Below are 144,179 nucleotides of genomic sequence, written 5' to 3'. Positions count from 1 at the left end.
GTCACATGACAGGTGACTGTCCACTTGTGTCACTAGGTCCCTGATTACTCCTTCCACACATAATGGTTTACCACCTATGTGGTAATTTGTGTGTACCTTGTTTTGTATTTGATGGTGCATTCATCCTGTCCACTGTCTTCAGGACAGTGGGGTGGGGTTCCTGTGTGTGAGAGTGTGGTCTGTAGCATGCTACAGACTGTACAGCAGTCTTGCGTACAGGTAGTTCACATGGGTGGACTGCAATGAAATAGGCACTGTCAGTTAACTGGACGTATGGCTGTCTGTGCTGAATATGGATACTCACCCTCCTTTTATGTTTTGTTACAGGTTTTGTGGCCATAACACATGATATGTGGTATTACCTGGTAGTGCTGGTGTGCTGTCACGAGGCTTGCAGCAGGTGTGTATCACTGGACTGACATCAATGTTCTCCATACTGGGGAGGGCCTCAGGAGCATGCATATTGAGGTTTACACATCTGGCATTCATCAGCATTACCCTTCTGTTTCTTTCCAGTTTTGTTTTCTATGGTGGTGGGTTGCTCTTTTCGGCCTTGCCTACGGGAGGATCTCTGTAGTTTGCAAAAGCCTTAGGCAATATCCAGACGCTCATGGGTAACAGGTGCAAGCCATCCCTGGGACAGCAGCATGTCTCACTATGGAGTCACCTATTACAACTGTATCAGGCATGTTGTTTCTCCTTCTGTCCTGTGACTGTTTGGCACACCAGCTTTGTGTACTATGTGTTACATGTGCTATGTCTGGAGTTTGTTTTATTGGGTGTCTGCTTTGGAGGCTTGTGTTGGTGTTGTGTGTTTGTAATTAGGGCCTCTGGGAATGTTTTTGTGTTTATGTGTTTGGTTTACAGTCGTTGTAGGTCTATGTGGGACTGGGTATTTGGTGTATGTGGTTACCTTGTCCTCCTGACTAGTTTTGACAGTACTGATTTGGGTGTGCTCAGGCCCCGGTTTGGCTACCTGGTTGCATCTATCACATACATTTGTATTTATTGGGGTGAGTTGTTGTTGTGTGTGTACTTGGGACAGGTGTCACATTGCCACTGGATTCACAGATTCTACTTGTTTTGCCTGGCCTTAGTGGATTGTATGTGTGGACACATTTTATTGCCATACTAGTGATCACTGATTACTTCACTTTTCATGTTAGATCTATCATGTGGTAGCTTCCTCAGTTTCTTCAATGGTTTAGTAATTTATGGTGTCCAGCATGCCAGATGCCTGGGTGTATGGCATTGTGTCTTGTTGTTTGTGATTGCAGACTCCAAGCACTCTTGGCTGTGTTCCTGGTATGCCTGTATAACATGTTCTGCAGTGTGTCCCATATTCTGGACCTGCACAGGGCTTTTCATGGATTCCACATTGGTTTGTAGGGGTGCAAGCTATGCTTTATACATGTGTTTCACTGTGGTAGTCTGGCCAGGGACTGGGGTTGTGATGTGTAACTACAGTGTGCTTACTCTATGGTCTGGTCTTACCAGTGAGGGATACACTTCTCATCTTGACATCCAGTACACATATTTCTGATTATCACATCCAGTATGCTTACCCCTCTTGTGGAAGTGTTACATTTTGCATGTCCGTTTTGTTTGATGGATTCTGGGAAATTGTCTACACTTGTGTCAGTGCTAGTATAATACAAAGAGTATAGTGACGTACACCTCAAAAGCTGACTTCAAACTTCTTTGGACTGAGATGGTATCCGTTAAGCCCACTGGGCCAGTGGAAACCACAACACACAATGGTGACTCCTTCACAGACACTTTCTATGGACATCTCTGAGATAGCATGGACCATGCAATCACTAATAGAAACATGACCCTCTCCACCAAGGGAATGTGGCCTGTCTGGTGGACCCCAGCCATAAACAAACTGTATAACAGATGAAGGATACTAATGCAAGACAGAGCTACATCTCCTAAAGGGAAGGCGGCTGTGAGCAGCACTAGTAAAAAGCTACATTCTCTCATAAAGACATCCAAGGTCAACTTTGAGACATAAACACCAAAGATGATAGAGATAACCACACTGCCTTCTTCAGTTATGTCAGACACCTGGGTGTGAACCCTCAGATATGCTCTGAGTTGGTACACATCAACATATATTTCAGTGACCTGACAGATATTGGCAACATTCTGGCAGACAGGTTCAGTGCAATTTTCCCCCTCCCTCACCCCCAACAGAAGATAGTTATCACAGATGAATGTAACCTCACTGTCATCTCAGATGTCCATGTGAGAGCCGCACTCAGCAAAGACAAGCACACAGCATCATTGGGACCTGATGGTATCCCCAGTTGCGTGCTATGTGAACTCCAGAAGGAGCTAAACCCGTATATACAAATGCTATTTAACCTTAGCCTTGCTACAGGATATGTACCTGAACACTGGCATACAGCAACAGTGGTCCCACTCCACAAAGGAGATGCCTCCACAGACCCTGGGGACTACCACCACACAAGCTTAACCAGCCTTGTCTGCAAAAGGTCATTATGGAGCTCTTAAACAGAGACATTGGTGACCTACAGACCCTTGATCCCACCCAGTTCAGCTTTGTACAGGGCAGATCCTGCATTTTGCACATGTTTGACTATTTTGATACTGTCAGTAGGGCCATTGATGAGGGCTACGCGGTCCACGCAGCCTACCTGCACTTGGCTAGGGCCTTTGACACAATACCCCACTCAGGCATCATAGACAAGCTCAACAGCTGAATTATCAAATCATATGACACAGGATAGTTTGCAAAATGGCTAGGAAACAGAACCCATGACGTCGACATTGCAGGTGCCTTGTCAGATTCAAAGCCAGTCACACGTGGTGTCCTACAAAGATCTGTCCTGGGACCCGTCTTTTTTGGCATTTACTTTTCAGATGTGAAAGCAAACATAGGAGGGTTGTGGCTGACAAAGTTTGCAGATGACTGCAACCTAGGCACCATATGTGAATGCATCAGCCGGCACACACATCCTATAGAATGCCATCACAAAGACAGATAGCTGGTGCCAGAATCATGGCCTGAAACTGACTGCGACTGATGTGTGGTCATCCCCTTTGGGAGGAACAAAGTACACACAAATCAATACATAGACAGAAACCCACTGAGCACAGAATACAAATCAGACACCTGCGGACACATGTAGATAGTGACATCTCATTTGACACCCATGTTGCCAAAGTGGTTTGAAAGACTTTCTGTCTTGCCCACCTTATCATGAAGGGTTTTCCATCCAGATCACAGGAGGTCATTGTACCACTATACTTCTCCCTTATCAGGTCCAAGATTGAATACAAAGCCCCATTTGGTATGTACCTCACCCAGCACTTGCAACAGCTGGAGAGACCTCAAAAGTACCTTACCAAGGAGATCAGGGCTCTACAACACATGTCATATGCTTCCACACTAAGGGAAATCCAGATTTATTCAGTGGCATACCGCATACTTACAGGTGACCTATGCCTGACATACAAGACCATGTCCAATCAGGATGTGGTGGACATGCTCCACTGCAAGCAATCCAAATCCATCAGAACCATGGGAGCTGAAGATTTGAACCTCAGCACATACATGTATAGGACATGCTGGGGGACAGAGTCATAACTCACAGGCATCTCACACTCTAGCAGAGTATCCCAGTTCATGTTAGACAGAGTCCCTCACTGACTCTCTTAAAGAGAAGTCTGGACAACTGGATGTCGGATTGTAGTTTTACCCCAGGGGTCCTCCCTGTGTCACTACTAGACAGAGGCACAGTCAAGGTATTCAATTATGTACGGGGGTCATAATGTGTCACTACTAAGTGAGAGGCACAATATTCGGAATCTATTCTGGACACGTACTACCACTATAAGGGGTGGCAATAGCCACATCACCATGGCTAGGCTTATAAATGCACTAGGGCAGATAGCCTAGTAGAAAACTATGAAACTATGACACTATGGTGTATGTGTAGGTATTGTCAGTCAAGCGATATAATGTGGTTTGGGGGGCTTGATATCTTCCTGTCCTCCAACAGTTTGTTGTCTATTCCTTCTGGCATGTCAAGGGATCAGTTGCTAGTGTCCTCTCCTGCTCAGCTGGTGAACCTGGGAATACTGAGGCAATGTTACAATTGACGCATGTACACAGACAACCCTCTCCTTCTCCCACAAAACACAAATGCATGCAAGAGATGCAACTATATAGCCAACCTGGAGGCTGAGCTCTCTCAACATAGGGCTGGCAGGACCAGAGAGGAGGAGAAGGTGACCACACACACAGCACAAACCCAGTCTCACATAGCACTATCACAACTTCAAATCATACACATAAACACATAAAGACATACTCGGAGGCTCTGATCACAGATCTACCATACCAGCAGAGGCCACCACAGCAGACACCCAAACAACTGCCTCCACAGGGCACAGCACATGCAACACATAGACCACAGAGTCAGTGTGCCAAACATTCACAGCCCTTAAGGCCAAACACAATGCCAGGCACACTCATCATAGGTGACTCCATAGTCAGACACACTGACGTCCCGCTCACCAGATTGAGTAAGGAGAAGGTCACAGTAAGCTGCCTATCGGGCGCTGGGATCCACCACATAATGCAAGCACTCAGGTCACTCAACTGCAAGTACAAGTATGACTCAGTCATTGTCCATGCTGGTGTGAACGACCTGAGATGTACCTCCCTGGACTACATGGAAAGAGACATAGAGGAGCTCTCTGCTTATGTAGCCCAAGCAGGTATGACCCTGACCTTGAGCAGTATCCTACCTTCACCAAGAATGATGCCACAATACAGAGACAAGATGATCAGCTGTAATAGTTGGCTTAATCTATGGTGTCATTCAAAGGGGATCCAATGTTCGTCTGCCTGGGATGACATGCTGGACAAGCCACGCTGATTCACAGGGGACAGCTTGCACCTGTCACCCCTGGGCTTCCGGAATTTAGCTCAGGCTCTTGCAACCCCCATTGTGCCTTTTTTAGGCAAGGCTCAGATTCTAAACCTACCACCCTAGAACACAAAAAAGGAAGTAAACTAAGGGTAATGCTGCTCAATGCCAGATGTGTCAACCTCAAGATGCATGCACTCGAAGCCCTTCTCAGTATGGGGAACATCGATGTCTCTGCTGTGACTGTAACCTGGTTCAAGGCTCCTGACAGCACCCCAGCAGTATCAGGTGTTACCTCATATCAAGCGTTCCAGCCCCAAAATCCGGACGACACCAAGAAAGGAGGGTGGGTGTCCATATTCATCAAGGACACCCTCACCTCAAGGTTGGTGGCAATACACGATGCATCGGAGACCATCCAGGTGCAGTTAACCGTAGACAAGACTGCTCGGCAGTTTGTAGCAGGTTACAGGCCACCCTCTCAAACTCAGGAACCTCACACAGCTTTCCTGAAAACACTGGAGGGGATAAATGTATGTCCAAACACCATCATACTGGGTGATTTCAACTATCCCAATATAGACTGGGATCACTAATCAAACCCCAACACTCTAGGCCAAAGGCTCCTAGAGTTCATAACCTCAAATGCCATGGAACAACTAGTCACCATCCCCACAAGAGGAGACAACATACTAGATCACATCATCACGAACATGGGGTCACAATGTTCAACACCAGAAGTATACCCATCGTTGGTGAGATCAAATCATAAACTAATCTCACTGGAAGTCCACATCCCGCCCCCACCCCAGATAATGAACACCACAGTGAAGAACTTCTCAGAAGCCAACTTCACACTTCTAAACACTGGTGTGGTCTCTTTCAAGGCCCCCAAGCCAGCGGAAACCATTACCCAAGCCGCTGAATCACTTACAAATGCCTTCTACCAGCACCTCCAGGACTGCATGGATCAGGCAATCCCACACAAAACAAAGACTCTTTGTACCAAAGGCATGCGTGCAGTCTGGTGGACCCCAGCCATAAACATGCTCTACATCAGTAGGAAGGGGCTACTACAAGATAGAGCAAATTCCGTAGAAGGGAAGACACCCCTGCTCATTATGCGTAATGAATTGAGATCTCCCATAAAATCATCCAGGGCACATTTTGAGAGAAAACTCGCTGAGGACTCAGAAGACAATCATGAGGCCTTTTTTAGCTATGTTGGAAACCTGGGAGGCGACTCCCAGCTATGCTCAGGATTAGTTCATAATGATGTAAAGATCACTGAACCTACAGACATTGGCAACATACTGGCTGACAGGTTCAGTGCATATTTCTCCCCCCCAAAGGGAGGGATATCTATACCAGGGGATTGTAGCCCCCCAAACATCTCAAATGCTCAGGTGAGAACTGCTCTATCCAAGGTGTGAAACACAGCATCCATGGGACCGGATGGTGTCCCCAGATGTGGGCTCCACGAACTCAATGAGGAATTGAACCCGCAGTTAGGGCAGCTGTTTAATCTTGGCCTCACCTCAGGATATGTACCCAAGGAGTGGCGTACGGCAACGGTGGTCCCACTTCACAAAGGTGGTGCCTCCACCGACCCTGGACACTACCGTCCCATCAGCTTGACAAGCCTGGTCTGCAAAGCTATGGAGAGGATCATAATGGAACTCATGAATGAAGACATAGGGGACTTGCAGACTTTGGATCCAACCCAGTTTGGCTTTGTCAAGGGCGATCATGCCTTTTAAACTTGGTTGACTATTTCAGAACGGTCACCAAGGCCATTGACAAAGGCAAAGCAGTCCACACAGCCTACCTTGACCTGGCAAAGGCTTTCGATACAATACCCCACTCGGGTATCATTGACAAACTCACCAGCTTAAATGTAAACCCATACGTCACAAGATGGGTTACAAACTGGTAAGTGACAGCACCCACAGGGTCAAGGTTGATGGCGCCATGTCACACTCAAAGCCTGTCACAAGTGGTGTCCCACAGGGCTCAGTCCTGGGCCCACTTTTGTTCGGCATCTACTTTTCAGACATACAAGCAAACACAGGAGGATTATGGCTGACAAGGTTTGCAGATGACTGCTAACTGGGAACCATAGTTGACAACCCATCTGACACAGACATCCTTCAGACGGGTCTCATAGAAACGGATAACTGGTGCCAGAGCCATGGACTACAGTTAAACGCTAAACAATGCATAGTCATACCCTTTGGGAAGAACAAGGTTACCCCTAGTTCCCATATAGGTGTTACTCCTCTAAGCACAGGAGAGGTTATCAGGGATCTGGCCACCCAGGTTGACAGTAACCTTTCATTTGACACTCACATTGCCAAAGTAGTTAGGAAGACCTTCTACATTGCCCACCTCATCATGCAGGGATTCACATCTAGATCAAGGGAGGTAATTGTTCCCCTGTACTCATCACTCATCAGACCAATGATTGAGTACAATGCCCCATTCGGAATGTTTCTGACCCAACACCTGCAGCAATTGGACAGGCCTCACACATTGCCCACCAGAAGGATAAAAGGTCTCAAATGTATGTCATATGCTGCCTGACTGCAGGGACCCCAGCTCTATTCAGTCACCTACCATCTGCTCAGAGGTGGCCTGTGCCTGACATACTAGGCCATGTCCAACCCGGAATTAATGAACATGCTTCACCTCAAAACCTCTAACTCCATCAGATCTACACAGGCAGGAGACTTAAACCTCAACACGTCTATTCATAGGACATGCTGGAGGGACAGATTCATCACCGAGAGACTCCCTATGCTGTGGAACATCATCCTGGTATATGTGAGGCTGGGCACCTTGCTGGCTTTGTTCGAGAGAAATCATGACCAATGGATGGGTGATCGCAGGTATACCCCAGGGATAAACTCAGTGTCACTGCTTGATAGAGGCACAGCAACATAATGGGCATATTATCCTTAGAACTGAAGGGGTGGCGGAAGCCACAAAACTCTGGGCTAGGCTTATATATGCCCTAGGGCAGATAGCCTAGTATGAACCTATGCACCTATGAACATAGGCCTGGTACAGTTCCTGCTATTAGGACAGTGGTCTGCAGCAAGCTATTTAGTAGTAGGCAGTTTTAGCAATTGGTATTTGACCATGGCTAATCCATGTTGCTTCTTGTTGTGGTACCAACATGGGGGTGTGGTTATCCATGACATTTATTGCTAGTCACCCTCGTTTTGTAGCTTGTTCCATGGTTTTGCACATGTACATCCCTGTATGAGGTGTGACCTGGTAGTGTTAGGGTGCTGGTGTGGGCTTTGTCCCAGTTGTCTATTACAGCACTGATATCTACATCCTCTATACTGTGTGCGGTTACACTGCACACATCTTGCTGTTTATACTTCTGGCATTGGGTAGCATTACATCTAGGTTCCTATCCCTTGTGGTACCTATGAATGTGGGTTTGTGTTTTTGTGGTTTGTGATGGGTGAGGGTGGATGTTAGTCAGGGTCCTCAGGTGTGCATATGGTACATGGTGTTACATTACTTGACACATGGCATTCATGCCTCGGGTGGTGCTGCAGGGCTGCCTCTGTCGGATGCACATACTACACTCCCTGTACATGTTTGGAAGCAGGTTGTGTCATGTTAGGCATCCCTGTTACTATATGAGTGAGTCAGAGCGGGTATCAGTCCCAGTGTTCCTACTGACCAAGTGTATGTGCTATGTGTTGCCTCTTTGCCAAGGCCAGGGCATACTGGGCATGCCTCCTTCTGCCTACTGGGGCAAGGTCAGGTTGTTCCTCCTCCGAGTCACCCTCTGCCTGTGGTGGCCTTGGCAATAGTGGGGGTATGTTTGGCCCAGCCCTATGCTGGTCCTGCTGCAGCTGTTTCCACCGGATCATATTATGTAGCATAGCACATATCATGATCATTTGGGTACATGTAGTTGGTGTGTACTGCAAGGCTCCACCAGATGTGTCCAGACACCAGAACCGTGACTTGAGCAGCCCAAACACACGCTCTATGATGTTACGCGTTTGTGCGTGTGCCTCATTATGGCGTTCCTGTTCAGGTGTGTGTGCATTTCTGATGGGTGTCATCAGCCACGGCTCAAGTGCATAACCTGCATCCACCACTAGGTGTCCGTGTGGGAAGTCCCCACTGGCAAATGATTGGTACAGCTGCGTCAGATGCCAGATGTGGGAATCGTGGTAGCTCCCAGGGCAGTCAGCACACACATTCATTATTATGCCCTGGGCATCACACACGACCTGGCAGTTGATGGAGGGGAATCCCTTGCGGTTCATGTAGGCTCTACCCCACTCACCGGCTGGTGCTTTGATGCGTATGTGCGTGCAGTCTATTGCACCCAATACCTCAGGGTATCCCGCTATTTGCTGGAAGAGACGCATATTGCTGGCCACAACCTCACGGGCATTGGGGAAATATACATGATCACCGACATGTGCTGACATGGCATCCAGGAACTGGTGCAGTACCCTGGAGGCTGATGCCTGTGATATCCCCATCATATCACCAGTTGGTCTCTGGAAGGTACCTGTTGCTATTATTCTTAGGCCAACACATACCTTGGTTTCCACTGGGATGGGTTCCCCTCTGTTGGTTCTGTGTGTGAGGCGTGGCCTGCAGAGCTAAACAATTTGCTGCAGAAGGTCTCTGTCCACTCTGTAGCGCTCTACTATCTCCAGCTCATGTAACCCATGGTAGGTGACCCTGGGCCTGTATACTCTTCTCCTTCTCCTCACTCTGGGTTGTCTGTCAGCATCTGCATTGTCACCACCCTCAGCAATTCGCCTATGCCTGATTATAACAGCTATGGCAGCCCCTAGCATTTCTGCTCTGAGTTCAGCTTTTTTCAGTTTTCAATTCTGATAGCTTACTTTCTTGCAGTATCTCTTGTGAGAAACACCCTGCACTGCTCTTTGCAGTGTTTTAAGTGCTGGGTTGGGCTTCTAGTCTGCCTGTGTAATTGCCTGCTTCCAATTGTTTCCACCAATTAACTCCAGTAGTATCTTGTAGCAGTCTCCCTGTATTCTGGTTGTTTCCTTTTTCCTATCTGTTTCCTGAGGGGGAGCAATGAGCACACCAGCTTAAGCACGCTCACAGTTACTTAAACGCGCGCACACATCCCTACATGGTGTTACATGCGCACACACATCCTTACACAGTGTGAACTTGGCTATTTCATGTTAAAACACGTGCACACAGCCTTAAACATGTGCACGCCCGCGTAAACCGTTGTAAATGGTTTGCAACATGCTCCCACATGTTGAACCTGCCTTACACGCGCGCACACGCTCGCATGCACGTATATCAAGAAAGTTGGAGTGTAGGCATAGTGTGCACCCTCTGTTTCTTGACTTTTCTAGTGTTCTGTTGGGACACACCTCTCTCCCTGATGTCTGTCTGTCATCTGTCTCCTTACATTGCCCTCCAATCTGATACATTTATTTCTATCCTTCCCCCCCGTGATGTCACTTACCTATTACTCTGTTCCTCCCCCTTCTATAACTCTTACACTACTCAGACAGTGCTCATTACCTATGTGGCAGTGTGATTCAGTATTGTAACCCTCATTTACATAGGATTGCCTAGTAATGCTTAGTTACATGTCTTACACGGAGCTTCCCCCTCTTGACTAGCACTAAACGGAGGCCATATTGTTTTTGGTCTGCAAGTCCCTCCACTGACATTCCATGTAATACATAAATCCCACAATTATGGGCTTATAAGCTTCGGTTTTCAGTTTTATGTAGTGCACCCCGTTTGCGCGGGTGTGCGCTGCAGTTACACATCATAATCCCACGAAAAAAAAAAAGTTGTTTAAAATATTTTTGCAACACTTTTTCATGCCAATGGCCACATATTTGGCCATTGGCATGCTTAATGAAACATATGCACCCTTTATTTGGAGCTGACATAGTTCCGTTTTCATTTTTGCAGAAATGTACTCAGTTGTCAGCTGAGTACATTTCTGCAGCTAACACGTCCGTTACACGGACTGGTTTGGGCTTCTTGGATTGCTCAAATACCTCATTTGCATATCTTTCAGCTGCAAATGAGGTATTGAGCATTTCCACGCCCAGTCCATGTAAGAGACGTGTTAGCTGTCTCTTACACGGAGGTTTGGGCTGTTCCTGAATCGGGAGACTTACACAGAGGCTTACACTACTCTTAAACTCCGTGTAAGCCTTCCTGAATCTGGCCCATTGTTTTTTTATGCTGGCTGACAGTTATAAGTTGTTTAATGTTAACAGATAAGTTCAAAAGTCATTATGGGTGTAAGTTGATATTTAAAAGGGAAAATATGGCTTTACTAGCCTGGTTAAATATTGGCCATTGGTATTTTGCACTGCTGAGGATGCTCACACATTTTTTTTTTTACAGAAGCAAGGAAAGCAACTATTTTGTATTTCCTGCTAAGATGCTTTTTTTTGCTTCTGTGACTGTTTTAAACAAGCACAAGCATGTACAGGGCACCAGCTATGAGTTTGGGAAGCCAGCTACAAGAAAACATGGATTGGTGATAGCATGCAACCTTTCAACCCATGCACAGCTTCAAGATATGGAAATGGAGCCACAGATGAAATTCAGAAGGGAAAGAAGTGAAATTTAAGTGAAATCCTGGTCCAGAAGCTTTAAAAGGCATAGAAATGTTATTAAAAACTATTCTACAGATATTAAAGAGCCAAAATTATGGCTATCTGTCTAGTTTAAAGCTAAAAATAATGAATTAAAGTCAATAAGTGCCTTTGTTTTATGAGAAACAGTGAGGGAAGGTGGAAGGTAAAGAAGATGATAGACAGAATGTTCTTAAATGAAAGCAAATGGTAATGCTGGTTATATAAATGAGCAGCATATGAAGTGAACATACATTTTAATTATATACATATTTTTTATTACTGCAACCATAATGAAGCAGACATATATTTTATAAGGACATGTAAAAGTACCTGATAAAATGCATTACATTCAATGTTAGTTGCACTGTAAGATATACTGGAAAGATACAAATTTGTTGAAGGACTGACTACACACACGGATCTGATAAATGAGTATAAATATAACTAGTGGGCAGTACAAATATCATAGTTTTAAACTGTTTAAACATTACCAATTGAATAGTGTTTTTTTTTCTTTCATCCTTATGTGTATTAGTCTTGTATAAAGCAGGAATTGTATAAGTATTATATCTCTAAGGTTATAAAACAGAAGGGAACTAAGCATTATTAATATAAGAAGTCTCTATTTAGACACTCACGTCAAGATAGGTTTCATATGGTGAAGTTGACTTCACATTGTTACATTATAGTGTGACTGATTATAATCATTACTGAAAATGGTTCTACTATGATTAAACAGTGTACTTTTTAAGTTCATGTTTAATCGGGTTACTTTAAAAATGTTTTACAGCTCATACTTTATATAATTGATTCTGTGCGGAGTTTGCATGGCCTCCCTGTGATTGAGTGAGCTTTAAAGACATGTAGGTAGGTGCATGTGCTTGTGGGTGTGCCTTCCGTGAAGGTTGGGTGTCAGACTGGCAACTCAGTACCGTAAAAATCCACTGCCAATCAATCTGTGGACTGGTGATCCACTGTTGCGACCCCTAACTGGGAAAAGCTGAAAGATATTGTTTTAGTTTATATAATTGAAGCAGAAGCTAATTGTGATGTATTTGGTGTGTGAGATGGGGAAAGTGGGTTGTTTGGTTAATTCTTTAACCAAACCTGGAATATTATGTTCCATGTTTGTATGTGTATATAGTGATGTGTTTCAGAAGTCATTAGTTACATTTTTTGATTCATCCATGATAAATAACTCTAGGAGATACTTCAGGCTATTACATATGAGATATAGTATAGATGTTCTAAATATAATTCAAGTGTATTATGCTTTATAAATGCTTACCGCTACATGTTAATGGTTTAAATGACAACATCAAAACAGCTGGTTTGCTTAAGTTTATCAAAATGCATAAAGTACAAATAATGTTCTTGCAAGAAACCTCATCTATTGAAGAAAGATTTACAGAAACTATCTTTTAATGGTTATACAGTACTTATGGATTCTTGTTATAAATCTAAAAGAAGAGACACCCTTATACTGTGGAATAACACTTACATAAAGCTTAAAATATTAAACTCATTTTCAGATAAGGACAGCATGTTAAGTTTGGTGGTGCTGGAAATTAATAGGAAATGCTACATGTTGGTAAAGTCTTATTGGATTCCTGGGTTAGGAACTAAATATGTAAACAAATATCTGGATGCTATTGCATTATATGTAAAGGGTGAAATGATATTGTCTGGAGATTTCAATTGCTTATTAACAGATAGAGCTACTTCTAGAACCAGTAAAGTTAAATTAACAACACAAGCTAAGAAATTAAATAACTTTATTGCCTTGATGAATCTCAGAGACATATATAATTTAAAATTAAAAAAACTTACTTAACTATACACATTATTCATTCAGATTCAACAGACAAACAAATATTTACAATATTTTCATTTCAAATGGCTCATTAAAAAAAGTGATGTTTTAATAATGTTGTGCCCACTTTCTGATCATAATGCCTTTTTGTTTTAGTTTGGTTATGAAGAATGATGATTTGATAATTCTACAAAGAATACTAGCATATATAACAAAAATAAAAGGTTTTAGAGAATGGATTCTAAAGGAAATAGATACGTTCTTAAAAATTAACAATAATGGGGAAATAACAAACATTATATTATGGGATGCATTAAAAGTTTACCTGTATGGTAGAGTTAAACTTGGTACCTTAAAAAAAGAAAAGAATGGGACAAAGAACTATCACAACTACAAAGCAAGATAGATAAGTTGAAACTAAATTTAAAATCAAATGATATTACAGTACATATGGAAATATCAAACTTAAAAAAATTCTTAGAAATAATAAATCACAAAGTTGCTATAAACTTAGAAAAACTAAAATTGCAATCATATTCTGTAAACCCTAGGCATTTACATAAATTGGCTATTAGATCCAAACAAATCAGTAAACAAAATCATATCAATGAAATCAAATATATGAGGAATAACACAGTTAAAAGAACAACTGATTTAAGAGGTATATTAGAAGCATTTAAAATATATTATAGATCAATCAATGACACTTCTTCACCTTTAGAGACAGACAATATAGAGGATGAATTTCTTCAGGAAAATATAAATACTAAGTTGTCAAATCAACAAAATAACATTTTAAATAAACACATAATGTTAATAAAAGTGAAAGAACACATTAAAAACCTAAAGGACAATAAAGCTCCAGAACTGGATGGGATAATCCCAGAAATATATAAGATTCTTCTGGACTACATACTAAAGATCTTATTAAATACTTTCTCCATGGTTAAACAAGAATTAACCCCCCCTTAGAAATACTCAATACATTCACCTAGTTTGAAAACAGGTAAAAGATCCCAAATCATGTGCATCGTATATACCTATTTCCTTATAAAATATTGACTATAAACTTTTTATGTTCATTTTGGCTAAGAGATAAAGGATATACTACCTAATTTAATACAATATGACCAAACAGGCATTGTCTTATATAGGAAAGTCCACAATAATATTATTAAATTATTATCTTTGATAGATATTGCAAACAAAACTAAGAAGCAACTGTTATAAGTTTGGATATAGACAATGTAAACTCCATTAGTTGGACATACTTACATAAAATTCTTCATGGTTATAATTTTTCTTCAGATTTTACTATCTTAGTATAGAAATTATATAAAGATTTGCAAGCATATGTTAGAATTGGTTCATGCTTATCATCTCAATTAAGAATTCTAAAAGGGACTAGACATGGGTGTCCAATGTCTCCATTATTATTTGCCCTATCGGTTGAACCTTTTGCTTCATATATTAGAAAAGATATAAACATAAAAGGGTTTTATATAAATAAGGAATACTGTCCAAAAATTCAGCTATTTGTGGACGATATTTTATTAACAGCTAGTGATATAGACTCTTCTATGCAATATATTATAATGCTATGAATCAATTTGGAAAAGTCTCAGGGATAAAATTCAACCAAAATAAAACCAAAACATTATTAAGAAAATAAACAGAAAAAAATAAAAATGGTCTGATCCATGTCTGAATAAAATTTATTGACATACAAAAATAATTAAAATTTACATATTAAGCGCTTTCATCTCTGCTAAGGAGACTTCATCAGAACTACTAGTACTAAAGGAAAACAAAACTATAAAAATTGTCTGATCCACGTCTGAATAAAATTTATTGACATACAAACATAATTAAAAATAAGGTATTAAATGCTTTCATCTCTGCTAAGGAGACTTCATCATAATACATTTCTTACCATTGCCTCTACCATTTTTATACGAATGAGTGAATTAACTCATTGATTGTGCCACCAATCAAATTCCATTTGGCATATGTCAATCATTAACATTTAAAAAGACACCTTTATCAAGTCATCATAAAACACTTTATGAACAGTATATATAAAATAAAGTAAATTAGCCTATGTATTTCAATCCTTTTAGTCATAAGTATACATGTTTTAATATGTTTTAAAAACATCTTAAAATAGTTAACAATTTAAGTTATAATACTGGCCCTTTCTACCAATATTGGTGTTATGGATACTGTTTCATTCAACCCTGGTGGGAACAAAGCTACTAGCTCCAGCTGCCAGTTTCCTTTTTAACAGATTCTTCCAATCCCCCCCCTCTAGGGTTCAAATTGACCTTGTCCAAATTTGCATGAGGTTAAGACTGAGCGTGCATTCAAGACGACAAGGTCAATATGCCAAATGGAATTTATTGGTGGCACAATCAATGAGTTAATTCACACATTTGTATAAAAATGGTAGAGGAAATGGTAAGAATTGTATTCTGATGAAGTCTTCTTAGCAGAGATGAAAGCATTTAATAACTTATTTTTAATTATTTTTGTATGTCAATACATTTTATTCAGACGTGGATCAGACCGTTTTTTATAGTTTTGTTAGTTTTGTTTTCCTTTAGTACTATATATTTCATTTTTTTTCAAGAAAATAAACAGAACTGAATTAAAGTATAATACATTTAATTGGGAAAATTATATAATAAATTATTTAGGGATTAGTATAAAAATACATGGAAAGAGACTATTCAATAAAATTATATTAATCTATTAATTACAGTTAGTGGTTTAACTAAAAAAATGGAACAAAATGTTTTTCACTATGGAGGACAGACTTACATTAATAAAAATGATTATTTTGCCCAAAACTTTATTCTATACTCTTTCACTGATTTTACCCTGCCTAAAAATTATTTAAACAAATAGATTCCTTATTGCCTAAATTACTTTGGTTTCCATGAAAACCAAGAATATCATACAAATGGCATGTTATAGCCTGTAACAGTAATGGGATTGGATTTCCTAATATAGAATTGTATTCTAAATCTGTTATTATCAATATATTATATTGGATAACGTCTATATATACTTCTAGCTGGAAACAGCTACATGTGATTCATATAACTGCTACTAGAAATGTGGAAACCCAATTTAATGAATCATTTGGAATCAGCAGGATATACTGGGCATTTCATGAGTATTGTATATATAATAAGAGATTTAGCCACTTATCATATGGTATAAAATCACATTTTTGCATCTTTAAAAACAAAATAAATAACAATTAAACTTAAAACAAGCACTCTTTCTTATATTTCCTATAGTCTATACTTCAGATTGTTTGCATTCCATTAATGTTAATAAAATGTTGAACCTTAAAGATAAACACTTAAAATTCTGGCACCAATTTATAGATAAAAATAATATTCAATAAACAAACTTTCTTCTAGCCAGATATAATGTTAGCCAAGATAACAGGTTATACGTACAATCATTATGGCAATTTATTGAAAGTAAAGTGAGAGTATCAATAAATCTAGAAACTGATTATATATCAAGGCTGTTACAATTATTCATGTGCTGTAATTCAATAAACATTAAACATAAACTGGGCATATCACCCATATATAAAATCTTATGTGATGAACTACTTTCATTTGACCCAGCATTTTGGAATTACTCTTTAAAGGTAAATGGGGAATCTTTGTCAAATGAAAATAAGGAACAGTTACTAAAATCAACAAATAACACCTCATCATCAGTATATTAAAATTATATATCTGGAAATTTATTAGTAGAAGTTTTTATACACCACACAAAATCGCGCTTATATCCAAAAGTAAAGAAACAAAATGTTGGAGATGTGGTGAAATTCTCAATGCCAACTGGGTTCATATGTTCATTGAATATAAAACTCTTACACATTATTGGAATGATTTTAGACATTTTATAAAATCTTTGTGGTCAGATAACTGTGAAATTACTAGTTAATTGATCTTATTTTATGTACCTATCCCAAGAGTGATTCCCAAACACCAGTTACCTGTTCTTTGGTCAATTTTAGCTATTGCCAGAAAGATTATTACACTGAATTGGAAAAATAAGCAAGGTCTTATCTTTGCTGATTTTATTAGACTAGCAAAATATGTAAAAAAGAAATGCAAACCATTTGTTATAGAACATCTAATGTAAGGCATAAAAGAATAGTTTGGCAGAAACTGCCAAACATATTAGATAAATATTGACAATATTCATTGATAAAGTTACTGTTTGTCATGAATGACTGTATATAGTGTAAATACTTGTTTATTTCGATATATGTTGCATGTTTTTAAATATTTTGATTGCCAATGTCTACTTGAAAAAGAAAATTAAAAAAATTAAAAAAAAGTAGCAAACTATGGCTATTTCCTGCAAATAGTTGTCATTATTCTAACTATAACTGCCTACAAAAGTACTCCCATACCCCTAACCATTAAAAGACACCAAGAACAAAAGCAAAGTGAAGGACAGTACTAAATGTACATTCATTACTGAGGTCATGACAAAGCAGAAAACTGTGGTGCATCATATAAATAGTGTATGCTATGCTTGCCATAGTAGCTCTATTTTTCTATCTAAATTCTAACAGTTGCTTCCTAGAAACAAGAAGAGAGGGATTTTTCTCACTTCTTCTCCAGACCAAGGATGACAAATGTCCTTTACCAATCTCAGTACCAAAACCTAGCTGACCAAGTTTTATTTTTTTTGTATCTTGATGTAATTGCAGCTGCTCCTGCCTTTGCAGTTTCTAGCTCCATGTATAGCTAAATTGTATTTTGCTGTGAAAATGCACTAGTCCTATAATACATAGATTTTCTAATCCAACTACTGCTTTTCTTTGTGAACAGCAGAGCCGCACTCTGTTTGGTCTCACTACTCTTAAGGCTCACTTACGTCCCTTACCTTACCCCAATTCCCCATCATCCACACCTACACAAACATGCACATATTACATTTGATGAAGAACTCCTCCACCCATCAATTCCTGCTCATCCAATCAACGTACACCAATTTACATACACATCTACTGCTCCGGTATCCTTCCTGTTCATTTTCAGAAATTCAATCAAAATCTTCTAAGTCATTTCTTCAGTGTCTAATTTCTCATGCCAATTCCATTCCTAAATAGAAAATTCTTAAATGATTTGTCAGTCACTGGTGTATATCTGATCTTCAATGGCATGTTTCCTTTAGTTACATTGGTTAGCGGTTAGGCCGTGGAAGCAAAATGTGGGATATACTTTCTATAATACTATACAGGTCTGAGAAAATCCCATGATTGCTTCTTTTGTCTGAGGATTTGTTCATTCTTTCATTTACTCTGTTCTCTCTCTCTTTGAGGCTTAATTAATCTCCATTGTATAACATATCCTAAATATCTTTCCTCAGTCATGCCAACCTTACATTTTAGAGTATTGACATTAAACACAGCCTGCATCAAGGAATCTAACACTGTCTGAACATTTCTAAGATGAAAGTCCATGTCATCTAAGTGGATTACTTTATTGCTCAAGTAAAGCTGCTACATAAGACTGATTGGGCCTCATCACTCAATTCATCAGTCTTTGAAATGTGGCAAAAGCACTGAGGAGATCAAAAAGAAGGATGGTATATTGGAACAGGACCACCCACAGCAGAGAATGCACACTTTCTTTTAATTTCTTTAGTCTAACAAATCTGTCAATATTCCCTGGTCATGTCCAGGGTACGTAATGAGGAACCTGGCTTTTCTCAGTCTTTTGACCAGCTTATCTATTTAAAGCATAGGGTAGCTGTTGAACTTGGAGAGGCAGTTCGCAGTTTGTAGAAAATCATTATAAAACTGGAGAGTGATCTCTAATTCTCCATTCAATATATTCATGAGTTTCTTTCTAGGGTTGTAGCACACTATGTTACATTATTCATTTTTTTCTTGTCTGCCTAATCTTATAGTTTAACAGTGTTGTCTCCTTTTACATTCCTCTTACAATTAGTCTCTATCTTCCTTCATAAAGCAGAGCCTGCAGTCACTCCATCTGACCTTGATACTGCAAGAGCTCTGCTATAAGGCCCTAATCATACAAGGTTACTGAGGATGTTGTCATTGTGTAATAGCCTGCAGTAACTACATCTGATGTTGATACTGCCTGAGCTCTGCCACAAGGCCCTACTCCTACAAGCTTGGTGATTATTTTTTCACTGCATAATGCAAGCACATTTATCACGAAGAACCTTGCTGTGTTAATACACAAATTCTTAATGTCAAATAAATGTCTGTTCTATGATTGAATGCTTCTGTGAAATAATCAGTGCACTCTAAGGACCTCTTTCTAAGTTTGCCACTGTCACCTTTTTCTTGAATCGTAGACTATGCTGCATATGTCAGTTATTTAGCCTCAGGAAATGACAGAAAATATGATTTTCTCTGTATCTCAGTTAATTGTTCCATACTTTTTATAAACTGATCGCTCTCAGTTATAATTTGGCCTGAGGGTGGGATGGTCACTGTAGTAGACTGTTTTGCTAAATATCTCCTCAGTGTTGCTTCTTTTTACACTCACTCATTATCTTCCTTTATAGAGCAGGTATGTGTCATATGTTATTACATTTCTATTTGTTCTAAGACTGCAGAACAGTGAAAAGATTTTGGCAGTGTGTTATATCTGTAACAATTTCATTCAGATCAGATAAGCTTTATGTACGCCGAGCATGTTTTTCTTTAACACATATGTATGTAATGTGAGTTGCTGGTGTTCTGGTGTATATATATATATATATATATATATATATATATATATATATATATATATATATATATATATGTATTTATATGTAAAACTGTTTTGATGCACATTGGGTTATCTCATGAATGTTTACTAAGCGATGGTGTTGTATTGTGCTTATCAGTGTAGTGCCATGTCCTGATAATTTGGTCGATACAGCTGTATATATACAGTGTATTACTTTGGTTCTCTATTAGTAAACATCTTGCTAAAACTACTTTGTGCTTACATTCATAAACTGTCTTACCATCACTCTAGTGTTATACTTCCCCAGTATTCTGCTGCTATGGCTTACTGTGGTGGTTCCTCCATCTATTTTTTGTATAATAACTACCGACTTTATTGCCTCAATCTAATATTACAGTTTAGTAGAGATTTTCTCTTTCTTTTATTTCAGAGCCTGTGGTCACTACATTCGACCTTGATACTGCTGGAGCTCTGCCACATAGTGAGAATTTTGTCACTATATAATGTAAGCACATTTGTTATGAAAAACCGTGCTGTGTATTAAATTTAATAAGTCAAATACATAACTGCTCTGTGATTGAATGTCTCTGTGAAATAATCTGTGCACTGTAAGGACCTCTTACTATGTTGGTCACTGTCCCATTTTTCTTGATCAGTAGACTGTTCTGCATATGCCAGTTATTTACCCTCAGAAAATGCCAGAAAACCTGTTTTACTCTGTAACTCTTTGTTAATAATTTATTTTTATTTTATTTACATTTGTTTACTGGATAGTGTCCAACTGGGCCATAGAGCCCATTTTCAGAGGAGACCTGGGGAGAAAAGCTTCATGAATAATAATAATGATAATAATATAAATTAGTAAGATCTAAAATGTATACATTAGTAGTATTAAGAATACTAAGGTAATTGTAGCACATATCATGTACAGAATTGCAGATAACTGATTATTTGAATACTAACAGACACCAAAACAAAATCAAGAAACATATAATTCACAAAATTGACTGACAAAGAAACATTATATACTGACATAAGTCATAGCACAATACAGAAATACATTGATCATTGCAGTAGTTAAAAGACTAACTGGGCTTGTGCCAAAGTTTAAACACATATGGAGAGGAAGTTGTGAAAGTACTGGGAGGGATGAAAAATTATCCGGAAGACCTACAGGGGCAGAGCCAGGTGGATTTGAGATATTCTTTTGTTTTTGTTTTAAAGGAAGAATAGTTGGGAGAGTTTTACATGTGTTGAGGGAGAGCATTCCAGGTCTTGGCTATTTTATTAGAATAGAGAGAGTCACCATGGTAGTTGTGAGACTGGGTAATATTTAGAAGCAGCCTGTATGAAGATCTAAGGGACCTGGTATGAACATGTGGTTGGACCAGGGTGGAAACTGCAGAGCAGTGACTGGAGTTATGAATGATTTGGTGTGTGAAAGGTATTTGGTTTAAGGTTGGGGAGTTCACGCTAGTTCAGTTACTGGAGAGCAGAACAATGATGAGATTTATGGGGATGGTTGCTGGCAAATGTTGCTATTTTATTATAGCAGGATTCTAGATTATTAAGGTCGGCCTTGCAAAAGTTTGTAAAGATGTGTGAATAGTAGAGAAGGGTAGATAGAAGTTGAGATCTAGCTGTGGCTAGTCTGGCTTGGTGTGTTAGGAGAGGTCTCACATGGTAAAGAGATCCGAGTTTGGCATAGACTTTTTTGATTGCAAGGGAAATGTGTATGTCAAATTTCAGTCTGTCATCTATTGTTACACCTAGGAGTTTGGTGTGACTTCTAGGCTCAGTTTTGGTTCCATTGGTGGACTGAATAAAGAGTGGTGGAGAGTGGGGTTTGGTGAGCTTGTTTGTAAAAATCATTAGCTTGGTCTTATTAGGGATTAGAATGAACTGGTGATTAGATAGGTAAGTTTCAATTTCCTCAAATGATTTTTGAGTCTTATCTTGAAGTTCTTGGTGGGAAGTGGCAGAGCAGATGAGGGCTGTATCATCTGCATATTGTATGATATTAGCAAGTTGTGTTGCTGAATTTATACTGTTGGTAAACAGGATAAAGAGAAGGGGTCCAAGTATGGACCCTTGGGGTACTCCAGTAAATACTGGCAGTAGAGGAGAAAGATTGTTTTTCAATTTGGTGGCCTGTTTATGGTTAGATAGGTAGCTATGAAACCATGTAAGTGGTGATGAACTGAGATTGTAAGCAGCAAGTTTGTTTAGAAAAAGTTGGTGGGAGACAGTGTCAAATGCTTTTGACATATCAAAGAAAATTACCGAGACTAGAAGACCATTTTTCTTAAGGTGGTGAATAGTGTCAATAAATGATATTAAGGCTGTTAGTACTATGCTTAGGTCTAAAGCCATGCTGAAAGTGGACAGTAGGTTGTTCATGGTAAGGTGATTTTGGAGTTGTTGGTGAATACATTTCTGTAGGATTTGGATGGGAGGATGGCGATGGGACAGTAATTAGATATATCTACCTCCATCCGTCACTTCTTCATCTAATACCACACAATACAAAAACTCCCTGAAGGCCCACCTTTTAAGTTCTTGGCTCTGTCCATGTGTTACATAATCCAAAAACCTGTTACCTATACACTTTCTCTCTTTCTCTCATAGTAAATGCCTTCAGTAAACATGCTTGGTACAAATGGTATCACTCAACAAATATGGACTTGTTGTAATCACTGTCTGTTATTTTTTATAACAAACAGATTGCTCATATGTAGATATTGCTGATTTTAATTGCCTTTTCTGTTTTTCTTTTCTCACTATATACTACTTGTATAAAAATATTTTTTAACACTATGTATAATATTAGTATTGTTACTATTTGTGTTTATGAATTTATGTGGAGCTTTTCTCCCCGGGCCTATGCTATAAATGGACCTCGTCCAGTTGGACCATCCCTGTTAACAAAAGAAAAATAAATAAATAAATAAATATAGAGGTGCCACCCTTGTGGAGAGGAATGATGTGTGAGATTTTCCAGAGGTGAGGTACATATTGTTCAGAGATAGTACGATTGATTAGGCTAGAGATAGGATAGGCAATAGATGAAGCAGCTATTTTTAAGAATTCACTGGGGAGTTGGTCGGCAGCAAAGAAGCAGGGTTTGAGTTTGCTGAGGAGCTTTTTTATGTATAAAGTTTGGACAGGCTTAAAGAAGAAAGAGTTAGTGGTTTTACTGGCTGGGGAGGGGACTGTGAGAGGTAGATATTGGTGGTTATCTAGGAGGGAGGTGATAGAGTTAATAAAATGAGAGCTGAATTGAGACGCTATGGATTCGGATGTATTGGAAGTGGAAGAGGAGGGGTGGAGGTTTTACCAGGGTTCAGGAGATAGTTTATGGATTTCCAGAACTTTTGTGGGTTGTGTAGGAACTTTTGTTGACAGGTTTGGAAGTAGTATTTTTGTCATTATTTATACATTTTTTGTTTGGTTTCTTAATTGCTGATATGAGGTGAGATTGTTTTTGTTTTTGGTGGATTGGTATAGGACCTTTGCTCTGTCCCTTTGTTTGATAAGAAGTTTTGTGTTATTAGAAAGCCATGGTAACTGTTTGGATTTGGTATGTATTTTTCTAGTGGGGGCCAGACTATTAAGTATGTCACAAAATCTTTTCTTAAAGAATTCTACTGTAAGGTCCAGTTGTAGGCTTTTTAACGGTGACCAATTGCAATGCTGTAGCAATAGATTGAAAGTATTGGGGGGGAAGTGTTTCTTACAGTGGGTGTATCTGTAGGGAGTAAATGATTGGGTTTGCAATATTTTTCTAAGTAGAAAGGTTGGGGTATGGTCACTAAGGTTGATTGGAAGGCAGCTGGCTTGGAAGCTCAGGTTTTGTTTGTTGGATAATATCCAATCAAGTAAAGACTCTTTTTGAGACTATTTGTCAGCAAGAGTGGGACAGTTAATAAATTGGGTATAGTTGTAAACACTGATAAAGCAAGTGGGGCAGTTAGAGGAGCAGGAAAGCCAGTCCAGATTAAAGTCACCTAAGATGATAATTTCTTGACTAAAAGTGGAGGCTGACCAGGAGAAGAGAAGTTCAATGTTGGGAAGATTATTTCCTGGGGGCAGATGGCTACGATAATCATGGCTTTGTGAGGATTAATTTGTAGTCATGTGATGAGTATTTCTGCATTGGTGATGGCTGGTGGAATAGCATGTAGTTTTTCCACTTTTAGAGAGTCTTTGAACATCACAGCTACACCACCACCTCTGTTGCTGAGTCTGTCTTGTCTTATTATATTATATCTGTGGAGGATAATTTCTGTGTCTTTGATGTGTGGTTTTTAACCAGGTTTCAGTTAAAATAGCTAAGTCAGGAGGTGGTCGAGATGGCATATAATTCTGTAATTTTATTTACTAGGCTTCTGAGACTGAAGTTGGTAATTAGTAGATCAGATTTGGAAGTGACTGGTAGGGAGGTATGTATATTTGTTCAAGAGGTATTGTAGTTTGTAGTATTAAGATCAGGGTTGGGGAGGTGTTGTTGAACTTTAGGTAGCTTGGGCCTGGGTTGGGATGGATATCAGCTTGTAATTTAATATATGTTAGGAAGTGCAGCAGTAGGTTTGTTAGTTTGTTTTTTATGAGATTGAGCCTGAGAGTGGGCATTGGAGGCTATGAGGATTTTATGTTTGAGATAGTAAAGAAAAGAGTTGGAAAAAGAGTATAGTTGTGGGCTGATGTGAATATACGGTTTGGTTGGAGGTTGAGGGGAGTTGTATGTTTGTGTAGGGGACCAATAGTACTTGATGCTACAATTGTGGAGGTCAGTGGAATTATAGGCTAGGAAGACTAGTCATGATAGAATGGAGTAATACACCTCTGATATATGATTGTGAAGAAAGTGACACATGACAAGCCATATCAATTATTATTTTTCAGTGATCATTTAACTCAGTATTCCTGCAATAAAAAATGTTCTTGAATATCAGTGTATTGATCTCTCAAATCAAATAGCTAGTGATTACAGGTTAAGCATTCAGATCAGTTGCTCTGAACAACTGATCTCAAGTGTTTACCACACACAATAAGAGGACATATACTGACTAGTTACTGGTAATTTACATGTCACAGATGTAAGGTAAATAGCACAAAACACCATGTCTGAGTTTTAACTTGAATATTTTTTTTAATGAGAAGCTTTAGATTAATACTGTTATTAGTAAGACTGATGTATGAACAATCAAATTTCACCTAAAGTACCCCACAGGTGTAAAACTGTATTTCTTTTCGTTTTAAAATTGGAGTCCTCCTAAATTGAAAATAATAAAAAAGAAAACATTGTCTCATCACCCATTGTTCTGTCAATTTGCCATTTTCTATAGTAACAAGATAAGTTCATGGGTTTATAGGCACGTACTGAGCTAGCTGCCATTGTGAGCCATTTTAAGCATTGCCAATTCCCCTTTTGATACTTGAATATACCTATCCCATTTGGTGTTATGATTAGTCTTATACTTCTCATGATCAGTAATTATATATCCCCCCTAGTGAGAATAACTAGGATCACACCATACATAATTTGAGGATACCCATACGTGGGATAAAGCATTTAGGAGCTGCCTCTGTTCATCAGTAGTACATGGAGAATTACTGGCTACATTTTTTGTTATACATCCATAGATCTAAGATGGGCTTGGATATGGACAGGGATGAGTTTTGTTTTATGTGGATTTGGAGTCTGTTCTATATAAATATCCCCTGTGAGATATACCTGTCCCTCCAAACTACTCAGTTAATGTTGCACAAGACATTTAGATCCCTAAACTATGTGTATCTGATGGCAATTAACTTACTGATGTGCAATGAATCCATCAGTATTGAGTAAGAGGATGCCCTGTATGCCAGACACAGGTCATCTCTTATCAGTCTGTAGAATACTGAGTATAGTGACAGAGCTTTGAGGCAATCGATGTATGACATAATATTTAGGCCTTGTATCCTTTTAATAAGGTATCTCTGTGGGCTTTCCAGTTGCTGCATCTGTCTGAACAGATATATGCCAAAGCAGGCATTATAGTTAGTAACTAGCCTAATGATGGCTGAGCAGAGGGGAGCAATGACATCCCTAGATCTGGACACAATCCCTTTGTTTATAAGCTGTGCAATATAGAAGGACATTCTTATGACCATAGACACATTTTGGATGAAAATTAAGTCACTGTCCACATTAACTCCCAAATCCCAAACAATTGGGTCAAGTGTTAGGGGTGTATCAATGATGGAATAGTTCTCTGGGTTAGATAACTTCCTAAAGAATATGGTAATGCATTTTTTGACATTTAGTTTCAGTCCATGATTTAGGTATCAGATATTTATTTGGGTGAAACTTTCCTGCAGGATGGCTAAGTCATTTGAGGATTCAATGATTGCGCCTAGTTTGCAGTCATCCACCAACTTAGAAAGCCAGATCTCTTTGGCATTAGATTTTTCTTCAGTAGATGCCAAATAGGAGAAATTTCAGCACAGAACCCTGTGTGACTGCATTCTTGACTGGTCTATTTCTGGAGGTAGCTTTCCCTGTTTGGATTTCCTGCGTCTTAACTGTGAGCCCATTGGCAATTCAATGGGTAACATATGGTTTATTTAGTTTTTATACTATGTTTGAGTGGGGGATTTGTCAAAAGCTTTGGCCAGCTCAAGGTACTGGGAATTGTATCATTTTTCCTCCATCTATTGTTTTAGTGACTTTTTCAAAAAGTCCATCAGTTTGAGTAAGCATGACCTGCCCTTGATGAAGCCAAGCTGAGATGCATCCAGTCTTTGGAGGCTCCTTATATTCTTTTAATTATATCCATGATAATTCTTTCCATGGCTTTACATATAAGGCTAGCCAGACTTATGGGATTGTAATTGCCTGGGTCTTTTGAAGGTCATCCTTTATGCAGGAGAATGAATGTAGCTATTCTCCATTCACTTTGTAAAAAGCTTTATGGGTGGCTAAATCATGCTTCATGCTATTTAGGATGCAATCAGGAATATTGTCAGGACCCATCAATACAGTATGTTTAGCTTTTGATATTGTTTCTAGAACTCGGTCTTGTGATATAGGTGCAGTCAAGACAGTTTCAGGTGTATTCTGAGGGACAGATGAAGGAGAGAGGGGGGTAAAGTTAGAGCTGAATTGACTGGTCAGTATGTTCGCTATATCTTCAGCCTCAGTGTAGGTAACAGTGTTCACAATCAGCTCATCACACTGTTGCACTGTGGTTTTTAAATTACAAACATGATTATAAAAGGTGTGATTTTCCTTAATGTCCGTAGTTATTTTAGCCTCAAACTCAAATTGGGTGATTTTTTAAGATCATGTGTTGCTTGTTCATTTCAATGATGAGAGGTCTATTAGTCTGGGAATTACTCTTCTTACTTTTTGTCAAAATTCTCTTGCTTTTATTCTAAGACTTGTTGATATCATTATTACACCATGTGGATTTGTTTCTGGGGTTTGCCCTGCACATGTTCCTACAAGGTAGAATTGCACCTATGCAGCTGTTTACATGCTGGTATAGTACAATGGTGTGCTTTTCCACATATTCAATGGAGTTAACTTGGTTTTGTGTATCTGAATCTTGCCTATGACTTAGAAGCAGGTACTTTGTCTTGGAAACAGTTTTTAAACATAATTCACTATCAGTTGTTTACAGGTAAGAACTAGGCTATTTGCCTTTGAGGGCCATTTGAAGTCTTGCTAATTTCCCTTACTGAGAATCAAACTTTGTAACTTTTGTTTATGAGGTAAACAACATAATCATTGTGCCAGACACCACCCCCATATTAAAGGTTTAATGTGGGTCAAATCTTATACATTAGAATTACTTTTTTATACAGTTGCTTATGCTGTAACTACATATGCAGTCTTTCATATATTTCAATATGCAAATAACGTTTTCTTTGTGCACTGGTTGGCCCACTTATTATATTTTATCTCCTTCTCATTTTACAGGCACTTTTTTATGGATGCTGTTATGATTATGATGGCTGATTATCCCAAGATTTAACCAGTGTAGTGTTGAACTACTGCTTCCTTTCTTTCTTTGTTTTACATTTTGGCTGTTAAGGTAATTTGTTCTTTTGTTTTTTGTTTTTTTTTTTGTTTGTTTTTTGACAGTCTTTGTAGTTCTAAAGTTAGGCTATTTGCTGTCTGATATTTAATAACAGACTTTTGTGGTGACTATATCTATACCAAAATTTATAAACGTAGGACTAAAGTGTTTGATACCTACAGTTATCATCACTGAAATGTAATCTGTCACGCAACACAACATGGCTGAGACATACTGCACATTAGCCTAGCAGCATTGCTTTTTTAAATTTGGAATGTGTTGCACATGCTCAGAGATATTTTAGGACCACAGAGACTGCAGTACTGTACAGAGTATACTAACTGCCCTTCCAAAACTTTCTAATGCTGTACGTGCATGCTCAAGATGCATTACGTCAGTACACTGAAATTAACATATACTGCATATTATCCAGGTAATCAAAGCACATTAATGCAACATAGCTTGGTCATGTGCTACACGTAATACATATCCTACCTGCCTGCATGTATTGTCAGTGGCCTGGTATCATGTTGGAAACTTGCCAACTAAATACAGACAAGCAATATAAAATAAACAGCTGAGTATATTTTTAATTTGATCTGATCATATTTCCTTAATTTATTTTTTTTTAATTACTGGATATGCTACATCCTAGTTTCTATGTGAGGAAATATACATTGGAATATATAATAGTAAACAAGTTATCTTGTGGCCTTATAAGATGCCTAGCAATATGTATACCATTACAAACACCCACTTAGAAGTTATATTTTTAAACACCTTTATTGAATTATCACTTGTGACATGGACAAATTTATATTTATGCAAAAATAATTCAACTGTATTTACAAATTAACATTAACATGCATTATACATCACATATATTGCTATATATCATATAACCTAAGCAACATTACATAACTTATTCAATTCCTGCCCCCCTTTTTAAACAAGAAATATCTTTATTAAACCATCACTTATGATATAAGCAATCAATTATGTAATACAAAAACTGAGAAAATGGAAGCTTTGCTATATGGATATGGATACTAAGATACAAGCAGTCAAATGTCTGTAGCCCCTTCAGTCTTATACAGGTTAGGCATGTTTTTAAGAGAAGTTGTGGATAGCAATTAATAAAGAGCTGAAGGGCTTTATCTGGGAGGGGAAGATGGCAAGAGTCAAGTGGGATAAGATGATTCTTCTAGTAGAACAGGGTGGATTGGGATTACCTCATTTGAAGGGGTAATTCAGAGTTATACAGTTAAGGCTCCTATACATAGCACAAGCAAAAAAACTATAATTCAAAGTGGAAAGGGATGATGTTGAAACAGGGGGTAAGCTCAAGAAACAAGGAGAGACTAGGATTTTGGATGCAGGGCTTTGAGGAGAATAACAACAATCATACAGAATATTATATCCATAAAGTAGCAGAAAGTATTCTAAGAACTAAGCCAACACAGGAATGAAGAAAGGAGATTGTGCCAATAGGGATGACTACAATTAGGGATACAGACAATAGGCAAGAGGGGGCTGGAATTCATTGAAGAAAACTGGCAAAGGAACTAAGGTATTTGGAGCAAATATCTAGTCAGGGAAATGTAATAGAATGGGAAGAGGACAAGAATTTATTTGGACTGCAGGTTATCAAGGATTGATATCAAAGTATAGGCAAAGAGAAAGAAATAAGGGGTCCTAAATGAAAGACCAGCACTGATAGCGGTTTTAGTAGACTCTAGAACAGAAGCTGCCATTAAAAAAGGAATAATTAGAAGAACATATAAATTATAAGAATCAATCAGAGGATGTTAGAAAGGATTGGGAAGAGATATTGGATAAGCAATTCACAAAGAACCAATGTGAGGATATATGTATGTCTCCCAAAAATGCAAAAACATCTAGAACACTTAGGATTTTTGCTTGGAAATGTTTTCATAGATATTTTTGTACCCCAAGTAGACTCCAGAGAATTTTTCTTCAGGTAGCCATCAAATGTTGGAGGTGGGACTGGGAAGAAAGAGGCACTTGGCAACATATTTTCTGGGGTTGTGGTGGGTTGGCAGACTTTAAGGACTCCTTGCAGGATGCACTGTTGGAGATGCTGGGTGGGCAGATAGGTGTGGTGAGGGAAATGATTTTTCTGAGCTGTGCTACAGAATTGGAATTGCCTGGGCATGGTTAAGGCCTTGCTGTGTCTAATTACGATGACTGCCAAAAAAAACAATTACTGGATAATGGAAATCAAAATCAAAACCAACTATATTAGAAGTAGTGAATATAGTAACAGAGATAAAACAACTGTAGGAGCAAACTACATACGGAAAATGGGAGATGTGGGAGGAATGAAGTCTAATGGAAGGCAGGACTTAAATGAGCTATGCAATGTTTGACTGAAATTGAGTGAATATTGTATAAGTGATGTATAATATTTTCCACTGGGAGTATGTCAGTATTGTTTGTGATGTCAAATGCTTGCAACTAGGATTGTGTCGGTATGGTTTGTTTTCATGTATTTAAAAACAAGATTGCTTTGATGCCCTTTAAAAGAAGTTATTAATGCTTACTTCCTAAATTAAACAAGATCATACATAATAACCCTGGTGTAAATCTGTATCCATCCAGTCACCAAGACTAGTAACCAAAGTAGTACTTTGTTTGATCTGCAGGGGAGTACATAAAGATAGGATTCTGTCCCTCCACCATGTCTTCCATATGTCAATTGCAGATTTAGGTCCCTAGTGTAAGAGTTTGCAGAACAATTGGTTTTATGAAGAAATAGGAGGTCAAATAGGATTGGGTCCTGCACGGCTGAAAATATGGGTCTCAGTTCACACAGAGAAGGGTGGCTACTGCATTCAAGGTGGGTAATGCTAATTTATCAGGATAGTTTAAGGATTTAAGGCATTTAGTTTTCTTTGATACACATCTTTGGGCCTCTCCACTTAGCCTGTTTGCTCACATTTGTATTACCAAAGGGAACATTGTATTCGATGATGGGTGTGATATGGGATGAAAGCAGTGATAAGATGGCTACTCTGGATATCAGATATATTTCCTTGGGAAAGATTTCCTGATTGTAATTTCTTAAGCCTGTATCTATTTGAAGAGAAGTACCATTTATAACATATGAAGTGGGACATTTTCTGACAAATTTTACTATGCTGCAGTTTTATGTTTAGCTTGAAACTGTTTTTGATACACTGGTTTTATAATTATTCCAGCTATTGATGGATATGTTTTGTATCAATGGATGAGCAGACAACAGTGCCCAGCTTTCGGCCATCATCAATCAAGCAAGGAGCCAGCACAAATGTCTGAGGTACTCCACTGGTTACAAAATTTCATCCAGCAACTTTCATAATTTGGGAACTATTTGATCGCCGATTCAATGGACAGGACAGGCACTGAGATTCATGAAGCTCGGCGCAAGGATGGTTTTAGCCTTGCGCTGAGCGTCCTCATTACAGATGGTGCAGCATCACCATATGAATATGTATGAGGGCATGCCGCTGCACCCTCAACGTGCACAAGAAATGCATGCGAGTGCAGGGGGTGTGTACAAGTGCTCTACGGAGGCATAAACATGCCCCGACAGTTGCACAACCTACTATGCTTACTACTAGAACCTGCCTCTAATAGTAAGTCAGTAATTCAGTGTCCATGGATACCGAAATGTATGCTAAGCATACAAGAGTGTCCATGAACATTGAAATAAAATCGAAGTAGTAAACACACAAGCACATAGTGGAATGTTGAGCCCCGTCCCTAGAACTTTCACAATTAGATTCCCCGTGTCCCTATTATACATTTGTATTGCTGCAATATCGAAAGTGTAAGCAAAGCATAGCGTGTTTGCATTTTGCGGCCCTCCGCCAAGTGTAGCTTACAAATCAAAATCATTCAAATAGAGAAATATATGCAGAATCAATGTAAATGTCAATAGTGTAGTGTTTAGAGCATCTGCATAATGAACATGGCTTCACGGTTCGAGTCCAACAATAGCACATATCATTTTTCATGTGGTATGAATGTCGTTTTGCTGTAAAACCAACATAAGAGTATCGCATGAGATGTTTAATTAAATGACATTCAATCAAAGTGGTACTGTCGTAATGAATAAGGCACTAGTAAGCAGGTGTAAGCACAAATAAGCAGCAGTAAACATATATAAGTACCAGTAAGCAAGTCTGAGTGCGCTTGCACGGGTGTAAGCAGTGCCCAGCATAGGAAATGTATATAAGTATGTACAGATTTATAATATAGATATATATATATATATATATATATATATATATATATATATATATATATATATATATATGAAGAATGAATGACGTAACAATAAAGCATACAAAAGGAATGAGAAGGGAATCAACAGCAACCCCAGTATTATATAGCGCTGTCAGCGTATGTCATATCAAGCTGGGCAGGAGTGAGCAAAGCACTGCTACTCACAACACAGGCAGGATATTACCAGTGGGAGTAATGTTGATCTGCTAAGTCTACTTTACAATCAGATTGATAGGATGTTTGGCCATCTGACCATTACACAAGCAAGGGCAGGTATGTTCAAGGATTAAATGGTGGGAGACCCTGACAATACATGGGATGGGACAACATATGTGTAGGGCCCCTAACGCTCGGGAGAGGGCAATATGTGGAGGTGTGTCATGGCTGTGATAGCAACTGGACAATGGATGGTATGTGTGTATGTTGAACTCGGGTGGGGTGGAGGAACTATGGGTATGAAATTATGGATCCAGGTGTGTCAGTGTTGGATGGGCTGGTTCTAATTGGACCGCCTTGTGGTGGTCAGCGAGTTTGTTATAAATATATATGCATACACACATGCATGCATCTATATTTAGAAGTACATTCTCTGTAACATATTCATTCCATTTGCAGACATAAATAACATGAATGTGCCCTTACAAACCTCGACAGCAGATAGGATAATAGGTTGTGCATAAAAGGGAAGGGATGAAACTGCTAAAGCGCAGAAGTGTTTACAATGTCCGAAGTCAGGGCCATGCTGAAAAAATCAAATGTGAGGACTTTCTCACACATGGAATCATTCCTGTGATCTGCCTGCTATGGCAATGCCAATTACTAAACCAGTTTATCTGTAAAAGAATTACGCCAAACTCATACATAATTAGGCTCTCTTATAACATGTGCATTACCACATAGTCATACTTATTAATTTATTGTAGTGTCATGTTAATGGGAGTAAGGATGTAATGAAGTATAGAGTCTAATCTTGAAATAAAGACATGCGTGTCCCATGTGGGGCAAACCAAAAATTGTGAATAGTGTTCTTTTGGTCGCTCGTGTCACCAATGCTTGTGGACTAAATGTTTGGGATTTTTAAGGATATGTGGAGTGAGTCAACCGATGGGATGAGTCTACAGGAGTAGGGAGTGGACTATGTGTAGTGGTGTGGATACACCGAGAATCCAACTGGAGAATTGATGACTGCAGTGTTAGAGAGGTGTTGGGGTGGGTGTTTGGTGAACCAGGAGTCATTGGTATATGGGTATATATGCAAATGAAGCAGCACAGCAATAGTGTATTGGTTAGAGCATCCGCCTAAAGAACAGACATTCCCATACCAAATCCCACTGCAGCACATATAATTTTCCATCCGTAATCTGTGCATGAATATATTTCCATATCTGTTCACTGTATAACCTGCAAAATAACAATTAAAAGTGAACTGGAGTGAAGTGTCTGTGTCATAATAAATAAGGTACTAGTAAGCAGGTTTAAACATATATAAACACCAGTAAGTGTGTCTAAGTGCATTTGCACGGGGTATGCATTGCTTTACAGACACACACACACACACACACATATATGTATATATATATATATATATATATATATATATATATATATATACTAAGAAATGAACTTCGTGACAATAACAGCATTCAAAAAATAGTAAATCACACTAAATACTCTGGGTATTTTCTTTCTACGAACAAGTTTCTGAGGTAAAAACCTTCCTTGATGAAAACTTCATCCCTTAAAATGAGTCTGGATAACCGGATGAATTGTCCTTTTACAATATTCTTTTTCATGAAATGGGGATGCTGACTGGTGAACTGGTGAACTCTGGATAGTTAGGGACGAGGTTTTCATCAAGGAAGGTTTTTACCTCAGAAAGTTGTTCTTAGAAAGAAAATGCCCAGAGTATTTAGTGGACAATCTGTTCCAAGAGATCATACAGCACAGACACTCCAGGTACCCACCAATCCTGGAAAAGGGATTCACAGCAAGGGCACAGAACGGACCAAACAAAAAAGGACTGGGTGTCAAGTTTCCCCCTTCCAATTTCCACAGATATGTTTGGAATCAGAGGGGTCCTCACCAACAATTAGGACATCTTGGAAGGAGAAAAAGGTCTGACAGAGTTACTTGGGACATCCCCGAACTTCTGTTTCAAACAAACCTCTTCTTTTGGTGGTGCATTCGAGAGGAATAAAAGCCCATCCCTACAGAGCGAAGTATCGACAGAACCTGGAACGTCTGACTGCGGCGTGTGTCGCCTGTATACACATACAAAAAGACAACAATGCCACCTTCCCGCACTGCAACAGAACTGTCAGTCTACATGACCACTATGACTGCAACACAAAAAATGTAGTCTACTGTGCTTTCGCGAACACTGCGGGAATTTCTATATTGGCAAAATGAACAGAAAGCTGAGTAGCCGTATTAAAGAACATACTGCAGCAATACACAAACAGGACAGTTTGAATGCCTTGGCTAAACACCGTGCCATTTGCCCAAACTTCACAGAATTCAAATTCACAGCGCTGGAAAAAATAACAGAATTTGTAGGGGACATGGACACATTCCTGCAGGTCCGGGAATTAAAATGGCAGATAGAACTGAGAGCTGATGTCTATCCAGGTCTCAACGAGACACTGAACATTGAATGTGCACTTAAATGGTATAGAGATTGAAATGTGATAGGGTTTGAAGAACTGTGCAAGAGGGTTTGAAGAATTGTGCAAGTGGATTTAATGTGTTTATGGATTTAAAACTGTGCAAGTGAATATAATGTGTTTCCTCTCTCTCTCTCTGACTTTTGCCTCCCCCTCTACCCCCTACACACAAGCTCCCAGTCACCAGGCTAGCCCCCGCTGACACCACCAACAACCCCCCCCAGTCTCACTTTTCACGGAGCCATTCAAGGGGTGATACCATCCGAACCAGCACACGGGCAATACCATCTGCACTGACAGTCTTCTGGGATACTCTATTATTCATATGCTCCACACTCCTTGTCATGGGCAGCCCCCCAACAGCCCCCCCTCAAGTCCACACCGCATTCCTCTCACTCCCCCATCAGGTGGCATACCCACACATTTCTCCACACACACTGATACCCAAGTATAGTAGGACTCTATACCTGACTCCTCCACCTTTCTCCGTGCCCTTCTTTACTTACCTTTGGAGGCAGGGACTCATAAGTTAAGTGTTTATATTAGAATTATCACAGCATGACTCTCATCCTTCCCGGTTCCCCCATATTTTTTAATTTTTTTTTTTTCTTGCTTTTGCACACAATCCCTTTTTTGCACAGAATCCCTTTTTGGACACGATCCCTACTAGTATGCATATGGCACCACAGGGCTATTACTGTCTGACCAATTTACCTTATGTAACTGCGATTGTAATGTTAATGAAAATGCACACAGCACCCTGGCTGTTCACACTTTACTATTGAAAAGGAACTGTTGTTAATTTAAATGGCCTGCTAGAACTAATGTATTTAAAGGAATTGAAAATGGTTGCTCATAGTTATGAAACATGTCTTTCTGAAGAAGTCTTGATAATAAATAAGATGAAAGCGCTAAAGTACTACAAGAGTTGTTAGTGTGATTTACTATTTTTTGAATGCTGTTATTGTCACAAAGTTAATTTCTTAGTTAAAATTTCTTCTCTTCGTTCAATTTTTTCTGAGTGCAGTTAATTTTAGTTGTTAGTTATATATATATAAATATATATATATATATATATATATATATATATATATAGTTGCAGACATATACATTTTTGTATCTATATATATATATATATATATATATATATATATATATATATATATATATATATATATATATATATATATATATATTTATATTTTTATATATATATATGTGTGTGTGTGTGTGTGTGCGTAGATATACACAGATATACAGCTATGATAGGAAACAGCACACAAAAATGACATATGTTCACAGGCTATGCCAATGGAAGTGAGGAGCCTAAGCAAGAAACATGAAACACGTAGCATGACCTTCCACCCCCAGCCGGGCACAGAAAACATACACACAAACCCGCAAACAATGTAAATAGTCCACTGGTCCCCAGACCACACGCAGGATACAACTGGGGGGGGTACACAGTGCACCTGTGAAATCTAGTCTTGGAACACAGACAGGAGTGTCCCTTGTGGGACACCCCAAAAATTAACATAAGACCAAAAGAAAATGATATGCTGAACATTCTGGCTGGGTTGTGTACATACCCGGAATACAAGGGTGGGAAAACCTGATGACCCATGAGTCGAGACAATGTATAACATGGGTCCTGTGAAGTGGAGAGTGGGCAGCGTGTAGTGGTGTGTTCAGAACCGACCAGGATCCAGAGTAAGGATGATGCTGTAGGGGAGGTGCGGGTGGGGGAACTATGGGTAGCTAGTTATGGGTCTAGGTGTGCAGGTGTTGGCTGATGTGGGCCTATATGGACAGCCCCAGGGATGTAAGCAAAAGTGTTCATTGGGCAGAGGCATCACCCAACGAGCAGCCACACCCACTACGAGTCCCACTGCAGCAAAGTGTAATCTACATGGCAAGGAACGGAATAACCAGATGTAGATGTATATATGTAGAGGTATGTGTGTGTATATCTACCCATAGAAACACAGAAATATACCTCTCCCTCTCCGAAGTACAAATGTATACATACAGAGACAGAATACATATACATACCCACACACATATATATATATATATATATATATATATATATATATATATATACAGACACCCATAGACCCATATGTTTTTACATATATATAGACAACAATATATAAATATATACATGTATGCATACATATACATACATATACAGATATATCTGTATATAGTAATGTCTATATATGTATATATATATATATATATATATATATATATATATATATATATATATATATATATATATATATATAATATGTTCACAGGCCGTGCATATGGGGGTGAGGGGTCCAATCAAGAAACGTGCAACACGTAGCAACAACCCCCCCCCCCCCAGCTAGGCCGGTAAGACATACAGACACACAATAAAAGTAAACACATCACTGCTTCCCAGACCACCAGCAGGTTATTACCAGTGGGAGAGACCTGCCAGGTCTAATCTTGAAACAAAGACATCAATGTCCCTTGTGGGACACCCAAAAATTACTGATCTTTGGAGTCAGTCCCTGTAATGATTCATCAAACCAGGCTGTATACGTACACAGACCAGTAGGTTGTGCAAGCCTGATAACCCATAGGTCGACACAACGTACGACATGTGTCCCGACATGCGGAGACTGGAAAATGTGTAATGGCATGTTTATACCCCACCTGCACCCACAGTAAGGATGATTGTTGTAGAGTAGGGGCAGGTGGGGGAACTATGTCTATGCAATTAAGGGCTAGGGCATGCAGGTGTTGGCTGGCACAGTCTTATTAGGACCACCCTGGGGATGTAAGTAATATTCTGAAATGGGCATAGCTTACGCCATACCTCTCAACCCCTAAGAGCAAATCCACTGGACAGGACATAAACCATTGGGGGAACAAATAGGGACCATACCTCTCAACTGTCCCTGATTTCCAGGGACGTCCCTGATTTTGACTCAAATTATAACTCTGTCCCACTTAATCCCTCCTAAAACTAATGACTTTTGGAGGAAAGGTGGTGAATTACACGTAATGAATAATGAAAACAATTAAGAGTTATGAACTTCATTTACCTCAGAAAATGTGTATTAATTCATATGCTCTGAGTCTGTCAATGTGTCATGTTAATGGCACTAATATTTTAAATGTGTCCCTGATTGTCCCTGATGTTGACATGACTTGTCCCTGATTCAGTTGATATTTGTCCTCAATTGTTTGAGAGGTCTGATAGGGACAGAAAGTACATATTCCACTTACAACTTTAGAAAGATGATAGAATAATAGGTATGCAGTAGCATGACTCGGCTGAAGGATGTGGGTTCCAAAACCGAATTACTTGTTTGTATTGAACTATGTCACTTCCCATGTATTAGCCAGACAGGTGCAGATTGTAAGAGAAATGCACCAATAGTATGAATCAACCTCTGGACAGGCTGTGGATTCTGTACAGTCGAACGGCATGCTTACACCTAATGGGCAGCCATTCCCGATACTGTAGGCATGTAATCCAATGTAATAGGCATCACAAGGTAATATCATAGTTCTCACTCCCACCCAGGGGTGTGAGTGTCAGATGCAAACACCAAATGCAGTGCAATTGCAAGTGCGGGAGCAAGCGAGTGTAAGCTGTTTGGCCACTGGTATGTGAGTATCACACTGGTGAAGCAATGTAGAGGCTAACTGAGTATAAGAAACTGTAACCGGAGGTTAGCATTGCTTAGCTCCATGCAAACCCATGCACACCCGCTCACAACTGCTTTAAAGTGCCTTAATCACTCTGTATCCAATGGCCTTGTTCTGCCCAGCAACAAAATACACAGCCTCTGCAAGGCATGAAACCAGGAGCCTGCACACCACAGACAATGTGATTTATCACTAAGCCATAGCAGATATACAGACATTGGATGCTATCACAAACATATCATCCAGCGCAGTCATTCAACAGTATAGGAAATGTATTCAATCATGTATATGTGTGTGTGTTTATTTCCAGATATAGATAGATACATACATATATATAGATATATCAAGAACATCCCATGTGACAACAAAGCATTAAAAAGGAATGAAAGGGGAAACACCAGCAATGCCTGTATTATGTAGTGGTGTTGTCCTACGTAATATCAAGACTTCCTCAGACAGACATGTGTCATTAAAACATTTGTACATTGGCCAAATACATCACTCTGTGCATTTTATTTACATTAACACAACAGTTCCTGTCCAATCATTATGTGAGAACAGTACTCTTGCAAGGTACTGTGTGCAACATCATCATCATGAAAAAGGTAAATGGGGTAACCATGGAGGGACCAGTAGTGTCGTGTGTACAATGGGGTCATCTACATCACGTGTACTTGGAACTTTTAGGAATCATGTGCATACCAGGATTGTGTGCCTGAGAGACAGGGGTGAGGACAACTGGAGTATGTTCTGATGCAAATTAAAAAGATTACATGTGTCCAGTGGACATGTGTGAAACAGACAGCTATGTATGGGGAAAATGATGTTCTAAGAACAGATTGGCCTTTTGTTTCCATAGGGTGAGAGTGGAATATGGGGGAAGGAGAGTAAGTATGCTCGTGGAGGAATTGTTAGATAAGATGACAGACAAGACAGCATTCAGGGTCAGTATATGACACATGTGGGGGGATACACCTTGGATGGGGAGGGGTGTTCGGCAGTCACAAGGCCATGAGCACACAGATGGAAACAGTGGGACGGAGGTCCCCACCCATGGGCAGCCACCACTGCACCAAAACAGCCGCAAAGGTGGCTGTGCTGCGAGCTGCCTAGGAGGGGCAGGATCACCCTCTAAATGTGACACTCTGCCCTCAAGCTGGTGTATCTGGCCTTGAAACCCCTTATTGAGCCCCCTACGCACCACATCCAGGACTGTACGACAGCAGACAAGTTCCTGTCTGGACCTGCTCCCTTGGGGACAAGCCCCATCCTCAGTGGCGGTTGCACCAGAAGATGGTTCAGAGTTAACAGAGGTGGAGGTCCAAGGCTGGGCCCAAGATGTACTAGTCCCCGGTGCCATGGCCAGCTGAAGTGGGAAAGGAGGTTCCGCCGGGACCTCCAATCCCATAAAGCCTATGGTGCTGCAGTTTTAACACAGATATGGCTTATTAATAGTCAACAGCATTCAGGATTACTTATAACAGCATGCATAGATATGACCATCAACCCAACAAAACAGATGGTATACATTTACAGAGGGAACACAACACATGCATATATACTGCATGACATCTATACAAAGTGTAGAAGACTTGTGACTGCAGCTATGAACAGTGGCCCACTATTGGCATGTCACTGTGAGAACCTCAGACAGTGACTGTAATACCACTGTTTCATGTGAAATATGTCCAATAAGGGATGCGATGGCAGTAACTCTCATCACTATCACCATGTACTGACTGCAATCCTCACACTATGCTTCTTCAGTTCACAGATGTGTGTTCAGTGAGTAATATAAGAAACAAATGGTTCCACACACGGACCAGTCCACAGATGGCCCTACAGATGGGGGTTGCCTCACAAGCAGAGCACTGTCTTGTCAGTTTTAAAACATGCAGAATAGCCATTACCACAAACAACTTGTTAAACTGGCAGTTGTCTCAATGAAGCATAGCTACACTTACATGATGTAGTCATATCTGGCACATCACCCTCCTGTCTTTAGACTATTTTCAACTGTGTATGTTGTTTGAGGAATATCCAGATATCATCTGTGATGCTGTTTACCAAACACCAAATCCAGGTTCCACTCACAACAACTGTCATGGGAAAACACCAACATGATGTTCCTAGGTATTATACTGTGTTTCCAAGCGATTGGCTATGGGAATATCACCACAGCTGTTCCACATGCAATCAGCTAGAGGAGGACTGCAATAGGTGCAGAAGCCATCACCTGATCATGACCATCACTTACAAAACACAAGCTGCTGCTGAGCAGGTGCACAACTCCACATTCACCAGAGAGTGTGTGGGAGGGACAGAGAGAGGCAAAGTACATCAGAGAAGGGCTTGGGGACTAAAACCTAAGCATCGTCTATCACACACCTACCAGTACAGGGGTTCAAACCCCTGACTGACTAGCCATTACTATTACAAGTGCATGCAGTTACTCCATGTGCCACATAGCTGACACGTTGGTGTGCTGTAAGAACATATATGTGTGCTGGTGAGTGAAATCTGCAACAGAGATATAGTAGACATACATTAGGTGGAGCACACATGGCTGTCCTCATGAACGGATGTCATTGTCAACACAACCACACTCTCTAAGGGACTCAGACACATTGCCACACTTTGCCAGGCTCACAAATACACTTCCTAACTACTTAGTTTGCCACACTGCAGTAATGCAAAGGTACTACAAGCACCACAGTGGATATCCTGAGGTTCTATGGGCTAGGGCATGTGAACATGTCTGACATCAGTCGGTATGCCAATGGGAGTTATACTGGGTGTGAATGTGGTTGGGAGCATCATACCCCACATGCGGACACGAGGTGCCCAGTACTGACATGCATGTGTGCATTGCTTCATGGCTTGTGTAGTGGTTGGCTGTGCAAGATGGCTGTACAAGGCTGGCTGAGGGGTAATCATTGGCATCATGCCACCCAACAATGGTGTGCAGTGTGGCTCAGGGATGTTGTGTCTGCAATGTCCCACACAGATGGGTCTGTATGCACTGTCCTGCCATCCTGGTTACCACTGAGTATGGCCATTACTTTGCAATGCATGCCATGTCTGGGTTTGATAGTGCTTGACATGGACATTGCCTGGGATGTGCATGTCCCACAATAATGTACAGTGACATGTACAAGTGTACCTGGTTTGGCTGGCACATGTTGTGTACACAGACTGTTATCATCAGATATGCCAATACTGGCCTGGTGTGGCAGGATCTGCTAATAGACAGCAGGTTGACCCTGCACCTGCATTGATAGCATGATACAGGTATTCACTGGTGTCAGTGGCATCTGTCCATACAGGGCTTGTGTGTAAGGCATTGAAAGGCCTTTGTGGATCACATTTGATGACACCACATATGTTGCAGGCATCCAGTGGGGAACATAGTGAAGGCATGTTGTCTGCAGTTATGTGCCTATTGTACTTCTGGACAGGGTGCCATGCCCTCTGCAGCCCACTGCAATCACACCATGCCTACTATCTGTCATCAATGTGCAGGGTACTAGCAACATAGCGGGATATCTTAGGCAAGTGTATTTGTGTATGACACATGGGTTCAGAATGTATTTCGGGTAATAGTAGGGTTGCATACTTTGTTCACCAGGCCTTTTGCCAGATGTAGGGGTATGGCTTGCCAACACAGTCCCATGGCTGATTGACATCTGTACTCCTCGTGAGGTGGACATTGTGACATATAATATGGACACAATATAGGAAAACTACAAAAACCACTACCCAACATATCCAGTGGCTAGACACTCACAGACACCTCTACGCAGGCTCTGACAGTCAAACACACACATGCACACCTGCCATGTCTTGGAATAGAACCCCTACCTAACAAGTTTATCACACTACAGCATTGCACAGTTACAGCACATGCAAAGGAGATTACTGGATTACAGCAATCCCAGAGGTGTATTTCTAGGTGGGTGACATCAGCGGGATTGTCAGTGGTGAGTATGTGAATTGTAAAGAATGTGCATACTCTAAAAAGCATTGTTTCTTTCTCAGGCAGACAGGCACAGTTGGCCTGTCTCAGATTAGAATAGCTACCAAACTAGTTTATCATACTACAGCATTACGCAGTTGCAGCACATGCCATGGAGATTACTGGGTTACAGCAGTCCCAGAGGTGTATTCGTACATGGGTGATATCCATCAGCAGGATTGCCAAAGAAGGGCATTTCAAGTGTACTGCGAGTTGTACATGTCTGTTACCTGCATGTACCCACTGTTTATTGTCACAAAAACACATTTTCACCTACTTACAACTGTCTTATTCACTCCTAATTGCCAGTATCACCAAGGCTTGCAGGTGTTGAACCATGGACCATGCACACTGAGGTCACTGAACTTACCACTAAGCCACCTGGGTTGCATACATGTTTCATGGATTTTATAATGCATATCGTACTACAGGTATTCCACAGTACTGAAAACAAATGGGACAGTCTCTTTGTGTACATATGTACAGTACCCTTGAATGTACTGTACTCCGTGAAACAACAAAGACAAGTCTAGATCTGTACAGTTATCATAACTACACACACACACACACACACACACACACACACACATATATATATATATATATATATATATATATATATATATATATAGATATAAATATATATAGATAGATATATATGCACCACGGGATGCTCACACACACACACACACACACACACACACACACACACACACATATATATATATACATATATATATAAATAAATACATACACATATATATACATATATATATATATAGATATACATATCTATATATATATATATAGATATAAATATATATATGTATATATATATATATATATATATATATATATATATATATATATATATATATATATATATATACATATATATGTATACACATGTCTGAACACCCTTTGTGACACAGAAGGGTTCCAAAGGAACTGACATGTACACACAATTGAGGCATCTCTTGTTTTATAATATTTAAATCTTAATCATTTCACCAGAGAAGGGATGGTTGTTGTGTATGTAGAGTTTGGGATGGGGAATGATGGCTAATGCAATCTACCCTGGGGATTGTGGAGTTTGGGTGGGGGAATGATGGGTATGGACTTACACCCCGGCGACCACTTCTGTGTCACTGCTCGACAGTGGCACAGGAAAATAACATACCCAACTGTAGTCATTCTTGACTGTGTATTCTTTACCATAACTAACTATATAATACTTTCTAGACACCATACACCCCAGATGGCTGCCATGGTGTGCAGCATGTTAAAAGACATTACACATGTGTATGCCTGGCTACAGGGCAGTCACACACACAAACACGCACACACTTGCCAGTATTGTGCATACATGTCTTGCCTATGTAAAGGTAACTAGAACAGTGGTATGCAGATGGGGTATGTGCCACAGAACACATACAATTACACTTACTCTGATTCCACTTCTGAGCTGGGTACAATCACAGGACTGATTACTTGCAGTGGGGAGGGGGGAGGGGGAAAAGAGAGGCTTAGCAGTTGACAAGGATGAAGGCCAGTGCAAAAGGTGGTATCTCTTTGGAATGCAGCAATACCCACTCTCATGACAGGATGCAGACACAAATATGCACACAACCACTTGCTGACACACACACACAGACATTTGCTGACATACACACTCAGGCATTTGCTAACACACACACAAACACACGCACACAGTTGCCATTGGTGGGATCAGAACTCCTGCCTATCTACAGATCACTATTACAGTTCTATGCAGTTACGAGATGCGCCACAGAGATTACACATTCCAAGACAGTCAGAATACCCTTCTAAGATCGAGGACAACAACAGGGATACTGACAGTCACGATGTACATAGCTGTAAACCTGTATGTTTAAAGTAGGTGCCCATTGCAACCTGTATGCACAAACAAGACACATCGTCTGCAGGTAGTACATAGGTAGGCCTGAGAGGTATATTTGTAGGAGAACAGGAACCTGAACTGGAGTATGCCTATCTGTGGAATGGACAACTACTATCACTATACAGGGTCACAGTGGTCATGTTCATACACATAGAATTACATAACTTGTTTGGATGCATTGACTCTAATTACACAAGGTGACAGTGAGCATGCACTTAGTAGCACAGGGCCGTTTGGGATGCACTATGACTACAACTACACAAGGTTATACTGGGCATGCTCATATACTTAGTAACAAAGGGTTTGTTTGGATGCACTGACTCAAATTACACAAGGTGGCAGTAGGTATACTCATACACTTAGTAGCACAGGGCTGTTTAGGATGCACTTCAATTCTAACCACAGAAGGCCACAGTGTGCATGCTCATACACTTACATGTACAGAACACATTGCAATGGTTTCCTACTGTAAACACATGGGTTTACAGCTATGTACATCTTACCTGTCAGTATATATGCACATCATACTGGTTTACTACCAGATACCTGTATGTGGCCCGTAAATTATATATCTGTGTCTGTGCTGTGTGATACACATGTATACATGTACATGAAGTACTGACAAATATATGTTAAGTATACACGATCATGCATGTGTGGATGTGACAGACAATAGGTTAGCTGGGACACACAGGCAGATGCGACCTACAGCATGTGTCACACACCTTGCTGCTGTGAAAGGCATACATTGATAGCAGGTTGTGACACTGGCATTATACTTGGAACAGTGGCATGTGCAAGCATAATGTGTGAGCCACATTGTGTAATGGTACTAAGGTGCAGGTGTCAAGATGATCTCTCCCAGCTGTGTTAGTAGTTGTCATTATTATCAGGACTGCTACACTAAGTATATCTCACATTGGTTATATACACAATGTCTGCTGCTGTCCATCACCTTACATGTGGCATTTGCTACCAATCCCATTACTGCCACTCGCAGTGATGTTATGGTACAAGTGGCAACTGCTAGACCAAAACACTGAGCCAATGTCCTGCTGTTATTATGAGGTGGTCCAGTGTCTGTCATTCTGGGCTGTCATGACTGAATGACAATCCTTCGACACAGACCACATGCATCCATGTTTCAAGTGAGTGTGGATAATACCTAGGTCACATTTACCCATATAGTTGCATTCCAAGGCCAATGTCCTACGCACAGAAGTAACACCCTGACACCTACAAGTCAATTGCATTGGATGCTTATGCTAACCAGTGCTAAATGTGTGGCTTTTGTAATCCATTTGCTCAATGTAGAACCTACAATGGGGAATACTGACATCTGTGCAGTGAGGAACACCTGACTGAAGGCTCTGTAGTGCACATTTGCACTACCTCCATATAACTCAGATCCAGACATGTGGGCCATAACACTGGTATGGACCATTCAACAGGTGGTGGTGTCCACATATTCATAAAGGCTACTCACATGTGAAGACCACTACTCTGACATAACTCATCACAGATGAGTCAGGTACAGGTGACAATGGCAAACACTGCATTCTAGGTTGTATCCTCATATACACCCACCACCTTGTCCCCAGACTACCAACACACATCCATATGTGGTATGACATAATATGGTAGACCACCAGATTACCTTTGATTGGTGGACTGTACCTAGGCCTACATCAACTGTGCAAAGTACCCATGTACAGACACAGCTGCATAATGTGTTATGCAATGTAATAATACCGCTGTTTGTTACCAGCTCAGTTGTACACATACCAGGGTCTCTCGGATGTTGTCAGCATTAACACAGTTGACTGTTGCTGTACACCAGTAAAGAACACCCTCATGGTTGGATATGACCTAAATGTACCTGCCCTGGATATGTACATCCCACACTCATACAACATAAATGACATTACCATAGCTTTCATTATCCTTTCTACATACAGGTGGCTACAGTAATTACACATATGCACATGGCAGATAGCATGCTAATAGTACATAAGGTTTGATATCTATGTTAACAGAGGTAATCTTCCCTCTCTACTGGTCACCCATGACACCTATCATATCATACAACAACCCATGTGGCATGTATGTCATTAGACATGTCCACCTAATGCAATGCCTACAAACATACCAAAATAACATGATCATAGGACCTACACAAGGCCTGTATTGACAGACTCAGGGAAATCCAGCTCTGCTCTGTATGTTACTGAGTAGTCACAGGTGATATGTTTATGACATGTACAGCCAAGTTTGCCCACAGCTCCTACATATACCCCATGTCAACAATTGCAAGCCATGCATGCTGTGTGCTGTCTGGACATTAGGCTTAGTACCACAATGCCAGTACGTGCTGGGGTATGATGTTTACAAGCCACAGACCTCGTACATGCTTGAATGAGTGTACTGCCTAGCTCTAACAGAGCACATTGCTGGCACTCTTCCAGTAAACATGAGGTGTGTGTGGCACATATGATATGCTCATTGTTGACCATTACAGTGCCCTAGCTTCACCATGGCACTGTCAAGTAACAGTTTGTAGGAGCATGGCATGGAATAATGCTGTGTGTGTCTTGCTGATATGTGCTGTTGTGATATATGTACACTTGGCTACTCGGTGAAGGTGGTTGTGTCCTACAGTGCATGAATACAACATCCATTATGGTGTAATGCTCGGCTATGTTTCACACATGGCATGGGGAAGGTGTGGAATGTATCCTCTTGACTTGCTAGTCCACTTATTGCTGTAGACCGCAAATGTGTACATGTATTGATGTTTGTTTATATTCCTCCTCCCACGTAATGCTAACACTTGTGAGAGATGCAGCTATTTAGCCAGACTGGAGGCTGAGCTCTCTCAACTCAGGACTGGCAAGACCAGGCAGGAGGAGTAGGCAACTACACACACCACAATACCAGTCTCACATAACTCAACCACACCACTGAATCAAACACATAAACACACTAAGACATACTCAGAGGCTCTGATTAAAAATTTACCTAAACAGCAGAGGCCTCCAAAGCAGACACCCAAGCAACTGCAAACTCAATACACCACACAAACAACACACAAACAACAAAATCAGTGTGCAAAGCAGTCACTGCCCTTAAGGCCAAATACTACACCATACTTTCTTGTCTTAGCTGTCTCCATAGTCAGACACACTGACCTCCCTCACCAGACTGAGTAAGGAGAAGGTCACAGTAAGCTGCCTGTCGGGTGCTAGAATCCGCCACATAACGCAAGCACTCAGATCTCTCAACAACAGGTACAAGCATGACTCAGTCATTGTCCACGCTGGTGTCAACGACCTGAGACGCACTCCTTGGACTACATGAAAAGAGACATTGAGGAGCTCTCTGATTATGTAGCCCAGGCAGGTATGACCCTGACCTTGAGCAGTATCCTACCTTCACCTAGAATGATGCCACAATACAGTGATAAGATGATCAGCTTTAATAATTGGCTTAAATTCTGGTGTCATTCAAAGGGGATCCAATGTCTGTCTGCCTGGGATGACATGCTGGACAAGCCACGCTGCTTCGCAAGGGACGGCTTGCACCTGTCACCCTAGGCTTCCGGATATTGGCAAAGGCTCTTGCCACCCCATAGTGCCTTTTTAGGCAAGGCTCAAATTCTAAACCTACCACCCTAGAACACAAAAAAGGAAAAACTAAGGGTAATGCTGCTCAATGCCAGAAGTCTCAATCTCAAGATGCACACTCGAGGCCCTTCTCAGTATGGAGAACATCGATGTCTGTGCTGTGACAGAAACCTGGTTCAAGGCTCCTGAGAGCAGCCCAGCACTATCAGGTTTCACCTCATATCATGCTGGCCCCAAAATCCGGACAACACCAAGAAAGTAGGGGGTGTCCATATTCATAAAGGACACCCACACCTGAAGGTTGGTGGCAATGCAGGATGCATCGGAGACCATCCAGGTGCAATTAACCATAGGCAAGACTGCTCTGCAATTTGTAGCATGTTACAGGCCACCCTCTCAAACTCAGGAACCTCACATGGCCTTCCTGAAAACATTGGAGGATAAATGTATCTCCAAACACCATCATACTAGGTGACTTCAACTACCAGCCCCCCCATTACTGCCACTCGCAGTGATGTTATGGTACAAGTGGCAACTGCTAGACCAAAACACTGAGCCAATGTCCTGCTGTTATTATGAGGTGCTCCAGTGTCTGTCATTCTGGGCTGTCATGACTGAATGACAATCCTTCGACACAGACCACATGCATCCATGTTTCAAGTGAGTGTGGATAATACCTAGGTCACATTTACCCATATAGTTGCATTCCAAGGCCAATGTCCTACCCACAGAAGTAACACCCTGACACCTACAAGTCAATTGCATTGGATGCTTATGCTAACCAGTGCTAAATGTGTGGCTTTTGTAATCCATTTGCTCAATGTAGAACCTACAATGGGGAATACTGACATCTGTGCAGTGAGGAACACCTGACTGAAGGCTCTGTAGTGCACATTTGCACTACCTCCATATAACTCAGATCCAGACATGTGGGCCATAACACTGGTATGGACCATTCAACAGGTGGTGGTGTCCACATATTCATAAAGGCTACTCACATGTGAAGACCACTACTCTGACATAACTCATCACAGATGAGTCAGGTACAGGTGACAATGGCAAACACTGCATTCTAGGTTGTATCCTCATATACATCCACCACCTTGTCCCCAGACTACCAACACACATCCATATGTGGTATGACATAATATGGTAGACCACCAGATTACCTTTGATTGGTGGACTGTACCTAGGCCTACATCAACTGTGCAAAGTACCCATGTACAGACACAGCTGCATAATGTGTTATGCAATGTAATAATACCACTGTTTGTTACCAGCTCAGTTGTACACATACCAGGGTCTCTCGGATGTTGTCAGCATTAACACAGTTGACTGTTGCTGTACACCAGTAAAGAACACCCTCATGGTTGGATATGACCTAAATGTACCTGCCCTGGATATGTACATCCCACACTCATACAACATAAATGACATTACCATAGCTTTCATTATCCTTTCTACATACAGGTGGCTACAGTAATTACACATATGCACATGGCAGATAGCATGCTAATAGTACATAAGGTTTGATATCTATGTTAACAGAGGTAATCTTCCCTCTCTACTGGTCACCCATGACACCTATCATATCATACAACAACCCATGTGGCATGTATGTCATTAGACATGTCCACCTAATGCAATGCCTACAAACATACCAAAATAACATGATCATAGGACCTACACAAGGCCTGTATTGACAGACTCAGGGAAATCCAGCTCTGCTCTGTATGTTACTGAGTAGTCACAGGTGATATGTTTATGACATGTACAGCCTAGTTTGCCCACAGCTCCTACATATACCCCATGTCAACAATTGCAAGCCATGCATGCTGTGTGCTGTCTGGACATTAGGCTTAGTACCACAATGCCAGTACGTGCTCGGGTAAGATGTTTACAAGCCACAGACCTCGTACATGCTTGAATGAGTGTACTGCCTAGCTCTAACAGAGCACATTGCTGGCACTCTTCCAGTAAACATGAGGTGTGTGTGGCACATATGATATGCTCATTGTTGACCATTACAGTGCCCTAGCTTCACCATGGCACTGTCAAGTAACAGTTTGCAGGAGCATGGCATGGAATAATGCTGTGTGTGTCTTGCTGATATGTGCTGTTGTGATATATGTACACTTGGCTACTCGGTGAAGGTGGTTGTGTCCTACAGTGCATGAATACAACATCCATTATGGTGTAATGCTCGGCTATGTTTCACACATGGCATGGGGAAGGTGTGGAATGTATCCTCTTGACTTGCTAGTCCACTTATTGCTGTAGACCGCAAATGTGTACATGTATTGATGTTTGTTTATATTCCTCCTCCCACGTAATGCTAACACTTGTGAGAGATGCAGCTATTTAGTCAGACTGGAGGCTGAGCTCTCTCAACTCAGGACTGGCAAGACCAGGCAGGAGGAGAAGGCAACTACACACACCACAATACCAGTCTCACATAACTCAACCACACCACTGAATCAAACACATAAACACACTAAGACATACTCAGAGGCTCTGAGTAAAAATTTACCTAAACAGCAGAGGCCTCCAAAGCAGACACCCAAGCAACTGCAAACTCAATACACCACACAAAAAACACACAAACAACAAAATCAGTGTGCAAAGCAGTCACTGCCCTTAAGGCCAAATACTACACCAAACATACTTGTCATAGGTGACTCCATAGTCAGACACACTGACATCCCGCTCACCAGACTGAGTAAGGAGAAGGTCATAGTAAGCTGCCTGTCGGGCGCTAGAATCCGCCACATAACGCAAGCACTCAGGTCTCTCAACAGCAGGTACAAGTACGGCTCAGTCATTGTCCACGCTGGTGTCAACGACCTGAGACGTACCTCCTTGGACTACATGAAAAGAGACATTGAGGAGCTCTCTGATTATGGAGCCCAGGCAGGTATGACCCTGACCTTGAGCAGTATCCTACCTTCACCTAGAATGATGCCACAATACAGTGATAAGATGATCAGCTTTAATAATTGGCTTAAATTCTGGTGTCATTCAAAGGGGATCCAATGTCTGTCTGCCTGGAATGACATGCTGGACAAGCCACGCTGCTTCGCAAGGGATGGCTTGCACCTGTCACCCCTAGGCTTCCGGATATTGGCAAAGGCTCTTGCCACCCCCATAGTGCCTTTTTAGGCAAGGCTCAAATTCTAAACCTACCACCCTAGAACACAAAAAAGGAAAAAAACTAAGGGTAATGCTGCTCAATGCCAGAAGTCTCAATCTCAAGATTCACACACTCGAGGCCCTTCTCAGTATGGAGAACATCGATGTCTGTGCTGTGACAGAAACCTGGTTCAAGGCTCCTGAGAGCACCCCAGCACTATCAGGTTTCACCTCATATCATGCGTTCTGGCCCCAAAATCCGGACAACACCAAGAAAGGAGGGGGGGTGTCCATATTCATAAAGGACACCCACACCTCAAGGTTGGTGGCAATGCAGGATGCATCGGAGACCATCCAGGTGCAATTAACCATAGGCAAGACTGCTCTGCAATTTGTAGCATGTTACAGGCCACCCTCTCAAACTCAGGAACCTCACATGGCCTTCCTGAAAACATTGGAGGGGATAAATGTATCTCCAAACACCATCATACTAGGTGACTTCAACTACCCTAATATAGACTGGGAACACTACTCAAGCCCAAACACTATAGCACAAAGGTTCCTGGAGTTCATAAACTCAAATGCCATGGAACAACTAGTCACCATCCTCACAAGAGGAGAAAACATACTTGATCTCATCATTACGAACATGGGATCACAATGTTCAACACCGGAAGTATACCCCTCACTGGTGAGATCAGATCATAAACTAATCTCACTGGAGGTCCTCATCCCGCCCCCACCTGAAATAAAAAAGACCACAGTGAAAAACTTCTCAAAAGCCGACTTCACACTTCTAAAAACTAGTGTGGTCTCCTTTAAGGCCCTGAGCCAGTGGTAAACATTACTCAAACCGCTGAATCACTTACAAATGCCTTCTACCAGCACCTACAGGACTGCATGGATCAGGCAATCCCAAACAAAACTAAGACTCTTTGTACCAAAGGCAAGCGTCCAGTCTGGTGGACCCCAGCCATAAACAAGCTCTACAACAAAAGGAGGAAGCTACTACAAGATAGAGCAAAATCCTTGAAAGGTAAGACACCTTTGATCATTATAAGTAAAAACTAAGAGCTCTCATAAAATCATCCAAGGCAAATTTTGAGAGAAAAATCGCCAAGGACTCAAAAGACAATCATAAGGCCTTCTTTAGCTATGTTAGAAACCTAGGAGGAAACTCCCAGATATGCTCAGAATTAGTTCAAAATGATGTGAAGATTACTGAACCTACACACATTGCCAACATACTGGCTGACAGGTTCAGTGCAAACTTCTCCCAAAAGGAGAGATATCTATACCAGAGGATTGTAGCCCCACAAACATCTCCAACGCCCAGGTGAGAACTGCTCTCTCAAAGGCAAAAAACACAGCATCCATGGGACCGGATGGTGTCCCTGGCTGTGTGCTCCACGAACTCAATGAGGAATTAAACCCGCAGTTAGGACAGCTGTTTAATCTTAGTCTCGCCTCAGGATACATACCCAAGGAGTGGCGCACGGCGACTGTGGTCCCACTTCACAAGGGCGGTGCCGCCACCGACCCTGGAAATTACCGTCCCATTAGCTTGACAAGCCTTAACTGCAAAGCCATGGAGAGGATCATAATGGAACTCATAAATAAAGGCATAGGGAACTTGCAGACTTTGGATCCAACCCAGTTTGGCTTTGTCAAACGCAGATCATGCCTTTTAAACTTGGTTGACTTTTTCGAGACAGTCACCACATTGATGAGGGAAAGGCAGTCCATACAGCCTACCTCAACCTGGCAAAGGCCTTCGACACAATACCCCACTCAGGTATCATCGAAAAACTCATCAGCTTGAATGTAAACCCATACATCACAAGATGGGTTGCAAACTGGCTAAGTGACAGAACCCACAGGGTCAGAGTTGCTGGAGCCATGTCAGACTCAAAGCCTGTCACAAGTGGTGTCCCACAGGGCTCAGTCCTGGGTCCACTCTTGTTCGGCATCTACTTTTCTGAAGTACAAGCAAACACAGGAGGGTTATGGCTGACAAAGTTTGCAGATGACTGCAAACTGGGCCATAGTCGAAAACACATCTGACACAGATATCCTTCAGAAGGGCCTCACAGAAACGGATAACTGGTGCCAGAGCCATGGCCTAAAGTTAAACACCAAGAAATGCATAGTCATACCTTCGAAAAACAAGGTTACCCCTAGCTACCATATAGGTGGCAATCCACTGAGCACAGAAGAAGTCATCAGGGATCTGGGGACCCAGGTTGACAGTAGCCTTTCGTTTCACACTCATGTTGCTAAAGTAGTTAGGAAAACCTTCTACATTGCCCACCTGATCATGAAGGGATTCGCATCTAGATCAAGGGAGGTCATCGTCCCCTGTACTCATCACTCATTAGACCTATGATTGAGTACAATGCCCCATTCGGAATGTATCTCACCCGACACCTGCAGCAGCTGGAAAGGCCCCAAAAGTTCCTCACCAAAAGGATAAAGGGTCTCAAAAATATGTGTTATGCTGCCCGACTGAAAGAACTCCAGCTCTATTCAGTCTCATACCGCTTGCTCAGAGGTGACCTGTGCCTGACATATAAGGCCATGTCAAACCCAGATTTGATGAATATGCTTCACCTCAAAAAATCTAGATCCCTCAGAACCACAAGGGCGGGTGGCTTAAACCTTGACACGGTTATTAATAGAATGTGCTGGAGGGACAGATTCATCACCCAGAGACTCCCTATGCTGTGGAACAAAATCCCGGTACATGTGAGGCAGAGCACCTCGCTGGCCTTGTTCAAGAGGAATCTTGACCAATGGATGGGAGATCGCAGATATACCCCAGGGATTACTTCAGTGTCACTGCTTGACAGAGGCACAGCAAAATAATAGGCATAGTTTTATTCAAACTAAAGGGGTGGCGAAAGCCACATAACTATGGGCTAGGCTTATAAATGCCCTTGGGCAGATAGCCTAGTATGAACCTATGAACCTATGAACCTATGCATGTGCAGTGTCTGATGTTTGAAGGTGACTGTTGTCTTAGTACATCATGCTGTTGCAATACAGCCTCAACATTGCCAACTGTATATGGTGATATGCTCAAAGTACAGTAAGCTGTACATGAGGTATGGACAGATGTTTGGACATGGCAACTAAGTGGTGGGGCTACTTTGCAGATGAATGATTACTGGGGACAGCTCACTGGTGTGTAACAACCATTCCAACAATAACCTGTGTAACTGCTAAGGTCTGGTTTTGTTAATTGAAGTGGAAGACAGACGATGTAGAATGCAATAAGGGTGACACTGAAGGTAAACCTCTTGACACCTGTAACACTAATACCTCCCCTGTGCATATATTGTGCATATATCAGCACAGTCGGCAAAGGAAAGAGTCAGTACACTTTGTAGTGAATGTGATAGCGCTGTACTTCTGTAATACCTATCATGAGATAGGCAGGTGTTTGATTCACAGTACTGGCATGTGTGGGTGTGTGTGCATCCATATATGTCACATATAGTTGGGAATATATCCCACATATTTTACAATCTCCTGAACACTGTTGTTGACATCAGTACAGAGTGAAGTGTAGAAAGAAAGGCATAGGCAGGTGGCTGAACCTCACACATGTCAAGTGTCTGTATGTGCGTGACATAGGTGTATACCTTTGTGAGTGCCACAATGTGTGTGTGTGTGTGTGTGTGTGTGTGTGTGTGTGTGTGTGTGTGTGTGTGTGTGTGTGTATGTATGGCTGTCTGTGTGTATGGCTGTCCGGTCCCTGGAGTGAGGCTGTATTTTACCATACTGAAATGTTAATGCCCCCTCCCCCATCCACTCAATGCAATCTAGTATCCCCATTGATATCATCAGTCTTAGATGGGCATTCTAACTGCATGTTAACATATACACCCTGGGGTGTGACTTGTTAAATAGCCTACTTATGAACCCCCCCACATACACTCATGCACTGTAGTATCCCTGATGATGTCCTCAATCTCAAGCCATTACGACTATCTGTACATGTGGCGTGTCTTGTAATTGCGTAGTACTATAATGATGATTTGCACAAAGGCAGGGGTTCTCATCCCAACACTGGCAACTGTGTGGGTGTGTCAGAGTGTGTGCTACTGTGTCTGTGAATCAGTGAGTGTGTGGGTGTGTCTGTGTTTGCATCCTGTCATGGCAGCGGTATTACTGCTTTCCAATGAGTAGCCACTATTTCAACTGGCCTTTACCCTTGTCATCTGCTATACTACTCTTTTACCTCCTCCAAGTTCCAGGTAACTATACCTGTGATGTCACCCACTATGGATGTGATGGCTCTGAACACAGTAGCATACTACACAGCTATCATGCTCTTGGATGATTAGAAAAGTAAACATAATTGAAACATGAGAGATTACAACTGTGATGTGGAAGCTACAAAGTGCATGCAGGTATTGTCATACAGACCTGTGAGTAGTCAACATGTACATATGGGACACTAACTGCAAACATTAACATCCTCTGGCACATGCAACTACACCTGAAAGAGGAAGGCAAAACATAAAGATCAACTTGCTGTTAGTGTTGTTACACGTGATGCATACTGTCAAACGTACAAAATTAATTCTAAAACTGTAATACATGGTATGTCTGCTGCCTGTCAGTACTACTCAACAATATTAATCTACAATTGTCCACCTAGTATGTTCACCCTGTGCATCAGACCATATGAGCATATCCCTGCACCAATGGTGTGGATGACAGAGATGTGGCACAGGCATCATCATATGCACAGGGTGATAATGTTTGCCAGAGTCCTAGGCTGTGCCATTGGATGACATCATGAGTGTGTGTTAGGGCCTGTGGGCGTGTGTGGATGTTATATGTGTGTGTGTTGAGGTGCCCTACATTTGTTTCCAGTGTGTGTGTGTGTATGCATGCACACAGATCTGGCATGTGGCTGGCCTACACAGGGATATTATTGACAGCTGCAGACTGTGCAAGGCAGGCTTCACAGTTCATGGTGTCCGGCCTTGGCCATGTGACCTGCGCTTGTCAGGGGTTGGACAGACACTACCAGGCAGAGGTCCAGATTGGGTACTGTCTGATGACACATGTCCACTGGAATCGTGTCCCTCTTGGGGCCATCCAGGACCATGTGCACGTAGCCTGCTGTGTCCTGGTGTGGACTGCACAGCACCAGCTGCACTGCTGCTACTATGGGAGTGGGCATGTGCAGTAGCATGTTCACGTAGACCTTCAACAGGTGATGTAGCTGAACTACGTCCATGTGCCCGACGCCTCACTCCCACCAGATGTTCCAGCACAGACATTCCACACTTGAGGATTGGCATGCCATGGTCAAGGTCTCAACCATGTCACCCAATCATCTATCCAAACCATCTGCAAGATGATGGTGAGCATTTGCAAGTGCCTGGATGTTGTCAGTTAATGAACAGAGGAAGAGGGGGATACAGGTGGAATCTCAACCAATGGCACAAATTCAGCTCCTGACAACCCTGCCTGTGCCTCAGTCATACTTTCATCATCATCTACCAAAACAGCAGAGACCACCAAAGCAGACACCCAAACAACGGCCACCTCAGGACACAACACATGCAGCACATAGACCACATAGTCAGTGTGCCAAACATCACAGCCCTTAAGGCGAAACACAATGCCAGACACGCTCGTCATTGGTGACTCCATAGTCAGACACACTGACGTCCCGCTCACCAGATTGAGTAAGGAGAAGGTCACAGTAAGCTGCCTGTCGGGCGCTAGAATCCGCCACATAACGCAAGCACTCAGGTCTCTCAACAGCAGGTACAAGTACGACTCTGTCATTGTCCACGCTGGTGTGAACGACCTGAGACGTACCTCCTTGGACTACATGAAAAGAGACATAGAGGAGCTCTGATTATGTAGCCCAGGCAGGTATGACCCTGACCTTGAGCAGTATCCTACCTTCACCAAGAATGATGCCACAATACAGAGACAAGATGATCAGCTTTAATAATTGGCTTAAACTCTGGTGTCATTCAAAGGGGATCCAATGTCTGTCTGCCTGGGATGACATGCTGGACAAGCCACGCTGCTTCGCAAGGGATGGCTTGCACCTGTCACCCCTGGGCTTCCGGATATTGGAAAAGGCTCTAGCCACCCCCATAGTGCCTTTTTTAGGCAAGGCTCAAATCCTAAACCTACCACCCTAGAACACAAAAAAGGAAAAAACTAAGGGTAATGCTGCTCAATGCCAGAAGTCTAAACCTCAAGATGCACGCACTCAAGGCCCTTCTCAGTATGGAGAACATCGATGTCTGTGCTGTGACTGAAGCCTGGTTCAAGGCTCCCGAGAGCACCCCGGCACTATCAGGTTTTACCTCATATCATGCGTTCCGGCCCCAAAATCCGGACAACACCAAGAAAGGAGGGGAAGTGTCTATATTCATAAAGGACACCCACACCTCAAGGTTGGTGGCAACGCATGATGCATTGGAGACCATCCAGGTGCAATTAACCATAGGCAAGACTGCTTTGCAATTTGTAGCATGTTACAGGCCACCCTCTAAATCTCAGGAACCTCACATAGCTTTCCTGAAAACACTAGAGGGGATAAATGTATCTCCAAACACCATCATACTAGGTGACTTCAACTACCCGAATATAGACTGGGATCACTACTCAAGCCCCAACACTCTAGCCCAAAGGTTCCTAGAGTTCATAAACTCAAATGCCATGGAACAACTAGTCACCATCCCCACAAGAGGAGAAAACATACTAGATCTCATCATCACGAACATGGGGTCACAATGTTCAACACGGGAAGTATACCCCTCACTGGTGAGATCAGACCATAAACTAATCTCACTGGAAGTCCACATCCCGCCCCCACCTGAGATAAAAAAGACCACAGTGAAGAACTTCTCAAAAGCTGACTTCACACTTCTAAAGACTAGTGTGGTCTCTTTTAAGGCCCCGAGCCTCGGAAACCATTACTCAAGCCGCTGAATCACTTACAAATGCCTTCTACCAGCACCTACAGGACTGCATGGATCAGGCAATCCCAAACAAAACTAAGACTCTCTGTACCAAAGGCAAGCGTCCAGTCTGGTGGACCCCAGCCATAAACAAGCTCTACAACAAAAGGAGGAAGCTACTACAAGATAGAGCAAAATCCTTGAAAGGTAAGACACCTTTGATCATTATAAGTAAAAACTAAGAGCTCTCATAAAATCATCCAAGGCAAATTTTGAGAGAAAAATCACCAAGGACTCAAAAGACAATCATAAGGCCTTCTTTAGCTATGTTAGAAACCTAGGAGGAAACTCCCAGATATGCTCAGAATTAGTTCAAAATGATGTGAAGATTACTGAACCTACACACATTGCCAACATACTGGCTGACAGGTTCAGTGCAAACTTCTCCCTCCCCAAGGAGAGATATCTATACCAGAGGATTGTAGCCCCAAACATCTCCAACGCCCAGGTGAGAACTGCGTCCCCAAGGCAAAAGAGACAGGATCCATGGGACCGGATGGTGTCCCCGGCTGTGTGCTCCACAAACTCAATGAGGAATTAAACCCGCAGTTAGGACAGCTGTTTAATCTTAGTCTCGCCTCAGGATACGTACCCAAGGAGTGCGATGCGCAATGTGGTCCCACTTCACAAGGGCGGTGCCTCCACCGACCCTGGAAATTACCATCCCATTAGCTTGACAAGCCTTAACTGCAAAGCCATGGAGAGGATCATAATGGAAATCATAAATAAAGACATAGGGAACTTGCAGACTTTGGATCCAACCCAGTTTGGCTTTGTCAAAGGCAGATCATGCCTTTTAAACTTGGTTGACTTTTTCAAGACAGTCACCAAGGCCATTGATGAGGGAAAGGCAGTCCATACAGCCTACCTCGACCTGGCAAAGGCCTTCGACACAATACCCCACTCAGGTATCATCAAAAACTCATCAGCTTGAATGTAACCCATACATCACAAGATGGGTTGCAAACTGGCTAAGTGACAGAACCCACAGGGTCAGAGTTGCTGGAGCCATGTCAGACTCAAAGCCTGTCACAAGTGGTGTCCCACAGGGCTCAGTCCTGGGTCCACTCTTGTTCGGCATCTACTTTTCTGAAGTACAAGCAAACACAGGAGGGTTATGGCTGACAAAGTTTGCAGATGACTGCAAACTGGGCCATAGTCGAAAACACATCTGACACAAATATCCTTCAGAAGGGCCTCACAGAACGGATAACTGGTGCCAGAGCCATGGCCTAAAGTTAAACGCCAAGAAATGCATAGTCATACCCTTGAAAACAAGATTACCCCTAGCTACCATATAGGTGGCAATCCACTGAGCACAGAAGAAGTCATCAGGGATCTGGGGACCCAGGTTGACAGTAGCCTTTCGTTTGACACTCATGTTGCTAAAGTAGTTAGGAAAACCTTCTACATTGCCCACCTGATCATGAAGGGATTCGCATCTAGATCAAGGGAGGTCATCGTCCCCCTGTACTCATCACTCATTAGACCTATGATTGAGTACAATGCCCCATTCGGAATGTATCTCACCCGACACCTGCAGCAGCCGGAAAGGCCCCAAAAGTTCCTCACCAAAAGGATAAAGGGTCTCAAAAATATGTCTTATGCTGCCCGACTGAAAGAACTCCAGCTCTGTTCAGTCTCATACCGCTTGCTCAGAGGTGACCTGTGCCTGACATATAAGGCCATGTCAAACCCAGATTTGATGAATATGCTTCACCTCAAAAAATCTAGATCCCTCAGAACCACAAGGGTGGGTGGCTTAAACCTTGACACGGTTATTAATAGAACGTGCTGGAGGGACAGATTCATCACCCAGAGACTCCCTATGCTGTGGAACAAAATCCCGGTACATGTGAGGCAGAGCACCTCGCTGGCCTTGTTCAAGAGGAATCTTGACCAATGGATGGGAGATCGCAGATATACCCCAGGGATTACTTCAGTGTCACTGCTTGACAGAGGCACAGCAAAATAATAGGCATAGTTTTATTCAAACTAAAGGGTGGCGAAGCCACATAACTATGGGCTAGGCTTATAAATGCCCTTGGGCAGATAGCCTAGTATGAACCTATGAACCTATGAACCTATGCATGTGCAGTGTCTGATGTTTGAAGGTGACTGTTGTCTTAGTACATCATGCTATTGCAACACAGCCTCAACATTGCCAACTGTATATGGTGATATGCTCAAAGTACAGTAAGCTGTACATGAGGTATGGACAGATGTTTGGACATGACAACTAAGTGGTGGGGCTACTTTGCAGATGAATGATTACTGGGGACAGCTCACTGGTGTGTAACAACCATTCCAACAATAACCTGTGTAACTGCTAAGGTCTGGTTTTGTTAATTGAAGTGGAAGACAGACGATGTAGAATGCAATAAGGGTGACACTGAAGGTAAACCTCTTGACACCTGTAACACTAATACCTCCCCTGTGCATATATTGTGCATATATCAGCACAGTTGGCAAAGGAAAGAGTCAGTACGCTTTGTAGTGAATGTGATAGTGCTGTACTTCTGTAATACCTATCATGAGATAGGCAGGTGTTTGAGTCACAGTACTGGCATGTGTGGGTGTGTGTGCATCCATATATGTCACATATAGTTGGGAATATATCCCACATATTTTACAATCTCCTGAACACTGTTGTTGACATCAGTACAGAATGAAGTGTAGAAAGAAAGGCATAGGCAGGTGGCTGAACCTCACACATGTCAAGTGTCTGTATGTGCGTGACATAGGTGTATACCTTTGTGAGTGCCACAATGTGTGTGTGCGTGTGTGTGTGTGTGTGTGTGTGTGTGTGTGTGTGTGTGTGTGTGTGTGTGTGTGTGTGTGTGTGTGTGTGTGTGTGTATGTATGGCTGTCTGTGTGTATGGCTGTCCGGTCCCTGGAGTGAGGCTGTATTTTACCATAGTGAAATGTTAATGCCCCCTCCCCCCATCCACTCAATGCAATCTAGTATCCCCATTGATATCATCAGTCTTAGATGGGCATTCTAACTGCATGTTAACATATACACCCTGGGGTGTGACTTGTTAAATAGCCTACTTATGAACCCCCCTCCCCACATACACTCATGCACTGTAGTATCCCTGATGATGTCCTCAATCTCAAGCCATTACGACTATCTGTACATGTGGCGTGTCTTGTAATTGCGTAGTACTATAATGATGATTTGCACAAAGGCAGGGGTTCTCATCCCAACACTGGCAACTGTGTGGGTGTGTCAGAGTGTGTGCTACTGTGTCTGTGAATCAGTGAGTGTGTGGGTGTGTCTGTGTTTGCATCCTGTCATGGCAGCGGGTATTACTGCTTTCCAATGAGTAGCCACTATTTCAACTGGCCTTTACCCTTGTCATCTGCTATACTACTCTTTTACCTCCTCCAAGTTCCAGGTAACTATACCTGTGATGTCACCCACTATGGATGTGATGGCTCTGAACACAGTAGCATACTACACAGCTATCATGCTCTTGGATGATTAGAAAAGTAAACATAATTGAAACATGAGAGATTACAACTGTGATGTGGAAGCTACAAAGTGCATGCAGGTATTGTCATACAGACCTGTGAGTAGTCAACATGTACATATGGGACACTAACTGCAAACATTGACATCCTCTGGCACATGCAACTACACCTGAAAGAGGAAGGCAAAACATAAATATCAACTTGCTGTTAGTGTTGTTACACGTGATGCATACTGTCAAACGTACAAAATTCATTCTAAAACTGTAATACATGGTATGCCTGCTGCCTGTCAGCACTACTCAACAATATTAATCTACAATTGTCTACCTAGTATGTTCACCCTGTGCATCAGACCATATGAGCATATCCCTGCACCAATGGTGTGGATGACAGAGATGTTGCACAGGCATCATCATATGCACAGGGTGATAATGTTTGCCAGAGTCCTAGGCTGTGCCATTGGATGACATCATGAGTGTGTGTTAGGGCCTGTGGGCGTGTGTGGATGTTATATGTGTGTGTGTTGAGGTGCCCTACATTTGTTTCCAGTGTGTGTATGCATGCACACAGGTCTGGCATGTGGCTGGCCTACACAGGGATATTATTGACAGCTGCAGACTGTGCAAGGCAGGCTTCACAGTTCATGGTGTCCGGCCTTGGCCATGTGACCTGCGCTTGTCAGGGGTTGGACAGACACTACCAGGCAGAGGTCTAGATTGGGTACTGTCTGATGACACATGTCCACTGGAATCGTGTCCCTCTTGGGGCCATCCAGGACCATGTGCATGTAGCCTGCTGTGTCCTGGTGTGGACTGCACAGCACCAGCTGCACTGCTGCTACTATGGGAGTGGGCATGTGCAGTAGCATGTTCACGTAGACCTTCAACAGGTGATGTAGCTGAACTACGTCCATGTGCCCGACGCCTCACTCCCACCAGATGTTCCAGCACAGACATTCCACACTTGAGGATTGACATGCCATGGTCAAGGCCTCCCACCATGTCACCCAATCATCTATCCAAAACATCTGAAAGATGATGGTGAGCATTTGCAATTGCCTGGATGTTGTCAGTTAATGAACAGAGGAAGAGGGGGATACAGGTGGAATCTCAACCAATGGCACAAATTCAGCCCCCGACAACCCTGCCTGTGCCTCAGTCATACTTTCATCATCATCTACCAAAACAGCAGAGACCACCAAAGCAGACACCCAAACAACGGCCACCTCAGGACACAACACATGCAACACATAGACCACATAGTCAGTGTGCCAAACATCACAGCCCTTAAGGCCAAACACAATGCCAGACACGCTCATCATTGGTGACTCCATAGTCAGACACACTGACATCCCGCTCACCAGATTGAGTAAGGAGAAGGTCACAGTAAGCTGCCTGTCGGGCGCTAGAATCCGCCACATAACGCAAGCACTCAGGTCTCTCAACAGCAGGTACAAGTACGACTCTGTCATTGTCCACGCTGGTGTGAACGACCTGAGACGTACCTCCTTGGACTACATGAAAAAAGACATAGAGGAGCTCTGATTATGTAGCCCAGGCAGGTATGACCCTGACCCTGAGCAGTATCCTACCTTCACCAAGAATGATGCCACAATACAGAGACAAGATGATCAGCTTTAATAATTGGCTTAAACTCTGGTGTCATTCAAAGGGGATCCAATGTCTGTCTGCCTGGGATGACATGCTGGACAAGCCACGCTCCTTCGCAAGGGACGGCTTGCACCTGTCACCCCTGGGCTTCCGGATATTGGCAAAGGCTATTGCCACCCCCATAGTGCCTTTTTTAGGCAAGGCTCAAATCCTAAACCTACCACCCTAGAACACAAAAAAGGAAAAAACTAAGGGTAATGCTGCTCAATGCCAGAAGTCTAAACCTCAAGATGCACGCACTCAAGGCCCTTCTCAGTATGGAGAACATCGATGTCTGTGCTGTGACTGAAACCTGGTTCAAGGCTCCCGAGAGCACCCCGGCACTATCAGGTTTTACCTCATATCATGCGTTCCGACCCCAAAATCCGGACAACACCAAGAAAGGAGAGGGGGTGTCTATATTCATAAAGGACACCCACACCTCAAGGTTGGTGGCAACGCATGATACATCGGAGACCATCCAGGTGCAATTAACCATAGGCAAGACTGCTTTGCAATTTTTAGCATGTTACAGGCCACCCGCTCAATCTCAGGAACCTCACATAGCTTTCCTGAAAACACTAGAGGGGATAAATGTATCTCCAAACACCATCATACTAGGTGACTTCAACTACCCGAATATAGACTGGGATCACTACTCAAGCCCCAACACTCTAGCCCAAAGGTTCCTAGAGTTCATAAACTCAAATGCCATGGAACAACTAGTCACCATCCCCACAAGAGGAGAAAACATACTAGATCTCATCATCACGAACATGGGGTCACAATGTTCAACACGGGAAGTATACCCCTCACTGGTGAGATCAGACCATAAACTAATCTCACTGGAAGTCCACATCCCCCACCTGACATAAAAAACACCAGAGTGAAAAAGTTCTCAAAAGCTGACTTCACACTTCTAAAGACTAGTGTGGTCTCTTTAAGGCCCCGAGCCAGTGGAAACCATTACTCAAGCCGCTGAATCACTTACAAATGCCTTCTACCAGCACCTACAGGACTGCATGGATCAGGCAATCCCAAACAAAACTAAGACTCTCTGTACCAAAGGCAAGCGTCCAGTCTGGTGGACCCCAGCCATAAACAAGCTCTACAACAAAAGGAGGAAGCTACTACAAGATAGAGCAAAATCCTTGAAAGGTAAGACACCTTTGATCATTATAAGTAAAAAACTAAGAGCTCTCATAAAATCATCCAAGGCAAATTTTGAGAGAAAAATCACCAAGGACTCAAAAGACAATCATAAGGCCTTCTTTAGCTATGTTAGAAACCTAGGAGGAAACTCCCAGATATGCTCAGAATTAGTTCAAAATGATGTGAAGATTACTGAACCTGCACACATTGCCAACATACTGGCTGACAGGTTCAGTGCAAACTTCTCCTCCCCCAAAAGGAGAGATTATCTATACCAGAGGATTGTAGCCCCCCAAACATCTCCAACGCCCAGGTGAGAACTGCTCTCCAAGGCAAAAAACACAGCATCCATGGGACCGGATGGTGTCCCGGCTGTGTGCTCCACGAACAAAATGAGGAATTAAACTAGCAGTTAGGACAGCTGTTTAATCTTAGTCTGGACTCAGGATACGTACACAAGGAGTGGCGCACGGCGAATGTGGTCCCACTTCACAAGGCGGTGCCTCCACCGACCCTGAAATTACCGTCCCATTAGCTTGACAAGCCTTAACTGCAAAGCCATGGAGAGGATCATAATGGAAATCATAAATAAAGACATAGGAACTTGCAGACTTTGGATCCAACCCAGTTTGGCTTTGTCAAAGGCAGATCATGCCTCTAAACTTGGTTGACTTTTTCAAGACAGTCACCAAGGCCATTGATGAGGGAAAGGCAGTCCATACAGCCTACCTCGACCTGGCAAAGGCCTTCGACACAATACCCCACTCAGGTATCATCGAAAAACTCATCAGCTTGAATGTAAACCCATACATCACAAGATGGGTTGCAAACTGGCTAAGTGACAGAACCCACAGGGTCAGAGTTGCTGGAGCCATGTCAGACTCAAAGCCTGTCACAAGTGGTGTCCCACAGAGCTCAGTCCTGGGTCCACTCTTGTTCGCATCTACTTTTCTGAAGTACAAGCAAACAAAGGAGGGTTATGGCTGACAAAGTTTGCAGATGACTGCAAACTGGGCCATAGTCGAAAACACATCTGACACAGATATCCTTCAGAAGGGCCTCACAGAAACGGATAACTGGTGCCAGAGCCATGGCCTAAAGTTAAACGCCAAGAAATGCATAGTCATACCTTCGGGAAAAACAAGATTACCCTAGCTACCATATAGGTGGCAATCCACTGAGCACAGAAGAAGTCATCAGGGATCTTGGGACCCAGGTTGACAGTAGCCTTTGTTTGACACTCATGTTGCTAAAGTAGTTAGGAAAACCTTCTACATTGCCCACCTGATCATGAAGGGATTCGCATCTAGATCAAGGGAGGTCATCGCCCCCTGTACTCATCACTCATTAGACCTATGATTGAGTACAATGCCCCATTCGGAATGTATCTCACCCGACACCTGCAGCAGCCGGAAAGGCCCCAAAAGTTCCTCACCAAAAGGATAAAGGGTCTCAAAAATATGTCTTATGCTGCCCGACTGAAAGAACTCCAGCTCTATTCAGTCTCATACCGCTTGCTCAGAGGTGACCTGTGCCTGACATATAAGGCCATGTCAAACCCAGATTTGATGAATATGCTTCACCTCAAAAAATCTAGATCCCTCAGAACCACAAGGGCGGGTGGCTTAAACCTTGACACGGTTATTAATAGAACGTGCTGGAGGGACAGATTCATCACCCAGAGACTCCCTATGCTGTGGAACAAAATCCCGGTACATGTGAGGCAGAGCACCTCGCTGGCCTTGTTCAAGAGGAATCTTGACCAATGGATGGGAGATCAGATATACCCCAGGGATTACTTCAGTGTCACTGCTTGACAGAGGCACAGCAAAATAATAGGCATAGTTTTATTCAAACTAAAGGGGTGGCGAAAGCCACATAACTATGGGCTAGGCTTATAAATGCCCTTGGGCAGATAGCCTAGTATGAACCTATGAACCTATGAACCTATGCATGTGCAGTGTCTGATGTTTGAAGGTGACTGTTGTCTTAGTACATCATGCTGTTGCAATACAGCCTCAACATTGCCAACTGTATATGGTGATATGCTCAAAGTACAGTAAGCTGTACATGAGGTATGGACAGATGTTTGGACATGACAACTAAGTGGTGGGGCTACTTTGCAGATGAATGATTACTGGGGACAGCTCACTGGTGTGTAACAACCATTCCAACAATAACCTGTGTAACTGCTAAGGTCTGGTTTTGTTAATTGAAGTGGAAGACAGACGATGTAGAATGCAATAAGGGTGACACTGAAGGTAAACCTCTTGACACCTGTAACACTAATACCTCCCCTGTGCATATATTGTGCATATATCAGCACAGTTGGCAAAGGAAAGAGTCAGTACGCTTTGTAGTGAATGTGATAGTGCTGTACTTCTGTAATACCTATCATGAGATAGGCAGGTGTTTGATTCACAGTACTGGCATGTGTGGGTGTGTGTGCATCCATATATGTCACATATAGTTGGGAATATATCCCACATATTTTACAATCTCCTGAACACTGTTGTTGACATCAGTACAGAGTGAAGTGTAGAAAGAAAGGCATAGGCAGGTGGCTGAACCTCACACATGTCAAGTGTCTGTATGTGCGTGACATAGGTGTATACCTTTGTGAGTGCCACAATGTGTGTGTGTGTGTGTGTGTGTGTGTGTGTGTGTGTGTGTGTGTGTGTGTGTATGTGTGTGTGTGTGTGTGTGTTTGTATGGCTGTCTGTGTGTATGGCTGTCCGGTCCCTGGAGTGAGGCTGTATTTTACCATAGTGAAATGTTAATGCCCCCTCCCCCCATCCACTCAATGCAATCTAGTATCCCCATTGATATCATCAGTCTTAGATGGGCATTCTAGCTGCATGTTAACATATACACCCTGGGGTGTGACTTGTTAAATAGCCTACTTATGATCCCCCCTCCCCACATACACTCATGCACTGTAGTATCCCTGATGATGTCCTCAATCTCAAGCCATTATGACTATCTGTACATGTGGCGTGTCTTGTAATTGCGTAGTACTATAATGATGATTTGCACAAAGGCAGGGTTCTCATCCCAACACTGGCAACTGTGTGGGTGTGTCAGAGTGTGTGCTACTGTGTCTGTGAATCAGTGAGTGTGTGGATGTGTCTGTGTTTGCATCCTGTCATGGCAGCGGGTATTACTGCTTTCCAATGAGTAGCCACTATTTCAACTGGCCTTTACCCTTGTCATCTGCTATACTACTCTTTTACCTCCTCCAAGTTCCAGGTAACTATACCTGTGATGTCACCCACTATGGATGTGATGGCTCTGAACACAGTAGCATACTACACAGCTATCATGCTCTTGGATGATTAGAAAAGTAAACATAATTGAAACATGAGAGATTACAACTGTGATGTGGAAGCTACAAAGTGCATGCAGGTATTGTCATACAGACCTGTGAGTAGTCAACATGTACATATGGGACACTAACTGCAAACATTGACATCCTCTGGCACATGCAACTACACCTGAAAGAGGAAGGCAAAACATAAAGATCAACTTGCTGTTAGTGTTGTTACACGTGATGCATACTGTCAAACGTACAAAATTCATTCTAAAACTGTAATACATGGTATGTCTGCTGCCTGTCAGCACTACTCAACAATATTAATCTACAATTGTCTACCTAGTATGTTCACCCTGTGCATCAGACCATATGAGCATATCCCTGCACCAATGGTGTGGATGATAGAGATGTGGCACAGGCATCATCATATGCACAGGGTGATAATGTTTGCCAGAGTCCTAGGCTGTGCCATTGGATGACATCATGAGTGTGTGTTAGGGCCTGTGGGCGTGTGTGGATGTTATATGTGTGTGTGTTGAGGTGCCCTACATTTGTTTCCAGTGTGTGTGTGTGTATGCATGCACACAGGTCTGGCATGTGGCTGGCCTACACAGGGATATTATTGACAGCTGCAGACTGTGCAAGGCAGGCTTCACAGTTCATGGTGTCCGGCCTTGGCCATGTGACCTGCGCTTGTCAGGGGTTGGACAGACACTACCAGGCAGAGGTCTAGATTGGGTACTGTCTGATGACACATGTCCACTGGAATCGTGTCCCTCTTGGGGCCATCCAGGACCATGTGCACGTAGCCTGCTATGTCCTGGTGTGGATTGCACAGCACCAGCTGCACTGCTGCTACTATGGGAGTGGGCATGTGCAGTAGCATGTTCACGTAGACCTTCAACAGGTGATGTAGCTGAACTACGTCCATGTGCCCGACGCCTCACTCCCACCAGATGTTCCAGCACAGACATTCCACACTTGAGGATTGACATGCCATGGTCAAGGCCTCCCACCATGTCACCCAATCATCTATTCAAAACATCTGAAAGATGATGGTGAGCATTTGCAATTGCCTGGATGTTGTCAGTTAATGAACAGAGGAAGAGGGGGATACAGGTGGAATCTCAACCAGTGGCACAAATTCTGCCCCTGACAACCCTGCCTGTGCCTCAGTCATACTTTCATCATCATCTACCAAAACAGCAGAGACCACCAAAGCAGACACCCAAACAACGGCCACCTCAGGACACAACACATGCAACACATAGACCACATAGTCAGTGTGCCAAACATCACAGCCCTTAAGGCCAAACACAATGCCAGACACGCTCATCATTGGTGACTCCATAGTCAGACACACTGACATCCCGCTCACCAGATTGAGTAAGGAGAAGGTCACAGTAAGCTGCCTGTCGGGCGCTAGAATCCACATAACGCAAGCACTCAGGTCTTTCAACAGCAGGTACAAGTATGACTCTGTCATTGTCCACGCTGGTGTGAACGACCTGAGACGTACCTCCTTGGACTACATGAAAAGAGACATAGAGGAGCTCTGATTATGTAGCCCAGGCAGGTATGACCCTGACGTTGAGCAGTATCCTACCTTCACCAAGAATGATGCCACAATGCAGAGACAAGATGATCAGCTTTAATAATTGGCTTAAACTCTGGTGTCATTCAAAGGGGATCCAATGTCTGTCTGCCTGGGATGACATGCTGGACAAGCCACGCTTGCAAGGGACAGCTTGCACCTGTCACCCCTGGGCTTCTGGATATTGGCAAAGGCTATTGCCACCCCCATAGTGCCTTTTTTAGGCAAGGCTCAAATCCTAAACCTACCACCCTAGAACACAAAAAAGGAAAAAACTAAGGGTAATGCTGCTCAATGCCAGAAGTCTAAACCTCAAGATGCACGCACTCAAGGCCCTTCTCAGTATGGAGAACATCGATGTCTGTGCTGTGACTGAAACCTGGTTCAAGGCTCCCGAGAGCACCCCGGCACTATCAGGTTTTACCTTATATCATGCGTTCTGGCCCCAAAATCTGGACAACACCAAGAAAGGAGGGGGGTGTCTATATTCATAAAGGACACCCACACCTCAAGGTTGGTGGCAACGCATGATGCATCGGAGACCATCCAGGTGCAATTAACCATAGGCAAGACTGCTTTGCAATTTGTAGCATGTTACAGGCCACCCTCTCAATCTCAGGAACCTCACATAGCTTTCCTGAAAACACTAGAGGGGATAAATGTATCTCCAAACACCATCATACTAGGTGACTTCAACTACCCGAATATAGACTGGGATCACTACTCAAGCCCCAACACTCTAGCCCAAAGGTTCCTAGAGTTCATAAACTCAAATGCCATGGAACAACTAGTCACCATCCCCACAAGAGGAGAAAACATACTAGATCTCATCATCACGAACATGGGGTCACAATGTTCAACACGGGAAGTATACCCCTCACTGGTGAGATCAGACCATAAACTAATCTCACTGGAAGTCCACATCCTGCCCCCACCTGAAAAAAGACCACAGTGAAGAACTTCTCAAAAGCTGACTTCACACTTCTAAAGACTAGTGTGGTCTCTTTTAAGGCCCCCGAGCCTGCGGAAACCATTACTCAAGCCGCTGAATCACTTACAAATGCCTTCTACCAGCATCTACAGGACTGCATGGATCAGGCAATCCCAAACAAAACAAAGACTCTCTGTACCAAAGGCAAGCGTCCAGTCTGGTGGACCCCAGCCATAAACAAGCTCTACAACAAAGGAGGAAGCTACTACAAGATAGAGCAAAATCCTTAAAAGGGAAGACACCTTTGATCATTATAAGTAAAAAACTAAGATCTCCCATAAAATCATCCAAGGCAAATTTTGAGAGAAAAGTCGCTAAGGACTCAAAAGACAATCATAAGGCCTTCTTTAGCTATGTTAGAAACCTGGGAGGAAACTCCCAGATATGCTCAGAATTAGTTCAAAATGATGTAAAAATTACTGAACCTACAGACATTGCCAACATACTGGCTGACAGGTTCATTGCAAAGTTCCCCCCTCCCAAAAGGTGACATATCTATACCAGAGGATTGTAGCCCCCCAAACATCTCTAAAGCTCAGGTGTGAACTGCTCTCTCCAAGGCAAAAAACACAGCATCCATGGGACCAGATGGTGTTCCCGGTTGTGTGCTCCACGAACTCAATGAGGAATTAAACCCGCAGTTAGGGCAGCTGTTTAATCTTAGCCTCACCTCAGGATACGCACTCCAAGGAGTGGCATGGCAACTGTGGTCCCACTTCACAAAGGCGGTGCCTCCACCGACCCTGGAAATTACCGACCCATCAGCTTGACAAGCCTGATCTGCAAAGCTATGGAGAGGATCATAATGGAACTCATAAATAAAGACATAGGGGACTTGCAGACTTTGGATCCAACCCAGTTTGGCTTTGTCAAAGGCAGATCATGCCTTTTAAACTTGGTTGACTTTTTTGAAACAGTCACCATGGCCATTGATGAGGGAAAGGCAGTCCACACAGCCTACCTCGACCTGGCAAAGGCTTTCGACACAATACCCCACTCAGGTATCATTGAAAAACTCATCAGCTTAAATGTAAACCCATACTTCACAAGATGGGTTGCAAACTGGCTAAGTGACAGAACCCACAGGGTCAGAGTGGCTGGTGCCGTGTCAGACTCAAAGCCTATCACAAGTGGTGTCCCACAGGGCTCAGTCCTGGGCCCACTCTTGTTCGGCATTTACTTTTCAGAAGTACAAGCAAACACAGGAGGGTTATGGCTGACAAAATTTGCAGATGACTGCAAACTGGGCGCCATAGTTGAGAACACATCTGACACAGATACCCTTCAGAAGGGTTTTATAGAAACGGATAACTGGTGCCAGAGCCATGGCCTAAAGTTAAACGCCAAAAAATGCATAGACATACCCTTCGGTAAAAACAAGGTTACCCCTAGCTACCATATAGGCGGCAATCCACTAAGCACAGAAGAGGTTATCAGGGATCTGGGGACCCAGGTTGACAGCAACCTTTCGTTTGACAGTCACGTTGCCAAAGTAGTCAGGAAAACCTTCTACATTGCCCACCTGATCATGAAGGGATTCACATCTAGATCAAGGGAGGTCATCGTCCCCCTGTACTCATCACTCATCAGACCAATGATTGAGTACAATGCCCCATTCGGAATGTATCTGACACGACACCTGCAGCAACTGGAATGGCCCCAAAAGTTCCTCACCAAAAGGATAAAGGGTCTCAAAAATATGTCTTATGCTGCCCGACTGAGGGAACTCCAGCTCTATTCAGTCGCTTACCGTCTGCTCAGAGGTAACCTATGCCTGACATACAAGGCCATGTCCAACCCGGAATTGATGAACATGCTTCACCTCAAAAAATCTAGATCCTTCAGAACTACAACGGCGGGAGATTTAAACCTTGACACGGTTATTAATAGGATGTGCTGGAGGGACAGATTCATCACCCAGAGACTCTCTATGCTGTGGAACAAAATCCCGGTACATGTGAGGCAGAGCACCTCGCTGGCTTTGTTCAAGAGAAATCTTGACCAATGGATGGGAGATCGCAGATATACCCCAGGGATTATCTCAGTGTCACTGCTTGATAGAGGCACAGCAAAATAATGGGCATAGTATCCTTCAAACCAATGGGGTGGCGAAAGCCCCAAAACTCTGGGCTAGGCTTATAAATGCCCTTGGGCAGATAGCCTAGTATGAACCTATGAACCTATGAACCTAATCACTGCTAGAGTCTGTGGGGACACTAACATCAGGTGGACAGCAGGAGGGCAATGCACCTACATCAACACCTGTGAGGGGAAGACAAGAACTGTACATTACAAGTTATACCACACAGACACACACAGACACATGCTATAGCACCCAATGGCATGCAACATGCAGGTTATATGGCAGATGGCATTCAGCTTAGACAATTCTAGTGGTAGTTATCGTACATCCCTGAGTTGCACACAACAGCATGCATGTGTTATAGCAGACGGCATGCACCTTACACAATTATAGTGGTGGTTAGCATACATACCTGTACTGCACAATTTGTGTTAGTAGCTTATGCCCCATACCTGCAACACAATGCATGCACTATGCACCATTGCTCTGCACTGCCATGGTGTATGCAACATACACCACATGTTAACAGGCCATCGCTGACCTTTGTACATCTGCCACTGATGCTTTGTGTTGGCCACTGCCTCTATGTGTGAGGACATGAGCAGAAGGGTATGTCGACTGAATACTATGTTTGCCTGAGCTCTAGCTTGCATATCTCCCCAAAAGCAGTGCATGTCTGTTCAGCATTATTCCGCCTGCCCCTGAGCTGATTCTACAGACATTGTGCATGTGGCTGTACACATATATTTGACATGGCTGGCCCTACTTTGCAATGGTGCCACAGACCAGCACAGGTTTACAGTACACCAGCCTGATGTGTGGTGTATGACCTTGCCAATCACACGTAGTATGACATGTCTTCTGCTGACATGTTGAATGACATGCATACATGTGTAACATAATGGTGTCCTTTTCCAATCTACAGTATGATAATGGTGTCCCAATGCAGGGACATGTTATACTAATATGGGCCTTCAGCTGACCCAGTGTTGTCTGTCCACCCTACAAATATGCAGTGACATACTGCACATTGAGCTGATGTGCATAGCCATTGCAGGGCATCATGTGGCTTCGCTATTGCTATAAAGTGTGAGTTAGTGACACAGTTCATAGCCCTGGCTGTGTTCACATACAATACATATCTAATGTGGAATGTGACACACATCACTGAGGTGTATACACACTAAACCCTAATGTGGAATGTGTCACACAGGTCACAGAAGGGTATACGGATGACACCCCTGCACATCTGCAACCATATTACTTATGCCTGGCAACTATGCCCACACATGGCTAACTTAGCAGTAATCTATGTCCCACATGCCATCTGTGTACCTCACACACATGAGGAGCAGGCATGACAGTGATGTCAGACACCAGCAAGGTGAATGTACTGTATCTGTGGCCTGATTTGGTTGTATGAGTATGCTGTGCAACACATGTATGTATTAGGATACTGTATAGGTGAATGCTTTCATGTTGTGACACAGTCAAGATGTTCAAGACATGTTATGTGGTGGTTTCATGTTATGCCTACACAAGCTGTGCACAGGCCTGTATGATGTTTAGTGTATCACATCTGCAATATCACCATTACACAAAGGCCATAGTTGTATTGTGTCGAACCAATGTACAACAGGGTGTACACACATGTACATCACTTCTACTGTGTGCGTTGCTTCATGTCTCTGGCCATCCTCCATGGCCATGTGTACACATGTTCTGTCCAATGGTTGAGATGGCCATCTATTTCACATGTCAGTGCAATCCCATATGACATACACCCATAGATGTCATATGTTCCACTGAGGACAGGGTTATGCAGACAAAGGGTGGTATATAAGGGATGTGAGACATCATGTTTTGCAGGATAGTTGAGCAATGTTGCAGTCAGCCCACTCTATGTCATGGACATGTCAGATAGCACATGACATTGTGTGACATTCATATCAAGGGTATAATCCACAAGGGTGTATCCTGTGGGCTGGTCATTCTCCAGCTCCAACACATTTAGAGTGCGTGCACACATATGCTCTCTGTACAGTATTGTTTGTATTCCCAACATGTGTAATGCTGATATGTAGCACCTGTCCCTACAGTGAAACACACCTCCACCATTGTATTCACATTTGTCCACACATCTGGCAATAACAGTTTGGAAGGTTTAGTGTAGGTGTTTCATATAGCCTTCAATTGTTTCACATGGGCAACCACTTGTGATGCATTGCAGGTCTGACCAATGTCTATTAACAGGACCACCATACATTATGTGTGCATGTGTTATGGCCGATAGTATGCAATTAATATGATCTGTGCATTATCAAGCCTGGTAAATAATAACAATCTCACCTGACACAGGCTGCTGTCACTGCAAAATACCAGAGGTACCTAAACAGGAGTGTCACAGAAGTAAGATCATTATCCACACCTGTGTGATAGCTACAGGGTGCAATGTCCATGTTAGCACAGAAACCAGTACAATACACTATACTATGGAGTATGCACATCTGTGCATACATAGAGTAACAGACAATAGTATGTGGCATGTGTGCATACATGCCTTGCATATGATGTTACATTACATATTGTACAGTAACACATGTAACTATGTGAAATATAGTTGTGTTATATGTGCAGTACTGACTTACCAGGCAACTCCAGGCTTGGTGGTTGACAGGCACCCACCTTCACAATACCAGCTAAAGCTTGTGGATGGAGGTCTGCAGACATCCCCTGGTTGGCCAGTAGCTCCTCGGTGCATGTGAGTGGGGGCTGGATGAGTTGCCCCTCACCTGTTGCACCTTATTCCCTGGTGATTGCATTAGCACGCTGTTTCACCTGTCTTATGAGGTCGGTGCAGTGTTGGTGCACCTGCTGATAGGTGTGACTGTGATTGCAAACATCATTTACCTTCCTGCGGAGTTGCTCCCACAGGGCATCCCACTGCTGTGCATCCTGTGGCACATGGCTGAAGAGTGTTGAATGATTGTCCAGGAGGTATGGGATGAAGACCTCATCCTCTAAGCAGGTGTATGCTGGAAGCCTGCTATGCAGCATACTTGGAAGACATAATGATGGAGACAGGTCACAGTAACTCACAGAAAAATACAGAAGTACATCTGAACATACATGTGTATCACATTTATTAAGATTACAAATAAGTCTTTGCAAATCTACATGACACTAACACCACTGACATGTTTAAGTCACACACATTTGACACTTACTGGTGATGTGATGTTATCACCATATATGTGTGTGTCATGGGATGACATTGCTCATACTCCATGTGGATGTTGTCTTGACGTGGGCATGTCTGTTTGCCTGTACTGGTGTCTTTACCTATCAGCACATGCCTGGATGTGTTCACATTAATGCAGTCGATCTTAATGCTGTGTATATGTCACATATATAGTCATACATAGCCTTTAGGGACGTGAGCTGCGACCTTGCAGACTTGCTCACAGAATGTTTTACATGTATGTGTTTCACCATATACATCTACATGGCACTGTACAGCTGTGTAGCATCCTGCCATGTATTGCCTGTGTTGCACATGTGAAACACATGGGACAATAGATAGCCTGATGGGTTTTCAGGGTTGGATATCAACTATAGCATGTATGGTCATAGTGAACTAGTAGGCGATATGCTCTGGGCCATTTATGAGCCTAGGCAGGCAGGTTACCTAGCTGTAGGCAACAGACAGGTAAGTTTCAGTGGCCAGTTCAAGCAGCGCCACAGAACTGATCCACAGGGTTACTGATATATTTGGCATGCGGTCATCACACCATGTCACAGAGAGGGGTGATGTGCAGCTTTGCTGGACAGGAATGCATAGTATGGCAAGAGTATGTTAAGTGTATGGGACAGAGATCGTCAGGCATGTTGTGATCTTTGTACTAGAAAGATGGATGTCCATGAAGTATGTGTTTATTTGTGATCAGGATGTGTTAAGTGTAGCATGTCCAGCATCTCTGGTTGGACATGGCTTTATTCAGGGTAGGCTGCATGCCACATAGTGAATCTAGGGATTCTGAAGGGCAGTGTAGGCCATCTACACATGGGCAATAACACTTAAAGGAAATATCTGATCTATTATGGGTCACATGAGTGTTGAGTATGGCTGAACAATTATCTCTATATTCATGGATGGCACCCTGTCATGATTAAAGGTGCCACGTACGACTGCCTGACTGATGTGGTGCAGTAACTATCAAAGGAAAGACTACTGTCCAACTGCATCCCATACACACACAGTTGCCATTACGTTGACTGCTGCCTAGGTGGTAGTTCATGGATACAGGGTTTTTAACATAGTGGATGACAATGCAATACTTAGCTATCAGATTGTGGCCATATGTCAAACACCACACATCTGACACACAAAATCCCTTCTGTATGTTGAACGCAGCACACATTGAGTCAACTATTGCTCCTAGTTCATAGTCATTTGCAAACATCAATAGGCAGATGCCTTCTGTGTTAGTCTGTGTGGTATAGATAAAAAAGAGGGCGAGTACCAGGAATGAACCCTGTATTACTGTGGCTGGCACTGGCTTGATATGCATGTATTAGTCAGATGCCTTCTGTAGTGTTGGTTCTGCCAGCAGTCCAGTTGCCAACTACTCCTGTGACATAGGAATATACACCTAATTTACTGAGTGTAGCTGGAACACAGTATGGGTGATGGTGTCCTAAGACCTGGCAAGGTCATGATATGCTGTGTGAATCAACCTTACTGTCATCTACATCTGTACTGAGTACATCAAATACGTTGATCACAGTTCATGGCCTTACAGACCAGACTCAGCAGGGTAGTAGTGCACTATTTCCCATTATCAGTGGTGTCTCCCCCTTTGTGGGGTGTGATAACTTTTGCTGTGCACCATTCAGTGTGTACACAGCCTGACATGGAGCTATGACTGAACATGATGTGTATGTGGAGAGCTGATTGTTCTTACATTTGTGTAGGATACACCCTGGGATGTTGACAGGTCCCATGAAAGCTGTATGTATGGCTTTAGAGAGTGCAGCTTGTACCTGCATAGTTGTTATTACAGGGGCTCTGTAGTGCACCTGGATATATAACTATATGTACCTGTTTGGGGGGAGGTGGGAGTGGGTTTAGGTTCTCCAAGACCATATGTGGATGAACAGGTGATATTTCTGTAGATGCAGTACTTTCCATGCCCTAGTGCTGTGCAGCATGGCAGGTTTTGTCATTGCCATTGCGATTAATGACACAGCTATAGAATGCTCTGTGGTTGGCCTCATAATATATGGCTGATTAGTTTCACAGTAGGTTTGTGTGGTTTTATATGGTGTATCTGCATCTTACTGAGGCTGACCAGGGATCACCTACACTCGTGTCTGTTTCCTCTTGCAACAGTTACTACCTTCTGTGGTACAGTTTAAAGCATGGTACCACCAGTTTGCCTTCTTGTTTGTGTTTGGTGGAATCTTGGTTCTGTTTCAATGGCACAATCACTGCATGCATGTGACTGCTTAAGGTTAATTTGTATAGGATTCAGCATTGGCACAAGCATTGTTCATCTGCATGGGTGCCATGCCAGTAACCACTTTGCTCTTAGGAAGCATAACATTGGCATTGGAGACTGACTATGTGTAGCATACTGTTAGCCCTGTTTGTGTGACTATTGTGATCCAGGTCATTGGGGTTGATGGAATCCAACATACATTGATCGCAGGTGTTGGTACATGAGGAGTCTTCTCAGTTCATAATGGAATAGTTGAGAATAGCCATTATTATGGTTTTCTGTCTCAAACCTAATTTTCCCCATTACAGCACTATATGACAGTTGGGATGGTGCATAGCTGCATGGTGGGTGATCTGTCGCAAGGTGCAATTTGAATTCCACTTTGGCACAAAGGTAGTTGCTCAGCATAATGCATCTGAAGCTATGCAAGTGTAACTAGCGTGGGGGTGTACATATCCTTCAGGAATATGGACGCACCTGTGGCCCGTGTGTTCCAATAAAGGATAATGGGCAGAAGGTGAGGTATGTGTTATAACATGGAAATGCAGGTGTGCTCTCCAGAGCATTGAAACATGCTTCAGCCACTGCACAGATATGTTCTCCATGTTAGGGATTGACATATGTGTGTCCATATAGTGTTTCTGACATGTATCATTGTGTAGCGAGACTCACAGTTTATTGCTTAGCTGTCCCTGTAACAGCAGTGGACCTTCACTTGAACTGTGCATGGTGAAGGAACTATAGGGGAAGCATGATCCCTAGGCAATATCCAGATTCCCAGAGGTGACAGGTGCAGGGCCTGTCTTGCAAAGCATCATAGGCTGTCAACCATGTTATCCCAGGCAGACAGATACTGGATACCCTTTGACATGCACCACTACATTAGACAATTGTGGAATACAATGCTTTTGTCCCTGTGCTGCAGTTTTATTCTGGCCATTGATAGAATGTTACCCAGGCCTTGGGACATACCTGCATGGGCTACAAGACCTGACAGTTACTACATGTGTTTCCATGCAGTCCAGGCTACTGCATCACAGGTCCTGCACAATAACATGGAATATGCCAGAGCCATGTGTATAGTTCAAAAGGTGGTCTGAGTGTACGGGTATGTGGCTAAACATGGCAGACAGGCAGCTGACAGTATGTATGCCCTCATATAGGTTTGTGTGTAATATAGTGCTAGAGTTTGCATTCACAAATGAGTACTGTTGGGCATGTTTCTGGCCACGTGTTGTGAGGCGTGGCAAAATTATGCAAACTATGTCATACAGTTTGTGTATTTCATTGTCTGTCTCTTCCAGCTTGGGAGGTCCCTTGTTTGGCCAGATACTTAGAAGTGTCTGTGAACTTGTGCGATTTCTGGTAGTGTGTGTGGGTGTCCTTACTGTGTTATGGTAAGGGTATGTGTTGGTTGTGATGATGAGATGCATGTGTTAACCTACACCTCATGACTGTCCAGTCCAGTCATGGCTGTAGACTGGATTGCCTTCCAGCTTACCCCTGTAGCTGCATCCCAGACAATGTGTGGGGTGTGGTGCTAGGTGGCTTTGGCAGTGTACATGGCATAGAGATTACAATCCCCCAGGATGGCCACATGCACAAAGTTGACATTAGTAAACACCAGTAGTTAACTAGTGGACATGCCTGTATGAGCATTCAGTATTACAAGTACCAAGTACTGGTTTTAGTTTACTTATTGCTTATGAAGATGTTTTAGACAGTGATGCTCACATGTAAATATTTGTGTTATGGATGTGACAACATTGGCTATTACGGAAACATTGTAGCTACCTTTAGCAGCAATCCTCCTCTGAGGAACACATCACATTCTGATAGTTGATTACAGATGATGCAAGTGTCTATAGGTCTTTTTCCTTCTCTGGGTATATATTCACATATCCACCAGGACCATGAGCTCTGTTGGGCACAGACATCCACTCCCCAAACAGAGTCATGTATCAATAAACTCTGATGCCACTATCAACATGATCAGGATATAATCAGATAGTGTAAGACATCACCTATGAAGCAGCTATTACATATGGGCAGCAGTCTCCTACATCCTACACTCCTACTGCAGATATTACACTGGAGTTATAGATGATATGCAACCGGTTTCATTACCAGTACTATGCACTACCTTACATACAGTATGTGCAAGAGGCTGTTACTATGGCAATGAGAGGTTATGGTACACAAACCTGGTAGTTCAACCAGTGTGTCTCTACTCTCAATATTCACTCTATGTAGGTGTGCACATAGCCATTTGGCCCAGCCCTGTAGAAAGGGTCATTACACATTTGAATAACATGTACACATGCACAGCTGTTATTGCTTGCAAACGATACTAGAGAGGTCCAGCTCTGTAACAAGGGTCACTACACATTTGTATAACATGTACACATGCACAGCTGTTATTGCTTGCAAACAATACTAGGGAGGTGGATCTTACATGTGTTATGTGCATGGAGAGTTACCTAGCTCTTCCAATTATCTTTGCTATCATGCTGCAAAACTGTCAAATGAATACAAGTGATATGTATCCTGTTATTGAGTATTGTAATTTCCAGTAGACATAACTACTGTTTGCATAACATAACAGAAATGCTATGTAGAATGGAATACAGATCTGCCTAAAATACTGTACATTACACAGCTATTGGCACAATATCCCACAATGCAAACCAAATTTTCACAGTAAGCCCACCATTGACATGTTCATCTTACTTATACACCCATACATATGTCGACTGTTACAATATATCGACATATGCTATCCCCTGTTATAGCACATACTTGTTGGATCAATCCTGACACTGACAGTGGCTGGAAGTGAACTGGTGAGTTCCAAGCCCATATTATCCCTTGTGGTGTATGAGGAGTTTGCCTTGTGACCTACAGCAGTACACACATAGAATACTACAAGCATTACCACTGCTCAACAATACTTCGCTACAAGATAGCTATTTCCACTATATGCATTAATTACACTGTAATTCTTACAAAACAGGTACTACATACACAAACATACTACATGTTATACATACCTTCTTAGTAAATGGAGGTGTTACTGACTAGTATAATACTCGTCTTTGGTTTGTCTTTCAGTGCTTTGTACTGTCTTACAGGTAGATACAGATGGTTTGAATGTGTGACAAGGCAACCGTTTATAGTTTCAGATCAGTAACATGTGCTATCCCGATAACCAATTGGTGTTCCTATGTAACTAATTACATGCACATCCGCTGCGCTGCTACTGCCTTAGCCAATACTTTGGCAACAGTGGAGTATAACTGAGTACTCCACTTGGGTGTTTTCCCTTTGCCTTACTTGTGAGGAATACAGCCTGGAAGTGTTGCCTGAAATCTATTGCAACAGCTGTATGGAGATGAACAGTAATATATTGTGTGTAATGCCTAGAGGATATGGTCTAAATGTGAGTACTGCTGTTATATTTCTGAACTTTGCTACTTGTGCATGGTTTGTCTGTACCTAATGCTTCTGCATAAGTTTCAGTCTGGCTAGGATGTTTGACCACCTCAAGGCTGCGTAGCTATACATATAATGTTAGGGGGTTTACAATGTGCCTACCAGACATATTTAGTTTGGTGTTAATGTGTATCATACTGTGCTGATAATCAGTACTCGGTAACACTTCCTGGTGTATGAACCTTTCATCCCTCTGAAACGGGATTAGTTCATACAAACCCTGTAACATCAGCAGCTGTTCAATTGTATAACAGTAACTATTTCACACAGGGCAATGTTAGTGTGTCTCTGTGCAGGTATGTTAAGGTTTCAGCAGATGTACAGTAGTTGAATAATTGGTTATGGTATTTCAGTATGTATTGATGTAATTATTTTGGTTGTGGGGTAGATGGTGGGTGTACATAGCACATGCAGGTGTGTAGGAACCCCTTTTATACAACTTCTATATGTATGTATGTTCTTTCCCCTATGTGAACACCTATCCCTTAGTGGACTAATACTATGGTAATTGCAGGCTGATTCATTAAGGCACTGTTAAATGCTTCCTGTATAGCATGCAAGTACTGTTAGTCCTTGAATCCTTTTGGCAATACATTGGAATGTAATAAAGTTTTGCTAAATGAAAGTTGTCTGTGTATTTCTGTCATGGATATTTGCAGTCATTGCAGTTGTGTTGGTGACTGTGTCCAAAGAACATATTTGTAATAGTGTATTGGCATATAATCTTCATATGTTATGTTTATATTGTTTGGGGGGGTGGAATGTGTGATTGCTATGGTCCATGTTATACTCAGATATGAATACTTCAGATGCTGTCTACACACATGTATGTATGTGTATACATATATATATATATATATATATATATATATATATATATATATATATATATATATATATATCTGTGTGTGTGTGTGTGTGCAGTGTGTGTGTGTGCGTGTGTGTGTGTGTGTTTGTGTGTGTGTGTGTGTGTGTGTGTGTGTGTGTGTGTGTGTGTGTGTGTGTGTGTGTGTGTATATATGTATATAGATATAATATATAATATATATTATTGCATACATTTATCTGTATCTCCATAGATGTGTAGATGCTTTTAACTTATCTATATATCTACATATATATGTAGATCTGTATATATCGACATGTCTCTATGTATCTCTCTCTCTCTCTCTCTCTCTCTATATATATGTATGTATGTGTATATATATATATATATATATATATATATATATACATATAGCATACACCTTTCTTTGGGTACATGGCGAGTTGTCCTAGTTCAACACATTCCTCCCTTTATTGGTTTAACCTGTCTGCATACACAACTGGAATAGGTACATCTCAGGTAGCTTAGTGGTAGGTTATTCTGAGAATAGAGTCCTTGGTTGCGGGTTCTAATCCTGGAAGGTGTTATTATTTTACCTCTCAGAGTAGGCACTGGCAGGGAAAGTGTGACTAATGCACATTTAAGTGGTTGTAAGCAGGTATGCCCGTGGTCTGTGCGACACTAAGCAAAGGATAAACCTGTGAATCGCTTCTCCATTTACCGTGTTTAAGTACCGCTTACCATCACGCAAATCCATGGAAACCCACTTACAACTGCTTAAAAGTGCTTTAATCCACCTGCATCCAACAGCCCTTATTCCGACCCTCAAAATAACTTAACAGCCCTTGAACCCGGGACCATGAACACCACAGTCATTGCCTTTACCACTAAGGCATCTGAGATATGTACAAATGTTATGGTGTTTAGAATATACATTTTACTATAGGCATTCCTCACTACTGAAAACAAATGTGACAGTCAGTTGGTGCCCATATGTCTGATACATGTTAATGTACATATGTTTGTGAAATTAGGTGTTGCAATGTGATATGACAGGGTGTATTATGAATGAGAAAGGTTCTTGTTTTGTGTCCTTTTTATATTGTCCCCATACTCCATGTATACCCCTCCAGTTCACTTATTGAGCATCCGACCCAGGCTCTCCTTGATGCATGATTTCATTACCCATCATTCCTTCCCCACCCTAATCTTCACGTACACAACAACCATCCCTTCTATGGTGAATTAGGTTAATATTAATAGTTATAATACCAGAGCTGCATGTGTTTTGTGTACACTTCAATTCCTTTGGAGTGCTTCTGTGTCACGAAGTGTGTTCATAGATGTTTATATATATGGCTATTGATGTAACTGTATATATCTTTATATTTAGATCTAAGTGCAGACATCACTGACATATATATATATATATATATATATATATATATATATATATATATATATATATGTATATTTCGTATTAATTTGTAACAGCAATACATATGTAGACTTGAATGTGTTGGTTCATAAACTATAGTACATTACAATGTACTGTACATATGTACACAAAATGACTGCCCCATTTGTGATCATTACGGTGGAATGCATATGGTATAAGGTGTAGTCTAAAGACCATGCAACATGTATACACCTCAGATGGCTTAGTGGTAATTCCCATGACTATAGTGTGCATGGTCCAGGATTCAACACCTGCGATGCTTTAAAAAATATTTTTACTCCAGAATAAGGCTCATTTAAGCAGTTGTAAGCATGTTTAAAAGTGTTTGTGTGACATTACAGCAGCGGTTAAACACAGTTAAACAACTTTGTAATGTATAACCTGTGTGTGCAAGCACGGCTACATCCGCTAACTACTCAGGATATATACATTTCAGTGAAGTAACATCTCACTATGTGCTTACATAACATTACATTCTCTGTTGACTTTACTCTCCAGCACACATGGGTTTATATGGGTGTTTTGAATGTTTATTATACAGACGATTACTACCTATATATGCAAGGTGTGGTTAAGGTATACTTTTTAACATGATAAACATCCCTGACTTTATTGGGATTGGGACCTCAAATGCACAGATACTATGCAGATGATGTAACCATTACACTATTGACATTGATGTTGCTTCCGTCTATTTCCTATCTAGATGATTTCTATGTGTAAGCTAGGCTAAGCAAAGGATGGAGGTCCCAAAGCCCACTGAGCTTCACTTACTCTTGAAATAATAACATATAACACATGTAATGTGAGGCAATAAATTACATTCCTAACTACATTAGGCATAGCACCTCACTGAAGCACTTCAAGGGAAACCTTATTGTGTGAATATACAACCCTGGGATCATGTGTCCCAGAACCATACAGCCAGTGGGTGGGGGAGCCTGTCCAGTTTGATAGCTGCGAGACCTGTTGGGGTAATTGAATGGTGTTGAATTGTGACATTAACATGCCCTTTTTAGATCACTAAGTGCCCCTATCACCCTCCACCACCCCAGTCTTCAACAGCTTCAGGCAACTCTGTCTGGAATTGCTTCATTGGCTATGCTTGACAGAGGCTCAGTTACTTCATCAATGGTGTGGAGAAAGCCAACACACTGTAGCTATGCTTCTAATTGCCATTGGGCAGATAGGTAGTAGGCTCTCTGTGACCCTCTAAAGTGCAGACCATCACAGCCGTAATATGTGAATAAACAGACTTTCAGATCACAATATACAGTGAGAAATTACCATGTAGTCAGGAAACAGTTAAGTACAGCAAGAACATACAGAACACTGATACTTAATCACTCCAAAAGCCTATCTTGGAAGCTAGAAGACTTGTGTAAGTTTAAGGCTTTCTATTGCTTACCAGTAGGTTACCTACAGGAGAGATGAGAAACAAGCACAGATGGGAAAAATGCATGCAGCAATACCATTCCGGCTTATGTGTCAGCCTTAGGCTTTGGAATACTGGCCAAAGCTATTGGCACCCCATGGTGCCTTTTTTAGGAGAGTCTAAAGGTGAATGCCAGCTCTGTAAGCAGCAGAATAGCAGAATCAATGAGGGTTATGCTACTCAACACCAGGGGTTGTGATCACAACATGCATGCACTCACAGCACTCCTCAGGATGGACAACATCAACATATGTGCAATAACTGAGACCTGTCTTAAGGCTCCTGGAAGCACACCAGCACTAACAGGCTACAACCCATACCACACATTTCAGCTACAGAACATGGACTGACACAGACATGGAGGGAGTGTATCCATATTCATCAGGGATATCTACACCTCCAGGTTAGTGGGGCAGCATGATACCTCCGAGATCATCCATGTGCAGCTAACATCAGCCACAACTGCTATGTAAACTGTGGCCTGCTACAGATCACCCTCCATGACCCAGGACCACCACTCCATCTACCTGGAGACAGTGGAGAACATGACAGTCCTAACACACACCCTGGCATTGGTCGATGTCAACTACCCTACCATTAACTGGGAAACTTATGCAAGTACTCACTTCCAGGCCCAGTGCTTCCTGGAATTTATTACCTCATATGCCCTATATCAGGTGGTATCCTCCCTAATGAGGGGTGGAAACTACTAGAAGTGGTCATCACCAACATGGGCAACAGGTGCACCACAGCACAGGTTAACCAGTCACTGGTTAGATCTGACTATTCACTGTTTCCACACCCAAGCATCTCCCCCACCCACAAAAACCACAGTGTATACCTTTCCAACAGCTAAATTTACACTACTAGTTACAGGGGTGGGGGTTTTGTAGCCCCCATGCTAAGGGGAAACACTGCACAAGATACAGACAGATTTACAAATGCAATCTATAAGCACCTACAAGGATGTATGGATCGTGCCATCACTGGTAAACCAAAACTCACTCCTCCTAGACAAGGACACCAGCCTGGTGGACCTCTGCAATAAACAGGCTATACTACAGAAGTAGGACAGTGTTCCAGACAAACAGCAAATCCCACGAAGGGCAGACATCTGAGACCACTATTAGTATGATACGTAAGTCCCTCATGACATCATCCAAAGCTAACATCAGAAGGAAAATACGCAAGGATTCGAAAGATAATCACAAAGTCTTCTTTAGCTATGTCAGTGATCTAAGTGGTGAAACACAGATTTGCACTGTGCTGGTGAAATATAGCACAAAATATGCTGACCCTACTGATATCGCCAACATCCTTGCAGATACATTCAGTGCATACTTCACCCTCTAAAAAGCCCACAACACCAACCAAAAGGTACAGTATCCCACACATCAGAGGCACACAGGTGGAAATAGCCCTCACTAACAGCAGAACACATCATCAATGGAGGCAGATGTTGCCCCAGACAGCATCTTGCAAACTGTACATGACAACCTGACCCCCCCACCTAATTAAGCTTTTCAACCTCAGCCTCTCCACAGGCTACATGCCCATATAATGTAATGTGGCAATGGTTATTCCACTCCATCAAGGTGGAATCACAACTCACCATGGTAACTACCACCCCATAAGCCTGACTAGCCTGGTCTGCAATAGTATGGATAGCATCTTCATGGCACTCATCAACAAAGGCATTGGTAACCTCCAAACATGTGCCCCAACCCAGATCAGCTTGGTTGAGTGCAGTTCATGCCTACTGAACCTGTTTCACATCTTACATAAAGTCACCAAGACATTTGATGATGGGAGAGGTGGTTCACTTATACTACCTGGACCTTTCCAAGGCTTTTGACACCATTCCCCACTCAGGTATTATTGATAAACACACCAGCCTGTACATACACCCAGACATCACAAGTTGGGCTGCCAACGGGCTTACACATAGAACTCACATGGTATGACTAGTGGTCTCCAGGTCCAACTCTTGACCAATCACGACTGGTGTCCCACAGGACTCAGTCCTGGGAGCCCTACTGTTTGGCATATATTTCTCAGAGGTAGAGGCAAACACAGGTGGAATACGGCAGACAATGTTTGGCAATGACTGCGAACTGGGAGCCATGATTTATAGTCCGGCTGACACAGACATCCCTCAAGGGACCTCACAGAGACTGACACAGGGTGTCAACGGTATGGCCTCCAGCCAAGTGCCACTAACTGCATGGTCATTCCATTGTGGAATATTAAGCACCCGCATATTAACACGTAAGTGTCAGCCACTTTAATACAGATGAGGTAATGGGGTATCTGGGGACTAAGGTAGATAGTGATCTCCCCTTTGACAATCATATCTCCAAAGTAGTTAGGACATCCTTCTATGTAGGCCATCTGATTACTAAAGGGTTCTCATCTAGACATACTGGGGTTATAGGCCCCTTTACTCATCACTCATCAGTCCCATCATAGAGTATAATAACCCATTTGGGATGTACCTCAGAAGACACTTCCAACAGCTGGAAGGTCCACGAATGTATCTCGCCAATGGGAATACTGGCCTCAAACATATGCCCTATTCAGCCAGACTGAATAAACTCCTGCTTTACTCAGTGGCATTTCATTTACCCAGAGATGATCTCTGCTGGAAGACACAGCCATGTCGAACTCAGGCTTAATGGATATGCTCCACCTACAGGTATCCAAGTCACAGTGAGGCACACACTGTAGTGAGCTGAACCTTGCCACAACAATAACTGGAAGATGCTGGAGGGACAGATTCCTGTCACAGACACTTCCTATACTTTGGAACAACATCCCTAACTATATTATACATAGCCCCTCAATAACACTCTGCAAAAGAAACCTTGAAGAGTGGATGGGGAACTGTAGATGCACCCCAGGGATCCCGACATTGGCTCTGCCCCACAGAGGGACAGTTAATGAATCAATGGGGTGGCAAAAGCTGACACATTTTGGCTAGGCTTATGAATGGCCTCTGGCAGTTGGCCAAGTACCTACCTATGAACCTATACATACAGTATCAGCACATGCTGATAGCTTAATTTACTGTTCAGGTGTTGACTTACCTTATGCCAATGGCAGTTGTGTGTGCAATAGTTGAGGGCTGCCTATGTTGGATGCACACAGTAGACTGCCTATACATGACAACTTACAGGTAGTCTTATGTGTGTGCCATCCATTTTTACTGTGTGTGCAGGTGGAGAAAGGTGTCAGTTCCTAGGTGCCTACACTGTCAGTGTGTGTGCCATACTTTCCCTCCTTGCCAAGGCATGGGCATACTGGGCACACCTCCATCTGCCTACTGGGACTGGCTCAGGGTGTCCGTGGTCTGAGTACCTCTGTGCCTGTGGAGCCCCTGGCAATGGTGGTGGGCTGTGAGGGCCTTCACCATTCTGTCCCTACTGCAGCTGTTTCCTCAGGATCATATTGTGTAATATGGCACATACTATGAAGATGTGGGCACACGTGCCTGGAGAGTACTGCAAGGCTCCACCAGATATGCCCATGCAATGGAGCCATGATTTCAGCATCCCAAACACATGCTCTATGATGATTCTGGTTTGTGCGTGTGCCTCATTATGGTGGTCCTGCATGTGTGTGTGTGTGCATTTCTGATGGGAGTCATCATCCACGGTTCCAGTGCATAGCCAGCATCCCCCACCAGGTGGCCATTTGAGATGTCACCCTTGGTAAATAACTGATACAGTTGTGAGGCATGCCAGATGTGTGAGTCCTGATAGCTTCCAGGGCTGCCAGCACACACATCCATGATAATGCCCTGGGCATTGCACATGACCTGGCAGTTGATGGAGGGGTATCCCTTGCAGTTTATGTAGCGCCTACCCTGCTCACCGGGTGGTGACTTGATGTGTATGTGTATGTAATCTATTGCACCCAGTACCTCCAGGTATTCTGCCACATGGTGAAAGAGGCACATATTGCTAGCCAACTCTTCCTGCTTTTGGGAGAAGTATATGTGCTCATTGGCATGTGGTAACATGGCATCCAGGAACTGGTGTTGTTCCCTGGATGCTGATGCCTGTGAGATCCCCATGATATCCCCAGTTGGTCTTTGAAAGGCACCTGTAGCTTGTATTCTCAGGCTTACACATACCTTTGTATCCACTGGGATGGGTTCTCCTTGTTTGTTCTGACTCTGAGGCATGGCCAGCACAGCTCCACAAGTTGCTGTAGGATGTCCCTGTCCAGCCTATAATGCTCTACTATCTACAGATCATGTAGCCCCTGGTAGGTTACTCTGGGTCTGAACACTCTCCTCCTCCTCCTCTGGTGCCTGAGGTGGTCGTGTGCATCATCCTCCACACCACCTTCAGTCTCCAACACATGCTGTTGGATCAAAGCTATGGCAGCACCTAACATGTACATACTACAAGTTCCCTATCTGTCTGTATACACCACTGGTGCAGAGTGTATGGGAACACACAAATATGTGTGAGGTGCTTTCACACTTTATACTATTGTGCTATGGATGCTGCTGATGTCACTGGGTGTGTATGAGCTATTCCAGCTGCAGAGTGTCTTAATTATGGGTTTTATAATGAGTACTGCAAGTGTGGGGCCTATACTGTGGAGTTATGCTTGTCTGCCTTTATTAATCTGTTGCCCTTTAATTCACTTTTAAACCTGGATCCTTTCCCATTATCAGGCATGCATCCACCTGCCATATTTCTTGTTTTGTACTTTCCCTACCCAGTTATGGAAAAATGTGTCTCGTAGCTGATATACTGCAAATCAGCTTTATTCTGCTTTGACACTTTACTGTTTTTTTGTAGTACAGCCCCTCCCCTTTCCTGCTCTGCAGGTAGCTGCTTGCAGCCTTGTTAGCTGTTGTCAATGGCCCACTGTAGGCTCCTAGGTGTTAATTAGTCATTTGTACTATAATTTCCCTGATGCAGCATTTCCTTATTTCTTTCCTATATCCTTCCTATTTCAGCTGTAGTGCACGCCACGCAAGCCCGTTTACCGGGTTTATGCACATTTTTATCTCCGTTCACATGCATACTCAGTTACCTTGTGTACTCTCAGCTAAGCAAAGCTATGGCCAGTTCAACACGCCCCTATCCTGCAGCTTTGTCTAGCTAGGGGCAAACTGGTTTAGCAATGCTCCATTGTGCTTACAGCAATGGTGACACACCCCTCTCTAGATAACATCTTTATCTCAAGGGCACACCTCGGTGTTATAACGCTACGCTGTGAGGTGCATCCTTACACCAGCAGGGAATCTGTGATTCACTATTGCTCCTCTTATTTGAATGGCATTCCTAGCTACTGCTCATAACACTGTCACAGCCCCTTAGCAATCCTTGCACCATACTATGGTGTAGCATGCCTGCCTTTGACTATTATGGGGAAATCATGATATGTGTTACATTGCAGTTTTATTCTATATTTTTATATTTTCTTTGCGATCCCCTTTTGCGCCGTTGCCCTCCACTTCCACATCACGATAGTGCGACTATATATATTAAATGTTAATTTTATATTTTGTACATTTTTTTATGCCAATGGCTATATATTTAGCCATTGGCATATATTAACAATATAATACATGTGTTTGGTCAGCTGTCATGGCTCCGATTTTATGTTTGCAAAAATATAAACTGTTTTCTACAGTTTACATTTCTGCATGCTTACACTATGCCTGCACCACTTCCTGGATCACTACATACCTTCATTTGCATGCTACACTGCTGCACATGGGGTAATCAGCATACAGGGCCTGGGAGTTGTGTGGGTGTAGCGTACACTGTTAGTGCACATGGTGAACAGCTCGTACCTGGATCGCTCGGCGGCCATATTTGGTGTTAGAACGCCGACGTTAAGCCTGCACCTGGCGCAAGCTTTATGAATCCTGAGGAGGGTTTTTTCAAGAAAACTTTGATTTTAACCTTAACAGTCAACATGAAAAACAAAGACAAGAAATACAATCAGATCATAATCATACAGGTGATAAAGTGATATTGTAATTCTCCCTATAATCAGCATAAAAACTATATTACACTATATTTACAGCTGTGTCATTCAATTAATTGCATTATATAAAGAAATATATGTATGTTTTAACATCATTATATGTTATTGACAAGATAAAAAGCTAAATAGTTTCTCCCAAATTTCTAATAACATTTTTTTTACTGTTGTGTATCACCATTCTATAAGCCAAGAGATGTTTGGTAGTCATTAGTTTAAAGCCACTCCATGAAATTGCAAGTCTGTCCATCCATTTGAATGCAATATAAAGTTTCATTAGTAAGAAGAGGGTAAGTAGAAAGTGTTTTTGTTGTGGTGGTATATTCGGAGGAGGTATATGGAGTATTGTAAATTCCCATGTCAGTGTGTCTTTTTCATCACCCATCTTTTGTAGTTGTATCATTAATAAATTCCATAGCTTGTATACACATTTGCAGCTCCAGAATAGATGGAGTAGGTCTGTGTTTTGGTATTCACAGCAAGGGCATGTTAGGGTGAAGATGCAGTTAAATTTATATACAATTTTGAGAGTAAAATAGGTGTTGTAGTGATCATGAGTTGTGTGAATAGCATTTTTTTCATAGGGGTGTTTTATAGGTTGTCTCTGTTGATTGATTTATCTTTTGTTCTGAGATTGAGGGGGTTATTTTGAGCCAGTACTTGGAAAAGATTGTGTTATTCTGACATTTGATATAATTTTGTCTTTTGATAACATTAGTTTCCGGAGAGATTTACAGGTCTCTATGTGCACATTTGTTATATTTCTATTAGAGAGGTAATGATAACATGGCTCTTTAATCTGCCTAAGGATAATTGTGTAGCTTTTGAGAAGATTAAGGTGAGTTCTTATTTCTGTGATGGTGCATTCACGAAATGGCATAAGGTCATAAATTCTCTTGTCTTTTAGTATTGGAAATTTATTTAGGTTAAGCATCGAGTTATTGAGTTTCATGTTTGGATTAAGGTGTAGGGGTTGTAAAGTTTCCATAGCATCATATAGATTTAATGTTCTAAACCGTTTTTGTAAATTGGTGATGAAATATTTTATTGGGTCAATTATCTTATGAGTTATTAATTCTTTTTTAGAAAGCAATGGAAGCACTTTGGGTTAGAAATTGGTTAATTTAACCTGGTTGTGTTATATTATTGCCCATATAGGTGTCCATGTGTTGTCTGTTGGTTCGTGTTCAGCAACATTTTTATTATTCTGCCACTTGTAATGATATAATAATATAGTCTAAAGTCTGGAAGTTTGAGTCCCCCATTTAATTTTGGATGTGTTAATTTATAGTATGAAATCCTTACAGATTTGGGAGCCCATATACATTTGGCTAAAATGTATGTAGTATTTTAAAGAATTTGTTGTATGCTATCAATTGGGAGGTCATAAATGTGCATAATAGTCTGGATAATATATTCATTTTAACTATAGACACTTTTGATAGGAAGGGTAGTTTTAAGTTATTTCATCTGTTACAGTCTTGTGTTATATTCAGCCATTTAGACATGATATTACTTTGACAGAAATCTTTTTTGTTTTGATGGAAAGTAATCCCAAGGTATTTAATAGATTGTTTTGTATTGATTGTGTTTGATTGGGGTATAGTGATAGTAGTTTGGGGTGATTTAAGGAGAATATTGTAGTTTTCTCTAGAATTAATTTGTAGTTTGATAGGTTTGAGAAGGTGGGGCTTTCATTAGTTTAGTGATATCTGAGTTAGGGTGAGTGAAGTTAGGTTTAGATCATCAGTATAGGCTGTTAGGAATGTCTTAATATTAATAAAGTATAGGGGGTTGTGGTATGTGTATTGTTTAATAAGTAGGAAGAGGGGTTCAAGGTATAGGTTGAAGAGATATGGGGATAAGGGACCTTTTCTCAAACCATTTTTGATCATAATTCTATTTGAGAGATTTTAATGTATGTATAAGGTTGTGTATGTTTTGTCATATAGTGTTTTAATTATTTCTATGAATTTAGGTGGGGAATCAAAATAGGTTAGGACTGATATCTGGAAACTCAAGTTAAGTGTATCAAAAGCCTTGTACTCATCAATTATCAGTGCAAACATAGGGATTTTCTTATATTGAGCAAGTGTTATTAGGGTTTGGAGAGTTAGAGTGCTGTCACATGTTTGTCTATAGGTTATGAACCCTGATTGTTCAGGTGAGATGATTTGTGTTTGAGTCTGTTAGCAAGATGGATGTGAAGATTTTTTGCATCACGGTTTATTAAGGAGATGGGCCTGTAGTTCTTAAGATCTCTAGGGTTTGTTCTTTTAGTATAAAGATGGTCTTTGAGGCATTAAAGTGAGTATCATCGATATTGTTATTCATAATATAGTTAAAAAGGTGTAGTAATATTCCAGTTGTTAGTGGAGTGAATTTTTTTGTAAAATTCTGATGTAAAGCCATCTGGCCCTGGTGCTTTATGTTTTTTCAACTTTTTTATTATATTAGTGATTTCCTGCTGTGAAATAAGGGCTGACAGTATATCTTGTTGTTTGGGGTTTAATTTAGGGAAGGCTAGATTCTGAAGAAATAATGTTTTATAATGGACAGGACAGGGTTTTCATTAAGTTTGTCTAAATTTTCAAGACTACCAAGATGAGGAGATTACAACATAAACATTGGCCAGGTTGGGATAAGTAGCATGCATTGAATGACCAGTGTCCACATTCTCTGTAACCTTTTCAAAGAACTTACTAAGTACAGGATCTGTCCTTCACAACACTGAACTGATAAAGATATAGATCAGTTAAAGTATTAATATCTGTATAAATAAATGCCAAGCAGGAAAGGGCCTAGCACTTTTTCTTGCAGTCCTTAGCAAAATCATATATTTCAAGAATATATGACAATGTACCTCACCCCTGGATAAACCTCCTCTATCTTTGACAGCCTCAAGTTCATCTAAATTTCATTTTCCCAATGTAGTCACATAGAAATTCTGCTTTTTAGATTTTACTACTATACCTCTAGCCAATAACCTTTACGTTTCTCTCACTGAGCTATACCCCTTAATTATTTTGATACAGCCATAATTCAGTGCATTCTCTTTAACAAACCTCATCCTTCTCCAAAAAAATATAAATACATATATCTATCTTTCTTTCCCATTTATGCACCATGAGGTACATTAGGCAACAAACATCTTTCAGCATCCATTGTTTCTGTAGCAGTTACAGGTTTTACAGCCTCATGTCACTAGCCCAAGGCCCAACCCTCCTCGGCAGGTGCATCACACATATTTGCATGCATATACTCACACTAGGGCCAACTTAGAGTGTCCAAGCCACCAACTGTATGTCTTTGGAATGTGGGAGGAAACCAGACCACTCAGCAGAAACCCACATGAATGTAGCGAGGAAATGCAGACTGCAAAGAAAGTACCACAGCTGAAAATTGAACCAGAGAACTGCTTGCATTAAGGTGACAATATTATCCACTACACCACTGTGCCACCCTTTATATCAATATATATATATATATATATATATATATATATATATATATATATATATATATATATATATACACACACACACACACACACACACACACACACACACACACACACACATGCACGCAAATACACACACACACACACACACACACACACACACACACACACACACACACACACACACACACACACACACACACACACACACACACACACACACACACACACACACATATACACATATATTCTAGTTCCATTCAAATATTATGTTTAACTTTTGACAAGGTTTCTAAGACTTATTCCTAGGTGATTTCAAGGGAAACCCCATTTTCAGTTATAGTGGGGGCTACTCTGTGAATCAGTTCTGTACCATTTGCAGTTTCACTAATATTGTCTGGTAATATGTTAGATGTAACATTAAGATCAGAATATCTGATGGTATTATGGATGAGCTCAGTGCATTGTTGGACATTATTTCTTAAAGTCTTGACATAAATGAACAAAAACGTGTAGTTTTCTTTTGGTGCCTGTACTGACCTTAAAGACTTTCTCCTCTTTATATTTGCAAATAGTGCTCTCATATTCTTTGCTGACATGTTTCAGTATAGTCTTAAAGTATAGGGATGGAAGTTTCTCACAAATTTTCATAGTTTTTCTTTTTTATACATTTTAATATAGGACTTCCAACAACGAGGTTTATTTCTGAATTTACTGTTATAGTTAGGATAGATGGGTGCTGAATCTTTATACATCTGTTTAGGAGATAGTGAATGTGACAGATCTCTCACTGGAATTATTTGCTGAAGATTGCTGGGAATTTTGCACAAGCCTACTACAAGCTTCAGTCCCTTGAGGTAGTCTCAAAAGAGAGTCTCACTTAGATGTAGAATAGTACCAATAGGCCTAACAGAGAGGGTGACTGAATTGTTGTCACTTTTAAACCAGGAGTGAAGAGATGCTGGGTGGAGTAAAGGCAAATGCTAGTGTGGTAAAGATCAGGTCAAGGATAGCAAAGCCTCGAGTAGATGTTTTTACAATTTTCTCCAGAACCTTTGTACTACCAAAGTCTAGGAAATGCTAGGCATCTCCATTGGTGCTTCCAAATAAGAAGATGCTTGGTTTATATTCAAAGTCTTACGGGTGTTAAAGTAGTTTCCATGATCTTTCTGTTTAAGACTCCCAGCACTGAGTAGTGCTCTGGTGTAGTCTAAATTTCAGTTTGAGTTAGCTACACTGGAATGTCCAGTTTAGGGACTTTGCCTAAAAATGCATGATGAGGGAAGAAAAGGCTTTATCCAGTATGGTGAAGCACTACTTTAAGGAGTAGAAGGCATTCCTGGTAAAATAACAAGTCTTATTTTTGATTCCATTCTGGACTTACACATACTGGATCCCCCTTATAATACCATCAGTTATTTAGACAAATGTTAAAGTCCATTATTTTGTCATGATATCTTGGCATCATTCTTGGTAAAGGCAATATAATGGTCCAGACTATTGTCCTTCCTGCTTTTAACACAAGCATAGTAATTTCCATCATATGCATGTCTTTCTGGTAGACTATCTCAGGTCATTCAGTAACACATGGGCTACCAGAAAGTCAAATTCATATTGCCTGGCTTAAGGAAGCTTGGTGCTGTTGTCTCATCACAGAAGCCAGCACTAGGCAAGTTGCTTACAGTTACCATAGTCTTGGCAAATTTGCTATGGCTGGAGTTTGTAAACCTAACTATAAGGTTAGCCATGACTAAATGGTTTCTTTGTATGGAAGTAAACTTAGCGGGCCCTGTGGGTTTAGACCTGTTTTACTGTAGGCAGTTTTACAACTTGCTCCAAAGCCTTTGTGTTACCAAAGTACATGAAATGATGAGCATGTCCATTGCTGCCTCCTAAAAGGCAGATAGTTGGCTTGATACTCAGAGCCTTAATGGTGTTAAGGTAGCTTTAAGTCCACTATCTTTCCATCATGTTTGGGAAAGAGCAGGCTGTTTATCAATATTGCCATATGGTGAAGGACTACAGCTGGATATAGTAGTGAGGGTTTGGAAGGTAATTCATATAGTAAACCCTAAAGTTTATGGCTGAAGTATTTAGGGTGAAACTCTAAATTTACGATAGATGGTAACTAATCTAGTAGTACTCAGTAAAATGGCAGAATTATATTTGGTAAGAATGTTGCATAGTGGTGATTCATCTGTCAGCTGCTTCTTAGTTAGTGCTGGTCTCTGTGCAACTATATACAGCTAGGAATCAATGTAGCTTCATTCTTTCTCTCACTCATACTTATCAACGGCCCAGATTTTAACAGAATGTTCAGATTTTTGGCTCATATTTTGGTCAGTTCCTCATATAATTTGTGGTTTTATGGCAAACCACTGAGGACTAAAGTCACTAAATAATGACATACATCTTGAGTTTCAAACTTTATATCCTCCTAAAAATCTATGCTAACACAAACCCTGTTATTCTATTAACTTTCTATGTTCATAAGAGTAGTATTTTAAATCTGTCCCTGTTTTTGGGCCCTTGTCTCCATTACTTTAGGCTTTGTATAGATTTCTTGCATTAAGCGTTCGAGAGGTATGCTCTTGCTTGAAACAAAATGTAGCATTAAATTGAACTGGTTTCTGAGAAGGGGGTTCCAGTCTCTTTTGTAATCAGCAGTCTCGTCTTTGATGTTGCAGGGATCTAGGCTTGTTGCAGCCTTCTCCTGGCAGATGATCTTTATAACGTGTGCAACAGCAGAGCACAACAGAGCTGCATAATGTTCCAAAATTAAAACTGAAGGACTCTGCACTAAAATAGCAACCAGACCTATCGAGGAAGTCCATACACATACTCTGCATGATTAAATGCAGTCAGAAATCAAGGTCTGTCTGTGCTGTCTCTCACTAAAAGCAAAACAGCAGCACTAATCTCAAGCTGGCTCCTAAGTAGCACTTTTCCCTGATTTCAGAGTGTAATCACACCACTCCATGCACCCTAGTAATATTTCTTTTGTCATGGTGGTATCCCAAACACTCATTGTCATCCACTCTTTTGAGTTTGGACAGACTAAACAATGAAAGAATATAATAAATGTAAATAGCAATGTGGCACCTCTAGTCCCACTATTGTTTTCTTCAATTCTTGAACAGGAATGTCGACCTATATGCAAATGAAGCTGCTTACAACTGACAGAGGAATTGCCTCATAAGTAGCATCATTCTGACCCACTGTTTCTCTGTTCATCCTCTCTGTAACATGGGGATTTGTGAAATCATTTGTATCAGGAAAATCTGCTTCTAGACAAATTTCTGAGATTGTTATTTCTTCAATACAGTTCAGATAAACCAAATGTTAGTAAGTTCTTCTACCTTCTGAGTAACTCCCTCTGCATTAGTGACAACAACAGAGATAGGGTTGCCAGCATTCTTTGTGGCTAAAACCAGGTTAAGGTCATGCCCCTCACATCACCTATAACTCCACCCATTCCCAACCCCTCTCCCATCCATGACATGCCTGTTTTGTGACATCACAGTGACATCAGCTGATGGGAACTCCCCTTTTTTCTGTTCCAATTGCCTGCTTTCAGCCAATTTCTCGCCAGTTGCCATAAACACTGTTCAAAACTCTCACTGTGCATACAGATATTTGGATTTAATTTAAAACATTTATTTCAAATTTTATATCACACTGCAGTGGTGGTGCTGCGGTAACGTTGTTGCCTCACAGTAAGACGTTGTCCTGTTTGATTCTCAGCTAGAGCATCTTCTGTGTGGAGACATGCGTGAACGGGCGTACCTTCATTGAAGGTTGTGTGTCAGGGTCGGCAACTCGGCACGTAAAAGTCTACTGCCAATCATTAGTGAACCGGAGTTCCGCTGTGGCAACCCCTAACCGGGAAAAGCCGAAAGATAACAACAACATTTCAAATTTTATAGCACAAACCACTGATACACATTTGCTAAACAAAGCAATACAGTCTCACAATGAAAACAGACTTAGCAATAAAACTACTCTGCCTTTAAATCTCACATTCACCGAAACAGCATTGCTCATTGTTTTCCCAAGTTTAGGATGATAACATTTTAAAATGTTCTAAGAAATGACAGTACTAACAACAGGCATATCTTACATGGCAATGGCATTAAAACTTCTCTACCCTTGAAACTCACATTCATTGAAACAGCATTGAAACCCACACCACATCCAAAGAAAATGCATGGCCGTGGGTGGATAAAGATTACCTTTGGTCTGTTTTCAAATCATAGGCCCCTTGCACACAAAACAAGAAACATACATGTGTTCTTTTCTTTGATACACCTTCCTGACTTTATTAAATTATATTCCTTGTATAATACAGCACACTTCTTAGAACGCATTTAAATTTATTGTTTGAACAATTTACAGTTAGAGCAACACGCCACTATGCCAAATCAGCAGCTTCCTCAAAAATAGGAAGACTGAAACTTAATGGCTATCATTTAGTGAATTGATTTCTCATAGCTGTCAACCTCTTAACACAAAAACCTGGACAAACAAAGCCAATAATGGGGGAATACAAATGCAGTACTTCTCACTATAGCTCTCAATTCATAGCACCAAAAACCTGGGCAAAGCTAAGAAGTGTTGATGGCTAGGGACTTTAGGCTCTTTTTACCCTGTATTCAAGGTACAGGGTTTGAGCCTGAGTACCTCTAACCACCAGGTGTATTATATGGGGGGGCATCTACACACACACACACACACACACACACACACACACACACACACACACACACACACACTACCTTCATTGCTAATGCTGCTTTCTGAAACATCCCTGATGCTGGTTCTGCTGTGCCTTCCCCGTAATATCCAAACACACACACACTACCTTCATTGCTAATGTTGCTTTCCAAAGCAATCAGCTCCACTCCAATAACCTGCCAGAAGAACCATCATCTTGTAAACAACCAGATCAAAATTAAAAGGAATATACTGCAGTCATCTGCCTAGCTTTCAACCAATCAGGGACAAATTGCAATAAACTCAATGACCACTCCTGAGTTAGTCAAGGACAATCAGGGAGATTTTCAAAATATTACCACAATTAACCTGAGAATTGCCAAATAAGCCAATATGAATTAATATCCAGTTTCCACAGTAAAAGTAGTCCATAACCTCCCCCTTTTCCCTTTTTTTTAATACCTATGTAGTTTTATACTGGCAAAGGCTTCACCACGGAATGAACTAAACACTACCGCATGTTCACAGATCCATTAAGCAATTAATTGCATAGCAACCTAAATCATTTCAGATACTCTGCACGTAATCAAAATTTTATTTGCTTTAAAAGAAACTACCATTTCAAATATCTAAGGTTAACCAAACTGTGCTTCGACTCACAGTATTCAGAGTAAATAAAAAAATTGTCAGAGACAAAACTAGCAAAGAGAGGATACTGACTGTCAGTGGTTCAATATAGTAAAGGATTTCCTATCTAATCATGCATGAAAAAAGAAAAACACCATGTAATGCTGTCTTTCACAACCATGTAACTCAAGCCAGAAGCACTTCTCAACTCACCTCCATTACAGATTTGGACTTCCACCCAGCCAGTCAAACTTCAAAAATGCTCGCTTGCATTCTGAAAATGCTGCCTTCCCTCCCTGAAATGCTGGCTTCTGCTTCCCGCTCACATCCCCGATGCTGGTTCTCTTATGCCTTCCCCGTAATCCAAAGTCGAACTTCAAAAATCACTTGCATAACATTCTGAAAATGCTGCCTTCCTCTGTTAGAAATGCTGACTTCTGCTTCCCGCTTGCAACACCGGAAGTGAGATCCTTGAGCTCAATTCCGACAGGCTGGTAGCCCTGAGGGACCTGATGTCATCGCGCATGTGATGACATCAGTGTCAGTGCCGTGAAATTTAAATAGTCCAGTTTTGAATGAAATTTGTAATCGGACAATTTGTCAGAAAACTGGACAGTCCGGTGAAAAAATCAGACAGTTGGCAACCCTAAACGCAGATTACATCCAGGTGAACCAAAGGTAACAAATACTGTCCAAAATGAAGAGGCATTTATTGCTACTATGTTAAGAGGAAGCAGGGTCATGTTTGTTGTCAAATAAATATGCATATAATAAGATGAACAACAATACTGTTTCTGCAAACTGACTAGCAAAGAATCCATATCCCTTTTATTTTCTCATGATGTTCAGCATTAAAACCTGCTGACAGTTTTTCAAATGAATTCAAAAGGAAAAAAATCATAACACCTGCCAGCTTTTCTAATTGCACTTTAAAATAATTGCATACTTTAATTTATTAACCAACAGTACAGATTATTGTAACACAATTTCAGTTAACAAAACTTTTCATTATGTGAGATTTATATCAGAACAGCAGTCAATTATTTGCTCAGTAATGCTTCAGAGAAACAGGTTTTCAAATACCTATTAATTACTCTCAATATTTCCACACCAGTTCTACTTTTACATTACTCATGCTTGCTAAAATGTAATTCAGAAAGTATATTTTTACTTCCTTGGTTCATATACTTTGCACTGGATTTCGTATTTATCTGCCTGTTTTTGTTGAAAAAAACTTCAAAATGATTATATACCAAATAACCTTTCTTTTTTTAATCATAGTCTGACTCTGAGGATAACTAATTTGTGTTTATTATACAAGAACACACATTTTTCTTTCACTGTTATCATTTTTGTTGTTTGGAATAGAAATGTTTTCAGAAGAAAAAGACTAGCCCCTGGGATTCATGAAGCTTGGTGCAAGGACGGTTTTAGCTTTGCGATGAGCGTCCTCATTACAGATGGTGCAACAGCGCCATATGACTATTTATGAGGGTGCACCACCGCACCCTCGACGTGCACAGGAAATGTGTACAAGTGCAGGGGGGTGTACAACTGCTTTACGGAGGTGTAAACATGCCCCAACAGTTGCCCAACCTACTATGCTTACTATTAGAGCCTGCCTCTGATAGTAAGCCAGTAATTCAGTGTCCGTGGATACCAAAATGTATACTAAGCATACAAGAGTGTCCACGAACAGTGAAATAAAATCAAAGTAGTAAATACACAAGCACGTAGTGGAATGTCGAGCCCCATCCCTAGAACTTTCACAATTAGATTCTTTGTGTCCCTATTTTACATTTGTATTGCTGCAATATTGAAAGTGTAAGCAAAGTGCAGTGTGTTTGCGCATCTCTGCCCTCCGCTGAGCATAGCTTACACATCAAAATCATTCAAATAGAGAAAAACATGTGGAATCAATGTAAACATCAATAGTGTAGTGGTTAGAGTACCCCCACTAATGAACAGGCATTCATGGTTTGAATCCAACTGTAGCACATATCACTTTCCATGTGGAATGAATGTCGTACTTGCTGTAAAACTGACATAATAACATGTAAATGTGAACTTGAGTATCGCATGAGATGTTTAACTAAATTTCATTCCAATCAAAGTGGTACTGTGATAATGAATAAGGCACTAGTAAGCAGGTGTAAGCACAAATAAGCAGCAGTAAACATATATAAGTACCAGTAAGCAAGCCTGAGTGCACTTGCATGGGTGTAAGCAGTGCCCAGCATAGGAAATGTATATAAGTATGTACAGATATATAATGTATATATATATAATTATATATATATATATATATATATATATATATATATATATATATATATATGAAGAATGAACGTCGTAACAATAAAGCATACAAAAGGAATGAGAAGGGAATCAACAGCAACTCCAGTATTATTTAGTGCTGTCAGCATATGTCTTATCAAGCTGAGCAGGAGTGAGCAAAGCACTGCTACTCACACCACAGGCAGGATATTACCAATGGGAGTAACACTGTTGATCCCTGGTGGGACTACCCAAAAATTGATAGGATGATTGGCCATCTGACCATTACACAAGCAAGGGCAGGTATGTTCAAGGACTAAATGGTGGGAGAGCCTGATAATACATGGGTTGGGACAACATACATGTAGGGCCCCTAACGCTCGGGAGAGGGCAATGTGTGGAGGTGTGTCATGACTGCGATAGCAACTGGACAATGGATGGTATGCGTGTATGTTGAACTTGGGTGGGGTGGAATAACTATGGGTATGAAATTATGGATCCAGGCGTGTCAGGGTTGGATGGGCTTGCTCTAATTGGACTGCCTCATGGAGGTCAGTGAGTTCATTATAAGTATATAAGTATATATGCATACCCACATGCATACATCTATATGTAGAAGTACATTCCCATGTAACACATTCATTCCATTTGCAGACATAAATAACATGAATGTGCCCTTACAAACCTCGACAGTAGATAGAATAATAGGTTGTGCATAAGAAGTGTGTACAATGTCCAAAGTCAGTGCTGTGCTGAAAAAATTAAATGTGAGGACATTCTCACACATGGAATCATTCCTGTGATCTGCCTGCTACGGCAACACCAATTACTAAACCTGTCTATTTGTAAAAGAATTATGCCAAACTCTTACATAATTAGTTCTCATGTGTAACATGTGCGCTACCACATAGTCATACTTATTAATTTATTGTAGTGTCATATTAACAGGAGTAAGGATGTAATGAAGTATAGAGTCTAATCTTGAAATAAAGACATGCGTGTCCCATGTGGGACAACCCAGAAATTGCGAATAGTGTCCTATTGGTCGCTCATGTCACCAATGTTTGTGGACTAAAAGTTTGGGATTTCTGAAGATACGTGGAGTGAGTCAACCGATGGGATGGGTCTACAGGAGTAGGGAGTGGCCAATGTATAGTGGTGTGGATACACCGTGAATCCAACTGGAGAATGGATGACTGCAGTGTTAGTAAGGTGGTGGGGTGTGTGTTTGGGGAACTAGGAGTCATGGTTATATGGGTATATATGCAAATGAAGCAGCACAGCAATAGTGTATTAGTTAGAGCATCCACCTAATGAACAGACATTCCCGTTCCGAATCTCACTGCAGCACATACCATATTCCATTGGTAATCTGTATATGAACATATTTTGACATCTGTCTGCTGTATAACCTGCAAAATAACTATTAAAAGTGAACTGGAGCAAAGTGTCAGTGTCATAATGAATAAGGCACTAGTAAGCAGGTTTAAGCATATATAAACACCAGTAAGCGTGTGTAAGTGCATTTGCACATGTTATGCATTGCTTTACACACACACACACACACACACACACACACACACATATATATATATATATATATATATATATATATATGTGTGTGTGTAACTGTAAATATACACATGTATATAGCTAGGATATGATGCAGCAGTTACGAATTACATATGTTCACAGGCCGTGCATATGGGGGTGAGGGGACCAATTAACAAACGTGTAACACGTAGCATCAACCCCCCCCCCCCAGCTAGGCCGGTGAGACATACAGACACACAATAAAAGTAAACACACCACTGCTTCCCAGACCTCCAGCAAGATACTACCATTGGGAGAGACCTGCCAGGTCTAATCTTGAAACAAAGACATCAATGTCCCTTGTGGGACACCCCATAAATTACTGATCATCGGAGTCAGTCCCTGTAATGATTAATCAAACCAGGCTGTAGACATACATGGACCAGTAGGTTGTGCTAGTCTGATAGCCCATGGGTCGACACAACGTACATGTGTCCCGACATGTGGAGGATGGGCAGTGTGTAGTGGTGTGTTTATACCCCACCTGCACCCACAGTAAGGATGAGTGCTGTAGAGGAGGGGCAGGTGGGGGAACTATGGGTATGCAATTATGGGCCTAGGCGTGCAGGTGTTGGCTGGCACAGTCTTATTATGACCGCTCCGGGGATGTAAGTAATATTCTGAAATGGGCATAGCTTACGCCCATACCTCTCAGCCCTTAAGAGCAAATCCACTGGACATGACATAAACTGTTGGGGGAACAAATAGGGACCATACCTCTCAACTGTCTCTGATTTCCAGGGACATCCCTGATTTTGACTGAAATTCCAACTCTGTCCCACTTAATCCCTCCTAAAACTAGTGACTTTTGGAGGAAAGGTAGTGAATTACACGTAATGAATAATGACAACAATTAAGAGTTATAAACTTCATTTACCTCAGAAAATGTGTATTAATTCATATTTTCTGAGTCTGCCAATGTGTCAAGTTAATAGCACTAATATTTTAAATGTGTCCCTGATTGTCCCTGATGTTGTCATGTCTTTTCCCTGATTCAGTTGATATTTATCCCCAATCGTTTGTGAGGTTTGATAGGGACTTAAAGCACATATTCTACTGACTACCTTAGAAAGATAACAGAATAAAAGGTATGCAGTAGCATGACTCGGCTGAAGGATGTGGGTCCCAAAACCCAATTACTTGTTTGTATTGAATGGTGTCAGATCCCATGTATTAGCCAGACAGGTGTAGATTGTAAGAGGAACACACCAATAGTATGAATCAAACTCTGGACAGGCCCAGGATTCCGTACAGTCTAACGGCATGCTTACGTCTAATGGGCAGCTATTCCCGATATTGTAGGCATGAAATCCGATGTAATAGGCATCACAAGGTAATATTGTAGTCCCCCCACCCAGGAATGTGAGCGTCAGATGCAAACACCAAATGCAGTGCATTTACAAGTGCGGGAGCAAGCGGGTGTAAGCCTGTTTGGCCACCTGTATTCAAGTATCACACTGTTGAAGCAATGTAGAGGCTAATTGAGTGTAAGAAACTGTAAACAGAGGTTAGCATTGCTTAGCTCTGCGCAAATCCACTCACACCTGCTCACAACTGCTTTAAAGTGCCTTAATCACTCTGTACCCAACAGCTCGTGTTCTGGCCAGCAATAAAACAACCAGCCTATGCAAGGCTAGAACGCAGGACCCTGTACATCACAGTCATAGTAGAAAACTACTACACCATGATAGCAATAGATATAAAGGAGGTATCAGCAAACAGATCCTTACAACAGGGAAACAAATCAAATATGTGAACTGAATCTATGTACAGTGTAATGTTCTATAACCTGCCACAGACCATAAATATGTGAACTGGAGTACTGCATTAAACACAGAGTTGATGTTTCACTGTAATAAGGATCAGAAGTCCCCAGGACCCCATACAGTGTATGTACACATGAATGACAGATACCAGACACATATATAGCCTGTAATGAGTAAGACATCATTGAAAAAAGTCAAATATAATGCTAGAAAACCAAGAAGCAATGCTAACTGCTGCACAGCCCAAGTAAATAATTGTGAGCAATGTGTAGGGAAGCCAATACAATATGCCCACAGGTGCACCTCTTTAAGCAGTACCAACCTGAAGTAAGCATGTGTGCCCATAGCTTAGCCTTTTCAAAACCGGCCAATTACTGAAAAGTGCAAGAATCTGGCCCTACTTAAACCGAAGAGGTGGGAATACAGCTAATAACTGGTTGTAGCATCCCCCTGCAGGCAGAATGACTGGAGTGGGAGAAGGCACTTGCTTTACAGTGCAGCGGTGGGGCATCCAAGAGTCCAAATTCATTGTATGGCTCCTGGTAAAGCACCATGACAGGAGACTACTGCAGGGCCACCAAAACACAGAAAGTATACTCAACTGACTAAAACACACCAAAAAATCCAAGAAAGTTAGTAGAGGAAACCGCAACCACGCCAACACTGTAGGCGAAATGAATCGCTAAATGAAAAGTTTCTTAATGTTCACAATATACACTCTTAAACGTTTTCGTCATGCAGTTGCTTGACTTCATCAGATAAAAATCTAAAATTACAGCTCATCTTATATAGCCTTGATAAATTTATAAAACAATTAATCAATTAGAATTTAAAATTTAAAATTTAAAGTGGTAGACATCCATTTTAGAGAATACTTAGTTTCTTAAAAAAGTATAAAAATTCTTATAACATTGGTATACTTTTTTGTTAATAAGAATTAACATATTTTATGAATTTTAAGAAATTAATGAGATTTATGTTAAAATATATATATAAAATAGTAAATATTAATAAATAATAATCAAATGAACACTGATAACCTATTATACCTATATAATGCTGTATTAAATATATATAAAAATTGTGTATATGTATATAAAAAAAAGAATTTGTTACATGGAACTTGATATAAATAAATGGTATCTTGTTACTATATTCTGCTTGCTTTAAGCTTGAAAAGTGGGGCAACAGAAATAGTATCATTTAAACCAGGGGACCTGTTAGTTTCTAATCATATCTGCCAACAGGTTTCTTTGTGTTCTAATTTAATTTCCCAAGGTCCTCCCCTATTGTCCCTAGCCATCATCTCAATAACAAAAAATAAAAATTTAGCAGATGTACATGCCAAAGTGTGGCGGTATAGAGCATTGTTAGAATTATTCTTAGCTATCTCATAATAATGTTTGCAGATCCTTATTTTTAGGGATCTTTCTGTTTTGCCAACATAAAATGCTTGGCATTGTTGGCATGTCGCCAAGTATATAAGCCCCTGGCTATTACAATTAGAGTAAGAGGTTGCCCTACTCCATCTGTTTCTGGACATTAAATAGATTTTATCAGTGTTGGAAATAAATCTGCACTGCGTACAGGTTCCGCACTTATAGGTGCCCTTGCGCTGATTTGAATGTCTGTTGATAACAGTATCATATTGAAAAATATTCTTAATGTTGTACCCTCTTCTGTATACAACATTCACATTTTTATTCTTGAGCTTATCAAGGTCGGTTATATCCCTAAAACTGTCCACTCGTCATTAATAATCTTCCTAATAAGACCAGAATTTGCACTATATTGGGTTACAAAGGCTTTGCTATACTGAAAATCAAGTTTTAATGTTCACCCTGGCCTGTATTTTTCTTTAAAATACCTGTACCCAAAATGGGCTTAAATTTAGTTTTTCTGCCTTGTAAAACCTCTTGTTTAATGTTGTCAATGAACTTGTCAGGGTATCCCCTTTCAGGAAACATGTCAAATAATTTGACACATTCTGATTTAAATTCATTTTCATCTGAGGTCATTCTTGAAACGCTGACGTATTGTCCTTTGACAATGCTAAACTTTTGATGTCTTGGATGTGAACTGTTATAATGGATGTAACAGAAAAAGTAGGCTTCCTATAAATAGCCGATTTGAAGCCACTGTCCAATACTGAAAGTGTTACATCCAAATAATTAACTTTATTAAAATGCATCTGGTAAGTAAAAGACAAAAAATCTGTTGTATTATTTAAATAGTTTATAAATTCAAAAACTATATCAATTGGTCCTGTCCAGAAAATGCATATATCATCTAAAAATCTGGAATAGAAAGTCCAGTCAGTCTGGTATTTGCTATTCAGGACATATTTCTTCTCCCAGACATTCAATATTATATCAGCATAAGTGGGGGCAAAATTAGCTCCCATAGGCACACCAGAAAGCTGTTTAGAATATTCGCCCGAAAAGTACAAAAATTGTTCTTAAGTACTAATTTGGCAAGTTCAAGGGTTAGAGAGATATAATTTTCACTTACATTAACTCTTTCTCTCAAAGCCTCTTCAAGCCACAGTAGACCCTGTTGGTGCGGAATAACAGAAAAGAGATCTACAACATCTATAGTAAGAAATACTAAATTAAGGTGATAAAATTTATCTTACTCAAAAATTCCCAAGAGTCCTTTAACAAATGGGACTCCCTGTCCCAAAATATTTTGAGTTTTTTGTCGAGTAGTTTAGATAAAGATGAAATAATGGAACCCTCTGCTGACACTATGGGTCTCAAGGGGGGATCTTGGATGTCCTTATGTATTTTAGGTACCCCGAAAATTGCAGGTACTCTAGGGTATTCATTTTCCAAAAATGTATATGTATTGTAATCTATAACATCCTGGTCTAATAGGTCCTTAATTGCAAATTTTATCTTTTTGTATGAAATGTGTATTTCATTTATAGAAGCTGATGTATACCGGTTATAATCATGTAAAATAGCATACATTTTGCTGTCATACATGTACTTATTCATTAGGACGGTACCACCCCCTTTGTCTGGTTCCATTATTCTTATTTCAGCATTTTGACCAAGATAAGTTAATAATTCTTGTTCTGCTGCAGTTAAATTATGAGAATATCTATAATTTTTACAACTTATTCTTAGCTTTTTCTCAATTCTGTTCTCTAAGTTTTTTAGTTGAGGGTGTATAGGTGGATTGTATACACCCGTTCTGTATGGAATTGAAGTGTCATGATTTTTACTACTTCCCAACAAATTTTCCAAATTGAGTTTCCTAATGAACATCTTAAGATCCAAAATAACATGAGTAATATTACTATTACTATTATATATTATTGGTTCCCCTCCCACTATTACTATTATTATATTATTATTATAATGCTAGAAAACCAAGAAGCAATGCTAACTGCCCAACTAAATAATTGTGAGCAATGTGTAGGGAAGCCAATACAATATGCCCACAGGTACACCTCTTTAAGCAGTGCCAACCTGAAGTAAGCATGTGTGCCCATAGCTTAGCCTTTTCTAAACCGGCCAATTACTGAAAAGTGCTGGAATCTTGCCTTACTTAAAGTGAAGAGGTGGGAATACAGCTCATAACTGGTTGTAGCATCCCCCTGCAGGCAGAATGGCTGGAGTGGGAGAAGGCACTTGCTTTACAGTGCAGAGCTGGGGCATCCAGGAGTCCAAATTCATTGTATGGCTCCTGGTAAAACACCATGACAGGAGACTACTGCAGGGCCACCAAAACACAGAAAGTATACTCAACTGACGAAAACACACCAAAAAATCCAAGAAAGTCAGTAGAGGAAACCGCAACCACACCAACACTGTAGGCGAAATGAATCGCTAAATGAAAAGTTTATTAACGTTCACAATATACACTCTTAAACGTTTTCGTCATGCAGTTGCTTGACTTCATCAGATAAAAAACTAAAATTTCAGCTCATCTTATATAGCCTTGATAAATTGTTAGAACAATTAATCAATTAGTATTTAAAATTTAAAATTTAAAGTGGTAGACATCCATTTTATAGAATCCTTAGTTTCTTAAAAAAGTATAAAAATTCTTATAACATTGGTATACTTTTTTGTTAATAAGAATTAACATATTTTATGAATTTCATGAAATTAATGAGATTTATGTTAAAATATATATAAAAAATAGTAAATATTAATAAATAATAATAAAATGAACACTGATAATCTATTCTACTTATATAATGCTGTATTAAATATATAGAAAAATTATGTATATGTATATAAAAAGAAGAATTTGTTACATGGAACTTGATATAAATAAATGGTATCTTGTTACTATATTCTGCCTGCTTTAAGCTTGAGAAGTGGGGCAATAGAAATAGTATCATTTAAACCAGGGGACCTGTTAGTTTCTAATGTTATCTGCCAACAGGTTTCTTTGTGTTCTAATTTAATTTCCCAAGGTCCTCCCCTATTGTCCTTAGACATCATCTCAATAACAAAAAATAAAAATTTAGCAGATGTACATGCCAAAGTGTGGCGGTATAGAGCATTGCTAGAATTATTCTTAGCTATCTCATAATAATGTTTGTAGATCCTTCTTTTTAGAGATATTTCTGTTTTGCCAACATAAAATGCTTGGCATTGTTGGCATGTCGCCAAGTATATAAGTCCCTGGCTATTACAATTAGAGTAAGAGGTTGCCCTACTCTATCTGTTTCTGGACATTAAATAGATTTTATCAGTGTTGGAAATAAATCTGCACTGCGTACAGGTTCAGCACTTATAGGTGCCCTTGAGCTGATTTGAATGTCTGTTGATAACAGTATCATATTCAAAAATACTCTTAATGGTGTACCCTCTTCTGTATACAACATTCACATTTTTATTCATGAGCTTATAAAGGTCGGTTATATCCCTAAAACTGCCCACTTGTCATTAATAATCTTCCTAATAAGACCAGAATTTGCACTATATTGGGTTACAAAGGCTTTGCTATACTGAAAATCAAGTTTTGAATGTTCACCCTGGCCCGTATTTTTCTTTAAAATACCTGTACCCAAAATGGGCTTAAATTTAGTTTTTCTGCCTTGTAAAACCTCTTGTTTAATGTTGTCAATGAACTTGTCAGGGTATCCCCTTTCAGGAAACATGTCAAATAATTTGACACATTCTGATTTAAATTCATTTTCATCCGAGGTCATTCTTGAAACGCTGACGGATTGTCCTTTGACAATGCTAAACTTTTGATGTCTTGGATGTGAACTGTTATAATGGATGTAACTATTAGAAAAAGTAGGCTTCCTATAAATAGCCGATTTGAAGCCACTGTCCAATACTGAAAGTGTTACATCCAAATAATTAACTTTATTAAAATGCATCTGGTAAGTAAAAGACAAAAAATCTGTTGTAGTATTTAAATAGTTTATAAATTCAAAAACGATATCAATTGGTCCTGTCCAGAAAATGCATATATCATCTAAAAATCTGGAATAGAAAGACCAGTCAGTCTGGTATTTGCTATTCAGGACATATTTCTTCTCCCAGACATTCAATATTATATCAGCATACGTGGGGGCAAAATTAGCTCCCATAGGCACACCAGAAAGCTGTTTAGAATATTCACCCGAAAAGTACAAAAAATTGTTATTAAGTACTAATTTGGCTAGTTCAAGGGTTAGAAAGATATAATTTTCACTTACATTAACTCTTTCTCTCAAAGCCTCTTCAAGCCACAGTAGACCCTGTTGGTGCGGAATAACAGAAAAGAGATCTACAACATCTACAGTAAGAAATACTAAATTAGGGTGATAAAATGTATCTTACTCAAAAATTCCCAAGAGTCCTTTAACAAATGGGACTCCCTGTCCCAAAATATTTTGAGTATTTTGTCGAGTAGTTTAGATAAAGATGAAATAATGGAACCCTCTGCTGACACTATGGGTCTCAAGGGGGGATCTTGGATGTCCTTATGTATTTTAGGTACCCCAAAAATTGCAGGTACTCTAGGGTATTCATTTTCTAAAAATGTATATGTATTGTAATCTATAACATCCTGGTCTAATAGGTCCTTGATTGCAAATTTTATCTTTTTGTATGAAATGTGTATTTCATTTATAGAAGCTGATGTATACCGGTTATAATCATGTAAAATAGCATACATTTTGCTGTCATACATGTACTTATTCATTAGGACGGTACCACCCCCTTTGTCTGATTCCATTATTCTTATTTCAGCATTTTGACCAAGATAAGTTAATAATTCTTGTTCTGCTGCAGTTAAATTATGAGAATATGTATAATTTTTACAACTTATTCTTAGCTTTTTCTCAATTCTGTTCTCTAAGTTTTTTAGTTGAGGGTGTATAGGTGGATTGTATACACCCATTCTGTATGGAATTGAAGTGTCATGATTTTTACTACTTCCCAACAAATTTTCCAAATTGAGTTTCCTAACGAACATCTTAAGATTAAAAATAACATGAGTAATATTACTATTACTATTATATATTATTGGTTCCCCTCCCACTATTACTATTATTATATTATTATTATAATGCTAGAAAACCAAGAAGCAATGCTAACTGCCGCACAGCCCAACTAAATAATTGTGAGCAATGTGTATGGAAGCCAATAAATTATGCCCACAGGTACACCTCTTTAAGAAGTGCCAACCTGAAGTAAGCATGTGTGCCCATAGCTTAGCCTTTTCTAAACCGGCCAATTACTGAAAATTGCTGGAATCTGGCCCTACTTAAACCGAGGAGGTGGGAATACAGCTCATAACTGGTTGTAGCATCCCCCTGCAGGCAGAATGGCTGGAGTGGGAGAAGGCACTTGCTTTACAGTGCAGCGCTGGGGCATCCAGGAGTCCAAATTCATTGTATGGCTCCTGGTAAAGCACCATGACAGGAGACTACTGCAGGGCCACCAAAACACAGAAAGTATACTCAACTGACTAAAACACACCAAAAAAATCCAAGAAAGTCAGTAGAGGAAACCGCAACCACGCCAACACTGTAGGCGAAATGAATCGCTAAATGAAAAGTTTATTAACGTTCACAATATACACTCTTAAACGTTTTCTTCATGCAGTTGCTTGACATCATCAGATAAAAAACTAAAATTTCAGCTCATCTTATATAGCCTTGATAAATTGATAAAACAATTAATCAATTAGTATTTAAAATTTAAAATTTAAAGTGGTAGACATCCATTTTAGAGAATCCTTAGTTTCTTAAAAAAGTATAAAAATTCTTATAACATTGGTATACTTTTTTGTTAATAAGAATTAACATATTTTATGAATTTCATGAAACTAATGAGATTTATGTTAAAATATATATAAAAAATAGTAAATATTAATAAATAATAATAAAATGAACACTGATAATCTATTATACTTATATAATGCTGTATTAACTATATATAAAAATTGTGTATATGTATATAAAAAGAAGAATTTGTTACATGGAACTTGATATAAATAAATGGTATCTTGTTACTATATTCTGCCTGCTTTAAGCTTGAGAAGTGGGGCAATAGAAATAGTATAATTTAAACCAGGGGACCTGTTAGTTTTTAATGTTATCTGCCAACAGGTTTCTTTGTGTTCTAATTTAATTTCCCAAGGTCCTCCCCTATTGTCCCAAGCCATCATCTCAATAACAAAAAATAAAAATTTAGCAGATGTACATGCCAAAGTGTGGCGGTATAGAGCATTGTTAGAATTATTCTTAGCTATCTCATAATAATGTTTGTAGATCCTTCTTTTTAGGGATCTTTCTGTTTTGCCAACATAAAATGCTTGGCATTGTTGGTATGTCGCCAAGTATATAAATCCCTGGCTATTACAATTAGAGTAAGAGGTTGCCCTACTCTGTCTGTTTCTGGACATTAAATAGATTTTATCAGTGTTGGAAATAAATCTGCACTGCATACAGGTTCCGCATTTATACGTGCCCTTGCGCTGATTTGAATGTCTGTTGATAACAGTATCATATTCAAAAATATTCTTAATGTTGTACCCTCTTCTGTATACAACATTCACATTTTTATTCTTGAGCTTATCAAGGTCGGTTATATCCCTAAAACTGCCCACTTGTCATTAATAATCTTCCTAATAAGATCAGAATTTGCACTATATTGGGTTACAAAGGCTTTGCTATACTGAAAATCAAGTTTTGAATGTTCACCCTGGCCTGTATTTTTCTTTAAAATACCTGTACCCAAAATGGGCTTAAATTTAGTTTTTCTGCCTTGTAAAACCTCTTGTTTAATGTTGTCAATGAACTTGTCAGGGTATCCCCTTTCAGAAAACATGTCAAATAATTTGACACATTCTGATTTAAATTCATTTTCATCCGAGGTCATTCTTGAAACGCTGATGTATTGTCCTTTGACAATGCTAAACTTTTGATGTCTTGGATGTGAACTGTTATAATGGATGTAACGATTAGAAAAAGTAGGCTTCCTATAAATAGCCGATTTGAAGCCACTGTCCAATACTGAAAGTGTTACATCCAAATAATTAACTTTATTAAAATGCATCTGGTAAGTAAAAGACAAAAAATCTGTTGTAGTATTTAAATAGTTTATAAATTCAAAAACTATATCAATTGGTCCTGTCCAGAAAATGCATATCATCTAAAAATCTGGAATAGAAAGTCCAGTCAGTCTGTTATTTGCTATTCAGGACATATTTCTTCTCCCAGACATTCAATATTATATCAGCATAAGTGGGGGCAAAATTAGCTCCCATAGGCACACCAGAAAGCTGTTTAGAATATTCGCCCGAAAAGTACAAAAAATTGTTCTTACGTACTAATTCGGCTAGTTCAAGGGTTAGAAAGATATCATTTTCACTTACATTAACTCTTTCTCTCAAAGCCTCTTCAAGCCACAGTAGACCCTGTTGGTGCGGAATAACAGAAAAGAGATCTACAACATCTATAGTAAGAAATACTAAATTAGGGTGATAAAATTTATCTTACTCAAAAATTCCCAAGATTCCTTTAACAAATGGTCTCCCTCTCCCAAAATATTTTGAGTTTTTTGTCGAGTAGTTTAGATAAAGATGAAATAATGGAACCCTCTGCTGACACTATGGGTCTCAAGGGGGGATCTTGGATGTCCTTATGTATTTTAGGTACCCCGAAAATTGCAGGTACTCTAGGGTATTCATTTTCCAAAAATGTATATGTATTGTAATCTATAACATCCTGGTCTAATAGGTCCTTGATTGCAAATGTTATCTTTTTGTATGAAATGTGTATTTCATTTATAGAAGCTGATGTATACCGGTTATAATCATGTAAAATAGCATACATTTTGCTGTCATACATGTACTTATTCATTAGGACGGTACCACCCCCTTTGTCTGGTTCCATTATTCTTATTTCAGCATTTTGACCAAGATAAGTTAATAATTCTTGTTCTGCTGCAGTTAAATTATGAGAATATCTATAATTTTTACAACTTATTCTTAGCTTTTTCTCAATTCTATTCTCTAAGTTTTTTAGTTGAGGGTGTATAGGTGGATTGTATACACCCGTTCTGTATGGAATTGAAGTGTCATGATTTTTACTACTTCCCAACAAATTTTCCAAATTGAGTTTCCTAATGAACATCTTAAGATCCAAAATAACATGAGTAATATTACTATTACTATTATATATTATTGGTTCCCCTCCCACTATTACTATTATTATATTATTATTATAATGCTAGAAAACCAAGAAGCAATGCTAACTGCCGCACAGCCCAACTAAATAATTGTGAGCAATGTGTAGGGAAGCCAATACAATATGCCCACAGGTACACCTCTTTAAGCAGTGCCAACCTGAAGTAAGCATGTGTGCCCATAGCTTAGCCTTTTCTAAACCGGCCAATTACTGGAAAGTGCTGGAATCTGGCCCTACTTAAACCGAAGAGGTGGGAATACAGCTCATAACTGGTTGTAGCATCCTCCTGCAGGCAGAATGGCTGGAGTGGGAGAAGGCACTTGCTTTACAGTGCAGCGCTGGGGCATCCAGGAGTCCAAATTCATTGTATGGCTCCTGGTAAAGCACCATGACAGGAGACTACTGCAGGGCCAGTACCAGGGATCACAGTACAAAACGGAGGCCGTGGACAGTCTCGCCCGTGATCCCACTAGTGCCACAAGTATCCCCGGACTGGTGACCAGGTCATAAGACACAGGTCCCGTACATACTAATTTACAAACATACCATTGTACAATATAACGCCATTGGGTAGTGTAATAATACATGTAAGGGACAGACCACTGCAGTGACTATGAATGTTGTGAAAACTACAAGGATGTATTAGTTGTTAATTGAAGTCTCTCTCTCTCTCTCTCACCCCTACCATAAGTGCAAACATAACCGTTTTACACGACTCATTTGGTATCTCTACACTCCTACCCATTTGATGGGACATATGTCCTATTGGTTTATAAATATTCACATCTGTTTCTTTGCATGTGCCATGTTAAAATGCACCCATATTGGTGGCCTGTTGCCATCAATGAAACCTGCATGTTGTTGTAATGGCCACTGTTTACCCATATATGCATGTATTCTGCCTGCTCTGCAAATATGTTATATCTGGTGCCCTGGGTGATGGGAATACCTGTGCATGCTGTGTTATAACTAATTCTGAGTGCTGTTGACTATTACTAACCCATATCTACCTTAAATATACTACAACATAGCTCGTATGGGAAGGCCGGTCCCAGCGGACCCACCTGTCCCACCTCAGCTAACCATGGCACCGGGCACCAGCACATCTGGGGCACAGCCTGGGAGCTCCTCGTATGTTGGACTTGCACCACCTTCAGGCAGAACCGCTGCAGGGGATGGGGCTTGCCGCTCCCCTGGGACCAGGAGCAGATGGGAACCTTTCACTCATGGTACAGTCTGGGCCATGGTGTGTAGGGAGCTTGACAGGGAGATTCAAGACCACCTATGCCAGCTTGAGGGCCAAGTGGCACAACTAGAGGGTGAGCCTACCCCTCCTGCACAGCCCCCAGCAGAGCCACCTTCTGGGCTGTGAAGGTGCAGTGTTGACTGCCCATGGGTGGGGTCCTTAGTCCCACTGTATCCATTGGTGGGATCATGGGCTTGTGGCTTCCAAGCACCCCTCCCTGTCCAAGATGTCCCCCCCTACATGTGTTATATACCGCCCTTGTACGCATCTTGTTTGTTTTGTCTGTCATCCTACCCAACCTATCCTCCCTCATCATACCTACTCTACTTCCTCAACATCCCACTCTCACCTAAACATAAAAGAAAAGAAGGGCAATCTGTTCCCGCAAAAAAAGCATGCCCCATCCATAGTTGTCCATTCCGCACACCTGTTCCACTGGACACATGTAACGATTTCTAATTGGCATCACAACATACTATTGTATCTCTCAGGGTTGTGAGTGTCCAAATGTCCCGCCAAATTTATTGCATAAGCACAGCTGTTTCTGTAGAAGAAATGGACAGCTATGGACCTTCCCTACACCCTTCCTGCACATCCCCAGCTATTTTCCCTACTGTCTTTCCCTCTTTGTGCCCCTTTTTCAACACTTTTCTATCAACCCTTTTTTCTTTACTTTTAAAGAAATTAGCATGGGGGTAAGCAGGAAAAAGCACTTTTAAGCAGCAGTAGCAGGTTTCAGCCTGTTTGCGTGGGGGAAAGCACTGCCTATACAGGTTAAGCAATCAAAAAGGTAACTGAGTGTAAGGAACTGTAAAGAAAATTAACCACTGCTTACCATCGTGCAAACCCATGCACACCTGCTCACAGCTGCTTAAAAGTGCCTTAATCACTCCATATCCAACTGCCTTGTTCTGCCCAGCAACAAAATAAACATCCTCAGCAAGGCTCGAAACCAGGACCCTGCACACCACAGCCAATGTGATTTACAACTAAGTCATGGCAGATATGCCGACATTGGATGTAATCACAAACATATCATCCAGCAGAGTCATTCAACATTATAGGAAATGTATTCCATCATGTAGATGTATGTGTGTGTGTTTATGTCCAGATATAGATACATACATATATATAGATATATCAAGAACATCCCATGTGACAACAAAGTATTAAAAAGGAATGAAAAGGGAAACACCAGCAACTCCTGTATTATGTAGTGGTGTTGTCCTATGTAATATCAAGACTCCCTCAGACAGACATGTGTCATTAATACAAGCAAACATTTGTACATTGGCCAAATACATTACTCTGTGCATTTTGTTTACATTAACACAAAAGTTCCTGTCCAAGCATTATGTAAGAACAGTACTCTTGCAAGGTGCTGTGTGCGACATCATCATCATGAAAAAGGTAAATGGGGAAACCATAGAGGGACTGGTTGTGTTGTGTATACAATGGGGTTGTCTGCATCATGTGTACCTGGAACCTTTAGGAGTCATGTGCATACCAGGATCATATGCCTGAGAGACAGGGGTGAGGACAACAGTAGTATGTTGTGATGCAAATTAAAAAGGTTACATGTGCCCAGTGGACACGTGTGTGAAATGGACAGCTATGTATGGGGCAAATGTTCTAGGAACAGATTGGCCTTTTGTTTCCGTAAGGTGAAAGTGGGATGTTGGGGAAGGAGAGTAGGTATGCTCATGGAGGATAGATTGGGTAGGATGACAGACAAGACAGCATACAGGGTCGGTATATGACACATGTGGGGGAATACACCTTGGATGGGGAGGGGTGTTCGGCAGTCACAAGCCCATGAGCCCCCAGATGGAAACAGTGGGACAGAGGTCCCCACCCATGGGCAGCCACCACTGCACCAAAACAGCTGCAAAGGTGGCTGTGCTGGGGGCTGTCTAGGAGGGGCAGGCTCACCCTCTAAATGTGACACTCTGCCCTCAAGCTGGCGTATCTGGCCTCAAAACCCCTTATTGAGCCCCCTAAGCACCACGTCCGGGACTGTACAATGGCTGACAAGTTCCTGTCTGGACCTGCTCCCAGGGGAGATAAGCCCCATCCTCAGTGACAGTTCCACCAGCAGGTGGTGCAGAGCCAACAGAGGAGGAGGTTCAAGGCTGGGCCCCAGACATGCTGGTGCCTGGTGCCATGGCCAGCTGACGTGGGACAGCAAGTTCCGCCGGGACCTCCAATCCCATACAGCCTATGGTGTTGCAGTTTAAACACAGATATGGCTTAGTAATAGTCAACAGCATTCAGGATTACTTATAACAGCATGCATAGATATGACAATCAACCCAGTACAACAGATGGCATACATTTGCAGAGGGAGCACAACACATGCATATATACTGCATGACATCTGTACAAAGTGTAGAAGACTTGTGACTGCAGCTATGAACACTGGCCCATTATTGGCATGTCACTGTGAGAACCTCAGACAGTGACTGTCATACCACTGTTTCATGTGACATATGTCCAATCAGGGATGCGATGGCAGTAACTCTCATCACTATCACCATGTACTGACTGCAATCCTCACACTATGCTTCTGCAGTTCACAGATGTGTGTTCAGTGAGTAACACAAGAAACAAATGTTTCCACACACTGACCAGTCCACAGATGGCCCTACAGAGGGGGGGGGGGTCCCTCACAAACAGAGCATGGTCTTGTCAGTTTTAAAACATGCAAAATAGCCATTACCATACACAACTTGTTAAACTAGCAGTAGTCTCAATGAAGCATAGCTACACTTACATGCTATAGTCATGTCTGGCACATCACCCTCCTGTCTTTAGGCTATTTTCCACTGTGTATGTTGTTTGAGGAATATCAAGATATCAACTGTGATGCTGTTTACCAAACACCAGATCCAGGTTCCACTCACAGCGACTGTCATGGGCAAACAGCAGCATGATGTTCCTAGATATTGTACTGTGTTTCCATTCGATTGGCTATGGGAACGTCACCGCAGCTGTTCCACATGCAGTCATCTAGAGGAGGACTGCAATAGGTGCAGAGGCCATCACCTGATCATAATCATCATTTACAAAACACAAGCTGCTGCTGAGCATGTGTACAACTCCACATCCACCAGAGAGTGCGTGGGAGGGACAGACAAAGGCAAAGTACATCAGAGAAGGACTTGGAGACTAAAACCTAAGCATTGTCTGTCACACACCTACCAGTACATGGATGCAAACCCCTGACTGACTAGCCATTACTATTACAAGTGCATGCAGTTACTCCATGTGCCACATAACTGACATGTTGGTGTGCTTTAAGAACATATATGTGTGCTGGTGAGCGACATCCGCAATAGAGATATAGTAGACATACATTAGGTGTAGAACACATAGCTGTCCACATGAACAGATGTCATTGTCAACACAACCACACTCTCTAAGGGACTCAGACACATTGCCTCACTTTGCCAGGCTCACAAATACACGTCCTAACTACTTAGTTTGCCACACTGCAGTAATGCACAGATACTACATGCACCGTAGGGGATATCCTGAGGTTCTATGGGCTAGGGCATGTGAATGTGTCTGACATCAGTCAGTATGCCAATGGGAGTTATACAGGATGTGACTGTGGTTGGGAGCATCATACCCCACATGCAGACACAAGGTGCCAGTACTGACATGCATGTGTGCATTGCCTCATGGGTGTGTAGTGGTTGGCTGTGCACGATGGTTGTACAAGGATGGGTGAGGGGTAATCCTTGGCATCTCACCACCCAACAATGGTGTGCAGTGTGGTTCAGGGGTGTAGTGTCTGCAATGTCCCACACAGATGGGTATTGTATGAACTGTCCTGTCATCCTGGTTACCATTCTGTATGGCCATTGCTTTGCAATGCATGCCATGTCTGTGTTTGATAGTCCTTAACATGGACATTGCCTGGGATGTGCATGCCCCACAATAATGTACAGTGACATGTGCAAGTGTACCTGGTTTGGCAGGCACATGTTGTCTACACAGACTGTTATCATCAGATATGCCAATACTGGCCTGATGTGGCAGAACCTGCTAATAGACAGCAGGTTGACCCTGCACCTGCATTGATAGCATGATACAGGTATTCCCTGGTGTCAGTGGCATATGTCCATACAGGGCATGTGTGTAAGGCATTGTATGTCCTTTGTGGATCACATTTAATGGCACCACATATGTTGCAGGCATCCAGTGGGCAACATAGTGAAGGCACATTTTCCGCAATTATGTGCCTATTGTACTGTTGGACAGGGTACCATGCCCTCTGCAGCCCACTGCAATCACACCATGCCTACTGTCTGTCATCAATGTGCAGGGTACTAGCAACATAGTGGGATATTCTAGGCAAGTGTGTTTGTGTATGACACATGGGTTCAGAATGTATTCCGGGTAATAGTAGGGTTGTATACTTTGTTCACAGGGGCTTTTGCCAGATATAGGGGTATGGCTTGCCAACCCAGTCCCTTGGCTGATTGACATCTGTACTCTGCATAAGGTGGACATTGTGACATATAATATGGACACCATATAGGAAAACTACAAAAACCTCTCCCCAACATGTCCAGTGGTTAGACAGTCACAGCCACCTATGCACAGCCTCGGACTGCCAAACACACACACACACCTGCCATATTTTGGAATAGAACCCCTATCTAACTAGGTTTATCACATTACAGCATTATGCAGTTACAGCACACACTACAGAGATTACTGTGTTACAGCACTCCTGGAGGTGTATTTCTAGATGGTGACATCAGCAGGATTGCCAAAGGTGAGTATGTGAATTGTAAAGAGTGTGCATACTCTAAAAAAACATTGTTTTTTCTCAGGCAGACAGACACGCACACACAGTTTGTCTGTCTGGGATTAGAACACCTACCAAACTAGTTTATCACACTATAGTATTACACAATTACAGCAAGCATTACAGAGATTACTGAGTCACAGCAGTCCCAGAGGTGTATTTCTAGGAGGTTGACATCAGCAGGATTGCCAAAGATGGGCATTTCAAGTGTACATCGAGTTGTACATGTCTGTTACCTGTGTGTACCTGCTGCAAAAACACATTTATACCCACTTAAAAGTGTATTATGCAGTCCTAATTGACAGTATCAACAAGCCTTGCAGGTGTTGAACCCTGGACCCTACACACTGAGGTCACTGGACTTACCACTAAGTCATCTGGGTTGTATACATGTTTCCTGGATTTTATAATGCACATCTTACTACAGTTATTCCACAGTACTGAAAACAGATGGGACAGTCACTTTGTGTACATATGTACAGTACCCCTGAATGTACTGTACTCTGTGAAACAACAAAAACAAGTCTACATCTGTACAACTGCCATAACTATATATATATATATATATATATATATATATATATATATACACAGATATAGATATATATATATATAGATATATATATATATATATATATATATATATATACATATATATATATATATATATATATATATATATATATATATATATATATATATATATAGTTTCATATGAAACCATCGAAGTTACAGTACATTGAGGACTACTACATCGAGACTGGACCATCGAAACCAGATAACAGCGAAAATACATATCGTCGATATTCAAAACATCGACTGCATGGAAGGTGCAGAACACACAGCATACAACTTATAAACACAGTTATAAATATACTCCGTACATACAGTAATGTAAAGAAAACAAGAGATGGTATCCACATCCGGTTACGTGACGTATTTAGCAACTGCGTTAATTTCTAGCTAAACGTGAGACCACAATGGCGGAATGCTGCAGTTATACACCAGGTACTATAGGTACGTTGATTCCAAAAACCAAACAGACTACGAAAGAACAAAAATTCGAGGGAACAAGCTGCTAAGCGTAAGGAAAACAGATAATAAAGTGAAATCCACAGTCCGGTAAAACTGTTCCAAAGAAGGCAACAAAAGTCCATGCGCTGTAATATTAGAGCTTTTATTAACCACAAGCACTTTCGGAGAGACTCCTATCTCTCCTTCCTCAGACAAAAATGAAACAACCAGTTGTAGTATCAAACTTTCTTTAAAAAGGGTGCTGTTAACTAATTAACCAATTAGAAAACAAATTGCCAATTACCAATTCAACAGCTTGTGAGTTTAAAATCATACAGAACCAGCAGCTAAAATGTTAGAAACAAAACAAAACAAAACTTCACTTTAAAAATGCAATTGTTTCGCCATTTAAAACGCAAAACTTCCAGCCTTTTCTATCATAAAGGGATATAATGTCTATCAGTGCTTATATACGTAATATACACTGTTCTTATGTTGTATAAAAAGTATATACACAAATACGTAAATTATAAATTACGTAATAATTGCAACTACATCCAAAGGCTGAGCCTTAAACATTTAAATTTAAATTTAAATTTAGCTCATAGTGCTAACATTTAAAAGATTGTTAACATGGAACTACAAAACTCTCATGAGTAGCTTTCCAAATGTTAACACCTATAAGTTTAAAGTTTTGAAATTTAAAATTTTAAAACAGAAACTTCTATACATTTTCAAATGTCCTGTTGTTATAAATATGCTCTAAGAAGAACCAATTGTTGGTTTTAGTGTTTAATTTTATAATACCTGCAGCTTATAATTGAGCGAATATGTGTAAACCTAATGTGTTTCAATATTTATGACGACGCTAATAAGTTTTGTGGTTTGTTAAAAATGGATACAAACCACTATGTCCGTGTGGCGTTATGTTGTTCTCTTAAATGCAATACATGCTAAATAGTTAATCAATGTAAAATCCTATATAGGTCAATTCAACACTTCACTGTAAAGTCCCTATGCATTTGTATTAGACGCTAGATGCAGCGTCATTCAAAGTGGAACCAAATCAAAAAATATGACTTAGCTATGCATGGAGAGTTTCCAAAAGCTCCCTGCTGAGTCAAAAGATGTTACCTTTTACAAGCTAATAGTTTTAAAATACAAGTGAGCGATATTGCTTCATTTAAGCCAGGGTGTATGTGTGCAGATGTCCTAAGCTGCCATAATAGCTCTTCCTTTTCTAGCAACAATTGCCATGGACCTGAAAACATTTGTGTCCTAATTTGTTTCAGAACCATAAATCTGAAACTATGTTCTTTATTGTCCAAAACATGGAAGGCCAGAGCGTTGTTAGTGTCGCTCTTAGAAATAGCATATAAATGCTCATACACTCTTTTATGCAGTGCCCTCTCAGTCTTTCCTATATAGAAAGCAGGGCACTGCTTACAGCTTGCCACATACACCACTGCCTTAGATGAGCAGGTAAAGTTACCTGTTAATTTGTATTTTACATTGTTGATAACCACATAATTACCTTCCTGCATGAATTTACACTGGTTGCACAATCCACATTTAACCATACCCTTAACTTTATTAAATGAACTGTTTTTGTTCATTTCTAGCAATGCCTTTAAGTTAAATCCTTTCCTAAAGGCTATACTGGGTGTTGTAGCCAACAATTGCTGTAAGTTTGTATCTTCTTTTATGTTGGCCCAATTTTTCTGCAGGATTCCCCTAATAAAATGATGATCAATTGAGAACGTGCACAAGAATCTGACTTCTATATCAGCTTCTCCACCCTTTCTGTTCAGGCCCCCCACAGAGTCTTGGTTAGTCATCAAGTTCGGCCCTGCTCTATTAAGGATGGGTCTAAAGTAGCGGATTCCTTTTGTGCTTCACTTCAGATACAATCTCCAAAATGAAAGAATTGGGATACCCCTATTAACAAACATAGCAGTTAAATTGGTACATTCGTAATGGAAATCCTCATCTTTGGTTATCATCCGCGCCCTAACCATCTGCCCTTTAACCACAGCTCTTTTTGATGGATAGGTGGCAACTACCAAAGTGCAGGAATCCATTAGAATACGTGGGCTTTCTATAGATGTTACTAGTAAACATAGCCAGTTTTCTATCTTTGGTCAGATTAATATCTAAAAAACTAATTTCGCCTCGTTCACTTCAAATGTGAAATCCAAGAAGTGGGTCATGGTCTTAATGTCATCAATAAAAGGAGCCACCATATCCGAGGAACCCTTCCATAGCATAAACATGTCGTCCTGGTATCTTGTGTACCAGGCGACATGTTCTTTAAATAGTGGGTTATTAAACAATAATGTGTTTTCCCATTGTGCCATTACACAGTTGGCAAAAGACCCCCCCGCATGGTGAGCCCATTGCTACGCCAGAAACTTGCCTATATATAACGTTGTCAAAACTAAAAAAGTTGTATTTTAACACCATTTCTAGCAACGTTTCAACTGTGTAGACAATGTTTTGTTCCACATTCCTTGGCGCTAAGAAGTCGCTTACCCACTCCAATCCCAACTGTTGTGGAATAACCGTGTAAAGTTCCTTCACATCTACAGTTAGGAAGCTTAAGTCAGGGTCAAAGGGTATTTTGTTTATGTTCTCTAGAAAGCTCCATGAATCCTTACAGATCTGATTTTCTTTTCTAAGTATGGTTTTAAGACAACATCCACATATTTGGCACAAGACACCAACATAGACCCCTCCCGTCTACTATAGGTCTGAAAGGGGTTCACAGATAGATTTATGAATTTTGGCGTTCCAAAAAGGAAGGCATTCTAGGTGCTGTGATGTTAAGAAAAGAGTGGATGTGAATGTCTATAAAATCTTCCAAGAATAAATCTTCAAGCGTAGCCTTCACCCTATTAAATGCTGTAATAACCTCATTAGTGCTAGTTTTTTCATATGGGCCATCATTTAAGTGGGAACTTAACTTGTTAATATAATCCCCTTGATTCATAAAGATGAGCCCATTACCCTTGTCGGGTTTCATAACCCGAATTCTACAATCCTGTAGTAATTTGATAAAATCACGTTCCTCACGTGTTATGTTTAACCTATGTTTATATTTGTTGTTAAATGAGCTTTCAGCCAAAAACCTTAAATCTAGTTCACAGGATTTTTCAAAAGTTTTTAAATTTCCTATCAAGGGTGGGTTAAATAAACTAGCAATTCTAAAAGGTCTAATGAGGGAAGAGTTTTTGCCTAAGACAGCCAAAAGGTTCAATTTGCGGACATAAAGTTTAAGGTCCACAAGAGTTTTAGGTAAGTCCATACGGGTATCAGGGACAAAGGACAGTCCTTTTGAAAAAAAGTCAGCCATAGCAGGAGAGATGTTTAATGTAGTATAATTAAAGATCTTAAAGTCTCCTTCGTTACTGGTTAAGCAATCAAAAAGGTAACTGAGTGTAAGGAACTGTAAAGAAAATTAACCACTGCTTACCATCGTGCAAACCCGTGCACACCTGCTCACAGCTTCTTAAAAGTGCCTTAATCACTCCATATCCAACTGCCTTGTTCTGCCCAGCAACAAAATAAACATCCTCAGCAAGCCTCGAAACCAGGACCCTGCACACCACAGCCAATGTGATTTACAACTAAGTCATGGCAGATATGCCGACATTGGATGTAATCACAAACATATCATCCAGCAGAGTCATTCAACATTATAGGAAATGTATTCCATCATGTAGATGTATGTGTGTGTGTTTATGTCCAGATATAGATACATACATATATATAGATATATCAAGAACATCCCATGTGACAACAAAGTATTAAAAAGGAATGAAAAGGGAAACACCAGCAACTCCTGTATTATGTAGTGGTGTTGTCCTATGTAATATCAAGACTCCCTCAGACAGACATGTGTCATTAATACAGGCAAACATTTGTACATTGGCCAAATACATTACTCTGTGCATTTTATTTACATTAACACAAAAGTTCCTGTCCAAGCATTATGTAAGAACAGTACTCTTGCAAGGTGCTGTGTGCGACATCATCATCATGAAAAAGGTAAATGGGGAAACCATAGAGGGACTGGTTGTGTTGTGTATACAATGGGGTTGTCTGCATCATGTGTACCCGGAACCTTTAGGAGTCATGTGCATACCAGGATCGTATGCCTGAGAGACAGGGGTGAGGACAACAGTAGTATGTTGTGATGCAAATTAAAAAGGTTACATGTGCCCAGTGGACACGTGTGTGAAATGGACAGCTATGTATGGGGCAAATGTTCTAGGAACAGATTGGCCTTTTGTTTCCGTAAGGTGAAAGTCGGATGTTGGGGAAGGAGAGTAGGTATGCTCATGGAGGATAGATTGGGTAGGATGACAGACAAGACAGCATACAGGGTCAGTATATGACACATGTGGGGGGATACACCTTGGATGGGGAGGGGTGTTCGGCAGTCACAAGCCCATGAGCCCCCAGATGGAAACAGTGGGACGGAGGTCCCCACCCATGGGCAGCCACCACTGCACCAAAACAGCTGCAAAGGTGGCTGTGCTGGGGGCTGTCTAGGAGGGGCAGGCTCACCCTCTAAATGTGACACTCTGCACTCAAGCTGGCGTATCTGGCCTCAAAACCCCTTATTGAGCCCCCTAAACACCACGTCCGGGACTGTACAATGGCTGACAAGTTCCTGTCTGGACCTGCTCCCAGGGGAGATAAGCCCCATCCTCAGTGACAGTTCCACCAGAAGGTGGTGCAGAGCCAACAGAGGAGGAGGTTCAAGGCTGGGCCCCAGACATGCTGGTGCCTGGTGCCATGGCCAGCTGACGTGGGACAGCAAGTTCCGCCGGGACCTCCAATCCCATACAGCCTATAGTGTTGCAGTTTAAACACAGATATGGCTTAGTAATAGTCAACAGCATTCAGGATTACTTATAACAGCATGCATAGATATGACAATCAACCCAGTACAACAGATGGCATACATTTGCAGAGGGAGCACAACACATGCATATATACTGCATGACATCTGTACAAAGTGTAGAAGACTTGTGACTGCAGCTATGAACACTGGCCCATTATTGGCATGTCACTGTGAGAACCTCAGACAGTGACTGTCATACCACTGTTTCATGTGACATATGTCCAATCAGGGATGCGATGGCAGTAACTCTCATCACTATCACCATGTACTGACTGCAATCCTCACACTATGCTTCTGCAGTTTACAGATGTGTGTTCAGTGAGTAACACAAGAAACAAATATTTCCACACACTGACCAGTCCACAGATGGCCCTACAGAGGGGGGGGGGTCCCTCACAAACAGAGCATGGTCTTGTCAGTTTTAAAACATGCAAAATAGCCATTACCATACACAACTTGTTAAACTAGCAGTAGTCTCAATGAAGCATAGCTACACTTGCATGCTATAGTCATGTCTGGCACATCACCCTCCTGTCTTTAGGCTATTTTCCACTGTGTATGTTGTTTGAGGAATATCAAGATATCAACTGTGATGCTGTTTACCAAACACCAGATCCAGGTTCCACTCACAGCGACTGTCATGGGCAAACAGCAGCATGATGTTCCTAGATATTGTACTGTGTTTCCATTCGATTGGCTAAGGGAACGTCACCGCAGCTGTTCCACATGCAGTCATCTAGAGGAGGACTGCAATAGGTGCAGAGGCCATCACCTGATCATAATCATCATTTACAAAACACAAGCTGCTGCTGAGCATGTGTACAACTCCACATCCACCAGAGAGTGCGTGGGAGGGACAGACAAAGGCAAAGTACATCAGAGAAGGACTTGGAGACTAAAACCTAAGCATTGTCTGTCACACACCTACCAGTACATGGATGCAAACCCCTGACTGACTAGCCATTACTATTACAAGTGCATGCAGTTACTCCATGTGCCACATAACTGACATGTTGGTGTGCTTTAAGAACATATATGTGTGCTGGTGAGCGACATCTGCAATAGAGATATAGTAGACATACATTAGGTGTAGCACACATAGCTGTCCACATGAACAGATGTCATTGTCAACACAACCACACTCTCTAAGGGACTCAGACACATTGCCTCACTTTGCCAAGCTCACAAATACACGTCCTAACTACTTAGTTTGCCACACTGCAGTAATGCACAGATACTACATGCACCATAGGGGATATCCTGTGGTTCTATGGGCTAGGGCATGTGAATGTGTCTGACATCAGTCAGTATGCCAATGGGAGTTATACAGGATGTGACTGTGGTTGGGAGCATCATACCCCACATGCAGACACAAGGTGCCAGTACTGACATGCATGTGTGCATTGCCTCATGGGTGTGTAGTGGTTGGCTGTGCACGATGGTTGTACAAGGATGGGTGAGGGGTAATCCTTGGCATCTCACCACCCAACAATGGTGTGCAGTGTGGTTCAGCAGTGTAGTGTCTGCAATGTCCCACACAGATGGGTATTGTATGAACTGTCCTGTCATCCTGGTTACCATTGTGTATGGCCATTGCTTTGCAATGCATGCCATGTCTGTGTTTGATAGTCCTTAACATGGACATTGCCTGGGATGTGCATGCCCCACAATAATGTACAGTGACATGTACAAGTGTACCTGGTTTGGCAGGCACATGTTGTCTACACAGACTGTTATCATCAGATATGCCAATACTGGCCTGATGTGGCAGAACCTGCTAATAGACAGCAGGTTGACCCTGCACCTGCATTGATAGCATGATACAGGTATTCCCTGGTGTCAGTGGCATCTGTCCATACAAGGCATGTGTGTAAGGCATTGTATGTCCTTTGTGGATCACATTTAATGGCACCACATATGTTGCAGGCATCCAGTGGGCAACATAGTGAAGGCACATTTTCCGCAATTATGTGCCTATTGTACTGTTGGACAGGGTACCATGCCCTCTGCAGCCCACTGCAATCACACCATGCCTACTGTCTGTCATCAATGTGCAGGGTACTAGCAACATAGTGGGATATTCTAGGCAAGTGTGTTTGTGTATGACACATGGGTTCAGAATGTATTCCGGGTAATAGTAGGGTTGTATACTTTGTTCACAGAGGCTTTTTCCAGATATAGGGGTATGGCTTGCCAACCCAGTCCCTTGGCTGATTGACATCTGTACTCTGCATAAGGTGGACATTGTGACATATAATATGGACACCATATAGGAAAACTACAAAAACCTCTCCCCAACATGTCCAGTGGTTAGACAGTCACAGCCACCTATGCACAGCCTCGGACTGCCAAACACACACACACACCTGCCATATTTTGGAATAGAACCCCTATCTAACTAGGTTTATCACATTACAGCATTACGCAGTTACAGCACACACTACAGAGATTACTGGGTTACAGCACTCCTGGAGATGTATTTCTAGATGGTGACATCAGCAGGATTGCCAAAGGTGAGTATGTGAATTGTAAAGAGTGTGCATACTCTAAAATAACATTGTTTTTTCTCAGGCAGACAGACACGCACACACAGTTTGTCTGTCTGGGATTAGAACACCTACCAAACTAGTTTATCACACTATAGTATTACACAATTACAGCAAGCATTACAGAGATTACTGAGTCACAGCAGTCCCAGAGGTGTATTTCTAGGTGGTTGACATCAGCAGGATTGCCAAAGATGGGCATTTCAAGTGTACTTTGAGTTGTACATGTCTGTTACCTGTGTGTACCTGCTGCGAAAACACATTTATACCCACTTAAAAGTGTATTATGCAGTCCTAATTGACAGTATCAACAAGCCTTGCAGGTGTTGTACCCTGGACCCTACACACTGAGGTCACTGGACTTACCACTAAGTCATCTGGGTTGTATACATGTTTCCTGGATTTTATAATGCACATCTTACTACAGTTATTCCACAGTACTGAAAACAGATGGGACAGTCACTTTGTGTACATATGTACAGTACCCCTGAATGTACTGTACTCTGTGAAATAACAAAAACAAGTCTACATCTGTACAACTGCCATAACTATATATATATATATATATATATATATATATATATATATATATATATATATATATACACATATATATATATATATATATATATATATACATATATAGATATATATATAGATATACATATATATATATATATATAGATATATATATATATATATATATATATATATATATATATATATATATATATATATACATATATATATATATATATATATATGGTTTCATATGAAACCATCGGTTACAGTACATTGAGGACCGACTACATCGAGACTGGACCATCGAAACCAGATAACAGCGAAAATACATATCGGATATTCAAAACATCGACTGCATGGAAGGTGCAGAACACACAGCATACAACTTATAAACACAGTTATAAATATACTCGTACATACAGTAATGTAAAGAAAACAAGAGATGGTATCCACATCCGTTACGTGGCGTATTTAGCAACTGCGTTAATTTCTAGCTAAGCATTGAGACCACAATGGCGGAATGCTGCAGTTATACACCAGGTACTATAGGTAATGCGCATTGCTTAAATCCCAGCGAAATAAAGATATGCTCGTTGTAGATGGATATGTCTATAATTTAGAACGGAGTGTAGAAACTAAACGATACTGGTGCTGTAAGCAAAAGCATGTAAACAAATGTAAGGGACGCTGTGTTACAGTATCCCTATCCGATGGCGAAATGTTAATGAAGAGTAATCCTCACAGCCACACTGGAGATCCAGGGGAGGTAGAGCATTATAAGATGTGCAGCTATTTAAAAGAAAAAGCCATACTGTCCCGTGACACACCATGTTTAATAGTTGAGGATGTTATGGCAAGTTGTAGTCTGAGTAACGTCGCTAGTGTACCTAGTCGGAAATCTTTGCTGCAACAAGTGAGAAGAGTGCGAAAAATGAACTGTACAGGGATACAGAGTAGTTCCGTTACACTATCTGATATAGATATATCACAGTACAAGTTGAAGGAAGGTTCTTTCATTAGCAAGAGATATGTAGATGAGTTCACGGGAGTGGCAGTTCTCGTTATTAGTACAGCTAGAAATTTGTGTGATCTGAGCAAATGCAGAATATGGCTGATGGATGGCACATTCTTCTTTAAGGGATTAATGTGTAAACAGTTGTATAGTCTGCATGGTGTTGTGTACTTTGGTTCCAACAGTAGGACATTTCCATTGCTATATACGCTGATGTCTAGGAAATCTTTAAAAAGCTATAACATTATGTGGCATTCTATTCTAGGTATGCTGTCTGAGCTCAACTTAGTACCTCTTGTAAAGTATGTCCTGTGTGACTTTGAAATAGCTGCTATTAAGAGCTTACGAAGTAATCTGAATGGAATTGTTCCTAAGGGATGTCTTTTCCACTTTAGCCAAAACATATGGCGGAAATTGCAGAATCTAGGATTAGCTAGTTTATATAACAGGTGTGAGCAGTTCCAACTGTCTGTGAAATCTCTTATTGCACTGTCATTTTTGGGTGAAGATGAGGTTATGACTGCTTTCTACCAACTGAAAGGATCATTCCCGCAAGAGGGACAACCTTTACTTAAGTATTTCAAAGAATGGTATCTCTTGGGTAAACCGAGAAAGTTTGCAACAAGAAGTGCAACATGTATACGTTTTCCCCCTTTGTTCCCTAAAGAGTTCTGGAATGTCTCACAACTAAATGTTGAATCCCTTCCTCGTACACAGAATGCCATAGAAGGATGGCACCATCGATTGAAATGTTTATTGGGGAAGCATGCTAATGATTTATCCCTGCTTATGTCAACTCTAGCTAGGGAACAGAACAGGACAGATGAAATACGTCTTCGTATACTAGGGGGGTTTCCTGCATCTCCGAAGAGACGTAAAGTAGTAATGAGGGAACAGCGTCTTCAAACTATTCTTCAAAATAAGGACTCATATGACACATTGAGCTACTTGCATGCTATAGCTATGTTATTGAAGTTGTGAATGTAACACTGTGACACTTGTACATATCTACTACATAATTAGCGGAATTATACTGCCAAATTGCGTGCTAAGCGTGGTTTACACTTTGTTGAAAACACCAGATTGAGGTGTATCTTTGACCTTACTAGTGTACATTTGAATATTAATTTTGAGTTCCGAATACAGAGCAGTGTACATTTGAATATTAATTTTGAGTTCCTAACACAGAGCAGTACTGCGATGTTGCGTGACACGTTGTACGTCTTTATTTGAAACACCGAGTTTAGGTGCTACTTGAGGTTTACTAGTGGACATGTTTGTGTTAATTTTCAGTTGCCAAAGGAAACTACTAACGGGATGTTGGTTGAAACGTCCGTGTTTCACGCAGTAGTACTGTTTTGGACCTATGCTCTGAACATGCTGTCGTACTGGAGAGGGCACGTTTATTTAAGATGTGTTTTGTACTGGAGAGGGCACGTTTATTTAAGATGTGTTTTGCTTTACTTTACGTATATATCACCATGCACAAGTGCTGCGACATTTCTGTTTCGACGTTTTTGAATTCGACGGTTTGGACGTCGACAGTATACATTTTCGATGGTTTTAGCTTTCGATTAACAGGTCCCACGTTTATTTAAGATGTGTTTTGTACTGGAGAGGGCACGTTTATTTAAGATGTGTTTTGCTTTACTTTACATATATATCACCATGCACAAGTGCTGCGACATTTCTGTTTCGACGTTTTCGAATTCGACGGTTTGGACGTCGACGGTATACATTTTCGATGGTTTTAGCTTTCGATTAACAGATCCCACTCTTCTCACTGTCGATGTACTGTAACTTCGATGGTTTCATATGAAACCATATATATATATATATATATATATATATATATATATGCACCTACAGGATGTGTGCACACACACACACACACACACACACACACACACACACACACACACACACACACACACACACACACATATATATATATATATATATATATATATATATACACAGCTATAGCCATATATATATATATATATATATATATATATATATATATATATATATACACACACACACATGTCTGAACACCCTTTGTGATGCAGAAGGGTTCCAAAGGAACCGACGTGTACACAAAACAGAAGCATCTCTTGTTTTGTAACATTTAAGTCTTAGTTCACCAGAGAAGGGATGGTTGTTGTGTATGTGGAGTTTGGGGTGGGGAATGATGGCTAATGTAATCTACCTCAAGGATTGTGGAATTTTGGTGGGGGAATGATGGGTATGGACTTACACCCTGGCGACCACTTCTGTGTCACTGCTCGACAGTGGCAGAGGAAAATAACATACCCAACTGTAGTCATTCTTGACTGTGTATTCTTTTCCATTCCTAACTAGGTAATACTTTGTAGACTCCAGTCACCACAGATGGCTACCATGGTGTGCAGCTTGTTAAAAGAAATTACACATGTGTATGTCTGGCTACAGGGTAGTCACACAAGCACACAAACACACACACACTTGCTAGTATTGTGCATACATGTCTTACCTATGTAAAGGTAACTAGTACAGTGGTATGCAGTTGGTGTATGGGCCACAGAACACATACAATTACACTTACTCTGATTCCACTTCTGAGCTGGGTGACATTACAGGGCTGATTACTTGCAGTGGGGAGGAGGGAGGGGTGGGAGAGATGTTTAGCAGTTGACAAGGATAAAGGACAGTGCAAAAGGTAGTACCTTTTTGGAATGCAACAAAATCCACTGTCATGACAGGATGCAGACACAAATACACACTGATTTGCTGACACATACACAAAGTTGCCAGTGATGGGATCAGAACTCCTGCCCATCTACAGATCACTATTACAGTACTACACAGTTACTAGACACGTAACAGAGGTTACATACTCCAAGGCAGTCAGAATGCCCTTCTATGATTGAGGACAACAACAGGGATACTAACAGTCAAGTTGTACATAGCTGTAAACATGTGTGTTTAAAGTAGGAGTCCATTAAAACCTGTATGCACAATCAAGACACATTATCTGTAGCAGGTAAGACATAGGCAGGCCTGAGAGGTATAGTTGTAGCACAGCAAGCCCTGAACTGGAGTATGCCCATCTGTGGAATGGACAATTACTCTCACTATACTGGGTTACAGTGGTCATGCTCATACACATAGAATCACAGAACATGTTTGGATGCATTGACTCCAATTACACAAGGTGACAGTGGACATGCTCATACACTTAGTAGCACAGGGCTGTTTGGGATGCACTATGACTACAACTACACAAGGTTATACTGGGCATGCTCATACACTTAAAACAAAGGGCTTGTTTGGATTCAATGACTCAAATTACACAAGGTGGCAGTGGATATGCTCATACACTTAGCAGCACAGGGCTGTTTGGGATGCAAACCTATTCTAACCACAGAAGGCCACAGTGTGCATGATCATACACTTACATGTACAGAACATGTTGTAATGGAATTCTATTGTAAGCACACAGGTTTACAGCTATGTACATCTTACCTGTCAGTATATATGAACATCATACTGGTTTACTACCAGATACCTGTATGTGGCCTGTAAATGATATATCTGTGTCTGTGCTGTGTGATACACATGCATACATGTACATGAAGTACTGACATATATATGTTAAGTATACACAATCATGCATGTGTGGACATCAGAGACAATAGGTTAACTGGGACACACAGGCGGATGCTACCTACAGCATGTGTCACACACCTTGCTGCCCTGAAAGGCATACATTGATAGCAGGTTGTGGACAGTGGCATTATACTTGGAACAGTGGCATGTGCAAGCATAATGTTTGAGCCCCATTGTGTAACGGTACTGAGGTGCAGGTGTCAAGGTGACCTCTCCTGGCTGTGTTAGTAGTTGTCATTATTAGCAGGACTGCTACACTAAGTATATCTCACACTGGTCATATACACAACATCTGCTGCTGTCCATCACCTTAGATGTGACATTTGCTACCAAGCACATTACTGCCACTCACAATGATGTCATGGTACGAGTGGCAACTGCTGGACCAAAACAATGAACCAATGTCCTGCTGTTATTATGAGGTTGTCCAGTGTCTGTCATTCTGGGCAGTCATAACTTAATGACAAGCCTTCGACACAGAGCACATGCATCCAAGTTCCAAGTGAGTGTGGATAATACCTAGGTCTCATTTACCCATATAGTCGCATTAAAAGGCAAACGTCCTACACACAGAAGTAACACCCTGACACCTACAAGACAATTGCATTTGATGCTTATACTAACCAGTGCTAGATGTGTGGCTTTCGTAATCCATTTGATCAATGTAGAACCTACAATGAGGAATACTGACATCTGTGCAGTGAGGAAAACCTGGCTGAAGGCTCTGTAGTGCACAATTGCACTACCACCATATAACTCAGATCCAGACATGTGGGCCATAACACTGGTATGGACCATTCCAAGTGGTGGTGTCCACATATTCATAAAGGCTACTCCCATGTAAAGACCACTACTCCAACATAACTCATCACAGATGAGTCAGGTACAGGTGAAAGTGGCAAACGCTGCTTTCTAGGTTGTATCCTTATATACATCCACCACCTTGTCCCCAGACTACCAACACACATCCATATGTGGTATGACATAGTATGGTAGACCACCAGATAACCTTCGATTGGTGGACTGTACCTAGGCCTTCTTCAACTGTGCAAAGTACCCATGTACAGACACAGCTGCATAATGTGTTATGCGATGCAATAATACCACTGTTTGTAATCAGGTCAGTTGTACACATACCAAGGTCCTTCGGATTTTGTCAGCATTAATACAATTGACTGTTGCTGTACACCAGTAAACAACACCCTCATGGTTGTATATGACCTAACTGTACCTGCCCTGGATATGTACATCCCACACTCATACAACATAAATGACACTATCATAGCTTTCATTATCCTTTCTACATACAGGTGGCTACATCCATTACACACATGCACATGGCAGATAGCATGTTAACAGCACATAAAGTTTGATATCTATGTTAACAGAGGTAATATTCCTTCTCTACTGGTCACCCATGGCACCTATCATATCATACAACAACCCATGTGGCATGTATGTCATTAGACATATCCACCTAATGCAATGTCTACAAACATACCCAAAAAACAGGATAATACGATCTACACAAGGCCTGTATTGACAGACTCAGGGAAATCCAGCTCTGCTCTGTATGTTCCAGAGTAGTTACAGGTGATATGTCCATGACATGTACAGCCATGTGTGCCCACAGCTCCTACATATAGCCCGTGTAAACAATTGCAAGCCATGCATGCTGTGTGCTGTCTGGACATTAGCCTTAGTACCACAATAGCCAGTACGTGCTGGGGTGAGATGTATACAAGCCACAGACCTCGCACATGCTTGAATGAGTGTACTGCCTAGCTCTAACAGAGCACATTGCTGGCACTCTTCCAGTGAACATGAGGTGTGTGTGGCAAATATGATGTGCTCACTGTTGACCATTATATTGCTCTGGCTTCACCATGGAACTGTCAAGTAACAGTTTGTAGGAGCATGACATGGAATAATGATGTGTATGTCTTGCTGATATGTGCTGTTGATATATATGTACACTTGGCTACTCAGTGAAGGTGGTTGTGTCCCACCAGTACATGAATACAACATCCATTATGGTGTAATGCTCGACTATGTTTCACACATGGCGTGGGGAAGGTGTGGAATGTATCCTCTTGACCTGCTAATCCACTTACTGATGTAGACCGCATATGTCTACATGTATTGATGTTTAAAACCACTACACGAAGCAATAAAGTACTCCCGAGCTTGCTGCCAAGCACTCCGGATACAGTAGTAGCATGTAACTGACGATATAAAATTTAAAGTTAAAATTTATTTAAGCATACTTTTAAAATCCCCTTTTCGTCGAGCTACTCTAGCTCAACTTCCTCAGAATAAAAACAAACTCCAAGTTGAACCACAATTATGTCAATGAGCTAACATTTGAATCTCGTATCCTACCCCCATGTGACTAAACTATTAAACGCTTACAGAAAAATGAACCAATAGTAATAAGACAATACATGAAACTTAATACACCAAACAACTAACCAAAAGCTACAGAGGTGTAACAATGTAGCTATACTGCGTTCAGACCTCACCTTAACACAAATCATGTGTCACTAACAATTTTGTATGAGATACCGAAGATGTTTTCTAACCTATAAAGCTTAAGAGTGTTTATGAAAACTGTTCCCTCACAATACTCTGTGTGTGTGTGTGTGTGTGTGTGTGTGTGTGTGTGTGTCCATATATGTCACGTATAGTTAGGAATACATTCCACATGTTTTTCACTCTCCTGAACACTGTTGTTGACATAAGTACAGAATGAAGTGTAGAATTAAAGGCATAGGCAGGTGGTTGAACCTCACACATGTCAAGTGTCTGCATGTGTGTGACATAGGTGTATATCTTTGTGAATGCCACAGTGTGTGTGTGTGTGTGTGTGTGTGTGTGTGTGTGTGTGTGTGTGTGTGTGTGTGTGTGTGCGCGTGCATGTGTGCTTGTGTGTGTTTGTGTGCTTGTGTGTGTGTGTGTGTGTGTGTGTGTGTGTGTGTGTGTGTGTGTGTGTGTGTGTGTGTGTGTGTGTGTATGGCTGTCTGTGTGTATGGCTGTCAGGTCCCTGGAGTGAGGCTGTATTTTACCATAGTGAAATGTTAATGCCCCCTCCCCCATCCACTCAGTGCAATCTAGTATCCCTGTTGATATCATCAATCTTAGACGGGCATTCTAACCGCCCTCTAACATGTACACCCTGGGGTGTGGCTTATTGTTACATAGCCTACTGTTGATCCCCCCTCCCCACATACACTCAATGCACTGTAGTATCCCTGTCGATGTCCTCGATCTTAGGCCATTCTGTCTACCTGTACATGTGTAATCTCTGTGGCGCGTCTTGTAATTGTGTAGTACTATAATGATGATTTGCACATAGGCAGGGGTTCTTATCCCAACACTGGCAACTGTGTGTGTGTGTGTGTCAGAGTGTGTGTTACTGTGCTTGTGAATCCCTGAGTGTGTGGGTGTGTCTGTATTTGCATCCTTTCATGGCAGCGGGTATTACTGCTTCCCATTGAAAAGCCACTATTTCAACTGGCCTTTACTCTTATTATCCGCTATACCACTCTTTTACCTCCTCCCTGGTCCAGGTAACTATACCTGTGATTTCACCCATTATGGATGTGATGGCTCTGAACACAGTAGCTTACTACATAGCTCTCATGCTCTTGGATCATTAGAACAGTAAACATAATTGAAACATGGGAGATTATAACTGTGATGTGGAAGCTACAAAGTGCATGCAGGTATTTTCATACAGACCTGTGAGTAGTCAACATGTACATATGGGACACTAACCACAAACACCGACATCCCTCAGCACATGCAATTACACCTGAAAGAGGAAGGCAGAACATTAAGATCAACATACTGTTAATGTTGTTACACATACATACTGTCAAATGTACAAAATGCATTCTAAAACTGTAATACATGGTATGTCTGCTGCCTGTCAACACTACTCAACAATATTAATCTACAGTTGTCTACCTAGCATGTTCACCCTGTGCATCAGACCATATAAGCATGTCCCTGCACCAATGGTTTGGATGACAGGGATGCGGCACAGGCATCATCATATGCACAGGGTGATAATGTTTGCCAGAGGCCTAGGCTGTGCCATTGGATGACATCAGGTGTGTGTGTTAGGGCCTGTGATATCATTCAGTGTGCATGGATGTTATGCGTGTGCATGTTGAGGTACCCTACATTTGTTTCTGCTGTGTGTGTGTATGCCTGCACACAAGTCTGGCATGTGGCTGGCCTACACAGGGGTATTATTGACAGCTGCAGTCTGTACAAGGCTCGTTTCCAAATTCATGGTGTCCGGTCATGGCCTCGTGACCTGCACCTGCCAGGGGTTGCACGGGCACTACCAGGCAGAGGTCCATATTGGGTATTGTCTGATGACACATGTCCACTGGAACCGTGTCCCTGTTGGGACCATCCAGGACCACATGTACATGACCTGCTGTGTCCTGGTGTAAACTGCACAGCACCAGCTGCACAGCTGCTGCTACCGCCACTATGGGAGTGGGCATGTGCAGTAGCATGTTCACATAGACCTTCAACAGCTGATGTAGCTGACCTACGTCCATGTGCCTGATGCCTCACTCCCACCAGATGTTCCAGCACAGACATTCCACGCTCGGGGATTGACATGCCATGGTCAAGGACTCCCACTGTGTCTCCCAATCATCTATCCAAAACATCTGCAAGATGATGGTGAGCATTTGCAATTACCAGGATGTTGTCAGTTAATGAATGGACAACAGACCTCTGAAGCCACAACCCTTCTCTGTTGTGCCATTCAGCATGTGCCTGTGCCTCCATTACAGCCTGAAACATGCATCTGGTGACCCCAACTGATGTGCTTTGTCTTGCAGGGGCATGTTGGTCAGTGGTCTTCCTACAAGCAGCACTGGGCACATGCTTGTGTGGGACATCACCAGTCATTTGACTGGGATCATGGTGTGCAGGCACACCTTCCATAGTCTCCACAATTCCCTGTTCCATGCTACCACCTGCCAACTGTCCTTCTTCTATGGCCAGTGGTGACGGAGTATGTGTAGGCAGGGGAACTGTGTGCGAGGATGAGGGGGATACAGGTGAAATGGCAACCAATGGCACAGATTCAGCCCCTGACAACCAGGGTGCCTGTGCCTCAATCATACTTTCATCATCACTGCTAGAGTCTGTGGGGACATTGACATCAGATGGACTGCAGGAGGGCAATGCACCTACATGAACACCTGTGAGGGGCAGACAAGAACTGTACATTACAATCTGTACAACACAGACACACAGACACACAGACACACCGACACATACTATGGCACCCAACGGCATGCAACATGCAGGTGATATGGCAGATGGCATTTAGCTTAAACAATTATAGTGGTAGTTATCATAGATCCCAGAGTTGCACACAACATCATGCATGTGTTATAGCAGATGGCATGCACCTTGCACAATTATAGTGGTGATTAGCATACATACCTGTATTGCACCATTTGTGTTAGTAGCTTTTTCTCCATACCCGCAACACAATGCATGCACTATGCACCTTTGCACCACACTGCCATGATGTGTACAACATATGCTGCATGTTAACAGACCATCGATGACCTTTGTACATCTGCCACTGATGCTTTGTGTTGGGTCACTGCCCCTATGTGTGAGGACATGAGCAGAAGGGTATCTCAACTGTATACAATGTTTGCCTGAGCCCTAGCTTGCAATACTCCCCCAAAGCAGTGCATGTCTGTTCAACATTATTCCACCTACCCCTGATATGAGTCTACAGACATTGTGCATGTGGCGGTAAATATGTTTAACATGGCTGTCCCTACTTTGCAATGGTGCCACAGACCAACACAGGTTTACAGTTCACCAGCCTGATGTGTGGCGTATGACCTTGCATATCAAATGTAGTATGACATGCCTTCTGCTGACATGTTGAATAACATGCATACATGTGTAACACAATGGTGTCCTTTCCAATATACAGTACGGTAATCGTGTCCCAATGCAGGGACGTTATACTTACATGGGCCTTCAACTGATGCGATGTTGTCTGTCTGCCCTACCAATATGCAGTGACATAATCCACATTGAGCTGATGTGCATAGCCATTACAGGGCATCATGTGGCTTCACTATTGATATACAATGTGAGTTACTGACACAGTTCATAGCCATGACTGTGTTCACATACAATACATATCTAATGTGGAATGTGACCCACGTCACTGAGGTGTATACACACTAAACCCTAATGTGGAATGTGTGACACAGGTCACAGAAGGGTATAGAGATGACACTCCTGCACATCTGCAAACCATATTACTGATGCTTGGCAACTATGCACACACATGGCTAACTTAGCAGTACTCTATGTCCCACATGCCATCTGTGTACCTCAGACACACGAGGAACAGGCATGACAGTGATGTCTGACACCAGCAAGGTGGATGTGCTGTATATGTGGCCTGATGTGGTTGTATGTGTATGTTGTGCAACACATGTATGTATTTGGAAACTGTATAGGTGAATGCTTTCATGTCGTGACACACTCAAGATATTCAAGACATGTTATGTGGTGGTTTCATGTTATGCCTACACAAGCTGTGCACAGTCCTTTATGATGTTTAGTGTTTCATATCTGCAATATCCCCATTACACAAAGGCCATAGCTGTATTGTGTCAAGCCAATGTACAATAGGGTGTACACACATGTACATCACTTCTACTGTGTGTGTTGCTTCATGTCTCTGGCCTTCCTCCATGGCCATGTGTACACATGTTCTGTCCAATGGTTGTGATGGCCATCTATTTCACATGTCACTGTTATCCCATATGACATACACCCATAGATGTCATATGCTCCACTGAGGTCTGGGTTATGCAGACAAAGGGTGGTATGAATGGGATGTGAGATATCATGTTTTGCAGGATAGTTGAGCAGTGTTGCAGTCAGCCCATTACATGTCATGGACATGTCAGATAGCACATGACATTGTGTGACATTCATAGCAAGGGTATAATCCACAAGGGTATATCCTGTGGGCTGGTCATACTTCAGCTCCAACACATTTAGAGTGTGTGCACACATATGCTCTCTGTACAGTACTGTTTGTATTCCCAACATGTGTAATGCTGATTTGTAGTACATGTCCCTACAGTGAACCACACCTCCACCATTGTATTCACAGTTGTCCACACATCTGGCAATGACAATTTGGAAGGTTTAGTGTAGGTGTTTCATATAGTCCTGAATTGTTTCACATGGGTAACCACTGTGATGCATTGCAGGTCTGACCAGTTTCTATGAACAGGACCACCATACACTATGTGTACGTGTGTTATGGCAGATAGCATGCAATTAATATGATCTGTGCATTACCAAGCCTGGTAAATAATAATAATCTCACCTGACACAGGCTGCTGTCACTGCAAAATGCCAGAGGTACCTAAACAGGAGTGTCACAGCAGTAAGATCATTATCCACACCTGTGTGATAGCTACAGGGTGCAATGCCCATGTTAGCACATAAGCCAGCACAATACACTATACTATGGAGTATGCACATCTGTGCATACATAGAGTAGCAGACTATAGTATGTGGCATGTGTGCATACATGCCTTGCATATGATGTTACATTACATATTGTACAGTAACACATGTAACTATGTGAAATATAATTGTGATATATGTTCAATACTGACTTACCAGGCAGCTCCAGGCACCATGGTTGAGACACACACACCTCCACAATACCAGCTAAAGCCTGTGGACGGAGGTCGGCAGGTGTCCCCAGGTTGGCCAGTAGCTCTTCAGTACATGTGAGTGGGGGCTGGGTGAGTGGCCCTTCACCTGTTGCACCTTGTTCCCTGGTGATTGCATTAGCACGCTGTTTCACCCATCTTATGAGGTCGGTGCAGTGTCAGCACACCTGCTGATAGGTGTGATTATGACTGCCAACATAATTTACCCTCTTGCAGAGTTCCTCCCACAAGGCATCCCACTGCTGTGCATCCTGTGGCATATGGCTGAAGAGTGTTAAATGGTTGTCAAGGAGGTATGGGATGAGTACCTCATCCTCCAAGCAGGTGTATGCTGGCAGCCTGCCATATGGTATACCTGGAAGACATAATGATGGAGACAGGTCAGAGTAACTCACAGAGTTGTACAGAAGTACAGCTGAACATACATGTGTATCACATTTATTAAGATTACAAATATGTCTTTGCAAATCTACATGACACTAACACCACTGACATGTTTAAGTCACACACATTTGACACTTACTGGTGATATGATGTTATCACCATATATGTGTGTGTCATGTGATGACATTGCTCATATTCCATGTGGATGTTGTCTTGACATGGGCATGTCTATTTGCCTGTACTGGTGTCTTTACTTATCAGCACATGCCTGGATGTGTTCACATTAATGCAATAGAGATTAATGCTGTGTATATGTCACATATATAGTCATACACAGCCTTTAGGGACATGATCTGTAACCCTGCAAACTTGCTCATAGAATGGTTAACATGTATGAGTTTTGCCATATACATCTACATGGCACTGCACAGCTGTGTAGCATCCTGCCATGTATTGCCTGTGTTGTACATGTGAAACACATGGGGCAATAGCTAGCCTGATGGCATTTGCAGGGTTGGATATCAGCTATAGCATGTATGGTCATAGTATGCCCTGGGTCATTTATGAGCCTAGGCAGAAAGGTTACCTAGCTGTAGCCAACAGACAGGTAAGTTTCAGTGGCCAGTTCAAGCAGTGCCACAGAACTGATCCACAGGGTTACTGATATATTTGGCATGCGGTCATCACACCATGTCACAGAGTGGTGTGATGTGCAGCTTGGCTGGACAGGGAT

The sequence above is a fragment of the Protopterus annectens genome, chromosome 3.part0, assembly GCF_019279795.1.
Source record: "Protopterus annectens isolate FY-2018-M chromosome 3.part0, PAN1.0, whole genome shotgun sequence".
In the NCBI taxonomy this organism is placed as follows: Eukaryota; Metazoa; Chordata; order Ceratodontiformes; family Protopteridae; genus Protopterus; species Protopterus annectens.
The sequence above is the reverse complement of the archived record's forward strand: the minus strand, read 5'-3'. Positions refer to the sequence as shown.